General features: G+C 33.1%; 22 protein-coding genes and 1 long non-coding RNA gene across 41 annotated transcripts; 13 read left to right on the top strand and 10 right to left on the bottom strand.

Moving 5' to 3' along the window:
• The first annotated feature begins 4,473 nt into the window (after nt 1-4,473).
• On the top strand, nt 4,474-8,437 carry LOC114168162 (O-acyltransferase WSD1-like). Its single transcript, XM_028052902.1, has 6 exons — nt 4,474-5,364; nt 7,184-7,256; nt 7,376-7,443; nt 7,544-7,759; nt 7,868-8,005; nt 8,112-8,437. Exons 1-6 carry the CDS (start codon nt 4,639-4,641, stop codon nt 8,259-8,261), a joined length of 1,371 nt encoding a protein of 456 aa, XP_027908703.1. The 5' UTR covers nt 4,474-4,638; the 3' UTR covers nt 8,262-8,437.
• A 596-nt stretch (nt 8,438-9,033) lies between these two features.
• LOC114168153 (scopoletin glucosyltransferase-like) lies at nt 9,034-11,000 on the top strand. The gene has a single exon (XM_028052891.1). It carries the CDS (start codon nt 9,250-9,252, stop codon nt 10,702-10,704), a length of 1,455 nt encoding a protein of 484 aa, XP_027908692.1. The 5' UTR covers nt 9,034-9,249; the 3' UTR covers nt 10,705-11,000.
• Nucleotides 11,001-13,902: 2,902 nt separating this feature from the next.
• On the bottom strand, nt 13,903-15,421 carry LOC114173174 (uncharacterized protein At4g06744-like). Its single transcript, XM_028057425.1, has one exon. It carries the CDS (start codon nt 15,400-15,402, stop codon nt 14,050-14,052), a length of 1,353 nt encoding a protein of 450 aa, XP_027913226.1. The 5' UTR covers nt 15,403-15,421; the 3' UTR covers nt 13,903-14,049.
• A 1,584-nt stretch (nt 15,422-17,005) lies between these two features.
• Nucleotides 17,006-17,939, top strand: LOC114173708. The gene is made up of 2 exons (XR_003602548.1): nt 17,006-17,278; nt 17,438-17,939. It is a non-coding gene; the product is annotated as an uncharacterized LOC114173708 (long non-coding RNA).
• A 2,454-nt stretch (nt 17,940-20,393) lies between these two features.
• Nucleotides 20,394-21,717, bottom strand: LOC114173707 (phospholipase SGR2-like). 2 transcript variants are annotated; one of them, XR_003602547.1, is made up of 3 exons: nt 21,232-21,717; nt 20,942-21,057; nt 20,394-20,844 (listed from the first exon to the last, which is right to left on the bottom strand). XR_003602547.1 is itself a non-coding variant. In XM_028058261.1 (3 exons), the coding sequence occupies exons 1-3, from the start codon at nt 21,410-21,412 to the stop codon at nt 20,809-20,811; spliced, it is 318 nt and encodes a 105-aa protein (XP_027914062.1). In that variant the 5' UTR covers nt 21,413-21,689; the 3' UTR covers nt 20,394-20,808. The 2 variants fall into 2 exon arrangements, 1 of the variants encoding a protein (XP_027914062.1); XM_028058261.1 differs by having other exon boundaries at nt 20,957-21,057; nt 21,232-21,689.
• A 357-nt stretch (nt 21,718-22,074) lies between these two features.
• Nucleotides 22,075-24,057, top strand: LOC114173706 (extensin-like). Of its 3 annotated transcripts, none has more exons than XM_028058259.1 (7): nt 22,075-22,250; nt 22,322-22,426; nt 22,518-22,644; nt 22,724-22,795; nt 22,862-22,913; nt 23,008-23,383; nt 23,495-24,057. In XM_028058259.1, exons 1-7 carry the CDS (start codon nt 22,208-22,210, stop codon nt 23,518-23,520), a joined length of 801 nt encoding a protein of 266 aa, XP_027914060.1. In that variant the 5' UTR covers nt 22,075-22,207; the 3' UTR covers nt 23,521-24,057. The 3 variants fall into 3 exon arrangements, with proteins under 3 accessions (XP_027914060.1, XP_027914061.1, XP_027914059.1); XM_028058260.1 differs by having other exon boundaries at nt 23,005-23,371; XM_028058258.1 differs by having other exon boundaries at nt 23,005-23,383.
• A 1,528-nt stretch (nt 24,058-25,585) lies between these two features.
• Nucleotides 25,586-37,150, bottom strand: LOC114173703. Of its 2 annotated transcripts, XM_028058248.1 has the most exons (14): nt 36,854-37,150; nt 35,939-36,643; nt 35,152-35,358; nt 34,739-35,050; nt 33,483-33,592; nt 32,171-33,313; nt 30,921-31,062; nt 30,639-30,798; nt 29,986-30,149; nt 28,856-28,938; nt 28,559-28,658; nt 27,246-27,307; nt 26,673-26,832; nt 25,586-25,973 (listed from the first exon to the last, which is right to left on the bottom strand). In XM_028058248.1, exons 1-14 carry the CDS (start codon nt 37,019-37,021, stop codon nt 25,806-25,808), a joined length of 3,684 nt encoding a protein of 1,227 aa, XP_027914049.1. In that variant the 5' UTR covers nt 37,022-37,150; the 3' UTR covers nt 25,586-25,805. The 2 variants fall into 2 exon arrangements, with proteins under 2 accessions (XP_027914049.1, XP_027914050.1); XM_028058249.1 differs by lacking the exons at nt 25,586-25,973; nt 26,673-26,832; nt 27,246-27,307 and having other exon boundaries at nt 28,639-28,658; nt 28,805-28,938.
• Nucleotides 37,151-38,914: 1,764 nt separating this feature from the next.
• LOC114170473 (RNA pseudouridine synthase 4, mitochondrial) lies at nt 38,915-43,277 on the bottom strand. The gene is made up of 9 exons (XM_028055962.1): nt 42,803-43,277; nt 42,579-42,722; nt 42,436-42,483; nt 42,280-42,360; nt 41,378-41,491; nt 41,150-41,248; nt 40,531-40,642; nt 39,863-39,909; nt 38,915-39,744 (listed from the first exon to the last, which is right to left on the bottom strand). Exons 1-9 carry the CDS (start codon nt 43,211-43,213, stop codon nt 39,388-39,390), a joined length of 1,413 nt encoding a protein of 470 aa, XP_027911763.1. The 5' UTR covers nt 43,214-43,277; the 3' UTR covers nt 38,915-39,387.
• A 4,544-nt stretch (nt 43,278-47,821) lies between these two features.
• LOC114169436 (methylthioribose kinase-like) lies at nt 47,822-49,920 on the top strand. The gene is made up of 5 exons (XM_028054583.1): nt 47,822-48,574; nt 48,732-48,906; nt 48,985-49,186; nt 49,300-49,514; nt 49,596-49,920. The coding sequence occupies exons 1-5, from the start codon at nt 48,064-48,066 to the stop codon at nt 49,759-49,761; spliced, it is 1,269 nt and encodes a 422-aa protein (XP_027910384.1). The 5' UTR covers nt 47,822-48,063; the 3' UTR covers nt 49,762-49,920.
• Nucleotides 49,921-55,868: 5,948 nt separating this feature from the next.
• Nucleotides 55,869-66,473, bottom strand: LOC114173925 (DNA repair protein REV1). Of its 2 annotated transcripts, none has more exons than XM_028058604.1 (23): nt 66,183-66,473; nt 65,912-66,056; nt 65,590-65,705; nt 65,427-65,503; nt 64,692-65,203; nt 64,112-64,255; nt 63,868-64,000; nt 63,682-63,770; nt 63,509-63,559; nt 63,225-63,428; nt 62,520-62,639; nt 62,037-62,129; nt 61,246-61,305; nt 61,067-61,153; nt 60,784-60,867; nt 60,596-60,668; nt 59,147-59,215; nt 58,854-58,928; nt 58,329-58,622; nt 58,174-58,244; nt 57,142-57,734; nt 56,520-56,580; nt 55,869-55,922 (listed from the first exon to the last, which is right to left on the bottom strand). In XM_028058604.1, exons 1-23 carry the CDS (start codon nt 66,383-66,385, stop codon nt 55,875-55,877), a joined length of 3,402 nt encoding a protein of 1,133 aa, XP_027914405.1. In that variant the 5' UTR covers nt 66,386-66,473; the 3' UTR covers nt 55,869-55,874. The 2 variants fall into 2 exon arrangements, with proteins under 2 accessions (XP_027914405.1, XP_027914406.1); XM_028058605.1 differs by having other exon boundaries at nt 65,427-65,494.
• Nucleotides 66,474-71,740: 5,267 nt separating this feature from the next.
• LOC114173664 (LYR motif-containing protein At3g19508) lies at nt 71,741-72,473 on the bottom strand. Its single transcript, XM_028058171.1, has 2 exons — nt 72,095-72,473; nt 71,741-71,991 (listed from the first exon to the last, which is right to left on the bottom strand). Exons 1-2 carry the CDS (start codon nt 72,278-72,280, stop codon nt 71,938-71,940), a joined length of 240 nt encoding a protein of 79 aa, XP_027913972.1. The 5' UTR covers nt 72,281-72,473; the 3' UTR covers nt 71,741-71,937.
• On the top strand, nt 72,059-78,403 carry LOC114173663 (alpha-L-fucosidase 2-like). Of its 2 annotated transcripts, none has more exons than XM_028058169.1 (11): nt 72,059-72,256; nt 72,486-72,652; nt 72,747-72,895; nt 72,977-73,887; nt 74,082-74,214; nt 75,549-75,707; nt 76,150-76,374; nt 76,453-76,554; nt 76,653-76,788; nt 77,329-77,524; nt 77,916-78,403. In XM_028058169.1, the coding sequence occupies exons 2-11, from the start codon at nt 72,502-72,504 to the stop codon at nt 78,244-78,246; spliced, it is 2,493 nt and encodes an 830-aa protein (XP_027913970.1). In that variant the 5' UTR covers nt 72,059-72,256; nt 72,486-72,501; the 3' UTR covers nt 78,247-78,403. The 2 variants fall into 2 exon arrangements, with proteins under 2 accessions (XP_027913970.1, XP_027913971.1); XM_028058170.1 differs by having other exon boundaries at nt 72,166-72,256; nt 72,480-72,652.
• A 1,774-nt stretch (nt 78,404-80,177) lies between these two features.
• On the top strand, nt 80,178-83,583 carry LOC114167059 (pumilio homolog 12-like). Its single transcript, XM_028051984.1, has 5 exons — nt 80,178-80,738; nt 80,829-80,991; nt 82,189-82,352; nt 82,515-82,773; nt 82,872-83,583. Exons 1-5 carry the CDS (start codon nt 80,341-80,343, stop codon nt 82,998-83,000), a joined length of 1,113 nt encoding a protein of 370 aa, XP_027907785.1. The 5' UTR covers nt 80,178-80,340; the 3' UTR covers nt 83,001-83,583.
• Nucleotides 83,584-88,182: 4,599 nt separating this feature from the next.
• LOC114171958 (upstream activation factor subunit UAF30) lies at nt 88,183-89,223 on the top strand. The gene is made up of 2 exons (XM_028056721.1): nt 88,183-88,567; nt 88,850-89,223. Exons 1-2 carry the CDS (start codon nt 88,262-88,264, stop codon nt 88,976-88,978), a joined length of 435 nt encoding a protein of 144 aa, XP_027912522.1. The 5' UTR covers nt 88,183-88,261; the 3' UTR covers nt 88,979-89,223.
• Nucleotides 89,224-90,088: 865 nt separating this feature from the next.
• Nucleotides 90,089-93,184, top strand: LOC114172870 (pentatricopeptide repeat-containing protein At5g02860-like). The gene has a single exon (XM_028057086.1). It carries the CDS (start codon nt 90,243-90,245, stop codon nt 92,745-92,747), a length of 2,505 nt encoding a protein of 834 aa, XP_027912887.1. The 5' UTR covers nt 90,089-90,242; the 3' UTR covers nt 92,748-93,184.
• A 5,141-nt stretch (nt 93,185-98,325) lies between these two features.
• On the bottom strand, nt 98,326-101,005 carry LOC114172952 (probable polyamine transporter At3g19553). Its single transcript, XM_028057126.1, has 2 exons — nt 99,922-101,005; nt 98,326-99,779 (listed from the first exon to the last, which is right to left on the bottom strand). Exons 1-2 carry the CDS (start codon nt 100,923-100,925, stop codon nt 99,245-99,247), a joined length of 1,539 nt encoding a protein of 512 aa, XP_027912927.1. The 5' UTR covers nt 100,926-101,005; the 3' UTR covers nt 98,326-99,244.
• A 2,728-nt stretch (nt 101,006-103,733) lies between these two features.
• LOC114172886 (pentatricopeptide repeat-containing protein At2g15630, mitochondrial-like) lies at nt 103,734-109,383 on the top strand. 12 transcript variants are annotated; one of them, XM_028057088.1, is made up of 4 exons: nt 103,734-103,849; nt 104,051-105,943; nt 107,146-107,262; nt 108,783-109,383. In XM_028057088.1, the coding sequence occupies exons 1-4, from the start codon at nt 103,847-103,849 to the stop codon at nt 109,221-109,223; spliced, it is 2,454 nt and encodes an 817-aa protein (XP_027912889.1). In that variant the 5' UTR covers nt 103,734-103,846; the 3' UTR covers nt 109,224-109,383. The 12 variants fall into 12 exon arrangements, 10 of the variants coding, with proteins under 10 accessions (XP_027912889.1, XP_027912907.1, XP_027912902.1 ...); XR_003602419.1 differs by lacking the exon at nt 108,783-109,383 and adding an exon at nt 106,514-106,650 and having other exon boundaries at nt 103,736-103,849; nt 104,018-106,155; nt 107,146-107,297; XM_028057106.1 differs by lacking the exon at nt 104,051-105,943 and adding an exon at nt 106,514-106,650 and having other exon boundaries at nt 103,736-103,849.
• A 2,471-nt stretch (nt 109,384-111,854) lies between these two features.
• LOC114174051 (histone deacetylase 6) lies at nt 111,855-112,753 on the bottom strand. Its single transcript, XM_028058793.1, has 3 exons — nt 112,647-112,753; nt 112,274-112,569; nt 111,855-112,197 (listed from the first exon to the last, which is right to left on the bottom strand). The coding sequence occupies exons 1-3, from the start codon at nt 112,668-112,670 to the stop codon at nt 112,041-112,043; spliced, it is 477 nt and encodes a 158-aa protein (XP_027914594.1). The 5' UTR covers nt 112,671-112,753; the 3' UTR covers nt 111,855-112,040.
• Nucleotides 112,754-114,446: 1,693 nt separating this feature from the next.
• LOC114173646 (40S ribosomal protein S29) lies at nt 114,447-116,024 on the top strand. Its single transcript, XM_028058147.1, has 3 exons — nt 114,447-114,650; nt 115,586-115,685; nt 115,780-116,024. The coding sequence occupies exons 1-3, from the start codon at nt 114,589-114,591 to the stop codon at nt 115,786-115,788; spliced, it is 171 nt and encodes a 56-aa protein (XP_027913948.1). The 5' UTR covers nt 114,447-114,588; the 3' UTR covers nt 115,789-116,024.
• A 128-nt stretch (nt 116,025-116,152) lies between these two features.
• Nucleotides 116,153-119,164, top strand: LOC114173645 (transcription factor bHLH84-like). Its single transcript, XM_028058146.1, has 5 exons — nt 116,153-117,485; nt 117,844-118,225; nt 118,341-118,556; nt 118,638-118,769; nt 118,863-119,164. Exons 2-5 carry the CDS (start codon nt 117,869-117,871, stop codon nt 118,974-118,976), a joined length of 819 nt encoding a protein of 272 aa, XP_027913947.1. The 5' UTR covers nt 116,153-117,485; nt 117,844-117,868; the 3' UTR covers nt 118,977-119,164.
• Nucleotides 119,165-121,014: 1,850 nt separating this feature from the next.
• On the bottom strand, nt 121,015-125,227 carry LOC114173642 (vacuolar-sorting receptor 1). The gene is made up of 12 exons (XM_028058144.1): nt 124,668-125,227; nt 123,684-124,376; nt 123,513-123,601; nt 123,358-123,427; nt 123,206-123,289; nt 123,030-123,106; nt 122,859-122,940; nt 122,585-122,667; nt 122,376-122,442; nt 121,679-121,807; nt 121,476-121,585; nt 121,015-121,369 (listed from the first exon to the last, which is right to left on the bottom strand). The coding sequence occupies exons 1-12, from the start codon at nt 124,963-124,965 to the stop codon at nt 121,271-121,273; spliced, it is 1,881 nt and encodes a 626-aa protein (XP_027913945.1). The 5' UTR covers nt 124,966-125,227; the 3' UTR covers nt 121,015-121,270.
• Nucleotides 125,228-130,978: 5,751 nt separating this feature from the next.
• LOC114173643 (dual-specificity RNA methyltransferase RlmN) lies at nt 130,979-133,364 on the top strand. Its single transcript, XM_028058145.1, has 7 exons — nt 130,979-131,331; nt 131,410-131,520; nt 131,604-131,738; nt 131,818-131,922; nt 132,153-132,322; nt 132,428-132,527; nt 132,819-133,364. The coding sequence occupies exons 1-7, from the start codon at nt 131,047-131,049 to the stop codon at nt 133,056-133,058; spliced, it is 1,146 nt and encodes a 381-aa protein (XP_027913946.1). The 5' UTR covers nt 130,979-131,046; the 3' UTR covers nt 133,059-133,364.
• Nucleotides 133,365-133,997: 633 nt separating this feature from the next.
• LOC114167262 (zinc finger CCCH domain-containing protein 13) lies at nt 133,998-136,305 on the bottom strand. Of its 2 annotated transcripts, none has more exons than XM_028052298.1 (4): nt 136,188-136,305; nt 135,821-135,953; nt 135,420-135,480; nt 133,998-135,078 (listed from the first exon to the last, which is right to left on the bottom strand). In XM_028052298.1, exons 1-4 carry the CDS (start codon nt 136,250-136,252, stop codon nt 134,531-134,533), a joined length of 807 nt encoding a protein of 268 aa, XP_027908099.1. In that variant the 5' UTR covers nt 136,253-136,305; the 3' UTR covers nt 133,998-134,530. The 2 variants fall into 2 exon arrangements, with proteins under 2 accessions (XP_027908099.1, XP_027908105.1); XM_028052304.1 differs by having other exon boundaries at nt 135,423-135,480.
• Between the last annotated feature and the right edge of the window lie 360 nt (nt 136,306-136,665).

Here is a 136,665-nt window from a genome sequence, read left to right as displayed (position 1 = left end):
ATTATTTTATAAAAATTAATTAAAATTAATATTGAAGTAGTAAGAAAATGGGTATGAGTATGGGTACGAGATTATATCCATTACCCGGTGGAGGTGGGGATGGGGATGAGTCAAAAATTTAATACCCGTTAGGTTTGGATATGGGGATGGGGATGAATTTTTTTTACGAGAATGGATATGAGATAGCGAAACTCGTGTCCGCCCGCCCCGTTGCCATCCCTAATATCAATAGATATATAACTGTATATAAATATTATTTTCTTTCACGTTTCATAATTGTTTTATCTTTACAGAATAACTAGCATAAGGCGCTATCACGCCTGTGTGTATATATTTTTTAAATATGCGTAATATTATATTAGTAGGTGATAATATTGTAATATTAGTAAGTTGTTATATAAACTAAAATTATATTTATTAAAAATAAAATAAAATATATTAGAACAGATGAAAGAATAATTATTAATAAATAAAGAATAATAGAAGAAGAAGCAAAAATAGCCGAATTTATAAAAAGATTGTAAAAGTAACGGTCAATTTTTAAAAAATTTAAAAATTATTATATTTAAAGGATAAAATTGGTATTTTGAAATATGGACACAAAAAGGGAATCCCCTTTATATATTACTAGCGAAAACACATGCGCTTCCGCGTTTGTGTGTTCGCTTTTTTTATGTAGCTATATGTATAATATTAAGAATAATAAATGACAATTTATGATGGGTATACTACATAGATTGGTTGAATAAGAAAACAGTAAATTACTAATTCGTAAGATTGCATATGAACTAATATTTAATATATTTGATCAAGATTTGGGTTAATGAGCTATATGTGATGGAGTCAATGGTAGTTGTCTATAAATATACAAACTATTTTAGTAGGTGTCTATAAATATACATTCATTACAAAACTGAAATATATATTTACTACATACATGATGTAGAAAAAAATTAGTAAATGAAAGTATCATACATTTACATCCTTAACCATTTCTTTAATTGGGATGTCAAATAAAGATTGATATCTAGGACCCGTATACAGCTGTTACTTAAGATGCAGTTGGAAGATTATACTATGGTTGATTCGCAGGACGCTCTTTAATGAATAAAGAACATATATGAATATTTGGTTATTAAGTAAGTTGTCATCATTCCCACTGCGATAGAGGAATTTTCCCAAACTTGCCCAGAATATCTTGGTTGATTACTTTTCCACCATAATGAATTGAAAAAGGATAGGAAAAAAAATTGAAACAATAAAAAAACATGAAAAGTGAATAATCATAAATTGGATAATTGGACATTCAATAAAGATTTAATAAAGATAATCATAAATGAAAAGGAACAATGGAAAATACCTTTTTTGTTTTGTCCAATAAAGATAAATAGCATCAACAAAGTGAGTGTGAAAGCAAAGCCAATAAGCAAGGTAAGACAACTTCATGAAACTAACAGTAATGAAATGATGTTGTTGCAGAGAGAAACAAACGGTAGAATAACAGTTACATGTTAAATTATTTTAAAAAGACGAAAGAATAAACATTAATAAATAAAGATTATAAATTATTTATTAAATATTTAAAAATTAACTGTTATTTTTATATATTTTTATAAAATTATTTATTTTCTCTCATATTTTTCCTGTTCATCAACATTTATTTTTTCACTTTTTTTATTTATTTAACTTTGTTTTTAATGAATATAAATTTATTTTATATATTAATTTTAATTATATTTTTTAATATAATATCATGTGTATTTAAAAAATACATTAAAAAATAATTAAATCAAAAATAATTTATATATAAACTAATAAAAATATTATATATATTTTTTAATGATCATAAAATAATAAATTTATTAGTATTGTCATTCTTATAAATATAAATAATTTTTTTAATTTTACAGTAATTACTTTTTACTTATTATGATCAAGTTAATAAAATAGTCAAATAAAAAATTAAATTAAATAAATCGTTACTTAAAAGATTAATAAATAATTATTTCAATTTAAAAAAAATATTTAAAATGTAAAATTGGAAAATAAATATAGACACAATTTTTTTTTATATGTAGATATAAATATTTAAAAAAATTCAAAAACATCAAATGTGTAAAATATATTATTTTAAAAAATTGAAATTATATAAATATAAAAATTTTGGGAGGGTCATGATGACCCTGCTGTCAATATAACAAGATCCACTAATGATAAGAAAGAAGTCATGAGTAAGGATTTTCTAGCTCTTAAACAAAATCAAACTTGGTCCGTGGTGAATCTTCTCTAAGAAAAGTACTCAATTTGATGCAAAAAGATTTACAAAATCAAGCATAATTTTGATGGTACAATTGAAAGATTTAAAACACAATTGATTTTGTAAAGGCCACCCAAAAAGAGGGTTTAAATTAGTTTTAAACCTTTTCGTTGGTGACAAAACTTAATATTGTTGGGTTTATTGTATGAGTTGCAATAATAAAACATTGTTTTAATAACATCTTTATGTTAATAATGTTTTTCTTCATGATGATTTAAGATTAAGAAAGACAATGCGGTCCAGTTCGGCCTGTTTAGATTCTGTCTGCATAAGATCCGTACATCGTGGGTTGACTTGTCATGTCCCATACAATTTATATCGACTGCAATTACTGGTTTGCTTCGCACTTGGCCCGTGAGCCCGCGGATTGGTCTGCTGTTTATTTATTTATTTATTTATTTTTATGATAAAATTTTAATGTTTAAAATTTGGAAAACTTTAAGAAGTTCACAAAAAGTAAACATTTTGGGGAGTTAGATGATAAATTGATAATTCAACATTCTCATCATATTCATATTTATATTATGACGTACACATTGTATTCTTTCTTTAAATTTTAGCACACTAATAAATACATAATACTTGTCTTTTTCGGTTATACAAGAATTTAAAACGTTAATACAAGGTCCATAAAGAAAAGTAATTAATATACACAACTATAAGCTTTTTTATGTGGGTTTGCGGACTCTCCGCATGGACTACGGGCTTATGTGGATCTGCAGACTCACTACCTTGACTTGTCCCGCGTTTTATGTAATCTTTTATATTAATTTATATATATAATTATTTGCTGATAAAAAAGAAACAAATTGTAGACCTACTCATGAAGCATTCTCATCCTCAAATATTCAAAGTAAAAATTTATAGGATAAATCACAAAATCCCAACAAAACTTAAGTTAATATCAATTATAGATTTCCAAACCGCCAATCACATAACTTGAATAATATGCATGACATACTTGTAAATCATATTTTAAAAAAAATGTGAGTCTAAATTTTAATATCAAATAAAAATGATAAAATTAAATAACATATAGGAGTAAAAGACCCACAAAATTTCTTACTTTAAATTTGTAGATTAAAAAATAATAAGAATCCTTATATGATATTCATGTTTTATATTTCTGCTGAATATCCTAAAAAATCCTAAAAGTAACCCATCAAGAATAATAAGATTTCATATAAATTTTCAAGGTTGAAAATTACACTACTTGATAAAATTAGATATCATATAGTTGATCACTGTATATGAACTTAGGTATAATTGACTTCGATATTTACGCAAAACATAATTATTTTTCAAAGTTTAAGACAGTGTTTTACTATATTGTCTATCTAACCAAAGTTTAGTATGCTTTCCATTTTAGTATTTTGAAAAGCTATTTTTTATATTTATATCTAAACTATTATTATTACTTTATAAATATATTTAAAAAATAGTATATATTTTAATTACAGGGTATTTTCTATTTAAAATTAAAAATATAACAATGTATTTTTAATTATTCAATTCAATTAAACTTGTTATATATAATTAAATTGCTAAATAAAATAATAAACCCAATTTAACCAGTCACTTATGTTTCTAATAAATATAAACAATTAACACCCTGTTCCTTATACTTACATACGTATCAAATCAAACCGAATATATAAGTTATTTAAATAATGTTTTGTATTTAAGTATTGCAAATAATGAAAATATTTAGAAAACAATTTTTGAATTTCGTTGATAAATATTAGAAATGGTCAAAATCTATATATTATTATTTTAATAACTAAAAATATACATTGGTTTAAAAGACATGGCTATTGAATTAGGCCCAATAGGAGCGGTGACATAATTAGGTAGCAGCAGCCGCCTCCGTATTAAATTACACCGCTTCTTCGATACGTAACTCTCTCTCTCCACTTACTTATTTCCAACTGTGACCAACAATCATTTTAAAATTAACACTATTGTTTAAGGACAATTGTTTTTTATTCTCATTAGAAACTTTCCTTATCATAATCCCTCACCACATAAATACGTCTTTTAATTTATTTTTAATAGAATAAAATATTGTTAGAAACTAATAATTAATAAAAGATAAATGATGGTCATTTTAAAAAATTTTAAAACTTACTACTACTAAAGATCTTTAAAAATGTGTTTCTAGATTTGGTGAGGGGAAGCACGTGGATGATTTGCACGAGAATGGAAAGAAAGAATAGTTAGCGATATGAATGTGAAAAATGGAAGGAAGAAAAATGAATAGAGCAGTGATAGTGATGACAGTAGAATAAAGAGAGAGAGAGAGAGAGAGGGTGTGAACGAGGATGGGTGAGAGTGGGGACGAGGCTCTAACCCCGGCGGGGAGGCTGTTCCTGCAGGAAGAAACGAAGCAAGTAATCCACTGCGTGATAGGGCTGAAGAACCCAATCGACGTGGAGTTAGTGAAATCGGAAGTGCGGAAGTCAACCATGCTGCAACACCCACGCTTCAGCAGCCTGATGGTGAGAGACGAAAGAGGAGTGGAGCACTGGCGGGCCACCGAAGTGGAGATTGATCGGCACTTCCGCGTAATCGAGGAGGCGCTGGGCGAGGAAGGGGATGAACGGGCCATCAACGGTTACCTTGCTGAACTATCCATAGACTGCGATGGGCTTAGCATGGATAAGCCCCTCTGGGAAATCCATCTGCTCATGGCCCACAACTGCCTTATTTTCCGAATCCATCACGCCCTTGGTGATGGCATTTCCTTGATGTCCATGTTCCTCGCCAGCTGCAGGAAACTCAACGATCCCCAAGCTCTCCCTGCCATCGCTTCTTCTCCGTCTACCCGTTCAAATACGTCTAACCCTCCCTTCAATTTCTATAATCTCCTCGTCAGTCTCTGGTTTTCTTTCCTATTTGTCCTCGACTTTATCCTCAGATGTTTCTGGGTCCGTGACCCCAAATCCTCCATCACCGGTGGCGCCGGCGTTGAGCTCTGGCCCCGCAAAATTGCTACTGCCACTTTCTCTCTTCAAGACATGAAGACCGTCAAGACTGCCGTTAATGCGGTAAATTTTCATCTCCCCTATCCCTCTCTTTTTTCTTCTTTTATTTTTATTACTATATACTAAATCAAATTATTATTCCTCACCCTCCTCATTTTAGGCATCCAAAATTGACAACTCGTACTTTTCTATAACTGGAATTTCTTCACGAAAACAATATTAAAACATCATGCAATTTTATATTATTGACCAATCTCACATTTTTACCGACCGTTCCATACCATAATATATAATGATTGGCTTAACGACTAAGTGGTGAAAAAGTTGTTGGATTTTTTATTACATGTTTAATGATCCCACGTTTCCACAACCACCTTTTCTTGACAAAAAACAAATATTAAAAAAAACTCGAGGTCAGTTTATCAGTTTTCAGGTTAGAGGGAACATATGTAAAGTTTAGAAACGTCAATTATTAATATTTCTTCCTGATATGGTCAAACCCCAAATCCTCGCTAATGTTAGGCGGCTAGTGTAGTTTCTTTCATATGATATACTATCCTGAGAATGTCTTCCATAAAAAAGATGTGGTGGAAATGAACTTATAAGTTATTCATGAGTGTTATATTTTTATGGCGATATGTTGGATCCATATCTATCCTTAAGATAAGTCTTTTTCCTCCATAAGTCTTATCTCTCAAGAACTGGAAATATTCTAATGATAGGTTGGATTTCAATTTACTTAGAATAAGACTTATCACATAAGACTAGTTAAGAATATAATAACACTAATATTAACAAATAAATGAGAGAATATTTGTAGTATTATTACAATTAAATGGAAATAAATACGTAGTTTAGAATAAACTACAAATCTGCCGATTAATAAAACAAATCTTAATATGAGTAAGTAGGATTAAATAATCATCAAATAGTAGAATAAACGATAGATACAAAATAGAAAATTAGGGACATGAATCTTAATTTTAGCATGAAAATTATAAGCACAATAGAGTATTTTTGGTTATAAAAAGAGTAGGTAATGACCTAGAAAAGATAACAAGCACTGAGTAACATAGGTAATTAGTTGTAGAAGGTGATTAAGGAAAGAGATACATAAGATGTTAAGGAGCTTAGTTTTTGAAGGATTTTCACATCAGTTTTTTCTAGAGCAAGTGTTGAGCCGCCCGGTGATTTGAAGATTTATAAATGTATCTTAGTTTGAATAACCTTAAATTTATGCAACAAAATTGCTAGTACAGAATGTAAATAGAGGAAATTTCTAAGACTAGAACCTCCGATTAACATGAACGTAGGAGATTCCAATTGACATCTTTTAGATCCAAACCGAATGGATAGTTAATTTTTGCAGATATACTAGTATCTATGAATACTCTTCGTTCTTGTGAACTGTAAGGAAAATGGATACAAAAGCCAAGGAGGTTGACTCGCGTGTGGGGTCAGAGGGAATATTCACGGATGGACACGTGGTGAGAAGCACAGAAAGCATGATGAGAGGCAAAGGTGCACGATCCGAGAGAGTACACACAAGGTTGAAGGATTTTGAGTGGGGTATTCGTTAGTATAATATAAAGGCAATAACCGTTTAGTGAGAGGGGGAATTTTTTGTCTGTTGCGATTTCTTCTCTCTTTGATTCCTTTCTCTTTGTTACTTGTGCCTCTGTTTTGGAAACCTGTTTATTCTTGTGTTGCATAGCTAGGTTTATGCAGTTTCATACTATTCTTCATTCCATGGAATAGAAAATCATTTTCCCTGCTCCGTGAATTGTTTACTTTAAGTGCTTTCATTACATGAACATACAGATATACTACTAGCTATGAATACTTTTCGTTCTTGTGATTGTAAATTTTTGCTATTGTGCAGACCATAAATGACGTTCTATTTGCAGTTATATCGTGTGGGATATCTAGATACTTGGACTCCCGAGCACATAACGGTAAAATTCTGTTGTATTCTCTATTGAACAAAGCTTATATTTATAATTATGTACAAAAGGCGTGCGTGCACTCAAACACACACATGATCGTAATTGATTGAATAATATTTTTCTGTAAGGGCTGCGAGACGGTGTTCAGCTAACAGGATTAGCTATGGTGAATTTAAGAAAGCAGCCAGGGTTGCAGGTCTAGTCTTGCCTTGCCCAAATTTACTTTCCTTGTACGCCTGTTTTCGATCTTCAACTTTACTGAGGTAGGATAAAAATGAACTATTATTATTGATCAGGAATTGTCCAATTTGATGAAAAGCAATTCAGGAGCGAGGTGGGGTAACAAATTTGGTATGATTCTGCTGCCAATATATTACCACAAAAGCAATTCTACAGATCCTTTAGAATATTTGAAGAGAGCTAAGGCAACGATTGACAGAAAGAAACGATCTCTGGAAGCCAGTTTCTCATACAAAATTGGGGATTTTGTAATGTCCACCCTTGGTCCAAAGGTGCACTTCCTTTTTCCTCGTTTTCAGATTATTTAAGTGGTAAGGTAGAAAATTTCAACTATCGTTGGTCTTCCGCAAACACAATGCTGTTTTATCTCTATGTTGCAGTTTGCTGGCCTTCTAAATTACCGGATACTCTGTCACACCACCTTTACAATCTCAAACGTGGTAGGTCCACAAGAGGAGATTATGATTGGAGGCAATCCTATAACGTTCTTAAGGGCAAACAGTTCTGCCTTGCCACATGTATGACCCCTAATCTCTATTTTTCCTCACAGACTTGAGTACTTCAAACTCCGGAGCATACTTGTAGGTAATATTACGATCATTGTTGGTGGTGCTTGTAATGCAGGCGCTGATTTTGAATATGGTGAGCTATGCTGGAAGGGCAGACATGCAAGTGCAGGTGGCCAAAGACATCATTCCTGATCCCGAGTTTCTTGTCAAGTTCTTTGAAGATGCATTGCATGAAATGAAGGAGCAGGTTACGGCCAAAATCTGACTTTGTGGAGAAATTTGATTTTGATAAATGTGATAACATTACTGTATGTGAATATTGAGATGCTTACTATCACAGGCAAGTAATTTACATTATCACAACATTTACTTAAATGTTATATAGGACTTATTTGTGATACATTCGTCTCTCTCTTAAGTTCCACACCGGTGGCATATGTATATTTGGGTTAAAATCTGTTTACATTTGATGGTGTTAAAATTAATTAAATTACATCCGTAATAATATCTTATGAAATATAACTTTAATCAATCCAATTAATGGCATTTTCCCACGAATATTAATCATTAGTAAAGTTGGTAGACTCAGTGCTATCCCTATATGCGTCTGCGTCTATCATATATATATATGATATATTAGCAGCACTTAATACGTAAAAAGTTTAAAGGATCGGTAGACAGTCTTGGAAATGTCGAAAAGACAAGTGCCAATATGATATGACAGAGTCTCTATCATCTCAGCACTTAGCGCTGATTAATACAAGATTAAGAAAAATTCTTTATACAAATTCTCTGTTTAAGCGTTTGTTATCCATCCAACCTTTTGGACGGAAATGACGACGAAATGTTGGTCCAAATACAAGATTGAAACCGCTTGTTTGAATATTAGTTTGAAAGGGCATGGTATGACGCAAGGGATTACGAAGTCTGCAAACACCCTGACGCAAGGGATTACGAAGTCTGCAAACACCCTGACGCAAGGGACTACGTATTCTGCTTTGTATTTAAAATTTTAAACAGACGAGCAGTGCTCTCGACCATTGAGATCAAGTGCTGCTGTTCAGTATTTTATTATATGACCAATTATGCACGGTGATCCGTCTGTTGTAGTTTTACAACATGTTATTGGCGAAAAAAGGAAACAGTCTCCGCTGGAAAACAACTCGAGAGACGGACTAACTTTATATTGAAAGCTAGAAGGATTTGGTTGAGGGGCAAATAAAATCCAGTGTGTTAGTGTGAGCGAGGGGAAAATGGATGCGAAAGGGAAACTAAACGTAATGTTTCTTCCTTTCCCTGGTCAAGGACATTTGATACCGATGGGTGATATGGCAAGAGCATTCAGTGGAAGAGGGGTGAGGACAACTATAGTCACCACTCCACTCAACGTACCTACTATTCGTGGGACCATAGGAAAAAACTCAGATTTAGACTCCGACTCGGAGATAGAAATCGTCAGCATCAAATTCCCCTGTGCAGAGGTTGGCTTACCTGAGGGATGCGAAAATACAGAGTCAGTCCCCTCCCCAGACTTCATACCCGCTTTCTTCAAGGCAACCACCATGCTACAACCCCAATTGGAACACCTCCTTCTTCAACACTCACCACACTGCCTTATTGCCAGTGCTTTCTACCCCTGGGCATCTCACTCTGCAGCTAAATTCAATATCCCAAGGCTTGTATTTTATGGCACCGGTGTCTTCGCCTTGTGTGCTTCAGAATGTGTCCGACTCTATCAGCCTCACAACAATCTTTCTTCTGACTCTGATCTATTTGTCATTCCTCATCTTCCCGGAAACATCCAAATGACAAGGATGATGTTGCCCGATTACGCTAAAACTGATGGGGAAACCAAATACGCAGAACTGTTGAAGGCAATCAGGGAATCGGAGGTCGCAAGCTTGGGGGTTATTGTTAACAGCTTTTACGAGCTGGAGCAGGAGTACGCTGATTATTTCGAAAAGCTACGGGGACGGAGAGCGTGGTTCATAGGTCCGCTTTCTCTCTGCAACCAACAACAAGAGAAAGGCAAGCGAGGGAAGGAAGCCTCGGTTGACGAAGGGGAGATTTTGAAGTGGCTGGATTCGAAGAAAGGCAACACAGTGGTGTATGTTTGTTTTGGTAGCATAGCCAACTTCAGTGAGAATCAGTTGAGAGAAATAGCGAGGGGACTTGAGGATTCGGGACAAGAATTCATATGGGTTGTGAGGAGAAGTGACAAGGAATGGGTTCCGGAGGGGTTTGAGAGAAGAACAGAAGGAAGAGGAATGGTTATTTGGGGATGGGCACCTCAACTTCTCATTCTGGACCATCAAGCCGTGGGAGCCTTTGTGACTCACTGTGGATGGAATTCAACGCTGGAAGCTGTGTCCGCTGGGGTGCCCATGGTCACTTGGCCCGTTTCTGCTGAACAGTTCTACAATGAGAAGTTAGTGACGGAGATTCTTGAAATTGGGGTCCCTGTTGGTGTTAAAAAATGGGCTAGAATTGTGGGGGACAGTGTTGGCAGTGAGGCGCTTGAGAAGGCACTGAAAAGAATAATGGTAGGGGAAGAAGCAGAGACCATCAGAAACAGAGCACACAAACTGTCACAAATGGCAAGAACTGCTGTGGAATGCAACGGATCATCTTCCTGTTACCTCACTGATCTCATACAACACCTTCACTCCATCGCACGCCTTCAAAATTGCCCAAAATCATCTGAATGACTCCAGTATGTCATCATTTCATACAACCTTAGTCTTTACCTTAACGTTATGTCTTGTATCAAGTGAGTAGAAAAAACGATGAAAGGAGGTTTTGGATCCGCTTTTTTATGACTTAGGGTGAGCATGGATTTGTAGTTGACTTTGCTTTTTGACCTCTCATATCTCCAAATGAAGAATCCGAAACGCAGGTTTCATATCACGAATAAATTTGACCTTGTTTCTTATTGTCTAAACACAGTAAGTCACATGGTTTTATTGTATGCAAACTTGCCTAATCTACTTGAATGTTGCCATTCTTTTTAGTCTTTTTCTAGTTAGATAAAGTGTTTATGTGATACGTAGATATGTTATAGATCATAACATGTTATACGTAAACATACAATAGATTCTAATTATATTATATGATAGAATAAAATATTAACATACTTAATTTTATATAATAATAATAACACATAAGAGCTTTAATAATATAATGAATAATAATGTTACTAATAAAATAATAACTATAATAGTTTAATAATAATAATAATAATAATAATAAAAATTCTAAATTCATAATATCATTAATAAAAAATACAATTAAAATTTAAGATACGATATTAGAGCCGTCAAAATGGGTTATAACCCGCAAGTCAACCCGGCTCATCACGGATTCGGGTCGGGTCGGATTGAAAAAAAATTACAAATTTCAATACGGACTAAAATTGAACCCAACCTGTTAAGAACCCGGCTCATTCGAATTGAACCCGTGATGAGCCAGTGATGAGCCGGATTGACCTACCAACCCGCCAATAAATTTTAAATATTAAAATAATATATATATATATATATATATATAATATTATATATATTTATATTTATATTATATATATTATATGTATTATATACGTGTGTGTGTATATATATATATATATATAATATACATATATCTGTATATAATATTAGAAAAGTAAAACTCAAATTTGGATTGTATCGAAGTTTATTTAGATTTTAATCAAAATTATAATTTAGTTTTCTTGGGATTGAAGAAAAAAAATTGTGTGTTTTTTTTTTAATTGAGTTAGTGAGCCAACCCGTTTAACTCACCAACCCGTGGTGGGTCGGGTCAGATTTTAGTTTTGTTGGCTCGCTAATAAGTGAGCCGGGTTGGATTGACTCATTAAGTGGCCAACCCGTCGCGGGCCGAGTCAGATTGGGTCGGGTGACCCGTTTTGACAACTCTAAGAGGGATAGAGTCATTTCACCAAATTTTTATTTATTTCACCAATGAAATCATTTAAATACTTTTTCTCTACTTCTCTTTCATCTAAATATTTTTTTTTTTACTTTCCGATTCTTTCTTTTCTATTGCACTTTCTTAAATATTTGTTCCTTCCCTCTAAACACATATTTAAAAAAAAATAATGGTACTTTAATATTTTTTCTATATTTATTTGACATTATCATTCATTATTTTTTTTTCAAATATAAAAGTTTGACTTTTTACTACTAAATTATATGAGTGAATTTTGATTTTAGAAATCTTCTATTTTAACTATGTAAATGAGTTGTTCAATGAAAATAATTCTTGGAAGTTGTTAGGACATTAATAAACATTTTTAAAACTTTATAATTACCGAAAGAAACAGGGATATGGATACTCTAGCTTGTGAAATATGGTGTGATAATTTTAACTTTTAATTGATCAATGTTTTTAATTAGATAAGTTAAAATAATTATTAAATTTACATATTAAATTATTCAATTATAACTAATAATTCAAATTTAATGATTTAAATTACAATACTATTATATATTTATACATTTAAAATATATAATCTAAAAAATTAATTTTTTTAATTTTTTTAATTTTATTTTATTTTTTTAAAATGAGCCAACGGACCAGGACGGGCTGACCCGTACTTTGGCCCGTCAAGTTGACGGGCTGAACGGAACGAGCCAGAATGGACTGACGGGTTAAAATCTTCAACCCAACCCCTTCCTTTTAACACGGGCTGATGACCCATTGGGCCAACCCGTTTTGTCACCCTACATATAAGGAAAAATCAATATTGTAACTAAAATAATATATAGGTGGGGTAGGCAGTATTATTATGACATATAATATAACATATAATATAATTAAGATGATAAAAATGGTAAAGGATGGAGGAAGGAGCTTGGTTGAGAAACGACTTTTTTGTAAAAAGGGGTCACTTTGACCAAAAATTTGTAAAAATGGGTCCGTAGAATTTTTTTTTACAAAATAGGGTCAAGTCGTTGGGGGAGGACAACATTAAAGGTGAAGTCGTCCTCCGCCGTGCCAGTTTCCCTTTTTTTTTTCAAAAAACGAAACCGTGTTCTCAGAAGCCGGTTTCTATATATTTTGAAAGTGAAGTCGTCCTTGGGCCCGACGACTTCACTTTTTGGTTTTTTTTTTTTTTACACATTCAGCTTTATATATATATATATATATATATATATATATATATATATTTAATTATATATTATTTACTTTTTTTTTTAAATATTTGTTTACAGTAGAGAAATAAAGTGACATCTTCAATGGCGATTTTTTCGTCAGTTTCTTTTGATTTGGTCAAAACGTTCTCTACTTCTTCGTTTGATTTTACAAATTTAGTAATACTTAATAGTTAGTAGACTAACTAAACCACAAATAAAATAAACATTAACAAATTAAATATTCAAATACAATTATCGAAGGATTTTTTAATATTTTTTTAATTTGTATCATTTTATCTTCTTAATTTTGTATTAAGGTTTAACGAATAAGTATTTTAGAGTTTTTTTAAAACTATTTTTCATATTTTTACTTAAACAAATATTTAAAAAAACTAAATAATATATAATTAATATATATATATATATATATATATATATATATATATATATATATATATATATATATATATATAAAGGTGAATGTGTAAAAAAAAAAAAAAACCAAAAAGTGAAGTCGTCAGGTTTAGGGACGACTTCACTTTTAAAATATATAGAAACTGGCTTCCGAGACTACGGTTTCGCTTTTTGGAAAAAAAAAAAAAAGAAACCGGCACAGTGGAGGACGATTTCACCTTTAATGGCGTCCTTTGCAACGACAACTTGACCCTATTTTGAAAAAAAAAATTTAAACATCCTTTTTTACAAATTTTTGATCAAAGTGAACCCTTTTTACAAAAAAGCCTTTGAGAAACAAACAAACAAACAAACTGCTTATTCATTAGTGAATAGAGATGAGAAATAGAGAGACATATAGTTAATAACATACATACATAGATATACGTATACATATAGATAAAGTTGAAGCCTAGTAAAGCATGCAGTTGTAGTAGGTGCGATGGTAAGCTAGCGATGAAGATGGGGATCGAGAGAGTTGTAAGAGAGCGGAGGAGGAGGAGGGGTGGAGGTGGTGCTTTGGGTGTGGCTGCTGGGAATGTACTTTTTGCAGGGAACGTAATTGAGAGACTTGGGATTGGGGCAGGGCTTGAGGTTGGAGAAGAAGTGGGAGCATTCGCCATGGGGCCTTTGATTGGGAAGGCCAAGGATGCAGTTGTTGGTCACGTCCAGCACATTGGCGTCGATCAGCCTCCTGCATGCAGGGCCAACCTGAGTGAAATAATTGTTCGATAAGGAGAAGTTGCCTCTGTCGCGGAGCCCTGGGAGCTCACACACCGTCTCGGGGACTTCACCATAGAAGTGGTTCTTCTCCAAGTTGAGGTATCGGATGCTCTCCAGGCAGCCGAAGGAGCGTGGGATGGGACCGGTCAACCAGTTTTGGCTGACGTCAAAGACGGTGGCCTTGCGGAGGAGGCCAATCTGGTAGGGCAAGCAGCCCTCGAAGTGGTTGCCCAAGAAGAGGACTTCGACGAGGTTTTTGGAAGCCCCGACGGAGGCGGGGATTGGACCGGTGAGTTGGTTGTTGGCAAAAGTGAGGTACCTTGCCGGGGTGGAGCCAAAGGCATCGGGGAGAGTGCCAGAGAACTGATTGTTGTTGATGAAAATGACATCGAGATATTTGAGGTTAAAGAGCTGGGGAGGTATGGGGCCGTAGAGACCGTTGAACCTGAGGTCCAGGAAAACCAACTGCGAGGACTGGAGAACTTCCTTTGGAAACTCCCCCTTCAGCTTGTTGTTACTCAGGTCCAACTCGAAGAAATATTCGTACTTGGTTATCTCAGTTGGGATGGCGCCGGTGAAGTTGTTGGAGTTCGAGTGGAAGAAGGTGAGCTCTGGTATCCTGTCCAAGATCCCCGACAGGAGCAGAGGTGTGCGGTTTTTCCCAGACAGCCCAGCTCCGTTCAGGTCTATTCCCGCAATTGCTCGCTGCTTTTCCGCGTCTGGATATTGTGCACATCGTATCCCCTTGAAATTGCAAGGGTCGCTACCCCTCCAGTTACCGATGTATTTGTTTCGGTCCACCGCACCAGTGAAGCCCACCAGAGTTTCGCGACCTCTCTGCAAGCGTGTCTGACACGGTGGGGGTGGTGGAGGTGGACACATAGGAGGAGGGGGAGAGGCATAAGGATAGGCTCCGCCATTGTGCATGATAATATGCGATGCTTCTTTTCCCAACCCAGTAACCACGAAGGAGTGAAGCAATAAAGCAGACAGGAAGAAGTTCATGGTGGGCATCTCTAATTTGTGTCTTGATGGAGTGGTGAGGTATATGCATATATATGAAGCAAAAGGGTTGAGCATGCAGCATGGTGAGGAGAAAGAGAGGTGTCACAGGCGGAGATTTTGGCTTGATTGGTCTCTAAAGTATGCAATGACAACCATAGAGAAGTAGATTGACGTAGAGATATTAAGTTGGTGTGCCCGTGAATTAAATAAGGGCCGTTTTAGGACATTTCCGAACTCCCATCGTCGGCACTACGTGATTAAAGATGGGCACCACCTACATGTGCGCATTATTTATTAAGAAATGATATTTTAGCAGCACCAACGACCATTTCACAGTATGATCTCATTAAAAACATAAAGATTAACTTTTGTATATGTAAAGTAAAAGGAGATCAAAGATAAAATAATGATTGCAGGATACCCGTGTAAAGATTTATTGGTTGTGAAAATATCATTGCCCTTCCTCTAATAAGTCTTTTGTTTGTTTGGTAAAATATCAAAGATCTTCCACCCATTCTTCCCTCGGATCCATACTCCCAAATAACCTATACTGAGTGAAAACAAACACAAATCATCCACGCTTGTATCATTTTAATACAACCAGAATGATTAATACAAACAGAAACGATTAAGACAACCATTCAAAAGCGATTTCAGTTCTTCGCAAACTATGGAACGATTGTATGAATATCAACAATAATGTCAGATGACAAGAATGAGTCAAATTGTCAAATATGTCTGTCAAATTTTTAAGATGAACTTAAACAAAAATTGGGACAAGTAATGCACAGTCCACCATTTACTAATCTTATTAACCAAATAAAAATATTATTCTCCTTCTCAAGTCTCCTTAAAATGATTCTATCTATGATTACCTCTTAATTCATTCCTCTAAAATCAGTATCATGCAATCCGAATGAAAGAAAATAAAATAAAATAACAGTTAAACATCCATTAAAAAGAAGGGGACAATAACAAAAGTGAGGTTGGAACTATTATTCAATCGGAAAAGACGTACATACATCTAGCGTTAAAAAAATTGTGGATGATAAAACTAATCTCAGACAAATAAATGCATCATGCAACTAATTTATGAACGGGGTTTCAGCCGTGGGTACCTCTGAGCATCCAACTCTTCTTTAATCTGAACTATAATCACCAAGGACATTTTGTGTGTTTGACATATTTTGATAATTTAATAATTTTTTTAAGACACTGAAAATTGGAGTATGTAATGATTTCATCATTTTTTTAGAGTAAATATTGTTCTTTTCACTAAGAGCCATATTGATTGACACCTATAATTTTGAAATAGATGCTTTTCTTTAAGGTATCTCACTACAAAATAATCAATTTTTACTGGCCATTATTTTTGATGGTCAAATAAACAGTTAATTTCTTTTTCTATTAATTTTATATAACAGTCAAAATAATTAATTTTTACTTGCCATTATTTTTTTTATGGTTAAATAAACAGTTGGAAATTTTTTCTTTCTATTAATTTTATATAACGGTCAAAATTTTTTTATCATCAACGGTCAAAATTTTTTTCAATCAACGGTCAAATAGGGTAGATTGTTAATTATAGAAATTAATATTTTCTTTCTATTAATTTTTTATAACAGTCATTTTTAGCATCAATATATACCTTTACTTTTCCACCGAGTCAAAACCCTGACCCACCCACGCCTCCTACTCTCTCCACGTCTATTCAAGACCAGGATTCGCGAAGGCAACACAATCGTTCAAATGGCCTAGCACAACCTCTACTACCCTTCGTCGTCAGGTTCAAGTGTTAGACAATGCACCTTCTCCGTATCGACGCAGAGGCTTGAGGGTGAGGTGTGACGAGTCTCTCACGGACATGTAATGTAATCATTTGCAGCATCATTTGCAGCACACTTGTAGTTGGTTGATGAATACAAGATCTTTGGAATTCAAACACTTCGATGTAAGAATTTATGTTCTGATTTTATTTATTTATTTACGAATAAAATTGTAAATTTTTTCCTGAAATCCACTGAGGTGGTATTCAAGAATGGCAAAAGAAAATTGTTTTTGGTTTCTTTCTTATCTAATGTTTATCATTGTGTTTCTTTCACTTTTATAGACTCGAAACTAGTTGGATGCGTGGTGTGTTTTCTTTTGGGCTGCAACACCAACACTCTCTTTTCACATATGGACTTTATGCACTAATGAGACATCAAATTGATGTTGCAATGGTATTTTTCAAATTTATTTCACCTGATCTTACAGGTTTTTCTTCTTTATTTTTGCACTTAATTATTTTCTGTGAATTTCAAGAAATCTATGATAAATGAAATAGTCTTTTTGAAGTGCTTTGGAATAGATGGTGCAGTGAATTGATGTTGCACTTACGGCTAGTAGTATTCCAGAATATATTTGAGATTTGTAGTTGTATTTTTGAATTACTGATTCTAGTGCTAGTGTCATTCCAGTTTTAGTTTTGATTTACTGATTTTTACTAATAAGTTCTTTCATCAATTTCTTTTACTAACTTACGCCTAACTAGTTTTTGATTTTGGTTTAGTTTTCTAACCTTGGTTTTTTTCTTTTTTGCAGGTGGTACTTACTACATAATATTAGAGGTACTTTACTTTGTTAAATTGCTGATTTAGTTTTCTTTCAACAGTTAAACTATTTTCCTGTTCCTTAATTTTATTACAGTATTTTCATATGCATTTTTAAATTTATTTGCTGTTTTTATAGTTTTTAGTTTTAAACTTGTGCAGCTAGTTTCTTTTACTGTTTTATTTCAGTTTTATTTTGTTGTTCTAAAGTTGTAGAGTTATTAATTAGTTTTAAACCTTTGTGTTGTGTGTTGTGTTTTTGTGTGTCTTTGTTTTTGTGTTGTGTTTTTGTATGCCTTTGTTCTTGTTTTGTGTTTTTGTGTGTTGTGTTGTTATGTTTGTAGGACTAGGGGGTCTAGGACTAGAGAGTCTAGGATTAGGGTCTAGGTCTAGTGTCTAGGATAGAGGTCTAGGACCAGAGGTCTAGGACTATGGGGTATAGGAGAAGAGTAGAATTAAGGGGTCTATGACTAGGTTCTAAGATTAGGGTCTAGGACGGGTCTCTAGGACTAGGGGTCTTGGACATAGGATTAGGGTCTAGGTTAAGACTATAGGACTAGGGCCTAGGACTCTGGTGATTAGGGTCTAGGAAGGTATAGGACAGTCTAAGACTAGGGGGTCTAATAGTATAGGACTAGGATTAGGAGGTTTAGGATGTCTAGGAGATTAGGGTCTAATCCTAGGATTATAGAGTCTCTAGAACTAGGGTCTAGTACTAGTAGAGTCTAGAGTTTAGAGACTAGGGGGTGTAGGACTAGGGGGTAGGATTAGGGTCAAAGACTAGGGGGTCTAGGATTAAAGTCCAGGACGGGGTTAGGTTTAGGATTTGGGGGTCTAGGATTAGAGGAGTCTAGGACTAGAATCTAGGATTAGGTCATTAGAGTCTAGGTAGGACTAGGGGGTCTAGGACTAGGGGGTCGTTTAGGGTCAAGGGTCTAGGACTAGAGATTAGAGTCTAGGTCTAGGTGCGTCCCTGGGACAAATCTAGGACTAGGAGGTCTAGGATTAGAGGTGTCTAGGACTAGAGTTTAGGAGTACTAGTAGAGTCTAGGATTAGGGTTTTATGACTAGCGGGTCTAGGACTCGGGTTGGGTCTAGGAGGTAGGACTAGGGGTGCCTGGCCGAATCCGGCTGGTTCCCATGTCACAAGTTCGTTTGGGGTCTCGTGTCAAGTTTGGGTCGGGTTCTTCAGGTGGGTCGTCCGAGGTCCCCGGATTCGTGTGGATCCTCGGGTCGTGTCTGGGTTCCTCGCCTGGTCGAGTCCCGCTGGGGTCCTAGGTTCCGAGGGGACTCAAGGTCCTAGTTGGGGGGTCCCAGGGTCCCCGACCTTGGGGGCCAAATCCGTTCCCTGGCCGCATCAGGGGGGTCCATGCGATGCGGGTCTCGGGGTTCCAGGTTCGGTTGTTCGACTGGGGGTCCGAAGTCATGTCCTGGGTCCTGGTGGGTCCTCGGGTTCGGAGGTCCGTGGGTGGCTTGGGGGTCCCGAGGTCTCGGTCGGTGTCCCGAGGTCTCATGGGACTGTGTCTCGTCCAAGATTCGGGTTTCGTAGGTCCGGGGTCCCTAAGTCCCAAGTTTGGTCTTGGATCTCTTGGCCTGCGTTTGGGGTTCGGGGATTCGGGTCCGTGCGTGTCCAGGCCGCGTCTGCTGGGGTCCTTGGTCCATTCGAGGGCAGGTCCTTGGTCCGTCCGGGGGCGGGTCCTTCCGTGGGAGACTCAGCGGAGACTCGACGGGGGACCCTAGGTTGGGGGACCAACATCTGGTCCATCCGAGGTGACCGAGGGGGCGTATCAGGTATCTGGCTACGCCTGGGGGTCGGGTCCGTGCGGATCTTTGGGTTCCGAACCCTATTTATTGCATTTTCTTTCTTTTTGATGGGGTGAAAGGTTAATTTGCTGCTCTTTCAAATCTAGGTTTTGTGATATCTTATTTCTAATTTCATTTTTCTTTGAAATTTACAGATAGAAAATCAATATTTGTTGATGAAGTTCAACACGGTGTGCTGCCTCGACCATGGTAGACAACTAATTAGATTGAGAAACGCAAAGATAATTCTAGTAATCGCATAAGGCCAACGCGATTAATACTTCAAACGCGATTAATATCTGTAACTGAGTCAAGTAGATCAAAAGATGAGAAACATCAAGGCAATATATTGAAAGCTACTACTCAGGTTGCTTTAATGAGGCCTGAAATTTACAAAAAGAAAGCAGTATCTAACCAATAGAAATTATTAAGAAATAAATCTTTCACTTTCAGAAGCAAAGAAAACAAACTGAAATTTGCCTATTCTAATTGAAACCCAGCAAAAAAAAGTATTTCAAATGTTTTATTTGCCTGTCCTTTCTTGTTTTTCCTTTTCTGCTTTCACCTCTTTTAGGCTTACAACATACCTTCTGATTCTGATGTCATAAATTTTCATCCAATAAAATATAATGTAAATATAAATAAATAACAATTAAGAAACAAAGAAATAGATTGTTAGAAAAACCCTGGCATTTACCTAGTTTACCTAGTAATTGAAGTGCAATAGTTGTGCTGAACACATTTTCGTAATCGTGTGCCAGAACAGCATTTTCGAAATTTGTAAAAGGTGATCACACGATGAAATGAATAATTTGAATAATCATACAGCCCTGACTACGGTAAGCAATCTCTAGTTGTTCAGCAACATCTTCGCGAAGTGGTAGCCAATCCAGGCCCCCTTTACGTGCAAACCAATGGCCGACACGTCTGTTTTCTCCGTTCCAATAAACAGGGAAAACAAGTCTACCTCGTACAGTCCTCCCTTTACAGGGACACCAACCCTCTCTTCTTCTATTTCATAGAGTTGAGACGGTTCAATACGTCCCAAAAAAGATCCAGTTCTTGGGCCTTCACTGCATTCCGCATACTACCTCCACCAACTAGAAAGCAGTTCTTCCTCTCTCTACCAATCCATAAACAAGAAAGATTCTCACTATCTAAAGGTCACAAGGTTTATGATTGAAATAAAAGAAGAAACACAACGAAATATTAAAGTATACATTTCATAAAATGACCTGCAAGAAAGATGCTTCAATGGCTAGAGAATCTCTCATGCCAAAACGAAAATAGTCACTCTTGCCTACCATCTCTGTTCGTGGGACTGACGCTGCCAACTCTGTTAGAAAAAAAAAAAATTGTTTAAGCGAAGCGGGCAATGAATAATAACAATCAAGAATGTGTGTCTCCCTCCAGAATCTTGATGGATAGAGAGATAGTTACTATGACTATAAATATAATGTGAGTACTGAATTGAAATCCTAAAACCCTAGCGATGGAATTAGACAGATACCGTTGGGAGCGAGAGGGATCTTACAAAAGTACCACCTAACATCACCGCCATCAGAGGGGCTACACGTCTGCGCCAGATACTTGTGCCTTGCTTTAGAGTGTTCGATCACATCCTCCAATCTCGCAATGTTAGAAGGCGTGTTTTTCAGCAAGTCAGGCCGAAGCTCTTCCCCCTCCGCCATCGCCGCCGTCGTTTACACCGCCAAGAAGCAAAGAATCCCTCGCTTCCACTCTGCCTCCCCCTCTCTCTCTTTCTCCTTTTGTCCTTTAATTATCAGTAATATAAATAGTAACAATCAGCAAATAAAGGAAAGAAACATCGAAATCCAGAGTGGAGACAGAGAGCGATGGCATTCGTTGAATTCAATGTAACTTTTCCTCCCAACCCCCTTTCCTACCCTACTTAACAGAACCCACTCTAAAACAACAACTGTTAACTATAACTAAAATATAATTAAATTAAATCAAATATATTAACAATCTTGCCTTAATGTTTTAAACAATTTTTTTATTTAATTACAAACAAAATATTTTTCAATTATTAAGGGGAGAGTATTCTACCCACACAAAATCAATTTGATTGCCGGAAATAAATATGGAATAGTAAAATGTTACCCGCATTTCCATTTTTAGATTAAGAGACGTGAAAGATATTTGTTTGAATCTAATAGTAGATATTGTAATTAATTTTATTTTCAAATTACGGGCAACAACGGTTAACTGTAGCTAAAATATAATTAATTAAATACACTAACAACCTTGCATTAATGTTTTAAACAATTTTGTTATTTTATTAAGGAAAAAATACTTTTCGGTTATTAATGGGAGAGTGTTCCACGCAAACCATATATATTAATGATGTAGAATAATATTAGATATATAAATATAAAATTTGAGAGTGGAAAGAAAAGGGTTTGCTGAAGGCGTTGAATTGAGCAGTTTGTGTTTGATTTTGCAATTGGAACTGCATCTTCCTCATGTCGATTTCGGGCATCCAGGGGCAGCCTCTTGAGGTTACGGGTAAGCACATCCCTTCCATCAATTCGATTCAGTTGAATTAATAGAAAGTTATTGAGAATTAAGAATGGCAGTGGTGTCCTGCTCCAAGCTGAAGGACACAGAATGGATTTCACGGCAAGATCCCTACGTTTGCATTGAGTATGGCAGCACCAAGTTCCGCACCAGAACCTGCACCGGTCACTCTTCGTCGCCTTTTCATTTCCGTTTTTCCTTCTATTTCCTTCTTTCTCTCACTTCAACTCTTCCTATCCTCGTCCTCCGTTGCAGACGGCGGTAAGAACCCCGTCTTTCAGGAGAAGTTCGTCTTTCCCCTCATCGAAGGCCTTCGGGAGATCAACGTCCTTGTTTGGAACAGCAACACTCTCACCTTCGACGATTTCATCGGAAGCGGAAAGTTCGTCTTCTTCTTCTCTCTCCTCCGCTCTCATCTCGTCTCATCTCTCTCATCTCATCCTTCTTTCTTCCTTCTTCAGGATTCAGCTGCACAAGGTTCTCTCTCAAGGCTTCGACGACTCCGCTTGGCCACTTCAGACCAAATCTGGCAGGTAACAACTCGCACACCTCATTCCACGCGTCTTCTCTTTTCGCAACTCTGACATTTCCTTTCGCAGACATTCTGGTGAAGTCAAAGTCATACTGCACTATGCAATTGCAAATCAAAGGGTATTTGTTTTCACTTCCTTTTCATTACTTTTTTAGAATTAGGTAATTAGTGTGTGTGGACTGTAGTGTTTATTTGGGGTAATTATTGCAGCAGAAATCAGGGTCAGGCCATGCTACATCTGAACCTCCCTATGTGCCAACACCAACTCCTCCATTCCCTTCACATTCTAATCCTTATCCTGCATCCTCCTACCCACCACCTCCTCATTCTACTTCCTCCTATCCACCACATCCTTCTGCTACTGCTTACCATACAACTGGATCATACCCACAAGTGGCATCCACACCCTCATACCCACCTCCTCCCACAGCTTACCCACCCCATCCCTCACATTCATCTCCCTATCCACAGCACTCCTACTCTGCATCAGCTCCCTATCCACCCTCCTCCTATCCCCCTCCACAATCCTATCCGCCTGTTTCAGCTTATCCACCATCTTCGTATCCACCGCCAGCAGGTTATACTCCTGGTAACTATTTTTCTTCTCCTAATTCATCTTCACTGCTTAGTCACCACCTTTACTCTGCTCTGCTCTTTCTTGTTTTTCTCCCTCATAACTACAAACTGGATCTTTATTCAGGGATATACCCTCCACCGCCATACTGACGAGGATCTTCTACATTCGCAACCAAGGAAGCGACATAACGTGGCTTGTACATCACTTTATAACCCTATCCCAGCTTTATTTGTTATCAGAAACCCTGTTTTTGTTTTGTTTCGTTTCTTATATTTTTCCTTTAAGTAGTTTTTATTCGACACATTTATTTAGTCGGGTTTATTATATATAAAACTCTAGCCAAGGTTTGTCAATTGTGATGCTCCATATCCAACGCTGTTGCATATAAGTTTCTCTTCAATTGCTACCGGTAAAAGGGATCATGCCAAAAAGTATGCAGGGCTATGATAGATGGTTTTGGGGAACGAAACTTTGATACAACTGGACACTTAGCAGCCTCTTTTGTTTTTTGATTTACTTTACTGCTTATCACTGTTCAATGTACTTCGAAAAGGGAAGGTCGAAGTTCTTTCCTATGCTTGTTCAAAGAGTCTGTAACTCTTGTGTTTTGAATTTTGTCTGTCTAGCGTGTTTATGCACATTCAGATGCAGTTGGATGTTTTAGTGAACAATTTTTTCCAGTTTTATTCCGTGCTACGTCTATGTCTCGACGAAACTTGAATTCCTCGTCAGGTTTCCCAAGAAGTGGGTGGAGTCTAAGAGCGTCAATCCGATTATTTTTTTAATTAATTGATACCAAAGAGCGCAAAACATCTAAATTTGGTCCTTCTTCTCTATAAAGATTTCAATGAGAAAAGTAAATGTCTTCTCTAAATTAATTAATTAATAGCCATTTATATTGCTTATGATGTACAGACATTACCTAATACCAAGGAATAAAATGGTGTCTTACTAATACTATCCTAAAAATACATTAAGAAGTCTAGTTCAATTGACTTAGTAAAGTATCTAACTTATCATAAATTCTTTTATCTTTCTTTCATTACATTTAATAATAAATATCATACGGTTTATAAAAGTCATAAATAAAGACAATCTACATTTTCTTCTTGTTTTTTAAGGCAGGAAGGAACATTTGTGTTGTATGGGGTTTCAAAATTGAACCATTGTTCTCATAACCTCCAATTGAGAGAATAAAAAAGTGGATTTTCTTCCCACAATATCTGATACACTTTTAAGAATACAATTGTGACGAAGTTTTGAATTTTAAAATGAGTAATATTTTGAAAGTAGTAATTGATCTGAAATAACTTTTGAATTATTTAATTAAGTCATGTTACCCCTCTTCAACTCTACCTGAACACCTTCAGGATTGGTCTCCGGATGTTAGCTATAGCCCAATTCCCAATTCTCCCCACCTCCACCGGACATGCCCGTTTTCTGATGACCGTCGTAACTGACAACCGTCGTAACTGACAACGGCAAGTGCCGCCAGGTTCACGCCCCGTGTAGATCCCATAAGTATACACTCAGACTTCTCAGAGGGGAAAGCTTGAACCTTTTGCACTACCCATTTTCCAAGGTTTAACTTTTTTTTTTTGCTGTTTCGCATCGTCCATGACGTGGAGAAGGATCGTTTCTTTAATGGGATGGTTTTCTTTCACTGGAACTTGAATGAAGGGACATAGTATCTGTGTCGCAAAGCTGCCTTCCTAAAATATTTAAGGTTTAATTATTTCTTGACTTTTAAATTTTAATTTGATTCTAATTTTTAAAAAATCAATACAATTTGATTTTATTTTTAAATTTCTTAGACAAATCAGTGATTTTTTTTTATAAAAAATGATATCATAATTATATTAATAAAACAAATCATTTTTATTAATAATTTCAATCTTGATAAAAAAAAATCTTAGATCTGTTATTTTCAAAAACAAGAAAAAAAAGGTAATTAAATCAATATTTAAATTTAAAATTCATTATACATTTTGACTGTAATCATTATATAGAAGAGATATATAGTGATAACACTTTTCATAAATGTTAGTTATGTAAATTATATATCCACGATTAAAATCACTGGTTCGTGGTTATATAAACATATTTTTAATATTGATAACTCAACTATAATAGATATGCAGTGGAGAGAAACTTGCACTCAAAAGTTTCTCTTCTTTTTATAAAGTAAATCGTAATGCTGTGCCCTGGGAAAGAAACATATACAACTACTTTTCCCTCTTTTCTCCTCACGAAAGATACAATCGATTATGAGATTCTTACAGCCATGAATAGGCAAAACCCAGACAGTTCTACCACATATCCTGTTGTCATTCTAAACTACTATGATCCAATCAAAGAATGCCCAGTCAGAGGAATTTTGACCTTTCAAACCTGAACCTCAAGGTATTAAATTCAACGTCAAAACTGGTATATTTCAAACAGCATAGCACCCCATTTCATTGCTAACATTTGAATAATATTCATTATAGTTGAGATAATCCCAGAAACGAGAAAGACCAAAATTCCCATGTTTAGGTCCCTTGATATAGCGTATGTGCAGTTCTTTTAGACTTCTATCAAACTTTTGCTTTATAGAAAGCACCTGCAAATAAATTCAAACTACTGCTCAACATATTTTTACTACGGGGTTTAAGACTAATTATTCGAGAACAGACCTAAATATCCCAAATAAGATCATCTTATCTACTGTGGATGTTTTTTGAGAAACCTTTTGGTAAAGTTTAAGATAAAAATGAAGTTTAACAGCGACATATTCTTTAGCATTGTCACTTCTAAAGATTTGAACTATCTTTCCAAATGAGTTTTTAATCAAATAAAGAAAGACACATACATATGAATAGAATAGAAGTTCAAATCTATCTTTCATAAATACACTCAATTACATTGAGAGAATTCAGTAATGAAGGAGATAAAAGAAGATGCAACTTCGAATGAGAATGAGAAACTCTTATAAAATATGTGATCAAAGTCACGTGAGTCAAGTATCCATGACATGACCTTTCACAGCTTGAGAAATACATTTTGTTGAAACACTTGTCACCATAGAAAATTGGGTTTGGTTGAGCATGTGTGTGTATAAGGTGAGAACAAATATAATCAAAGGAAAGGCTACAACCTATGACCCTTAACCCTCAAGTTAGATACAGTTGTACAACAAATAATAAAAACTATTTTAACAAAGTAAACAGCTTACGCACAGTATTTTCGTTCAATTTTGTTTTCCAAAGTATAAATGTACCAGATAAGTGATGCAGAGATTGTAGAAAGTAGCCTGGTTTACCTGGGATATATTGATTTTGGAAAGTTTGCCTGACAAATCTTCTGGATCACTTCGAGAATCCCAAGCACCAACGGTAATACAAGACCGGAAATCCAATGCACATTGCAGAATGCTCTCAATAATGCTGCCAACTCCCTTTGTTTCATCAGAGAGGAAACATCTGCAACATATATATACACAAAGACAAAATAAAACACCAACTGTCAGAATCATATGTGTTTTACTGTCTAAAGTTAAGGGCTGTAAGTATCAGCAATTTAATAGAAGTTTGAAACTTAAACACCAACAGTTATGCTAGTAGTTACCGTGTAGATAATAAACAACTATCTTAACAATGATCAAGCATTCGACCACACATCAAGATCCACAATCCAGTAGACATTGCATGTGGTACCAAAATGTGTATCCCTGACTCTTATAATATTAACTTGGTAGAAATAGAACAGAATTAATAATTGAAAATTTACCTTATTTATTCACTATTTACAGAAAAAAAATGCCCCTAAGTTGACTTTTTCTTTTTTGAAATAACTGTCCCTATAGATTGCAATTAACAAATAAATGTAAACTTACATGCATAATGAATCAGCAAGATATTCCATGTGCACTGATTCAAGATCCATCATATCTTTCACCTGTTTGATAAATGGCACAAATATCGAAAAAGTTATAAAGAAATTGAATTACCAGGTCTTATAGACAAGATCTAACCATCAAAGCTATGAAATTGACAATTAAGTGAGGTAGATGGAAAGTATGGTAAATAAAAATCAATACAGTTAATCTTTCTATAACCCTTAAAATGTAGTGCACTTTTTTTGTATTTCTATAACATTCAAAAACTATAGTGGAGATGCAGCTAAGATGACTTCAAATTTTGTTTAGAAGTTCCTATATGAGAATCGTAAAAGCATCCCACATGAACAAAATATTTCCAAAGTTCCTCTTATGTTATGCTATGCATTAGCATTAAGACTGTCAGAAACCAAAGAAAATATGACAGAAGATATGAAGGATATTGTTCGTTGAACAAGAATCTACACAACAAAGGAGACAAGTCTCTCTTACTAGGTGCCCCCTTTAAAAAGAATTCTACTTTCACACACAAACCATTATATCCACAAAATGACTCCCTCTAATCTGATTTCCCCTACTTAGAACCAACCCCTTCTAACTAATGTAGTAACAAACAGCAGCCCCTATTCAGCTCTCATTATAGTCAGTTAACCTATGCTGCATCTGCATGACATCCTTGATCAGTAGAACCTCTTGAAATCAGAGGTCCAGGCATACAGCAAAGACAAAAATGAAGTAACCAAACTCAAAGCATGAGTTCTATACCCTTTGGTCATTATTATATATCTAATATCAGGAAGATACACAGAGAATCACATCATAAATGTCAAAGGACTTAGAAATAATGAAAAATAGTCTGATTTTGATTTATGGTCTTTATAATAAAATATATAAAAAAACTCTCATCTCACAAAGAAAGAAGGATTAATGGATTAAATTAAACAGAAAAAAAAAAAAAAACAGAAGTTTGAGAAAAAGATGGAAAAACCCCTAAATTTACCTGAAAAGACTATTTTCCTGAAAAACAAGACCTATCTAATAATACATAGGGCATACCTAACCATAATTCAAGTTGTGCCTTGTATCAATCATACTAAACGCTTTTTTTTTTTTTTAAATAACTTCGATAAGTATCCAAGTCCAAGTGTACTCAATTTGTACCAGTACCCATAAGAAGTAATCTTCTATAAAACACAATGCATAAGCAGTTACAAAACAAAGTGTGCTTCTAAATGAAACAATAGATGTCCAGAGAATGATAACTAAATAAAATAAAATAGTCATACATATTAAAAGCATTTGTCTCAAACCTTATGTTCAAGGGAATGAAGAAACCTGCACCATGATACATGAGATAATTGTGACTCAACATACTGCTGCAAAGTAGATACAAAATGGTTTATCTGGTGCCTGTCATTGAAAGTACAACAAGGATGCTTAGAATTACAAATATCAATATAAAAGTTCATCTTCAATATTTAAACGGTGCTCATTAAGTATCCCTTTATAATCAGTGCGAAAAAAATGGGTAACTGTTGTATCTTTCAGAACCCTACCCAGACCATGCCATCTGAACCTCCATACATTTAGAAAACAACTTTCAGTACCTCATCTTCATCAATATATTAAGATGCCCTGCCTCAAGTTGTAGTTCAGAATTCCGACCTTTGTTGGTTGCATCCATCAAATCCTGTTCACCAAAATTGATAGAAAATAAATTCCATTACCATTACACAATAAGAAGTTTGTAACTGGCTTGCTAATAACGGACTCCACCTCATCCGTATTTTGCATTATCCTTACAAAGTTCTTGGATTCTTTTGAAAATCCTGAATGTAAGCAATTACCAGTAATAGAAGAGTCACCACACACATGAGAATAGTAACAGGATCTTAAAAAGACCCCTGATATCAAATATTAACAATGTGTCCATACATTTAGAAAACCAACAACTTTCAGTACCTCACCTTTAAGGAGGAAAGAGATTGAATTACCAAACCGAACAAAAAAGAACAAGGAAACAACTTGGTTCGATATTGCAAAATTAAGATTGCACAAGTCATGCAGGATGGTATTGCAGTGAAACCAAATTGAATTGAGAGGGAAGGGAGGAAGATAATGGGGTTTGAATTATGAATATGAGGAATAACTTAGGGGCCTAATAGTTAAGAAGATATTTGTTTTTCACCTTTGTTTCCTGAAGTTTATGCAGCAAAAGTGGAAACAGAAAATAATAAACAGTTATTTTCACTGTTTCTTATATAAACTTCATCAAACAATAATACAAAAAGTAAACAAAAAGCTTTTTCTCAAACCAAACTTACCCATAGAACTTGTGACTGATAAGGATCTCTTATTCAATACAATACAATACAGAAAGAAAAATATTGCTGGATTCTTACTCGCTTAAGTGGGGACCATTCCCCAAAGATTTTTTACACGTAAAAAAATTTGTATCAAAACTAGAAAGGGAAAACAGATTGATAGCAGTGGAACACATTCAACCAAAATATGGCTTAGCAGTTGGACAAGTGGGTATTTTCCTATCATCCAACCACGTTTTATTAATTAATTCATCGAAGGTACTATAGTAGAAACTTAGACATGCGTTGGTCCATTCATTATATGGACAGAAAATCACAAATATATTTAGGAGATATAAGATAACACATGCATGTTTGTAACAATGAACACAAGGAAAAGAAAAAAAAAAAAGAAAAATTCCAAGAAATCACACCTTTAATGAGCACCACACATCTGTCAATGAAAAAATGGCAAGCTTCACTTGTATCAAAAAGCTGAATATATCAGCATATATTTTCAATGCAGCAGGTGTTACAACAATACTGAGTGGCCAGTGCACATGGTAACCCAGCCCCAAGAAATCAAAAGAACGAACCCCTGCCAATATTTACAAATTCATTATTTGAAGCCAGAGTGAGGATAATTGGTGGGGGAGCTTATCAAACTTGCAATGAAACTAAAAATAGAAATAACATTAACAACTGCTATCAATAAACGTTCAAAAGCCAAAAGGTAATCAATGCTGTTCTCAGTATATTATTTTTGCGGTGATTGTTATTTACACAGGAAATGAGTACAGTAATATCCTATAAAGGCACTCATATGGAAAATGAAAATCCTATCTTATTTAATTATATAACATGGCTGGAAATTTTTTAAAATTTTAAAAATCAAATGAAACTTGACTAAATCAGGAATATGTAATAGAAAAGTATCATTAAAAATATAGTTGGCATTTGTAGTTAACTTGAAATAAAATTTTGTCCTTTCTTTTAATTGTGATGAAAATAGTATACTTGGTCTCTACGAAAAGTAAAAATTGGTTACAACAAGGGAATCCCCTTTTTTATAGTAGCATGGATGTACCAATAGCAGATGCAGAAAGAGGCAATTTCCCATGTCCTTTCATATACACAAACAACATATCCTTGTGAGAATCTTGTTCACAAGAAGACTTCTGAATTGACAACTCAAGTAGACCTTGAATTTCTGAAAGTCTCTCGTTTGCTTCAGTAACAGACCACTTCTGTAATTTCAAGGAAACCAAAGAATGAGTAAACATAACATTATTTAAGGACAACAGTCAGCTGCGAGATATGAATCTATGAAATATTTTACAAGTTATTCAGAATCAGAATTTAGGAATACATGATGCCAAAGAGACAAGATAAACAAATCTGCCCAATCTGCTAACTCCATAAAATGATACCGCCGAAGTGCCAAAAGATGATCTTGTAACTTAAATGCTTCCTCAAGGACACTGATGGTAAGCTTGCTGACATAATTGTATCTGATATCTTTAAGGATAAGCAGCACAAGTACAGAGTGCTTCCCTAAAAGCATTATACTGAGCATCTCAACTCATTTCAATTGTGGAATAGGGACCACAAATGAAAGAAGATGAATCCTAAAATGATATTATCTGAGAAATTTTAATAAAGATCTTGCTAACCAATGACCTTGGCATTGATTGCAAATGAACAAAAACAAAATTTTAATTGGCAATTACACAGGTGCATCGGAAATCATGGTGAGAGTATACTAATAACACTGTTTAACAAAAAAAAATTAAGTCCTTAATCAATGTCTTTATGCACTGATTAGCATTTGCCTATTAATAAAATGTGTCGATTAAACTTATTCAACAAACTTGCATCTTAAAAACATAACTGTCATCAAAGACTTTCAAACTAGTCATGTACTTATTATGTATGTTACCCGACATACTATCACCATCTGCAATTATAAGAACTCACAATCTACCAAATTAGCAATTATTCCATTTGCCAATTTTTACACATACAAAAATTCACATGGTCATGAAATTAGCAATATCCACTTCAAGATGTGATATTTTGAACAAGTTAGTTGCACAAATTGCACCTTGTTATGACAATAATACTTGAAACACACTGACTCCTATAGAGCAGAAATTTTAAATGCCATCACTTGGTCAATGTAGGTCTGTTTGTTTTGGTTGAAGAAATATTGAAGTGCCATAATCAAGCATTCTCACATTTTAAAACAATCAAAATAAAATACTAACACAGAGATCTTTCATGGTTTTTAGCTTCTTGATCAGACAATTTTGAAACCCATTCTAACAGGTCTCATCATCAAAACAATAAAAGTCCCTTATAAGTCCATTGTGTTCCAGTTTTTCCATGTATTACGGCATCAGTAAAGAACCCAGTTGAGGTTGCATTCACCCATTATTACAAACAGTGATACTACTGACAAATAGTAAGATGAGATTGGAATGACCAGAATTAGACTTCAGTGAACTGGGTATTCATAATAAATTCGTACTAGTTTAATCTAAGTACATTGAGAGAAATAGAAGAATATACATAAACTAATCAATTAATTTTGCAGAATAAACACAAAGAAAAGGATACTGAAGCATGATTTCTTGCAGTAAGCACTTGTCAATTATAATATCAAGTGGTATCTCAAATGTTGATGACAAACTTTGTTTTTGAGTATCATCACAATTGACAGTTTTTTCAAAACTACTCAGCAATCTTTCCCAGCTGCTCCCACCAGACACAACATTTAAATGTTTATGGTCCATCAAGTCAAGTGAAGAACATAAATTTGGACCATCAACTAACCCATTCTCTCTACCACAGTCAATTTCTTCTCGTTCATTATTCTCAGCATTACGAGTTGACACATTACTGTGTGGCGTAAATGAACATGCACTGCTACATCTAGAGTTGGTGGGTATTTTGTCCATATAAACCTTACATGGGTCCTCCACAGTAGAAAAGTTGAAGTAAGGCAAAGGCTGTCCATGTTCAGCCTTGTATTTTTCCCCATTCCCACTCATCAGGTGAAGAACTGAATTTCTTGTCAGCATAGGATTCACACTAAGGGGATTAATGCTAGTATAATTACACTGATGGCAATATTTCTGCGGTTGGAAATCATATAAATGTGAAATGAGTGTACCATTGTCAGGTTGATCCTCCATCATGGCCTCCCCACTCAAAGTATCACTAACAGTAATAACATCATGGCATAACATAGAATATCTCAGGGATCCCAGGTGCTTTTCAGTCAGCTTTGGCTCAACAGCTCCATCATTACCAAATGAAGTTTTCAAAAATTCACCCATTGCAGAACAGCCGAGAATCATACTCTCTCTATATTGAATACTGGATTTACATGAGCAGCTTGAATTCCCTGGTTTTGGAGAATTAGACTTGTGATTCAATATCACTTCCTCATGGGAGGACTGCACCAAGTGATCAGTAGCATCCCTTTTATCACAGAGTTCATGTGCATTACTGCCTGAGTTTTCATGATGAAAGGAATTTTGTATTGAATTATTTAAGGTAGCACTCTTCAAGAAGCTTAAAGCAGATAAATGATTTTGTTGCCCAACTACCGGACATGACCAACCACTAAGCTGATCACAATCCAATTGCTCCTCAGAGCTGTTCATGGATGAACTTTCAGATAAATCACACATATCTTCCAGCAAGGAGAGCTCATCTACTGTACTTGAGGCATCAGAGCCTAAATCACCAATGCCCCTGAGAAAATCTATAAAACATCAATGAAGCAATAACAAAGGGAAATAAAGTTGTCATGGAAAAAACTACGATGTCAAGCAGCAAATAAACAGAAGCACACTACTCGGTACATGTATCTTCATGCTCACATGGAAGGGGGGATTGTCAGATGAGGGGAGTAGGAGATTACATATTTAAACTTCTTCTATCTGCTATATTGTTTTCTGACATGATCTGGTCTAGTTTGTCTAAGGTACCTCCACCATTACCAAAAGAAGGCACCAAAGCATGCATAGCTACCTGCCAAAGAAAAATGTTTACGAGTAAGAAGGAAAAATGGTAAAGGAATAAGTACATGCACAAAATGAAGTAGTCTGTTGTCGTAATCCTGCATCTATCTTATTTTATACTTCCTATGGTCCTTTTTTTGATGTTTCTCATTCTAAAACTTATTGTGGGTCAATACAAAAGAATATAACATCACTGAAGCAAATGGATAATGATGATAAATAACTGCTATAACGACCGGCTAAGCATTGGTGTCATTTTGCAAATCAATTGAGACATTGTATTTGCAAGTAACAACAAATAGAACAATTACAATAAAGTGACACTTCCACTGGACCACATAAATCATGATGAAAAGAATCAAGATTTTAATGTTAAAGAAAAACACAGTAATTTATAGCACAAAGTAAAAATATAAAATAAAATTATCATCGTATCTGCAGAGCAGCAATAGTGTGTAGTTACTCTCTCCTAAATCATAGCAGGCATTGTGAAAACAAAAGTACCACATATTTTTTGCAATTCCACTTGTATAAAGACTTTCATACCAGTCAAGATCCAACACTTGCCAAAAGCACAAGGCAGTAGGTAAACGGTACAAGATTGGTTTTGTACCTACTAGCATATTAGAAGCAGAAAGCTAAATGATAGTTTATACAAAATTAAGCAGGGAAATATCTTGCCAGAGGTGTGATTTAACAAAAGCAATAATTTGATGCATTTGGCCAGGAAATAATCCAAGAATTTTTTTTTCCTTGATTATGGTGTTCAGCTAATATGTTTAAGCAGATTTTCTGATTTTTTGTGGTGATTGCACGAGAACAACTTAGAGGTTGCTTAGTTTGAGTATGCTTTCTATTTTCACTTTTAATTACAAAATATCACTTTGTTTTCATTTTATTTCTTTTTCAAAGGTTTGTATAGGAATTAGCAAAAAGAAAATACTATTGTTTTCATTATTTTCTGTACAAACTTTTAAACAAGAATAAAATAAAAACAAGGCAAACTTTGTAATTACAAGTAAAAACAAAAAATGAAAATAGAAACATATTTTCAAACCAAAAAGCTTAAATTTCTAGCCCCGTAATCCTTTTCTTCTATCATGCAAATAAATTACTTTGTTATTGCAAAATAACCAAAACTATGGAGGATGACCACCTGCAGATATCTAACTTCTAAACTGCTCAAAAGACTTCCAATTTTCTCATTCATCCCTTTATAATAATTTTCTCTTGCAAGCACCATAGCTTCTATAACATCTTTGCTGAAAGCCAATGGAGATGAATAAGACAGACCACTGCTTGAAAAGCCACTCCAGCAGGGTACAAAGTCATCACAACTATGTTCTCCAGAAGCAACATGAATGCACATTTCAAGCAATTTCAACAGTACTTGAAGCTGCTGACCAGCTCTAACAAGTGGGACCAAGAAATCTTTGAGAAATTCAGGAATGGGAACTCCATCTCGCACCTGATGTTAGATGTTCCCACCATGAGAATCAATAATATGACAATGTAATATAAAGTTATGATTCATATGAAAACTGCTAGCAGCCAGCAGGAAATCATTACCTTCACACTTGCTAATGAAAAGTCAATAGCATTGCCAACTTTAACATGTGACTTAAGAGGTAAACATTCCATATTTTCTACAATAAACTCCTTATATGGGTCATGAATTTCTGCTTTGAAAATCCAGGATCTAATGAACCCACAATATGGTTCACATGATTGAAGGAAAAGAAACTTCAGCAGAGTGCAGTGAGCAGGATCAGCAACCTAAATTGCAAAAGGTCAAATAGATTACAAGATTTTCAATAAAGAAGGTCATTTAAAACAGAAGATCTTTCGCAAGTGTCGTTCCATTGCAACAAATATGTAAAACATTGAGTAGGTAGGCCCCTCATGACAATTCTACTCTCCACTGGCCTGTCATCTCTTCAATTGAAATTTGTATTTGTATCTTTCTGGATGCTACAACTCTTGTTGTCTAAATGTCTCTTTGACACCAGAAAAGAAAAAAAAAATCCAACAATCTTCCTACCATAATAAGCTATTTTGCAATCCATTACTTATAGTGATATCCCAAACTAATCTTTCTTTGTCCCCTTCTAAAATGATAATCAAGGGATTCACCAAAAGATAAGTATATGTGGGTATATGCCCTGAAGTATTCATTTAACAGTGCCCTTGATTGAAACTTCAATGTATGAATAAAATAATAGTACCTAAGAGACAATAACTGAAAACAAGAAAATGGGAAACAAATTCTACCAGATAATCTAAAAATAGTACAAGATATAAAAGAGTCTGTTTAATATTTTTCATATATTCTAACAAGAGGTTCAAATAAGCAAACCTGTAACTGTGAATACAAAAACGTTAATAGATCTCCCCCTCTGCAGAAGTTCTGGAATTCAGAAGTAGCTTCCGTAACCAGGTCCTCAAAAGCAGTATCTGAAAAGCGAAGAGCCCACTTTTGAAGGTTACATATACTAGCAAGGGCTTCAATCTGAGTCCTTAGTTCTTTTGTGTGCAGATAAAACTCAAGTAGTGTAATTTCAGAATGCACTACATTCTTCAAACACCCCGGAACAGTCAAATCCATGTTTTTTGATGAACGCCTCAAGATTACAGAAGTATGAATCGTGTCCAATCCACATATGTACCCTTCCAAGACTTTTCCCACAGCAACAGCAAATGCTTGATTAACAAGAGTAAACGGAGGGAACTGTTCTGCTCTCACTGTGTCATCCTGATGAATCTGACTTTGGATAACATCAGAATTACGATGATTGTGTCCAAAACTGAGATCCACATTCATATTTGTGTAATAATCCACAAATGCACGAAGAAGAAAGACCAGAGAAGCGGTGCAACCAATGGATGTAAGAATATTTCCCAAAGAACGAGTGCTGGAAGCACGATTCCAGAGGTTGGGAAGGTGGAGGAAGGTCCTGTCAGCTGGATCAGAACAAAAGATGGCAGATATCCTTTGAATGCTGATAAGAGATGATTTTGCACCTTGCATCGCATTCATGGCCAACCTCACCAAACTTGATTCCTGCAGCCAAAGATGTTGGTTCAATTAAGTTCAAAATGTGTAGACAAATAGATAGACAGTGATGGAAAGAAAAGCAAAGCCTGAGAAAGTAGGAAAGCAAGTATTGGAAATTGACTAGGTTTTCCGATAGTGAAAGACATTGTATTGCAGTGAAAAGCAGAAATGAAGTCGAATAGAATAGGTTAGTTTGAGAGAGAAAGAGGAACTTACAGAGAGAGTGGAGAGGTGAGAGAGAGGTTGATTTTGAGGATGAGAAGATGTCGAAGAAGAGTGCAGTCCACTCTCAGAAGGTATGGATTCCCAGGTGTTTGGGGAAAGCCATGGATCCTCTACCTTCAAATTCTCCAATAACCTCATAAATTTCGTATCAACAGTCATGGCTTCCCTTCTCTTGGAGTGATGAAGTAAACTATCAAAGGAATTTCAAAATAAATTCGGATTGTCTTTTCTCTCAATCAAATCCCTCTCCGTTCTTCCCTTCCCCGCGGCTACTTTTTGAATTATACAGTCAATATTTACAAAGATGTGATTCTTGTATGAATTTAGTAGAAAATTATAAAAATATGTAAAATCAAATTCGATTGAACCAAATTTCTCAAATTTTTAATTTTAACAGGTTTTGTATGAAACCAGAATTATTTATCACTCCCTATTATTACATTACAAGTTATATATAATTTTACTCTTTTTATAAATGATTAATTAAAAGAAGAAAAGGAAAATAATATATATATATATATACATATATATAATTTTGTAAAAATAGTATTGAAATAATTAGGTAATAGTTACTTTTAAAAAAATTAATTATTTTAAAATCAAATAATCTATTTATTATATATTTATTAAATACGTAAAATTTTTTATTTATTAAAAGATTGAAATATCTAATAAAACACCAAACTATTAAATAATATCCTTTTTATATATTTTTTTTATAAAATTAGGTAGCTTTATGTATTTTGTAGATAATTATTTTAATAAAAAAAATCATTTAGAATTTGAAATGGTAAATCATTATATTAAAAATTTATTAACGTTATATGTATATTTATTTTCCCTGCATGTCTATTTGCATTTTTATTATTTAAAAAATATATATAATTTTATTATTTTTATGATTAAACTTCTTTCCAACATAAAAAAATATAAAAGTATTGCTATAATAGTAGTTAAAATAAAAAATATTACTAAATTAGAGAAAATTTTCATAAAAAATAATTACAAAAATAAATATAAATTATTTTCATAATTTTATTGTAGATATTTTTTTATTTACTTTATAAATATATTTTATTATAAATAATTATTTTAGTTTAAAAGTTAATTATGTAAAGAGTAAAATGACAAAAATTGTGTAAATAAAAAGGATTTATTAATGTTAAAAATAACAATAATCATTATAATGAAAAGTAATTATAAAAATAAATTATTTGTATAGTTTTATTGTAGGTAATTTTTTATTTTATGAATAATTTTTTTTATTATAAATAATTATTTTAGTTTAATAATAAGAATTTTTGTATATTAGAAAAAAAATCCCTTTAACTAATGTTGTAGATAAATATTTTTAATATAAAAACATCTGAAAAAAAAAATATTTTTTCAATTTATTGAATTAAAATACAAAGCAGCAAATATCATGACTTGCAATGAGACAATTTTAAAGACAAATACTTGTACCAGGTGATTGTTACACGTGCATTTAAGACAAAAGTCAACTAATTCACATTTTGAAATTTTAAGGACATCTTATTTAATTTGTTTATATCAAAAGTTTTACCTGTACTAACACATTATAATGTTTTCTTTTAATTTTAGTTGTAATTTTTTTTTCAACTTCAATATAATTTTTAAAACTATATTTTTTTACGGTTGCATACAATAAAATATATTACAATAGAAAAGAGGGTTTAACCCAACACAAATACTAGGTATTAAAAGGTCTCTTATAATATTCAATTCAATTTTATTTTAACACAAAAACAATTTAATCATTTTCTAGATATCAATTAAACATTTTTTATTATATCATATAAACCAAAATCATTCTTAATTTTTTTATTCATTTTCTTTCACTTTTCTCTTCTTTTTTATTTTTTTTTACGGCACTTTTCTCTTCTTAATTCAAACGACCTTATTTTCTTTTCTCTTTTTCCTCTCTTTTCTTTTCTTTCCTTTACGCTTCTCTGTCTAAATATAACATTAATATTTTCTCAGAAGTAACTCATAAATATTGCTCTAACCATTTCTAAACCACTAACACAAATATAAGAAAGATTCCTTATTAAAATATTTGTCTAATTAATGAGTAATAACATTTTTATAGCATGGACAGCAAAAATATACTTACTGTCAGGAAAAATATACTAGTTATCATGATGTGGCTATGATGGACAAACAATAAGATTGAAGGAACTGTTAAAAGTGGCAGATGATTCTCTCTTTCACTGTGCTCAAATTCCTATGAATCAACTGACCTGAATTTAATTCAATGGCACTGCTATGAAGAGTAGCACTGTAGCATGACATAGAGTCAGCAATGCTTTACGGTTAGGAAATGCTTTATGGTTAGGAAAAACGCAATTCCAGGTGTGACAACAAGCTCAAACCAACATCCCGTGAATTCTGAGGAAACCAAGCGAATAATTTGAATTAACTCAACAATTTGTGACATCCCAACTTCTTAGCATATTTTGAGGCTGTGAATTCTGAGAAAACCGAGCGGAATAATTTGAATTAAATCAACCATTTGTGACATCCCAACTTCTTTGCATATATGGAGGCAAATCCGCTACCAACTCAAGTCCTTCCACTAGTGAAAGATCACAATTGGAAAATGATTGCACATTTTGCAGTGCTTGAGATATATTGGGTAAGACTATTTGCTTGCAATGAAGATGTAAACGAGGATGATTCTCAGAGATGCTCCCATTGTTCAAATTAAGGCCAAAGGGGAGTGTTTCTTCCTTGAGAAGCTCTTCACAGGAGTCCTCCACATTAGACAAATCAAAACCTCCCCACTTCCTGTGAGCTTGCCATCCATACTTGTAGTCCCCAACTATTGGTGTACCTAAAACCTCAGCACAGTGCACTCGAAGCTGTGGCACCAGTATACACACTTAGAACAGAGATTATGATGAGTCATATCAAATAATTTTAACATTTTATGTTCTGACTAACACAAATTTCAAATGATTCTTCCCTAGTTTTTGTTACCTGGTGTTTTCTACCAGTTAAAGGGGACAACTCCAACCATGTGTAACCTGCACTATTTGAGATGGCATAAGAAGGGGGTGCCAGATAAGAAGAGCTGAGGAGAAGCACTTGACAGTAAAATTCATGCTAAAGAGGGTGGACAAAAATACACATCACAATTTTCCTACAAATGTAGGCTCAAATATTGGCATACAGGTGTTATTGAGATTAAAATCAGACATCCCCTCTAGCTGGGTTTACTTATGCTTTTGGCAGACTGTAAATTCTATTTCCCAAACATGAAATTGAGTCAAACTCATATTTGGTACGTGACCATTAGCTCTTTTTGTCAGGAACTCTGCCTTTCTAGTATCAAGTAAAAATGCTCAACAACATTATTTAATAAAACAATTTGTAAGATAAAGTAGTTTGGAAGCATGCATTTCTTGACTTTGCAAAAACTTTTTAAGCAGTATTGTTAATAATTGCTTCTAGAACACTAACGACATTTAATGACCCCAACCCATTAACAATTAGTGAGAACAAGAGTGGCTGAAACTAGGGTCCTAAAGAATTTAAAATATCACAAAAACATGTAACACGGGAAAATAACGGAATTTGTTCTTATCACTCTCAAAGAAATTTGATGAAATTTAATCTTATAATTAAAAGTAAGCTTCATTACCAACCTTGTGATGATGATGCAAGCACTCGGTACTCTGTAATTGCATGCTGTGATGACAATGATGCTGAATTGTCAACTACAGTTATTCGATCAGATTTCCCGTTGTCAACTACCACCTGAAAACAAATAAGGGCTGCAAGTTTACAACAATACTAGGCAAGAATAAGGAGCTTTCTATAGCTACTCAAATCAATGTCCACTTATTTTAAAGTTAATTTAGGTTGTGGGCTATTGCATTCAAATTGTAAGGCCTAAGCTTTCATGTCATCATGCATTGCCAGATAGTTGGCAGCAATCCATGAACGTAGGGCTTCATTTTATGGATACTAACAAGTTTGTTTTGAGCTTGCCTTTAAAGCATTAAAGGAACCACCATGACTAAAAATTAAAGGATTAAGGTAAATTCATCCTACTGGTTGTTTAAAATGTTTGATACTTCAGTTTTAAGACAATGCTGTAATTCACTGCTATTTATGCACATTACATACAAGTAAATGTTTCATAAGTTTGACAATTCTGATACGAAATGGATGAAGCGCGGACAAAGCATAACTTTCCGGGAGTAAGATTGACCAAATGAAATATCCTAGTAAATAGTTAATAAGCAACAATATGGATACAACCTTACCCAGTGAAGCAGTGACCAATCCCTTTGAACGTCTAGGACATCCAAGGACAAGTGCCCAATACCTTCTCTGTAGTATTCTCTTCTCTTCGCCAATCTATTTAAGATCAAACAGCACAAAATCAAGAAAAGCAATGAAATGGACATAGACCCTAAATGACCAATGCTCTAAATGTTTTAGCATGCATGAAGCATTTGATGTAAAAAGAACAATTATTTTACTCACATTATCTAAAGCCCTAGATGTTTTCTCCCGAAAGATGGAATGCAGAACTGTAGTACTTGTCTGTGTTCTTCCCATCACCAGAATGCCAGAACAGTCTCTGTCTAGTCTATGCACCTAAAAACAATTTTGTTAAAGTATCAGACTAATATCTAGTTCATGCTTCATACATCCAAACAACCATCAATCATATTGGCACGGGAGAAAAGACAAGGCAAACAATTCCACTAATTTCATTGAAGTTAAGTTCAAGCTTTGTAATGATTATAACAGATGAAACAGTATTTCATAGAAGAATAATAAATAATACTGTTTACCACTTTCTTTTACCAAGATACCACTTGGATTTTTCTAACTGACGAATCTTGAGTATAAGAACAATTAAAGTTTATCTAATATAAAATTTAAAAAAAAAAAAAGCATTTCCTGCCATTTTTTTTCATGTATTGTTTACAATTGCAAGCAATTCCCATAAAAAATAAGCATCTGTCATTGAACACTGCTGCAGGAAAGAGTATATTGCTTCACAGAGGAAAAGGCTTCATCATGTCCTAGGTTCTTAAATACTTTTATTTTTGTCATTATAACAAAACCAATGGAAAAATTTGAGCAGTAAGTTGAGTGCATGATCATCTTGAGTTCGTTCCTCCCAGGACACAAACAGCCAGAGCCAGATTGTCATGTGAAATCATTAGCAAAAGAACAATAAACTGAAAATCAGTTTGCATTTGCCAACTACTCTATGTAACCCTTTTTTGTCGTCATAATATATTAGATAACAGGCTGAGGAAGAAACGAAGATAATGAAATTGTAAACAGTTTGGTACTAGAAAAGGCATAACAAAGTGAATGATAAAGAAGAGATTGCACAAGTACAGATACGAGAAAGATAATAAAGAGCTTACCAGACGAGGGGGTTCAGAGTATTCATAATTTAAACATGCAGCAGCTACCACATCTAAACTGTGTTTGATATTAATGCCACCCTAATGAGAGACATAGATAGCATGTGTAAGAATTAATGAGTGAAGACGACCCAAATGAGAGGGGTAGGCCCATACCTGCACGGGCATTCCTGGAGGTTTGTTGAGGACGAGAATGGCAGGATCCTAAACACATTAGCATAGATTGAGGTGAGAGCAAGCTATGAGACACGGACAAGAAAAAAAAAAGAAAATAAAGGAGTTAAGTTAACGTTGAAAACCTTGTATATAACAAGAGTGCGGATAAAGTTAATTTGCTGAGGAGTGAGAGGAGAGTGAGGTTTGTGTGTAGGCGCTGGTTTTTGTTGAACAGATTGAGGAAGTAAAATCCGATCTCCAGCGTTCAAGGTGTACTTAGCTGCCACCTTCATTCCTCAATGTTATGATAATACGATGTGTGGTATAACAGGAGAAGAACAGGAACGAGATTGAGATGGGTACTCACCCTTTTGAGTGTTTGATGTTGCGTGTCCATGTCAGGAGGACAGAGAAGTCGAACTTGTCTCAGACGGAAAAGCTTGTGCAGAAGGGACACGGGGAGGTTTGGGCAGCAGCGAACAATCCATTTGAGCGCGGTGGTGGGAGTGGAGGAGAGTTCGTTTCCTGTTCCCTTTCTCTTTCCCTTCACCTCCACGGTGGCGCTCGCAGCCACGGGAGGCAGCGTAAGCCATTTCTCCTCCCACTGCCTTCCCGCCGACAAGTGCCGCCGACCACTGCTCAACGCTCTGAACATCCATTCTGTTTGTGCCGCCATCGCCAATCTCATCACAGGTTTCAATTTACACCCTCTTCTCTTTGTTTTTCCTTTCTTAACAAAGCAAATCACAACGAGTCCAAATTTAAATTTGAAAATCATCAAAATTTCTACAACCTGCTGGAGAAAGGTATCTGAATGAGGGAAAACAATTCATCATCTCATTTGAAAGTTATTGGGATCTTTTTGTATAAATATTTTGAGATAAATAAATAGCTTTGATCATATTTAAATTGAGAGCGATTTATTAGATGTAAGAAATTTAATTATTAAAAAAATAAAACAATTTCAATAAAAAAAATCAAAATTCTCTAACTGGTTAACCATCTTTATATACTAATATCCTAATAAATATTGAAAGAACAGTTATAATTTTGTACATTAAGTTCAAAAATAGTTTAAATTTTATGTCTTTTACTGATATTTGAACTTTGACACTCACAATTGTCATAGTTTCCTTCAATATAATATTTGAAATGGTTAGCGCATTACATGTTGATATTTAGCTATTATATAATGTCCACAGTATATGGAATAATAACATAATTGAATTAAAAACTTATTTAGGGTGTGTTCTTATGCAATTTTAGGGGAAGGAAAAGATTGATTTAGGTTGATTAGAAGTTATTGATATTTATGATGTTCTTTTTGTTGGATTTGGAAGTGATAATAGAATAGATTTAAAAATTATTTTTGTGAAAATTTATGAAAAATTTGATTGATGTGACTAAAAAATAAAATTTGATAAATGAAAACGTAAAATGACCTAATTGTCTTTAGTGTTAAAAAAGTATAATTAAATGGTATTTAGATAAATTGTAATTAGTTTTTCATATATTATTATCATACATAAAAATATTATAAATATTTATGAATTGAAAAAAAAATTAAAATATATTTGATTTAGAAAATTTAATATTTAATTAAAAAAATAAACATTAGATACAAATGTAGTGTGGGAATGTATCTAGATATTGAACCATTTGTAACCGAATACAAATGTGGTAAGTGAAAAACTGAAACCGGATATAGACGTGTGCATCAGGAATCTTGTTCGCAGACCTCGAACTCATGTTTATGAGTGCAACAACAACGTGATTTTTTTTTACATATAATAACATGGACAATAAAAATATTGTGGTAAAATATATTTTTTATTTCTAAAAATTATTATTAAATGTAATTAATAGTAAAAATTATGTAAGAAAAAAAAGTTAAATTGTAGTCCAAAAATATCTCAGAACAAATACTATAGTTAAACAAAAGCAAGGGCACTGGATAAAAAAAAAAGTTCTGCATTTGACCAAAAAAGGTAATTTTGTCAAATAACAAAACTAAGTTACAAATCTCTTCACAATAGGCATAGGCATGATGGATTAAAGCACAAATTTCACATTTCCATGCTCTCCATCGCCTTCAATTGAGCAAAATAATACAAAAATTGTTACAAATCCAGCTTCCAACTCCGTGTAAATAGTAAATCACTTATAATGAACACACACTAAATGTTGCAATTTATTTTGACTATCTCATATTTATTTTTAAAATAAAAATTCATGACTATCTTAATTTTTTATCTTGTCATCTCCATTGACAAACGGTATACCGTATTTCTATTCAAATGTATTTATTTATTACTTCAAAAATTAATTAAACAATTATTTTTTAAAAAAATATGATATTACTAAGTATTATATATTTATTTTAATAATATAAAGACAAAGTAGCCAAAAAATATCTTCCACTATGATATCAAAAAATAAATTATAATTTTATAAATACAAGTAGCCAAAAAAATAATATAAGTTAAATATATTTTAATAATTTAAAATAGAAATAAATATGATAATAAAGACAAATAATTAAGTTTTTATACACTATGTTTTTAATAAAGACAAATACATTAAGTTTTATACCCTATGTTTTTACATAATCCTGTAGTATCTTCCACCTAGAGATGGCAAATAAACCCGTCCCCGTGAGTATTGTCCGAACCCGTCCCCGTTTTGACGGGGAATCCCCGCATTGACTGGGTATGGGTATGGATATGGGTATGAGAATCCCCGACTTTTTTAGTTGGATATGAGGATGGTATGGGGATGGACATATCCCGCCATAATACCCGTCCCCGCCATATCTCTATTCTTGTTTAAATTATTAAAATATTCACAATTAATTAAGTAACCTTATATATATATATATATATATATATATATATATATTATTTCTTTTAATTATTTGGTTTGTCATGAAACTTATTCGCATCTCCAATATATTTTGTATCTTATCATAACCTTTATGTAATTATGTTAGAATGATGTATGTTAATTAAAAAAAGTTTATGCTCACATTTGAATATTTCTATTATTTTTTAATATTTTTATTTATTATATATTTTCTTTTCACATTATACTCACAATGTAAGGTAATATAAAAAAAAAAATTCTTTACTTATTATTATTATTATTATTTGTTTAATTTGAATAACTCTTTTGTTTCATTAAAATAATTTTCGTTATTTTTCAACCATTGAGTATATATGTTGATATTTGAAAAGTTTTATTAGTTCTCTAAGATATTTTTCATCTTATCATACCTTAATTATACATTTGATTTCCTTTGTGCGATTTCTTTCGATAATCTCTCAGATTATTTCTAAAACACACATTTGTTAGTTTTTTAATATTTTTTATTTATTGTTTGTTATTTTCATCATGTAGAATAATATTTCGATATATTCTATCTAATTTTTTATTATTTTATAACTCATTATTAATCATACTGTAATTTTTTCACTTTAAATTATGTTTGAAGTGATTAAAATTATATATATATACATAACATATACATATACATATATATATATATGTATGTATATATATATATATATATATATATATATATATATATATATATATATATCATATATATATATATATATATATATATAATGATATTTAGGAATAGTATATGATAATTCACTACAAGAAAAACATGAAATAGTGACTGATTTAGTCATTAACCCATATCAGTCACCATTGGTGGTAGTAGTTGATTTATTGTCTGAATCAGTGATTAAATTACTAATTTAGTGACCAATTTAATTACTAATTTATTTGTAATTTGATGACAATTTTTTTGGTCACTAATGATATTTATATTTAATTTTAACTACTTCAAACATAATTTAATAATTAGTTCTTTAAGGTATTTTTCATCTTATCATACCTTAATTATACATTTGATTTCCTTTGTGCGATTTCTTTCAATAGTCTCTCAAATTATCTCTAAAACACACAGTTGTTAGTTTTTTAATATTTTTATTTATTGTTTATATTCATCATGTAGAATAATATTTGATATATTCTATCTAATTATTTATTATTTTATAACTCATTATTAATTATATTGTAATTTTTTCACTTTAATTGTATAAATAACTTTTATTTACTACAATATAAAAATTTAATGTAATTGCTATGAATATTTTTTTGTCACTATCCAACATCTATTGAAGTTCAAAAGATACAAAATCTATGTCAAAAATTTATTATTATATTTATTATTTGTTCTTTGTATCATTTTGATCAAGTGACGTATTATAACTTTTATTAATGTATAAAAAAAAGATTTATTAGAATTTAAATAATTGAAGTAAACAAACATTTAAAATATATTTTAATTTGAATATTTGTTTTCCTTTTATATTTTTTTAAATATTTTTAATTTTATCAACTAAGTTCATCAATGTTGTAGTTTACAAATTTAATAAATGTTTTGGTTCTCATAAAATTTTATTTGGTATTCTAATCTAAAATGTAGACAATTATAATTTATTTTAAAGTATTTGATATGGAAGAAACAATCATCCTCCTAATATTGAATATTTGATAATATTATGTTTTCTTTACCGTAATTTTTTTTCTTTTATAAAAATTAATATTGAAGTAGTTAGAACATGGGTACGGGTATGAGTACGAGATTATACCCGTTACCCGGTGGGGATGAGGATGAAACAAAAGTTTGATACCCGTTGGATTTAGGTATGGAGATGAGGATGAATTTTTTATGGGGGGATGAGTATGGGATAACGAAATCCGTCCCCGCCCCGCCCCGCCCCGTTGCCATCCCTACTTCCACCTTTTAAATATTTTTAACGAATTCATTAAAAATTTTTTATTTACTCTCTTATAATATTTATTATTATTAGTCGCTACATGACTAATATTGTATTAGTGTTATTCTTAAAAAAGTGTAGTGATTTATAACATGTTGTAACTCAAAAAAACAATTCAAAGTAATCATAAAACCTGATATATAAGTGTTATTTTTGGAGTGTTCGATAAAAAAGAACGGCATATAGTACTCTAAATATAAAAGAAGGATAAATGAATAAAAGGTGGATGAGAAGACGTGAACATAGAAAATAAGAATACTAGTAGATATGAAGTAAGAATTTTGATATAAAGAGTTCGAAGTTGCATATCTATAAAAAATAAGATTAATTAACAATATATAAATAATATAAATAGATACGATTTTCACTTTAATTGAATTAGATTTAAATTTCATATTCTATCATAATATCACAGTGATTATTTAAAAATAATAAATAACACCTGTCGAAACGAATTTTCTTATACGTTCTATTTTATTCGATATCATATCATGTCACTAACGCCCATTCATCTCTGGACCTTAAAACTCACTTTCTAGCGAAGAGTCATGGAAACGAGCTTAGGAGTGGTTGGTCAAAAATGAATTTTGGTAGCAGATTCTTGGAAGCTGTGAATTTAAGCAGAAACTATTCGTAGTTGAAAAGTAGTGGGAAGAAGAAAGGTGAGGCATGCACAACCATTTGTGAGGATACAGTGGCAGGTTCAATGAACCTGTAGTTACTCAGTTCCGTTATATTCTTGCTCAGAAGTAGAAGCAAAGAAAGTGAGCGTTGAATGGCGTTTTTGGAGTTTACAAGACTTGATGAGAGATCAGTGATAGAATACGTGAAGGGCGTCGCCGCCCTCTCCTCCGTGCTGAAGCTGGAAGATGACGGTGACGCCGCCGAGAAGCTAACCGTGAAAGAGATCGGAGATGGTAACCTGAACTTTGTGTTCCTGGTAGCGAACTCTGCACACTCCCTTATCGTGAAGCAGTCTCTCCCTTACATCCGTTGCATCGGGGAATCATGGCCACTGACGAAGGACAGAGCATACTTTGAGGCCATGGCCCTAGAAGAACAGGGTCGCATCACCCCTAACCATGTCCCACAACTCTATCATTTTGACCCAACCATGTCCTTGATCGCCATGCGCTACCTTCCCCCTCCGCACATCATACTCAGGAAAGGCCTCATCGCTGGAATTCAGTATCCGCTCCTCGCACGCCACATCGCACACTTCATGGCAAACACTCTCTTCTTCACTTCTCTCCTCTTCCACTCCACACTGGATCACAAACGCCAAGGTACATATTTAACTGTTGTGTGTGAATCCTGTGATAAGTGAAGACGATGAAAATCTATGGTTGAATTGAAAATTATATCAATTTCTTATCTTATTTGACTCAGGTTTATCGGTGTTGTATCTCCTGACCTAACATTTTGGTTGATTCTTGTTTCTAGTTGCAAAATTCTGTGGTAATGCCGCCTTATGCAAGCACACAGAGCAGGTTGTTTTCTCCGACCCTTATCAAATTTCCCAATACAACCACTGGACTTCTCCCTATCTTGATCCTGATGCCGAGGCTCTTCGTCACGACAATCTCCTCAAGCTTGAAATTGCTCTCCTCAAATCTAAGTATATGCCACTCTGCTATGCTCTGCTCTTTGTATGCACGCACGCACACCAACTTTCTAATAGTTTTTGTTCCTCCAGGTTCTCAGAGCAGGCCCAGGCACTCATTCATGGGGATCTGCACACTAGTTCTGTCATGGTTACTCCTGAATCAACTCAAGTCATTGATCCAGAGTTTGCATTTTATGGACCAATGGGTTATGACATCGGTGCTTTCTTGGGAAACTTGATGTTGGCTTTCTTTGCTCAGGATGGACTTGTTGATCAACCCCATGATAGAAAAGTACGTCCAATTCTAGTATTATCATACACACTCTCTATCATCCTGATTCTTTGTCACTATGTCAAAAATAGAAATTCTCTTCTTATCTGATTGGGCAAAAATATGTTTTGCAGGCATATAAGGAGTGGATTCTTGAGACAATTGAAGACACTTGGAATCTCTTCTACAAAAATTTCGTTGCACTTTGGAATGAGCACAGAAATGGTGATGGTGAGGCATATCTTCCGGCAGTTTATAATAATCCTGAGGTTCAACTCCTTGCGCAGAAGAGATACATGACACAGTTGTTTCATGACAGTCTTGGATTTGGTGCTGCCAAAATGATAAGGTGACAAATTTAACAAAACAATGGAAAAAGAAATTAACAAAACAAGGATTCACTCTGAATTATTGTATGTATGTTTGACAGGAGAATCGTAGGGGTGGCCCATGTTGAGGATTTTGAATCCATTACTGATGCTGTTAAACGGGCTTCCTGTGAACGCAAGGCTCTTAACTTGGCTAAGATGATTCTCAAAGATAGAACAAATTTTCAAGGCATTGACCAAGTTGTTTCAGCAATTCGACAATTTTAGTTTACACAAGGGTTTCACTTAGCGGTGTGACTTTCAGTAGTATCTCCTTCTGTCTTTCTTAAGTTAATTTAGACTTTTATCCTATCCAATGTGTTAATGAAGAATCATTCATGAGTTGGGACAAGTTTAATTTAATCTCATAAAATTAATCTGCTTTAATTAATATTTTTTATTTTACTGTATCATGATGTATATTTAAAGTAATTGGAATAATTATAGTTTTTTTTTATCAAATAGATGTAATACTACTTAGTTATGATGCGAATGGATATATTTCTTTTCTGATAAATAAGCTGAATAAATCGTTTTTGAAAACACAATTTTGAAACGAAATTTTTAATACAGTTCAATTAAAATTTTGTACAGTGAACAACTCTAAAATACTTTTCTTTTTCAACAGAAATTATGTTTAAAAATATTTTTATTTTTTAATATATTTTTTATGCAAGCACGCCATTTTTTTTAAATTGATGTTTTTCACTCTTTAATAATGAAGAGTAGTTAAGTTTTGCATGTAATAAGTACAATATTTTTTTCCCGGAAAAATGTTTTTATCTTATCATATAAAAATACTCCATAGACGATTTTTATATTTATTTATTTATATATTAATATTTTAATTCAAATTATTATTCAAATTATTATTACGTTAATTTAATCAATGAACCAAGTTATAAATAACGCGTAAATTAAAATAAATCCAAAGATTTATTTAAAATTACAAACCATATATATTTTAAAAGTTTCTAAATAAGGATTTTTAAATGACAAAGGAATAGATTCTTTGAAAGAATCCAAACAAAAATTCAGATGAAATTGTGGATAAATGTAAACCACTTATCGATTATTTAAAAAAAAAAAAAACTGTTTTTTCTTTTCTAATATCTGAAACTCAAAAAATGCTTAAAATATTGAACAAATTGTCTAGTCGGCCTGAAATTGTGCTTTGCAAGTTCTATTTCTATACGTGTACATTTTTTAAATTTGGGTCCATTTGGATAATAAAGTATAATTACATCTATTCAGTAAAAAAACAATTTTTCTTCTTATTTTTTCTTTAGATCAGTTCATTAATGAAGAAGTCTTACCTTAAGTATGTTCATATTAATTTAGTTTTTCTTTTTTTTTTCTTTCAAAATGAATAACTATTTTTAATTACTTTGAAAATTTGAAAAAAAAAATATTACCATCTATTTAAAATAAGAAATAAAGCATTTGATGGGGAATTATCTCAATTTGAACAAAATTGATAGCCATGTTATGGTGGTGGTAGAAATTAAATTATAAATTTAAGCCTTAAATACTTTAAAGTAAGATTATGACCGTAACTAATAAAGAATGATAGTTCTATATTAATATATCATTTATCCTATCACACCAATATTGTATATCAAATACAGAACAAAAATTCTTCCATCTATACTATTGAGTTTTTTTTTTCGTAATCTTTATCTAAAGAAGAGTTTGAATTGTAATAAAAATAAATAAAATATAAATGATAAAATGTTCTTCAAAAAGAATAAAGTTCCCAGAATAAAATATCTTATAGTTGGACAATAATAATGAATGGATTAACAAAGTTCATTAATCTATTTAAACTTTTTGGTGATCTATCATTGATAAAATTTAATCTAATTCATTCATTAATGTTTTTATAATTATTAAAAAAAAATACTCGTCTCCAATAAATTATTTGAAAAAACTGACTATATTTTACAATTTTTCCTTTGAATAGCTTAAAACAAACTTTAATTTTTATGTGAATTTGTTACAAATTGTAAAAATAAATAATTATTATATAAATCAAGTATATTTCAAGAATACTTACATGAAATATGTGAGAAGTTGGACAAATAATCATAAAAAAAAAAAAAAGTAAAGAGTGAAGGATGAAATGTAATATAACCTTACAAAATAAGTTTATAATTACACGTATTTATATAGTATAATTTGAATGAAGATCTTCATCACATTACATACACAAAAAACAACGGAATTAATTTTGAGCGTAGGAAAAGAGTAATTAAGCTGAAGAAATGAAAGTGTTGTTCAGTGACCGCGTCCTCTGTGGCTTGGGCCAGAGTATGCTCTCTCCATTATTACAGTGAGGAAGAACGAAGAAGAAGAAGACGGATCATCTTTCAGCGGTCTCACTCCCTCAACGTTCACGGAGAAGGAGGCCAACACCACCAAAAACATTATCACACAGTAATAATAACCCCTCTTCATTTTCTTCCAATTCTCAATGAATCATGGTGTAGTGTGCATATAGATATATATAGAACGAGTGTTGAAGAAATCATAGGAGAGACTTTTGTTCTTTGACTTTCATCATTCTCAGCTTTGAATAGCTAAAAGAAAAGAAAATAGGAGTTAAGAGCAGAATGAGACGTGTTGAAGGGTTTATGGCTTCTACACTACAACCTACCCACTTCTTTCTCTCTTCTTCCAAATACATCAACTTATTTTTATAATCACACATTCTATCTATGATACTGCCTAAAAATAAGTTTAAATTATAAATATTCATATTTTATTAACCTCAGTTCTTTCAAATGATTCATAAATTACAATAATGTATTCTTTCAGAAGGAATGTTTTTCATATTTAAATTATTAAAATAAGTAAATATTATATTATATAGGTTGGGAAACATGGACGTGTCTTTTTTGGACTCAACATCCTTTTCCCATTAGAGAAGTAAGTAATGAGAATGATATAGAAATAATGGGGAAGTATGCACAAATTGTTTACCTTCCACTTTCAAGATTTCGCATCGTTTTAGCTTTTCACGTTTCCACCAAATCTTACAAAAACCTACCAACCAAACAACTATATCTCTGACCAAATTATAACAAGTTTTTTTTCTTGTTTTCATATGTATACTACATATATACCTTAATCAGGTTTCAGTTAAGAAAATCGTTTTATTATTCTTCATCTTTTTATTTTAATAATTCAAACTACTGCTAAAGTCAAACACAAACCAGCTTAACTCGCGTATCTCACTTTTACCTATAATATAATAGTAGGTATCAATCATATTAATACAGCACCGACAAAAGTCAGGCGACTACGTAAATTCATTTTTTTGGTTGCCTGTTTATACGAGAATACTACTCTACTTTTTAATTAAGTTAGATTGAATAAAACTTTATTAAATATGTTTATAATATATGCAAATGATTAGATTTTGATTTTGATTCTTTTTCTTTTCCTTTTTATTTCCTCAAAATTAAAAATTACTATTTTTTTAATATCTGATATTGTATAATACTATTTAATAAATCATGCATTAAAATAAAAGTCAAATCAACATTTCAAGTAATACAAACAAGTATTAGGATATAAAATCTACACATAACACTTCAAAAACAAAATTCTTTAAAATCTCTAAAAGCATTAATAAGATAAGTTTTAATAATTAATAGTAATTTAATATTTTAGGATGGAAAATAATATATTCAAAAGTAAACAAAATTAAAATTTACATATTTTATAAGAACTAAAAGTAGTGGTTTGAAACTTCATTAAATCAAGAAACAAAGAAAAAAAAGTTGTGACGACCATAATAAAAAATTGAACAGCCATTTAAGATGAAACAGTTCTGATTAGGTTTGTTCTTGTTTTTGATAAATTGTTTTAAGAATTACCAAAATCTGTAGATTTTGAGTAAATCATGGAATACAAACAAATAAAAACTGAATGGCAGACAAGAATGTCATTAATTTTTTTTTTTCGTTTAAACGTTTTTTTCTAAAAAGGAAAAACAAACATAATATTGTTTTAAATTTATGGTAAGAAAAGTTTGAAGAGAAGAAATTGTGTTGCTTTTATTGTCTAATATGTTACGAATATTCTATCATAATACTAGTAAAATTTATATTAGAAAGTGGTTGGCTACTAAACGTTTTCTCAATGTTGTGAAAGAGTAACAGTCCCTTTTCAGTTAAAAGTCATATATGAGTTGGTTAAACCATTAGGTTTGTGAGAAGTGAAGCAGAGCATGCGTGTTTAAAAAGCTTCACATAAACAATTCTTTCAAGCAAAAAACTAACAAGCAAATTCGTATATTTTACTACCAACACAGCCGCCCTTAGAAGAATGAATTAGGTAGATCAAACTTCTCTTCACGCTGCTTCCAACCTGATACACACCACTATTCAATAGCAAATTATAGAAAGAAAAATATAGTTTGCACCCTTTTTTTAATGATAAAATATATAGTTAAAACATAAATTAATCTATTCAATAAAAATTAAATAAAATTATTCCATAAAATTTTAATATAAACAGTCGTAAGTGCATATGAAAAAATAAGAAAATGATATTTTAATAGTTAAATTTTAACAATTTTTTCTTATAATTTGAGATGACATATTTTAAGTAACTTCTTATTTTTTTTCATTGTTTCATTTCTTTATATTTAAATATTATTGAAAAAATATCATCTCAGGTTATAAGAAAAAATTATCAAAATTTAGCTATTAAAATATTATTGTCAAAAAAAATAATAATAGATTGATCACAAGAACATATAACCCTTTCCTTCCTCTCTTACCATTACATCACGTTACCTGATATCAATTACATACTTTTTTTGTCTCTTTACCTTTTCCTTTTCATCCCCGAGACTCTTCCTTCCATCGGACTCGGAACGGCGGATGTTTATATTTCTCCAATAGTTGGCAAGAAAACTACTCTTCCATGGGATTTGGTGTTTATAAATTATACCCAGTGGTTGCCATCAAGTTACGTGTAATTTGACGGCAAAAAGTACGGTCCCCAATTCCCCCATATGCCTTTACTTGCAGAAGTGCCTTTTTAAGGAGACTGAGATACAGTCCTTCAATTTTAGCGTGACACCCTGTCCACATCCGAAGATAACCCAAATCTGTTAAAAACTATTGATGATTAATACATAAAAATGATATTTCGGTACTGGACACCTGTACAGAGGCCTCATCCTTCAGCATTTACACATATCTATCAAAATTCGCATCACCTATGTAAGTGAACCGAGAAGACTCACTAATATTTTCAATTTCATGTTCAGTGACAGCAGGTCATAAATCCCAAGTTATATGGGAGAGGGATAACTACACAATTTCAATCATAATTGTAAAAGATGAGTGCATCCACAGAATACTGTACCAGAAAAAATCCAGCTAAATGAATTATCTCTGCCTTCTACACATGTTTATTAGGCAGACTAAAGAATAACAAATCTATATACCACACCAAAGCAAATTACCTACACAGATTGTGGTAGAAAATTACCTCTTTTTGCTAGAAGCAAATTATACAAGCAGCTTCTGTATTAATTTTATCAGACGGTTCTCCACAAAATGACTAAATCTACCTTTCCCAACTGCAACTGCAATAATAATTTCTGATTCAACAGTTATGAAAGCGTTGCCCGGCCACAAGAAAAACCTCAATTCTGCTATTGTAAGAGTTGGGAAGTGGAGGAAAGGAGACTGCATTACAAAAAATTATGATGACCTCGTTCAGCAGTGTTAAACACAGGCGTAAACTTATAAATATCTCTAAAAAAGAGAATAACAAACAAATGTGGTAATGCCAACAGTTTTTAATTAACTAAGTAATTAATTAAATATACATTGCATCTATTATGATCAATAACCAATACAGGAGATACTATACAAGACAAGGGATTAAAATACCAAATAAACAGCAAAGGAGATTTACAAGCCATATTGCAGTCACAAAGACATAAAATAAATGATCAATTACTAATGTTAATGAAAAGGTCAATATTTGAAGTTAAACATCACAAAAAGGTCCGGTAAAATCAATGGATGACAAAACAACAATTCGTACATGTTGAACAGATAGTAAAAGCCAGGCAATGGAACATAAAATTTCAAATTTATCAATTAGTTTAATTAACTGACTAGAAATGCAAGATTCATTAAGATAAGCACATACGCTGAAGAAAATGTTTAGGTATCACATCAAAGTCGGACATACTCTGCAGCACACCAGCGGTGAATAATAGCTTTTGAATTGGATCTGACCTCAAGGCTTATACAGTTATACCAATTTTGCTCAAGTTTACCATAGCAAAGTAAGAACTTTATAAATTGCTACTATGATGGTAAAAGTAAAGTCCCTCCATAATTGTCATCAACAGCGGCCTACAAATTTGAACCAGAGTACTGTATTAATAGAGAAAAAGAGAAGCATATGCTGAAAACCATGTGTTTCAACTACACAAGCTCCTTATTAATATAAAATGTCATAACAAATCATGTGTTTCAACCCATTTATAAAACTCTTTCTACGTACAACTCTTTGGCACATAACTTAATTTGGAATAAGATTAGACATTTGGCCTTCATTTGGTGTAAAGCACATGACCTATTCCTAACAAATATTTTGTGGAATTAGGTTCATTCAATTGATTTTCCTTTTCTTGATTCATTTCTTTCTTTGTAGTGTTATTCAGTAGTTTATCCTTATCTTTGTAATGTTTTATGTTCAGTTGACCAGCCAAATAAATTTCATTATTTTATAAAGAAACACTTTTTCTAACTAGGAAATTGTAATTTCAATATTTAGAAGATTTTAACTAAGACTAACAAATACTGGGTCCCACAAAATTATGTTTTGTTGAGTACGAACTAGTCCACATACAACCCTGTGCCATGCCTGCATTTGCCCCCATTTTAAAAATGTTGTTTGATCGATAAACAGCAAATGATGGTAAAAGAAAAAGTAGGCTGAAGGAATACCTGAAGGTAAGGATATACACTATCATACACTTGTAGGAAAAATTGGGACTTGGCAGCAAACCTGAAAACAAATCATGTGTTACTCCACAGACTGTCATAAAAATAATCTATACAATCTAGTAAGATGACTTTGAAATATTACCACAGCTTTGACATTATATTTAATAGTTATACTTGTACAAGGTTAGCTATGAGAGGAAAAAGATATTTATTGAATTGATTGAATTTAACTGTCAGTACCATACTCATAATGATTACAGTATCGTCTACAAACAATATTTTCTCCTAACTCAATAAGAACATAATTGTCGTTAATCAAATTCAAAATATAACAGAATCCTCAGGAATTTACCAAAACTCCAATCTCACTTGACTTCACTGGATAAGTGGAATTTATCATAAGATGGGTTGACGGAACAGAAAAAAAGAATTAACTTGCCTTTTTTAATCCATTCTAGCCTCTATGTCTAGTTTAGCATAATCTCCATTAAAACTGAAGGACTAAATCTAATAAACAAATTGAATAAAAAAATGTGGCAAGAATAAGGATAAAAGCACATGATTATGTACGAAAACAATAATAAACAGAAGGGTGCCATGCTAACTTCCAACATTAACATACCTTTTCAGAAGCCGGAAACATATATAAATCTCTTCAATATCTCTTTCAATCTTCACTTTGATATACTGCTTCAGTAGCTCACACATGATGTCAACAGTTTCATCAGAAAACTGCTGGGCCAGATTTAGCTCATAGAATTCAGATATAATTTGGTGCAAAACTGAAGATAATGTGTTTGCCAACCCTGATCTTAAATACATTTCTGCAAGTTTCTTTAAAATTAAGCAACTGCTACTTTTGAACTTCCTAACCCAATTTGGAGGATTTCCAACCCATAGACTGTCATTATTATAACTATATATAGGCGAATTATCAGAATTTTCTACACCTACTGACAGCGAATGGTTTTCAAGAGGAGGGATCACAACAGTGGAGCAAATATCTGGCCTCCTGTGTGCAGGCAGCTGCTCAACAATGTCAGCTTTCAAATCCTCAGGCAATTGTTGAAACACTGAACCATCAACTTGACTCAAAGAAGAAGGCAATAAATCATTGTTTTCAAAACTAGAATGGTGTGTAACCTTGAAACTGGGTCCACACGCTGAATATGGTATAGCTTCGCCTTCACTAGTGCCCGACACATACTGCTTTGCCTAATAGTAAACATGACATATGTTACTAATAAAACACTTTTAGAAAAACAGAGCAATAGATACAAATAAAAGTGTTAATATTTCTTTCAGTTTAATGACTAATTGCGTACAAACTGCAAAAACCACCAAAATAAAGGTATAACAAGGAAGACTGGTCAATTCAACCATATAATTTGATTAACTGTACATGGAAGTGGAAAACATACAGATTTAGGTAGGGAAGAAGAAAATGAGGGAATATGAATAATAACTAATATCCCTTGTGTACTACAATTTACAATGTGATACAAGATTCAAAGCTCTAATTCTATTTATGCTATCAGTTAAGAATCTTTATTGAAATCAAATAAGAAAAACAAAATTGTAACAAAATATGAAATCCAGTTCTAAGATATCATCCAAGGTGATAAGACATAATAAAATAGGGAAAATTAATTACCTTGTTTTTTGATAATAAATTGTCTTGAGGAATCGGTTCAGAACAGGAAAGTTCCTCTTCATTGTTTATTGCTGCCAACAAAAACAAATTAAAAGCATTTGTGGCAAGTTTGAGTAGAGTATATAGCCTGCACTAATGAAATAGAAAAAGCTTACCTTTTTTCTCCAAACATGAGTTTCCTGAAAGGCTAGAATTCTCACTTGTGTTTTTCGAGTTAGCAATAATATAATCAACTAACTTCCCTCTGTAAATTTCATTCAACTCTGAAAAAACATCCGAGGGAAGATTCCTTATAACTTCAATGTCAAGGTTACATAAGGGAGGTGGTGTTGAAATTGGGTCAGTACTAGCTTCACTAGTTGGTATTTTATTGTCAATTTCCACTGAAGACTCTGGAAGATTTACACATGCAGGACTGGGAGTGTTATCCCTGCTGTGCTTGTCATGACCTGAAGAAAGAGAAACCACAAGTTTTTGTATTAATTCCATCATTCATAAAACCTCGAAATGAACAAAAAAATAAAATAAAATTTATAAGTCTAAGCAAAAATCATCCCAAACAATAACAAGTAACCCCTGTGTGACATTGTACATCACCCATAGAATAAAATAACAACAACAAAAGCCTTATCCCATTAGATAAGGAAATTTAAGTGTGAACAAATAGGGGGTGCCATTACCTATAGGATATGTCTGATCTCCAACACCAGCAGATGCAGAAGTGAGCCATGATTTCAAAGTATATTTTGTTGTACCTTCATGAATTTACATAAAATAAGAAAAGAAAAGCTCAAAACGAAGAAAAAACAGTGAAAAAATTCTATAATACCGAATAGAAGGACGGAAAGATGAAGAACAATAAGGTTGGAGATCTCAGCAACAGGCATTCCATATAAATTTAATTATGCGCACAACAAAATATTATGTTATTCCAACATAACTCGTTAAGATACACTCCGACTAAAACAGATACCTTTTTTAGAAGCTTCTGCACTTTCTAGTTTGGAAACTTGCAAGCCAATACCTCGAATTTCCTTGACATCTACATGAAATAAATAAATAAATAAAAAGAAAACGAACATGAACATATACGGATTCTGTTACACAAGTCAAGGCTGAAACACTAAATAACATGAACAAGAAGAAAATACCATAATAAAATTAAAATATGAAGTCCAAAGACACAATCACCAACTAGCTTCACCATGCAAGCATTTATTTTAGAATATGATACACTGTATGCGGCCTCAAGCCATTCACCTAAGTGTCTAACGAAACTTTCAGTATAAACTCGTGACAAATACTAACTCTGGCCAATCATCAGCTATGCACCTAGAAGAATGCCTTTACATCTGTATCACAACCCTCTTGGAAAACTAGCACTTTGAACTTGAATCATGGGTGAAGGCACTGGTCAACTATAAATTCAAATGGAATTTTAATTTAATTAAGAATGTAAGTGGAGAGTATTGAATCCTAGCGACTTGATGATATAAGCTCTCCTAAAAACTTAAATTAGGAGATGGATGCTCATTGTATTAGGATAATAGGATTCCCTTGTCAATACACAGCTTTTTATATCAGGATTCAAGTTTTAAGGAGATCAATGCGAGTAAGAAAAATGGAACCTAGGGAATTCCTGAAAAGCCAAAGGACAATCTCTATATATTGGTTGTGCCTACTACTATAAATTAACAAAATTATAAAAATATTGATAAGCACCCAAACACTTAGAAACCCACCCTCATTATTTTTTAGTGTTCTATTCAAGTCTAACCTTGTAACTCCACATATATGGTACAATATCTCATATTCTATATTTCATTAACATAGAATTGTTTTTTTTTTTTTAACTCTATTAGGTAGCACTAGTAGTAGTAGTAGTAGAAGAACAAAGAAGAATATTTCCCGAGAGAGCATTTGACAAAAAGAACCAATTCCCTAATGAAGTTGTTGTTTCTTCAATAACTAGTTTGGTTCAATGATTTCACAGAGGCAAGTGGAAATCCCTCATTCTCGTATTTGCCTTATTACTTAAATTTTTTCTAAGTTGTCATGACTAAATTAGCCTTGAATTGAATACTTATAATAGCTTTTTTGTCTTTTGTAAGAATATATAGAAATTTATTTATTTTCCCTCGTCTCCCTTCCTTTTAACTGAACAGAGTTTATATCAATTATTAACAAAAGCAAATGCAGTAAATGATTCACACATCTAGATATAAACCAATAGATTCCATACTGCTTATTACATTCATTAAAATGGCAGAAAACATGTATGTTCGCATCAGCTAATAGAAAATACTTTCATTTTTGGAAGTTTCATGATAGAACTTTGAAAAGAACAAAAATATTGAACCAGAAATAAGCTTTGCCAAGCATAACATACATTAAAAGAATAAGCAGATCTGAGTTAAGATACCTATGTAAAAACATCCAAAAAGCTGCTTTACAATTCTTTGGAGTATTTCCACATTATCAGTAGCAAGAGGAACCTATGATGAGAAAATCAAACACAAAATCGGACCTTAAAACAATTAATAAAACACTTGTATAAAGAACATATAACAGTTTAATATACACGTTAACACGTTATTTTTCAATATTTACCGTTACAGAGTGACTCAGATTTTCACAGTCCCCACATCCCATAAACTTTGCAGGTTCGTCAGCGCCTTTCCTTCTCTTTTTGATCTAAAACATATTTACAAGAATATTTACAAATAATACTTTTGTATACTCGGAAGATATAAGAAACATTATGATAGATGGTATAATACATGATATTTCAAAAATTTAACACGACATGAAAGAAGGTTGCCATGTAAAACAGAAAGCTCATTTCTGAATAATCTAAAAAACAAAATTTATAAAGCTGAAAGTAAACCAACACCTTCAGAGTGAAAGTGCGCCCCTGCACTTCACAACACTGCAATCGCAATGAGACCTCCTTGCAAAGACTCATCAGAAAGTGTTCACACTGAAATAATTTTTATGTCAGCATTTTTAATGATTCTTTTATATAGTAAGGTTTAGAAATATAGAAATATGACACTGTAAGAAAATACTAACATCTTTTATATCTTTGAACCTTACGCCCCAATTTACATCAGCACCAACAGTCTTGCTTTCCTGCAGAAACGTGGATATTATCTTAAAACAAGTTTATCAGGAAAGAATAATAATCACAAGAAGAAAAAGTGACATAATACACATTTGAGTTAGAAAATTAAAAGTAAAGTGTGAAACCACCAGCCAGGGGTACAATTATTTCACATCATGTTGTGGAGCATAGCACTAGCACAATCAATCATTTTGAAATTTACAATGACTGGTTATGGTTTTATTATCTGTATTAACCTGACAATTTATAAACTTCAGTCATTACTCGCTATTACAGTTGTTAGCCAATCCCTAGACAAGGACTGGAATAGATAAAAAAAAAGATATTGTTACAGAAAAAAAAAAGGCAGTGTAAAATGGAAGGCAAAAGAAAACAACATTCTAGTGTGGATTCATATAGAGAAAGAAGGCAAAAGAAAAGCAACACATGCATACATTATACCAATATAAAACAAAATGGAACAATTTAAGATGGGAGAATAGAGAAAAGAAGCAACATGTGCACACTCCCACAAATTACATACCATTATACAACAAATGGGCACAGTGTAAAATGAAAGGAAAAATAAACGAAGCAAAAAGCATAATGTCACAGACAGAGGCATATACATCACTCTATCTCTGCCTCTCTCTGTCTCACGCATATAATGTACATATACACATATATCCAAAGTATTCTAAACCATGTCAAATCAAAATGAGAAGGAACGAAGTCTGGATTTTAGATAAATGTTCCCTACCTGAAAGTTCCCAACTAACCGGTTATCAATTCCTCTGCTATAATTCCACAGCATTTCTCCTGTTTTTATACCGTAGTCCCTCTGCAGTGAAGCCTGTAGATTCAAAGAAATAAGGGTATGTATGCTACAAATATTACAAATGTTTTTCAAGTACTGGTCAAAAAAGGAGGTGGAACATGACTACTACAGAGTGTCCAAGTAAATGAACCAAGTAAAAACACAACAAATTTAAGCCAAATTTTAAACAAGTCAATAATATTTTTTCCCAAGTTTCTATTCTCTTTTAGTAAGGATTCTAAGTTCATGTCAAACCTTGTCCTTCCCCAGCTCAAGGGAAAAGATAAATGTCTAAAAGCAGAGGAGGAACGCTAGGAACAGATTGAAAGACCTTTGGAAGAAAGTCAAGGAACAACAACTTTTATAATACAATAGAAGGAATATCAGAAGAACCTAGAAATTGAGAAAGTGAACGAATAGTAAAACCTTGGAAATAATGCGCAACTGTCCACAAGTATAAATATTCTGTTTCTTCAATTTCTCCTGCAAAACATGCCCTATTCCTGGAAGTGAATTAATTGGGAGTTGGCATAAATGATCTTCAACCTGCAAAGGCAAAACTGACTAAATGAACAAGGTAGTATATTGACACATTCCACTCATCAACTATAATATCAAATGCATAAGCTGCACAAAATATAAAATCACACCTGATGTGATCAGTGTCCCATTTTTTTAAGAAGTTTAACTTTAAGATGATGACCAGACAATAGAAGTTGAAAATTGCATTTTAAACCACCATACACATTTTCTGGTGAAGTGTGTAAATTGTCAATTTCAATGCATCCAAATTACAGATCAAACCTAAAATTAGCACCTTTGAGGAAAACCCAAAGCTTCAAGATCAACTCTGAAAGTTCTTATTTAAATTTATTTAAAATACAGAAAATCCACAATTTCAAATTAAAAATATTTGAATTTGTAAATATCCAAAGATAAGCATAAGTTTACAGCATAAAACTCAAAAATACACTACTACGGCCACAAAAAAAGACCAGAAAATTAATTATAAAGAAAGAGGATGTAGAACTTGTAATATGATTTGCATCATACCTTCATTATGCCACAAATCAAATTTTGAAAACTAAGAAAAAGACAAAAGTTCTGAATAAAAGAATATCCAAAGGATACCTTTTCTGTAGTTATGTGATATTGACCATTTGGTTTTGCAGTTCTAGTAGCAATACGAGCCATAAGCATATTTCCAGCTATACCAGCACTAGCTGTGCATCCAGTGGTCTTATAGATCTCTTCTCTAATAGATGAAGCTAAAAGTTTGGGATCTTCAACCTCAGAATCTGTGACATCTAAAAATGCTTCATCACAGCTTACAGCCTGCATCAAGTAGCCATTACAGCATTAAGGATGAGTCAACTAAAAACTTTATGCACTTGAATAATGTCAAATCATAAGACCTGCACTTTGTTGCAATGCTGATGCAATATACAATAAAATTGATCAGCTACCTGCAAAATGTCAAAGAGACGTTTGTAAAATTTGTTAAAAGGAAAAAAGATACAAAGATATGATGACAAATAAAATAGTTTGACACTCTGCTTCTGGCTACAGACACCCTACTAATTCTTACTTCTTCATAAGCTTCAAAGTTGTAAGGAAAGATAACAAGGTTGGGACAAAGAGCCTTGGCATCTCGAACAAACATACCAGCCCTAATACCTAGCACATGATCAAAAGCAGAAGTTACATACAAAAAAGTTATACCATAGCTTATTGAGCCAAGCTATCATAATATATAACAAGGTATGTAACCAACCATGACTACGAGCTGGGTAGTTAGCAGAAGAAATCTCAGCAGTTCCATTTGAATTATTTGAATGGCATACAGCTACAGGCTGATCCAACAATTCAGGATGGTTCCGAATAACAACCGAAACAAAAAAGCAGTCCTGGGGCAGCATATAGGTATAGAGTTAAATGACATACCTAACCAAAACCTGAAAAGGAAAATTAGTTGACAGCAATATTTTTTTCTGCACATCCTTGTATTTAAATCTTACCATGTCAACATGGATAATAACTGAATTATGAGAAGTATTAGAAGCACTAATATTAGAACTTTCATTCTTAATCCCAGAAGACAAGGCAGAAAAACGCTTTCGATACCGATTTCTCCAGGTTCCTATAAAGTGTAGTCGTGAGCTCTGCATAAACCAAACTACAATCAGGATATTGCAATAAAAATAACCATACGATTATATGACACAACGTATATAGGTTTTTCTTACTTATAAGAAGGTAATACCCCCTGTCCCATGTGATCAGTTGCTTGCTTTTCTATCTTTGTTTACTTTTGTACAGATACAGCAAACACAAAAATATAATGCACAGGAGTATTCACTTCATCGACCTTATCTATTGAAGTTCATTGTTCAAGTGATTATATGTTTAGATGCAAGAAACAATTATCATTGACTTGAATTTTAATTGCCAGTATATTTTGCAAATAGCACAAAAAAGTTGAGATTACTACAACAACAGCCACATTAAAAGAAAATAAAGTGGGCCATCAACAAGAAAGTCACCATTTCACCAAGCCGTATGAAAATTCAAAATTCGTCTATGTTCTAACTTCACTACCTTAAAATAATTTTCCACGAAATTAGGGTCTGCAAAAGTTGAATGACACTGTTTAAAAGGCTTAGTGCCTGAAGAACTTGGAAATTCTCGTGCATTCTGCTCATCTGAGCAGTGAGAACTAACTGATGTAGAAGGTGCTTGATCAGTGGGTTCAAGTTCACTTTTGACATTGCTCCCATCTTCAGTAGCAGCATTGCTTCTAGCTGCTTGATCTTCATCAAACTTAACTCTAACACTACTCGGCTCCTCCGTCATAATTGCCTTACTATTCTCAATATCATCAGATGCGGTACTGATTTGTCCAATATGTTCACTCATCTCCCCAACTTTGGATAAGTTTCTATCCTCATAATCTGTTTGACCAACCCTCATAGATGAATCCTCAACATCTGATACTACTTGACGAAGGGAATTTGTTAAAGCATCCTCCGATATTTTACTACTTTTCAATGTGAAGAAGGCTGACAGTTTTGATTGCTTATTAGCTAGTTGGTCCAGCTGGTAAGGTACCCCTATCAAAGCAAAATTTAAATCACATGACATACGAGGCTTGGAATATCGCCAGGAAAAAAAGAATTAGATAAAAATAAATAAAAGGCAGGATCAGATATTAAAACTTCAATATATAGAAGTTATTGCTCCCATGGTCCTTCTCTTCCTCTCAAAATACAAAGAATGAAATTTGATGTAAGAAAATGAAACAAACACAACTGGAAGAAAAATGAAAAAACTTACAGCTCAGAAGTCTATTAGCAGCAACAGAATCTAAAATCCAAGTGGGTTTCACTACTGGCAAACCTGCACTGAAGGCTCTGTATTGAAGTATCCCATGATTAAAAAGTAATTCAAAAGAGAAGGACTCAGGACCTAAAATTTAAAGAAGGGTATGAAATCAAACCTCAGGTTCTTAACTTTACTATCAGGCAGATTACTGCATATAATATGTGTTACACGATGTCTAGAGAAATAATTCTCGAATCTTCCACCATACTTAAGCATGTAGCTCCGCAGTTCCTGAAACGCGTTTGTAACTGATTGTATATAGTCCCTTTGGAATTTTACAATTAAATCTGACTCAAATTTACAATTTCTTGACACAATTGATCCCTAAGCCAAGAAACGGTAACTTCGTACAATTGTGATACTTTCCTGCCATGTTCACACATTCAAGAATCGGAGAGAGATACAAAGAATCAAAAAAAAATGAAAAACAAAATAACCTGGCTGGAAGGAATCGTGAAACCATCAACAAAAATTGAAACTCCACTGAATATAGGCTTCCCTGAAGTAGAGCCACTTAAAGACGACGTGGAAGCCTCGGCGTCAAACTGGTTGTGTAGTTTCCGATTCTTCTCTGTCATATAACTGCATTTACGCCAGAGTCAATTAACAAATTGAGATTAAAGAGCAAATATGAAATTGACATCCTCTATCGTTCTTGAAATTAGATAAAACAATAATTGATAATAATATTGAAAAAAAAAAAAAAACCTGGCGAAACCGGAGAAGGCAGAATTTCTTGAGGAAGCGCGAAAACTTGAATTTGAGCCCCAGGCAGCGCCTAGGGTTTTCTGGTTTGTGATTGTCTTCTTTCTTTTGGTGTTCTTTTTAGTGCTGTCGTTGGAGCGGTTGGAAGATATAGAATTAGAGAAACTTCGTTTAGAATTAGCCGAGCGAGACGAATCTAAACTCATTCTGACAAACACACAGAGTGACGATGAAAATAAGAGGAGAAAGCAGAGAGTCACTCAGCGGGTGTTTGCCGCTTCCACGATCTTTCGAATGGGCGTTGTTTGTACGAGAAGCAACAAATAAATAAATGTTAAATAAAAATTATACCAACCGCCAAACACACACCTTCTTTTTTAATTTTGAAAAAATTTAAATTAAGATTAATAATAAATATATAATTAATTTTTAAAATAGTTGTTAAATATAAAATATATATATATATATAATTTAAAATAATAATTTAAGATAAATTAAAATAATTAATTTTTAAAATAATAAAGATAAAATTGGTATTATGAAATGTAGAAAAAATAAAATTTCTTTATATATACTTATAGATATATTTTAAATTTTCTTACATAAAACAAAAATATTACATAAAACATAAGAATTTGTGTTTTACTAAAAGAAGTTTTTTTTTTTTAATAAAATGTATGTCAAGTATATCTTTTTAGTATTTAGGATAATTTAACAAAAATAAAAAGTATTATTTTTCTTCTAAAATTTAAAAATAAATACTTGTAAACCGAACTGAACCAGACGGAACCAAATCGAATCGGACCGTACCAAACCAAATCGAATCGAATCAGATCAAATCGGACCAAATCGAACTAGACTGGACTGAATCACACCAAATCGAATCAAACCTGACCGGATCAGACTTGCCTAATTCGGACCGGATTGAACCAAACCAAATCCAACCAAATGCACAAAATCGAATCAAACCACACAAAATCGAACCAGATTGGACCGAATCGAACCGAATCAAACAGAACCTGTCAAAACCCAATTCGTCTGGGCAAATAAATTTATTCTTGGAAAAAAACAATTAATTTTTTTTTTAGTTAATTGTAAATAAAAAAGGTGAAATGAAATTTTCTTGAAAGATTTTAAAACTCTAATTGTAGGAAAAAATGAAAAAAATAAAGGAAAAATAAAAAGAAGGAATTGCTCAATTAGTTTTTATTTATCACACAGCTTCTTATGAGTCTGACTACCCAAAATATTTTCGTCCTCACTCCTTGCTTTTCTACCATTTGTTTTCTGATAGAGTAAATTATGGTATAATTATAATAATTAAAAGAATATTTCTTCTAATGATTAGATTCAATATTACTAGTGATGATTGATATTGTGCTCTGATTTTGTTGTGATTTGATTCTTGTCGTAATGTGTTGTTCATGACCAACTTATATTGTTCAATACAATTAAGGCTAACATTACATCATTATTACATTATGTGGATTTAAATACACAGTCTGTCATACGAGAAGGAATAAAAAAAATTACATTTCTCTCCATTTTTCAACTTACCACTCATACAAACACTTTATTTTTATCTCTTTTGAAAAAAAAAATCTTAGGGAAGAAGGAAGAATTGAAAAAAAAAAGGAGAATAAACAGTTAACAAAAGAGTCAGATTAAAAGAAGAAGATTTCAGTTTAGAAGATATGTCATTGTCATTATTTTTCTTTTGATTTATGCATTTCTAATTATTATTATATTTTCTTATAATATTGTATGCATGGTTATATTACTTCGATTTATGCTTTGGGATATTACTTTCTACTATTAAAAAAACATCTTATTATAAAAATCATAAAAAATATTTCTCTCAAATATTTTTCTTCTAAAATTTAAAAATAGATATTTGTAAAACGAATTGAATCAGACGGAACCAAATCGGATCGGACCGTACCGAACCAAATCGAATCAAACCGGACCAACCAAAATCAAACTGAACCAAAATGCACATAATCGAACCGAACCACACATAATCGAACCGAACCAGACCAAATAAAATAGAACTTGTCAAAATCCAATTCGTCTGAGCAAATACATTTATTTTTGAAAAAAAATAATTGAAAAAACGTTTTTTAGTTAATGGTAAATAAAAAAGGTGAAATAAAATTTTCTTCAAAGATTTTATAACTTTAATTTTAGTAAAAAAAAATATATATATATATATATATATGAAAAAAAGAAAAAATAAAGAAAAGATAAAAAAGAAGGAATCACTCCATTAGTTTTTATTTATCACACTACTTTTTATGAGTTCGACAACCCAACATATTTTTGTCCTCACTCCTTCTTTGCTACCCTTTGTTTTCCGATAGAGTAAATTGTGGTATAATTCTAATAACTAGAAACAATATTTCTTCTAATGATTTCTAATGATTAGATTCAATATTAGTAGTGATGATTAATATTGTGTTCTGATTTTTGTTGTGATTTGATTTTCCTAATATCTTGTTATCATGACTAATTTCTTTTTTATATTGTTTAATTCAATTAAGGCTAACATTACATCAATATTGCATTGGGTGATATAAATACACAGTCTGTAAGAGGGATCAAAAAGAAAAAAAAATTACACTTCTGTCATTTTTTTCTTTCTCCTTACCACTCACACAAACACTTTATTTTTTATTGAAAAAAAACAAAAATATTAGAAAAAGAGGTAGAATTAAAAATAAAAAAATAGAGGAGAAAAATCAGTTAACAAAAGAGTGAAATTAAAAGAAGAAGATTTCAATTTAGAAGATATGTCATTTGCATTATTTTTCATTTGATTTATGCAATCCTAATTTTCATTATATTTTTTTTAATATTTGTAAATTTATTTTTGAAAAAATAAAATAAAAAATATGTTTTTTAGAAAATGGTAAATAAAAGAGCGTGAAATAAATTTTCTCAAAAATATTTTCAAACTTTAATTTTAGCAAAAATAAAAAAAAACTAAAATAAAGATGAAATAGAGAAAATAAAGAAGGAATAATCCAATTTATTTTTAATTATTATACTCTTCTTTATGAGCCCGAAAACCCAACATATTTTCTCACACTTTTATGCTTTTCTACCATTTGTTGTGTGACAGAGAAAAGTGTGATATAATTCTAATATTTAGAACCAATATTTCTTCTAATATTTTTTAAGGATTATAATCAATATTATTGGTTATGATTGACATTGGACTCTGATTTTTTGTGATTTGATTTCAGTAATGTGTTATTATCATTACCAATTCCTTTCTCATATTATTCATTACAATTAAGATTAGCATTACATCGTTATTGAATTGTAGGATATAAATAAATTGTCTGTCACATGAAAAGGGACCAAAATTAAAAAAAATTACACTTCTCTCATTTTTTTTCTTTCCCATTACCACTCACACAGACACTTTATTTTCATCTGTTTTGGGAAAAAACAAAAATATACGGAGAGGAAAAAAAATTAGAAAGAAAGAGAATATGAGAAGGGATAGTTACAAAAAAGAGTGAGATAGTGGAGAAGAAGAGGAATTGAAAATTTTATAAGTTTTGTTAGTGTCATTAATTTTTCTTTTGATTTATGTGTTTCCAATTGGACCAAACCAAACCAAACCAAACATAATTAGAGTGAATCGAACTGAACCAGACCGAACCAAACTGAATTGGACAAGATCAAACCAAACCGAATCGGACCAGACCAAATCTAAGTGAATCGAACCAGACCGAACCAAACCGAATTAAACTGGACCGAACCAACCCAATTGGACCGAATCGAACCAGACTGGACTAAACCGAATCGCACTAAACCGAACCAAACCAAACTAAACCGAATCGAAATTCCCAAAATTGAACCGAACCGAAATTCCCAAAATCGAACCGAACCGCACCGAATCAAACAGAACCTATCTCAGGAGTGGAAGCATAATTAAATAGAAAAAAAAGGAGAAGTGGTAATTAACAAAAGAGTGAGATAATGAAGATGAAGATAAATTAAAAATTTTATAAGTTATTCACTATCATTAATTTTTCATTTGATTTATGCATTCCTAATTCTTTATATTTTCTTTTAATATTGTACGCGTTTTTATTTTACAAGTTGCTCTTACTTTAGGGATATTACTTACCACTATTCAAAAACAACTTATTCTAAAAAATACTTCTTCCAAATAGTTTTTCATTTATAACTTGTCAACACCGAATTTTGTCCGTTTGAATAAATTTATTTTGAAAAAATAAAAATAAAAATATGTTTTATAGATAATGGTAAATAAAAAATGGTGAAATAATTTTTTCTCAACAAGATTTTCAAACTTTAATTTTAACAAAAATGAAAAAAACAAAAAACCAAGATGAAGTAATGAAAAAAAAAACAGAAAAATGAAAAAGAAGGAAAAATTCAATTTATTTTTAATTATCACACTCTTCTTTATGAGCCTGAAAACCCAACATATATTCTCACTCTTTATTTTTTTTTGCTTTTACTCTTCTTTGATTTTAGTAATGTGTTGTTATCATTACCAATTTCTTTCTTCTTTCTTATATTATTCATTACAATTAATGCTAGCATTACATCAATATTGAATTGTGGTGGATATAAATACACAGCCTATTATATGAAAAGGGATCGAAAATAAAAAAAATTCTACACTTCTCTCATTTTTTTTCTTTCTCATTACAACTCACAAAAACACTATTTTCATCTCTTTTGGAAAAAAAACAAAAATATCAGGGGAGGAGACAAAATTAAAAAGAAAGAAAAAAGGAGGAGGGATAGTTACAAAAGAGTGAGATATTGGAGAAGAAAATGAATTGAAAATTTTATAACTTTTGTTACTGTCATTAGTTTTTCTTTTGGTTTATACACTCCCAATTGGACCATACCAAATCAAACCGAAAAAATTGTATGCACCGTTTTATCTTTGTTATTATTAGTTGTCAAAGATGCGATTCCTTTCATAAAAAGATTTGGATATGCAAGAGACAAACAAAGAGATAGTAGAACTATTGCCATAGGAATGATACACAAAAAAAGGGTTAAAATGAAGAAAAGTATTGAAAACTAACTTGTTTGAATTACCACCGTCAATCCTTAAATGTACGTTTCAACTCAACTCTCCAACTCAATTTTTTGTTGAGTGGCACCCGAAAAAGTGTTGTCAATAAATCAAACATGCTCTTAAGAAATTAGATGGTGCAACATAAACAATGTGAGGTTGCCATAATTTTTTATTTTCCTTTAGCTGAGGTCAAAACTATCATAAATCATGGTTTTACATTACCATATGCATTCAAAAGATTTCAAGAGTGTCAACTTTAAAGAGTAAAATGAACTACTTCAAGTTAGGAGTGCAATTAAAGTGTTCAATTTGGTCTATACAATAATGGTAAAACTTATTTAAATTGTTTTAAATTAAAAAAAAAACATTTTAAAGAATATTAGGATTGCAATCAAACACATTGAAAATCAAACACGTAAAACATGCATTCATTCATGCAAAGCAAGGAAGGGTAGTAGGGGTGGGTTGAGAATGGCTGCTTGATTCATTCGAGTAAGAGTGAATAAAAATTAAACGCCTAAAACTCGTGTTTAGAGAATTCATATTTGAAGAGAAAACAAAAACTCACAACTGTAAATCGAGATTATTTTAGAGGGCAGAAAGGTATTTGTAGCAGCGTGTGTTGCCCGTGAGACTTTGAGTGAGAAATAAAAACAAACACCTGGGTGGCATTGCATGGAAGCATCAACTGCAGCATATCCCTTTCAGCTTATCCGCTACAGATTCATCAATGGAATACTGCCATGGGATGAGTAGGGTAAATTAGATGCAGAATCATTGAAAATTGTATATATTATAGTGTTGTGCTGGGAAAGAACGTAGGAAAAGTAAATAAAGGAACCTTGTGAAGAACCCATAGAGAGTGATCGTAGGTGCGTTGAAAGAGGTAAGAGACATCAGAAGGGTCGGTTTCGCGGTAATTGACAAAGTTCTCGCGGGCATACTTGGCGTAGTAAGCCCTGGTGTCCTTTGGCAAGAGCCTCACCAGTCTCAGAACCTCTGCGTACGCTCTCAAAGCTTTCTCCATCTTCTTTTCACTCCTTTGCAACTACTCAACCAATATCTTATCTTATCATATAAATACTTTTCACTTTATTTTAAAATTAATCGTAAATGTAAGACACAGAACAATACCTACATATAGGAAATGCAGTTGCATTTATGTCTCTCTCTCTCACACACACACCGTTCTACTTTGCTTACTCCATCGGTGACTCTGGTGGAAGTAACAGTTGAAGGCTGGCTGCGATGGAAGCGGAAGCGCGTAGAAGTTCGGACTTGAAGATTAGGTTTAGAGAAGAAGGTGGGAAGCACTGGACTGATGCGCTCCCCATTGGCAATGGACGCCTCGGAGCTATGATCTACGGCCGCCGCCATTCCGAAACAATCCACCTCAACGGTACTCTTCATCTTCACCTTCACCTTCATCTCCACCGGTTGTCATTCAGACTACACAATCAATGCATGTTTGAATGCTTTGTTTTTTGCTTCAGAGGACACGCTCTACACCGGGACACCCGCGGACTACACTAATTCTAAAGCTCCACAAGCCCTTTCTCTGGTTAGAAACCTCGTTAACCGTCAACAATATCCACAAGCCACTGCTGCTGCTTCTGCCTTAACAGGATCAAATCCATCCGAAGTGTGTAAAGTAACACCTTTTCCTTTCCCATTTCCATTTCAATTTCGCCACTCATTCTCTCGTGTGAATTATGATGCCTAGGCCTACCAACTTCTCGCCGATATCAGATTGGACTTCGATTATTCACATCTCACCGGCGCCCAACAAACTTACCAGAGGGAGCTGGACTTGGACACTGCTACTGTCAAGGTCAGCTATTCCGTTGGAGATGTTCAGTTCAAAAGGGAGCACTTTGCCTCCTATCCGGATCAAGTCATTGTCACTAACATTTCCGCCACTCAAAATGCCAGACTTTCATTCACGCTTTCTCTGGACAGCAAAATGAGTAATCAAACCTACGTAAATGGCACCAATCAGATTATAATGAAGGGAGCGTGTCGTGGTAAAAGGTTATCACCTCATCTCCAACACAGGGCACAAGATACTCCCCAGGGAATTCAATTCACGGCAATTCTTGATTTGAAGATTGGTGGTGCAAACGGCGTCATCAGTGTTTTGGACGACAACAAGTTGAAGGTTGAGGCTTCAGATTGGGCTGTTTTACTTCTCGTTGCTTCCTCCTCCTTCAGTGGCCCATTCACACCACCTTCAGATTCTAAAAGGGATCCTACTTCTGAGTGTTTCAGTATATTGAGCTCAATAAGCAATTTATCATATTCTGACCTTTATGCGCGCCATTTAAATGACTATCAAGAACTTTTTCACCGGGTATCTCTGAAGCTTATGAGAAGCACCCAGCTGAATATGTCAGAAGACAGCTCTTTGGAACTGAAGACGCTCACGCCAACCTTAGCTAATTTGTCTCTAGTGGACAGTGGAACACAAGTTTCAACCTCTGACAGGGTGAAATCATTTCAGACTGATGAAGATCCATCCTTGGTGGAGCTTCTATTTCAATATGGTCGGTATTTGCTTATTTCTTCTTCGCGTCCTGGAACTCAGGTGGCAAACCTACAGGGAATTTGGAACAAAGATCTGGAGCCTGTTTGGGAGTACGTTCACATTCTGTTTAATTTCAATGGATATGGTTTTAAACAAGGCTTGCTATCTGTTATTAGATGTCAGGATTAATCAGGTTTCTGTTTTCATATTCTTTTTATTTACCACCAGCATTTGGTTCTCCATTCACTAGGAAGCCTTGTACTATTATTTTTTAATCTGAGACTAATAATGGTTACTTTTCTAGTGGAGCTCCTCACTTGAACATCAATCTTGAAATGAACTATTGGCCTGCTCTTCCTTGCAATCTTAGCGAGTGTCAAGAACCCTTGTTTGATTATATTTCCTCTCTGTCTGTGAATGGCAGTAAAACAGCATATGTAAGTATTTATATTCTCTTTATTTTTTGTTGAATGCCATCTTAATTAAGCATGATGTTGACTTGTATATAGCTTAATTTTAAAATTCAACAGCTAGTATCTACAATCTGACTATTTTTATTTAACATGTGTAGAAATGTAGATCACGATGTAAAATTGGACCCATAGTAGTGCTCTCAGGCTTAGCTGATTGAAATGCCTTACCACTTAGATCGGAAAGACTGAACAACATAGAAGCATTTTTAAGTCTATTTAAGCCATTATAAGCTTTAGCATCGAACTTTTTCAATATAGAACCAAGAATATAATTCCTAGAAAGCCATTATCTAACTTGTACCAAATTCATTTCCAATGATATAAGTCTCAATTTTTTATGTTTCATAATTTAATGACATCAAACCAAAATAAAACTATTTGCCTATTTTAAATTTTACAAATATAATCATATTATTCAACAAAAATCCTTTACACTAATTTTTCAGTGATCAAAATTTAGAAGGTAACATAAAGGCTTGCTTCCATGAACAATGAATATTAGACAATGATATCATAACAAAATAATTCAAATAGTAATCATATGTTAAAGCATGTCACTATGATAGCAATCCAGTTACAAGAATTGCAAGGGAGGTAGTAGCCGTAACACAAATTTATGGACAAATTGGAACAACTAGGTTAAAAAATGAACCAGAGAATTCTCAAATTCATTCTAGATTTGACTAATGATGATCTTAGAGATACTGAAAATACTGAAAAATATTGAATTGATTTTAAGATATTATTCCCAACAAATGGACTTTTGGAGACACATAATGAAATGATCAAAGACGTAAAACAATTACTTGGAAATTTTAAGGCTTTAGAAGTATGTTATGAGACGTCAATTTGTACTACGAGCTAAAATGCACCTTCCTTGAATATGCAAAAAATATCAAGAACTAATTTTCTTAAGATTTTGAGTTGTAGGCATACTTCAAGAACCTTTGTTTACATCACATTTATAGTATGTCACCTTATGAGAACTACAGGCGACGGACAGAGGATTATGCCTCAGAACTGTATGCTGAGTCATTCAACTTATTAACAGTTTGAAGTAACAGAAAGAAACTAATTATAAGTACTTGGTGTATTGGTTGGAGTAGTTAAATTAATTGTAGTTGCTGCATCTTTTTTCATGCAAAGTGGCCAACAATTGAGAGCAATCCCAGATTGCCTTGAGCCATCTTGATGCATGTGGTGTTTGCTTCCTTATTTTTACATTTCTCATGATTTATTTCACTTGAGTTTGGCATACTTATGTGCTCAAGCTTCTCATTCAATTATTGATTCTGAAGGTGAATTACCAAGCAAGTGGGTGGGTGGCACATAGTAAATCAGATATATGGGCAAGAACATCAGCAGGTCATGGTGATGTTCTGTGGGCCTTATGGCCAATGGGTGGAGCATGGCTTTGTACCCATCTATGGGAGCACTATGCTTACACTTTGGATAAGGTAACTGGTTTCTGAATTCTGAATCATCCAATGAGGTAAACCAGACACAAAAAAATAGAAAGCACACAAAGCTAGGTTTTTAAAAGGTCAGTAGTCTTTGGAAGAGTCCTTCTAAATTTTAATCCATTTTAGAATGTTGTGCTTGTTTGGGTTATTAGCGCAGATAAACTTTCTAATTTTTATGGAAGGATTAATTTTGAAGATAAAAACACCGAAAAATGAGTTATCTTTGAGAATGCTTGTAAAAAATTTACGATTGAGATATATTTGGATGGTGCTAAATAAAGTTGTTTTTTTAATGTGAAAATATACAAAATTTAATTTGAAATAATGTTTAAATACTGTAAGTGAGGAAAAAAATTGCAAAATCATGTGCAGTGTGGTGGAATGCCTTTTGGCCAAACTAACAAATGCAAATTTTGGTTGTGTTTTTTTTCTACAGGATTTCCTTGAATATAAAGCATATCCCATAATGGAAGGATGTGTCTCATTCCTGTTGAGCTGGCTGATAGAAGGCAATGAAGGATATCTTGAAACTAATCCTTCAACTTCCCCTGAACATAGTTTTATTGCTCCAAACGGTGAGCCTGCATGTGTAAGCCAGTCATCCACAATGGATGTGGCAATCATACATGAAGTTTTCTCTACATTTCTTTCTGCTGCTGAGGTAGAATTGGCAAACTTTTAACTAACACACTATAACATGTTCTGTCTACTCAAAAATTTGTATGTACTTTCAAAACAGGTGATAGGAAAAACAAAGGACAATATTGTCAGAAAAGTTTGTAAAGCTCAACCAAGGTTACGTCCACTCTATATTGCCCAAGATGGTTCCATTATGGAATGGGTATTTCTTGAACATGGAAAATGCATAAAAGTGTATTGAATAATTAACTTTGGTATGATAAATTGCTGGATAAATAGTGATTTTCTTGTGGAGGACAGGTGAAAGATTTCAAGGATCCAGAGGTACATCACCGGCACCTTTCACATCTATTTGGTCTATTTCCAGGGCATACAATTACTTTTGAGCAAACTCCAGCCCTGTTTGAAGCTGCTGAGAAAAGCCTCTATAAACGAGGTTCGCATAAGCTGAATAATTATAGTACTTATATTTTTATCTTGCTAGAATTCCAGTTAGAGTTTTTTTTTATTGATTTCTACTAAACGACATGGCTCACACCGCATTGTATTCAATTTTGTGTACCCCTTTGACAATTAGAAATCTTAATCTTATCCAATGTGAAGGCCCTGATTATGAGTAACATAGGGTTTGTTGGAGTAAACTTTTCTGCAAATTAGTTTATGCATAAAGTAATATTAATTTATTCAGAAAATCATTTAACTTTTTCTTCTGATTTTTCTTTTCTGGAAGTATTCATGCAGAAGTTTATCCAAACGCATACATAGTCTATAAATAAAACTTCAATCAGCTGGAGTCTAATTTTTTTGGGAGGGGCATCATGTAGAAGAATAATGAAGGAAGCACATTCACTTTATTTTAAAATATGAAGATTTGTGATACCGAAACTATTACAGCTACTTGCTGCTGTTCTTAAACAATGTTTATCTGCCCTTAATCAAAACATTTATCTGAATAATACTGTAAATTTGGAAACAGGAGAGGAAGGTCCTGGGTGGTCAACCACATGGAAAACTGCTTGCTGGGCACGTCTACAGAACAGTTCGAATGCATATAAGATGATTAAGCGCTTGATAAACTTGGTGGATCCGGATCATGAGATACCGTTTCAAGGTGGACTTTACAGCAACCTGTTTACAGCACACCCACCATTTCAGATAGATGCCAACTTCGGGTAACTTGCTTAGGTGTTTTTTAGTGTTGCATCCAGACTTAAATATCTTGCCCACCTAAGTAATACGTATGTATCTATTTTCACTCAAGTCATTGATGTTATCAATAACTGGCAAGAACAGCTACTTGCAAATGTAACAAGTTACTTAAGCAACCAAGCCTTTGTTTTACTTGGACTATAAATAATTACCCACCAAAACAACTTCCATGGAGTTGAATAGCTAATTTCAAATATACACTATTGTTTTTTCTTTACATAATTGTAAATGTGATTTGATGAACTCTCAGACTTATTGAACTTGATTTTCTCTAATCCCAAAAAAAAGGTTAATATAGATAATGTAGCTCAACTGAAAGTGTTTGTGATAGATTCAGGATTATTTTGTTGGCAGTTTTGCAGCGGCAGTTGCCGAAATGCTTGTGCAGAGTACATTGAGTGATCTTTTCTTACTTCCTGCTCTTCCCTGGGAGAAATGGCCAAATGGGTCCTTGAAAGGCTTGAAGGCTCGCGGAGGAACAACAGTTAGCATATGCTGGAGAGAAGGGGATCTTCAGGAGTTTGGTGTATGGTCCGAGGACCAAACAAGAACAACTATGAGAAAAAGAATACACTATAAAGGAACCATGGTCACCGCAGACTTAATGACTGGAGTTTTTTACAGGTTCAACGGACAGTTGAAGTGTTTGAACTCATGCTCCCTTTCAGAAATGACGTCTTCTTGAATTTGAGGATTTGAAATATCAATAGGTATAGATTTCCAGATGGAAGTAATTTCAGACAAATGTAATTTTATTTGATGGAGATAGTGATTGCTTTGTTTGTAACCTTGTCATATTTTGGCAGTTTCCTCATCGACCTCATCTTTCTTCTCTTAGCAAAGTTTTGGTTTATACAATTTAAAAATTATTTTTCTTTATAATGGTTTTCAAGTAAAATGATTTTTGGATTATGAAATATGAAAGTCAAAAATGATTTCTATATTACTATGAAATTCAAATAATTTCTGATGTAATATAAAAATAAAAAACGGTTAAAAAGTATACTTTTTAAATTTGTTCTTTCTAATAGAATATTTTATTTGTTATTATTGAAAAAAAAAGTAAACCCAACGTTTAATTATATATGTTTTTCTTTTTCTTTAGGTGTTTTATTACATAATTCGTAGATAATGTGTTACATCACCTAAAGACATTGGGTTAAAAAATTATTAATTGGTTTTATATAGATTTTTTTTTTATTCAAGATGGACAAAAACAATGTCATGAATCAATTAACATATTATCCCAATGAGTACATTATTATTTTTATCCATTAGCAACTAAATAGTTTAATAACTTTTTGTTTATGTCTTTAATTTTGTTCATTTGAAAAATGATATTCTTAATAATACACTGTATTAGCCTTTGAAGATTATTTTTGAAAAATTATGAAATACAATAAAATGTTCATTTTTAATTCTTAATAACTATACACCATGCTTTTTTGTGACAATATATAATCTTCCGGATAAATAGTGATTAAAAAATGAAAGATTTATGAAGAAAAACATATACTATATTAAAGATAGAAATATAAAAAAAATGTAATTTTATTAAAAGAGTAAAACATAAGTATTTAATTGCTTGCAATCACAGCCAGACATTGAATTAGAAAATATTATTTGGTTTTGTAGCCTAAGGCTTTTTTCTTTTTTATTTAAAGTGTTGCAGAATTTGAATAAAAGAGCTCCATGCATGAACCAAAATTAATGATGTAATTGTAACAATAAATACATTAATTTTCTTATTTATTATGAACTAAATAATTTAATTAATTTATTCTATGTATGCATCTCCAATCCTCTCATATTTAATGAAGATGTTAAAATAATACACATATTTGCACATTTACCATATAAGTATAGTTTTCTAAATCTTCTTTTATCTGTATTGTTTCAGAGAAATGAAAAATTAAATAAAATTTACTGATTATAATAAAACAATTTTACAAAATTTTATCTTTCATTTTCTCTCTTCACCTTCACAAACAATAAATAATCTAAAGATAAAAAAAAAATTAAAGCATGATTGATTTCGAAAAAAACAAATAAAAATTATACCAAAATCTAATTATTAGAAAAATTCACATAAAATGTCATTTTAAAATTATATTATAAAAAGATAATCTTATCATCAAAGTTCAATTTAGAACATTTTATCGTATTTTCTTTACATATTTTGCAGTCACATCTTTCATATCTTACTCCACTGTTGTTACAAAGTTATCTTATGAAAGGACAAAAAAATGTTCTTCGTTAACTTCTATGAGAATAAAATGATTTTAAGAAGAGTTTTTTTTTTTTATTTGTAAAGAAAATTCAAGTGAAAGATGATGAATAAAAATGAAGTGTAAAATAAAAATTCCATTCACGAAAATTGTAATAAAACAATTTGGTCTTTTAAGACCATAACAACTTTTTTATTTATAATTAATGATAGTATATATAAATATTAAAAATAATGATAAGATAAGTTTCAAAAAATAAAAAAGACAAAATTATTAATTACATGATAAATTTATTGTAATGTCATCACAATAATTATATATATATATATATATATATATATATATATATATATATATATATAAAATAATTGATATAGTTGAGGTGGTGTTGTGTTTTGTCTTCCTCTCTGTCCATAGTTGTGCATGGAGAAGTGTGTGAGCGCATCATCTTCTCCGTCTCTGTCACCGGAGATCAAACATGTGGGTGATTCAGCTGAGTCCACTCTGCAAGAGGCTTCTTCTCGCCTTTGATTCAGAGTCACACCAATTTGATGAATCCCATTTCTGTTGATTCGCTCTCATGTTACATATCCAGGCTCTGCTTCATCGCCACCCCTCCATCAATTCCACTAAATTGCTCCAATGCACACTGCTGTCATTGTTGTGGACAATTTCTTCAGCATCACACTTCCACTGCGCTTCAAGATGTGAAGGCGCAGTTGATTTCAGTCGCACAAATGCCCCCTCAGCAGTTGGGGAAACCAGAGGTGATGGAGAATATCTTGAACCAACTCAAGGATCACTTGTGTGACCTAATGATGGACCAACATTGCGTTCTTTCGATTCTAGCTATTTTTCAAGCTAGCACTGTCCACCACATCACCAGGATTCTTGACTTGGTCATTCAAAACCAGCACAAGCTTAAGGAAGTCTGCATGCATAATCATGGGTACCTCTGTTCTATAGATTCTTCTACTGTTACGATTTCTTATTACATTAATTCTAACCTCAATGTTTTGAATCTGAATTCTTACTACAGGAGTTTGGTTATCCAGAAGTTGTTGGAGCATTTGAAGACTCCAGAACAGATATCTGCTGCTGTATTCGCTGTGAAGAAGATCACTGTGAGATTGACTAAGAGTATCAATGGTGGTCATGTCCTTCACCACTGCTTCAAACTTTTCTCCCCTGCGCTTACGACGGTAAACCATCTCCATGCTTCTTCCTAATCTCAAATTTCTACTACCACCTTATTTTATTTATCAATTCTAAATAAAAAGTTGATATCTTCATTATTAGGTAGCAACTAATTGGTTTAATTCAATCTATTTATTTAAGACAAAATCACGATGCTTGTGTAATATGCGATAAACATAAAGAACTGAAAATAAGAAACATAATTTAAACTAGCGGCAAGCACATGATACACAAAATAAATATTATACTCTGTTAACAATAGTTTTCACATTTAATAAACATTTTGTGTCTCTGTCTGAAGATTAACTGTCATGAGATTTATGTAGTAGTCTTTAGACAGACACTCTGTCTTAAACTTTTTCATTCACCACAAAGTACTTTTTAAAAAATACTTATTCTTTGGAAAGAAAAATAAGAATATTTTGCAAAGGTATCGTATTATATTGTTTTTAATTCAGTATATTATACCATATTAGATTGGTCTCTTTTATGAAATGGAATAGATAATTCATGTTGAACAATTTTACATCTTCGACCTTTTCAGTATTTTATAGATATATATTGTGATATAAATCTCATAGTCACTGATCTATTTTGAAACATTTCTAATCTTATTACTAAAAAAGTTGTTTAAGTTTGCGAATTGTTTTTTTTTCTTTCAATAAAAAAATTTCAGGTGTATATGATGCAGCCACAAATTATATCGTGTTGTTAGTTTCATATAATTATGGTAAAATTTCTCTGTAAAACTGGAGAAACTTCTCTCTATAATCAAAGTCGTCATTTTCACCAAAACCTTTAGGATAAATACGAGGAAGTAGCTTTAAAGATTGTTGTAAGAGTCATGTTCAGTACTGAAGACTCATCTACAACTAATTTTCATGCAACTTTCTAAAACATTAACAAGATTTCAAGTTTCTTGTTTTTAACTTTTCTTTCAAAACATTTAAGCACCTGTCAAAAATGATCACAATAAGACCTGTGAAAATCAAATTGGTCCATTATCATTAATACTAAATTCAATTTCTGTCTACCGAATCATTCAAAATAGATTAACTTCTTTCTATTTAAGACCTTCTCGGTGTTACTATTACTTAGCTTGGATGGGTTTGTCTTGTATTAAAATGTTTATCATCTTTTCCTGTGTCTCAGGTTGTGAATATGAATTTATATATTTTGTCATTTGAAAACCTTCCTTTCAGTTTATTATAGACGAAGTAGCAGAGAACTGTGTGGAAATTGCAACAGACAAAAGTGGATGTTCTATCCTTCAAAAATGTCTTCATCATGCAAAAGACAATAATATGAAGCGGCTGATTGAAGAAATAGTCTCACATGCTTCACTCCTTACTGAACATCCTTTTGGGTTTATCTCCAATTCTTTATCTTTCTTTTTATTTTTAGAAATATATCCCTTTTAACGTAACGATATTTATAATAAATTTTAGTGAAGAGAAAGTGGTAAAGATTGTAATTTTTTTTGGTCGTACTTCGTTCATTTTAAACTTAACTATTTATTTTTGTACAGAAATTATGCTGTGCAGCACGTTGTTAAAATGAAGATACCCCGTGTAAATGCAGAGATAATGTTACAGCTTCAGGGTAGATATGCTCAACTATCTATGAACAAGCATGCTAGCAATGTGGTGGAACACCTCTTAGAATTCTCAGAAGAGAAGGATGCTGCTAATATTATTCAGGAGTTAATGTACACTCAGAATTTTTTGAGGATTATGCAGGATCCTTATGGGAATTATGTTGTTCAAAGAGCGCTGCAAAATTGCAAGGTTATACAGAGCTCAACACCTATCTTTTTCGTATCAGTGGACCATTTCTTCAAAATATGGTTGAATGCATTAACTAAGGGTCTGTTATTTATTTGCAGGGCGGTGTTTACAAAATGCTTTCAGCTATAGTTTTGTTGAATTATCCACATCTGCACACCCATCCTTATGGGAAACGGGTTCTGACCTTCGTCCAAAGACGCAAGAACTACGAACAAAGGCATATCTAAAAACAGGGTGGCTCTTCTTCTTGATGCATCGATGCAACTTTTGTTAGTGTTTTTTGGACTCTTCATACGTTTGTTTCAGAAGCTTACGTATGCGAGCCAGACTATTATGAGAATTCCCCAAGGGAACAATCGATGAGTGAGTTTTGTTGGCATCATTTTTGGTGCTTCAACATTCTGAATGAGTTTTGTTTGTAGTATAACTTTGGATGTTGTTATTTATGGTTTCTATTTCGCCTATGAAACAAACTTTTGGTAGATGTTAACTTTTGGATCTTGAATGGTGTTTGATTTTCTTGCTGATATATTCATAATGTTACGTATCTAGAGTGGGAATAGAATATGATGAAGTGTGTAAAATAGGAGTACTGTAGTTGATAAACAAGAATGAAGAGATATATGGAAGAAGAAACTGAGCCAGATAAACTAATAATAGTGCCATACAGAATAACTGTCCTCAAATACAAAACCTCCTCTGAAATCTCCCAAGAATGCAAGCAATGTATATAACTCAAATACAGTAATAGAGTCCCATATCACATCCACGTACAAAATAATATATAGAAGTAATTAATAGCAAAAAAAACATGAATTGGGTCCGAAGACATAGATCTCTAGAACATCATGGACAGCAAAGCGCATGCCAATACCATGCTCCCAATCATCTTCTCAAAAGACCACAACTTTTCAGCCCCACTCTGCAATGCCACAAAGTAAAATAATTCATTTCATGGTGTAAAGCCAAAACATACTTCAAATATTTTAGACTGAATACATGTTAATATGATAAAAACATGTGTATTGCAAATGGACATACTTTTCACAGATCAAAGGGACTGAATTGATTCCGTTAATGAAAAATGAGAAAGATGAAATGAGATGGAAAGAAGGACTTACATCATCACCGGAGGGAGAGATGGTGGAGAGACTGGGACCGGGAGCGGGAGCCAAGGAAGGAGAGAGAGACGGGGAAAGCAGACTGGCAGGGGCGGGAGCCGGAGATGTGGCTGGTGGAGAGGAAAGAGGTGCCGGGGTCAATGCCGGCGGAGGAACTGCTGGCGGAGGTGTTGCCGGTGGAGGGGTGGCTGGTGGGGGGTGGCAGGAGGTGGTGAAAATGGAGGGGGAGAGGCCGGGGGTGGAGTGGCCGGGGGAGGGGATGCGGGTGGTGGAGAGGCCGGAGGAGGGGAGGCCGGAGGAGGGGAGGCAGGTGGTGGAGATGCCGGAGGAGGAGAGCTGAGAGGTGGGGGTGAGGCAGCCGGTGGTGGAGACTGAGCAGGAGGAGGCGAAGACTGAAGAGGCGGCGGAGAGGACTGAGCGGGAGGCGGAGAGGCCTGGGGAGTGGTGGGGGTGGGAGGCGCAGGGGAGGTGGTCGGGGAGGTTGATGGAGCCTGGCCTCCAACGCCGGCAACTATGGTGCATATGAAACCAACCAAGAAAACCAAACGTTGGTCCATGTTTTGTTGTTGTGTGGTGAACCGGCGGAAGTGGTGGCAGTTTGAGACGAGAGTGAAGCAGGGGAGAGGTTATATAGGCAGAGTGTTGGGTAAGTTTGGATCTAAACGCAACCAAACGCACACATCTCAGCATGAGTAACCAGACCCACCACCACTCATGATAGCACGGCTCTAACCACCAAAATCATAGTGCGATGTGCTATCTCAACTTAACTTATAACTCAACTCTTTATTCACCTAAGCATGCCAACATTTACATCTTCAACAAAACCAATCCTTTTTTCTTTCGTTAGCTTTTCAAATCAACTTGGATTTCAATTTCAAATGATATGAGACAACACCGTCACTCAAACAAACTCATTTACCACCTTCCTACCATTTTCCATTTTTTTACGTACTTACTTTACTACCTCTCAACAAGATGGCACTAAATTAATCTGCTAGCATGTTGCTGCTTACGTATTCCTCTACTTAATACTCTTAAGACTTTTGTCATCAATAAAACCTCATCGTATTCCATTATCAAATATCAGAGTATATAAATCATTCTGGTCTGACAACACACAATGAAATCATACCAGAATGATTTATATGTATAGTATTCAGCACATGTGTCTATTAAATCGATAACCTGATTGTTGTTAATTGTCACGGGCACAGGGCCATTGCTAATTCATATAATTAGTGCAAAAGAAAAAAGTTTACTTTTAGAAAGAAAACAATCAAAGTTTAGTTTCCTTTGTCTTTTATCTTCCATTGAAATTCTAAGCTTGTCTCTAATCTCTATATAGGGTGGTGCATTGGGGTGGGATGATTGATGATGGTAGAAAAGCATGTGAAAGTATGCATGAGAAGAATATATGTATGGAGAAAAAAAGGCTAAGTGTGGGTCATAGAGGAGCATGTGTGATTTGTACTCCACGTTCAGGGCTGTGGCAAAAGCCAAGGACTGGTTGGTAAGGTGGATCTCCCTCCCCACACACTCATCAATCATCATGTCTCTCTCCCATTAATCTATCTCCATCCGTAACAATCTTTTCCTTCAATCTTACTAATTTCTTTAAGAGTATTTATGTCATACATGTTACGCACAATTCAATTTTTTTATGTTAAACCAAACCAATCGATGGTTTATGCAGGAAAACTTTGGTATATATACTGATTAACAGATCATCAGTTGTGATGATTAATTATGGTGGGGAGCAATGATAAACATGATTATTTGGATTCACATGTGGTGTTTGCTTTTCGTTGAATTAATCAAAAGCGGGTAAAGATGAACAGGAACAAAGCTAATTAACGATGAAAAGTGATGGGCACGGGATAGATAGAAGAAAGAGTTTGCTTACAAAACAATCGAATTGGATGTGACCTTGAGAGTGAAAACATGATTACGAGTAATTGGCCTTGCAGTTTTGTATTTTATACAGATACAAAATATAGAACCAAAGGGGAAAAGAAATTACGAGTTGACTTTGATGTGCAAACGGACGTGGTGTTTGTTGGAACTTTGATTTCAGAAAAGTGTGTGGGAGATGGATCCTTGCACATTGGTGCCAAGTGTAAGATTTCTGAGTACCTTAACTACCTGGGGTTAACCTCAGAAAGTGAGTATCTACCAAAACAACCCACTGCTACACATTTACACCCAACTCATTCTAGCTTCCTACAACCATCCTTTCACTCTAATTATTAGAAATCTGACGTCCATCAACGGAGATAACACAATTTCATAATTTTTGTTAGGTAGTGGAAAGATACAATACTAATGAGACTTGAGTTCAATCACATAAGATATTAATATCACTCTCAACCCAAAATCTTAAGACAATGAGTTTATGAGTCTTTATTTTTTATATAGTGTTCTACTTCCTTATTTTTAGTCAATATAAAACTTAAACTAACAATTGGATTCCTACAATTTTTTTTTCTAATATCTAGTCGAACATCTATACTTGGGCCGTAAAATGGAGGTGAGCTTGTGGTGTCGTTTTGTTGGATGAGAGAAAGAAAGAAAAAAAGCTTAAAGTGGTGGTTTTGTTAGGTCGTATCTTATCCTATTTTGTATTCACTCCCATCAATCATCCTCCTCGTTAAGCAACGCCCTTCAACTAATTATTCCTTAATGCATCCACAACTATTTCCAGATTACGATGGCGCTTTTCGGGGATTGGTGTGAACACAAACACTTTTCTGAATAGCTTTTCGTCGTTTTCAAATTCACGACGACCCAATGCTTCGAAATGCCATGATTTCGTTTGGTTAAGCGAAATATATAGATAACATCAATTTTCCTTTTCCTTCAGACTTTACTATTCCTTGGTTGAATTTAGAGACAATGATTGAGGAACTAATGATTGTGCATTCAAGCACTGACCTTGCACATGGGAAACCTATTTCCTTTGGGTTTTTTGCCCTGGAAGTTAAGGTTCTATCTAAACTGTTGTAACAGTTTTAAATAATATGCATATAGATATCGTTTTTATAGATATGGTTTCAAACAAAAATTAAAATAATTCAAAATTATCTTTGGTCTGGAATGCCTATATATAGTGTGCACAGCAGAAAGTAATTGGTATTTATTTTTTGTATAATTATTTGTAAAGAGTTGACCAATGTTGTATGAGTAATTATACTGACTTGTTTTTGTTGTTTCATATATTTACTTATCAAGTGATCGAAGTATTATAATTATATTTTTTTTACCAAAATAGCACATGTGAGTGGGTACTTTTTTTCTTCAATAGCTTTTTTAATTAACTATTTACATAAATAATATGGGTTTCGGTTCTTAAGGATTTTATTTTTTTCATATGTCGACACATTATTACAAAATAAAATCAAAATTCTATTTTTCATATATTAATTCTGACTTCGTCTTTTCAATTATTATTGATAAATTTTATATTAACTATTAAATAATTGATATTAATTAAAAAAATTACTATGTCTTTTATTGTTGATAAATTTATTTATCTATTTTGTATATAATTTAGAAGTTAAGATACAATCTTCTTCTTCTTTTTAATTTTAAATTGCATAATTTAAAAGTCAAAAGTCATTTTTAATTTTTGAATTATAACATTCGAAAAGCTTCAAGAGATAACTGAATTTAATTTTTGTCTACATTATATAATTAAACTATAGGATGGGAAATTTGTTTTTTAGAGGTGGAAGAAGAAACATATGAAGTGCAGGAAGAAACTGCTTGGAAACCGAAGACCTAAACAACCTGTTGGGCTTCTTATCACTGCCCAACCAATGTCCAGTTGGGAATTGTGTTTTGCACCCTATAATTACTTCATGCACTTCATTGAAAATGATTTTTCAAAATGGGAATTTTGAAGGTTTGGTAAGTAATTATGTAGCAGTTGCTGGACCAAAGTGGATTTCGTCTGGGCTGAGGCCATTTCTCTTGGGCAGGCTATGCGGAAACAGAAGAAGGTATTTTTCTTAAAATGTTTAGGGTTTGGGCATTCACCGCCATTTTATTTTCTTCTTCTTTTCATTTTTTTTTTTCTAATTTGAAGCGGTGGACGCGAAAAAGGTTTCGAATATTGGAAAGGGGGAAATTTGTTGAATTCTTCTGATTAATTTTTTTCATTATTTATTTAAAATATTGCAACGGTTAATTGTTGAATTCTGTGTGTATTTATATTTATATATAAATTGTTTGTAAAAATTTGAAACGAGAGGGTATTTTAGTAAATTGAACGAGATATTGGCGCAGGAGAAGAAGGGATAGAAAGAGTGTGGGAGTGTATTATCTTGTTGGTTTCTGTGTGTTGTGTGTGGGTAGATAGCGTGGCTATGGCTGTGGCTATGTCTCTGTGTTTCGGGCTCTTGTCTTCCTCCGTTCTCCCTCCAGAGGCCCACGCTCTGAGCTTCACGAGGCCTTCGCGTTCTGCTTCTGCTTCTCCTTCTGGACTGCGCATGGTGCGAACCGTTACCTCTTGCACGGTCTCTCACTCCGAGCAAGGAACCCGCAAAATCCGTGGCATCATGAAACCCCGCACAGTCACCCCTGAAATGGCAGCTCTCGTCGGCGCTCTAGAGATTTCCAGAACCCAAGCCCTCAAACGCATTTGGGCTTATATCAAGGACAACAATCTTCAGGTCCCCAACTTCCCTCCTTTTCCAAATACCTAATCTATTCTATTCCGTTCTTCACTGTCAAAATTCTTCCTTATTGTTACTCTCTTCTTTTAGGGTTTGTTTTTTTTTTTTTTTTAACAAAAAGGGATTTTAACTTTTCATCTTTCCAAGTTTTACCTGTATGTTGTTTGGTTTGGTGCTGCGTTATTTTGATATATCATGTTATTCTGTTTCTATGTTGCATTCCAAGAATACATTAAGCAACACATAGTTTTAACTGAACTGTTGGTGTAATTCTGATAGGACCCTGCAGACAAGAGGACTATAATTTGTGATGAGAAGCTGAAGAAGATATTTGAAGGGAGAGATCGAGTTGGTATGCTGGACGTTGCTCGCTTGATTAGCCCTCATTTCCTTAAAACTGAAGTTTAGGTTTTTTGTATGAAGGTCGACGACCGTTGGTGTATTCAACAGTTACATTTCGGAGTATTTTGTCCTGCGACAAAGTAGCTTTTATTTTTATTTTTATTTTTATTTTTTTGCACTTGAAATGCAGAACCAGCATTGTTGAAGAGTTCGTTTTGATTGGTGTAGTCTCTTCAGCGAGCGTTAGTTGTTAAGTATTAGGTTTCTATTTCACATCTTAAATGTTATATGCTTCTAAGTTCTGCCGATTATTCTGCTATTCCTCTGTGCTTATTTAGAAGTGTTTACCGTTTGTACCACATTCACAGCGTTGAAAGTTGGATGCATAGGAGAACTAATGAGATGATTAAATTGCTATTACCTTTTGGTTTAAGGTAGGATCGTCTATAAGTTATGAACAGGGTGAGTGCTAATTCTAAGTTCTGAACTAGTGCAATTTCATTGTTGGCGGTGCACTGTAACCCATTCTGGTGCTTATTTTATTATGATAACGATGTTAATGAAGCAACAAACAGAGAATGGTCAAAATGTGAGTTCGAGAAGGGTGAACCTTCATACGCGTTTTAAATTGGAAGACCGAAAGACATATAATTTCATTTTGAATGGCTCCTCCTGTGTCTCAACCTGTTCTTGGTAAGATCTTCAGATATTGCACAGATTTACAAGGATCAGTCACTCTCACTAATAAACATAGTTGCATCGGTGAACTTAATGTAAGAAAACTTAAGGGCATGACAAGTTAAAAAGCTTAGCCAAAGCGAAAACTTACACTGATACATTTCATAATATGACTGTTCTTTCTGATATTCAAAACGGAATCTAAACATGGTAGGCATACAGATTAATTCCGCACATAGAGTAGATCTCCGATTATTCTGATTAATATTCTGAAGTTTGTATAAGAAGGTTTAAAGAGGTTGGTTACGGACTTGCAGTCTTGTTTGTTTTCCTTTATATTACCCAACGATGAAAAGGATGTTGCTAACTTGAAAGATTCTCTATTAATTATGGTAAACAAATATTTAATATTATTAAATGGTGGTTAAAAATGTGGAGAACATTTTTATTTTAATTTATTGTTTGGATTAAGGTTGGGAAATTAAGGTTTAATGTAGGAGGGGATGATGGGGTTGGGCCTGCTTGCATTACTAGGCGGGTAGATATGGTATGAGTGAATCCATTTTTGGATTTCACTGAAAATTGGTGAAGCTACGCGGGACACGTGTTGTGGAAAACTTCGGCATAAAATATCCCAGGCTCGCAGCTTCGCATGCCAGTTCCACACACACACACACACAGCGTCACAAGAAGCAAAGCTATGGAGAGGATGGGGATGGTAGAAAAGGTGGCTCTTCCTCTGCTCCTCCCAAACCCACCGCCACCGTCACAGTCACCGTCATCGTCGCCGTCGCCGCCTTCTTCCAAACCCAATTCTGTTGGAGTGATGACCCCTGGCCCCAGCCCTACCCCTACCCCTATTCCAACCTCAGCACCGCCAATGACCACCCTTATCCATGACCTGAATACCAGTTCTCGTTCCCGTCACCGCGTCGCTCTGGGGAAGTCCTTCGACCCCAACCGCGGCAAGCCATGGTCTCCTCACGGCCTTTCTTCTTCAGGTCAGCAAATTCTCCGCACCTTAATTCGTTCCGATTCCAATTCCCTTTCCACTCACTTAGATGATATTCTGCGTCCTCTTCTGGACCAACCAAATCCCGCTTCCGATATATTGGGGATAATCAAGGCCTTAGGCTTTAACAACAAATGCGACCTTGCCTTCGCCGTCTTCCAATGGGTTCGAACCACCAACCATTCCGTTCCGCTTTTCAACACTTCTGCAATCACCGTCATCTTCAAAATCCTCGGCAAAGCGGGGCGGGTCTCATCCGCCGCCTCCCTGCTCCTCGCTCTCCAAAACGACGGCGTTCACATTGACGTCTACGCCTACACCTGTTTGATAAACGCGTATTCCAGTAGTGGCAGGTACAGGGACGCCGTCAACCTCTTCAACAAGATGCAGCAAGACGGCTGCAACCCCACTCTCATCACCTACAACGTCGTTCTCAACGTCTACGGCAAAATGGGCATGCCTTGGTCTAACGTCACGGCCCTCGTTGACTCCATGAAGTCTCGCGGGATTTCCCCCGATCTCTACACTTACAATACGCTTATTAGTTGCTGTCGCCGCGGTTCTCTCTACGAAGAAGCTGTTCACCTCTTCGAGCAGATGAAGCTGGAGGGTTTCACCCCTGACAAGGTTACCTATAATGCCTTATTGGATGTTTTTGGCAAGTCCAGACGCCCCAAAGAGGCTATGCAGGTCCTCAGAGAGATGGAAGCCAATGCCTTTTCTCCCACCATTGTTACATACAATTCCCTCATATCTGCTTGTGCTAAAGGTGGTTTGTTGGAGGAGGCACTCCAGCTTAAAACCCAAATGCTGGACAAAGGGATTCAGCCTGACGTCTTTACCTACACCACCCTTTTGTCTGGATTTGAGAAGGCCGGAAAAGACGAGCTTGCCATCCAAGTTTTTGAAGAGATGAGATCCGTGGGATGCAAGCCTAATATTTGTACCTTCAATGCCCTTATTAAGATGCATGGCAACCGAGGAAAGTTTGCCGAAATGATGAAAGTATTTGAAGAGATCAAGGTGTGCAATTGCTCCCCTGATATTGTTACTTGGAACACCCTTCTGGCTGTGTTTGGACAAAATGGAATGCACTCCCAGGTGTCTGGCATATTTAAAGAAATGAAGAGAGCTGGGTTTGTGCCCGAGAGGGATACTTTCAACACTCTGATTAGTGCCTACAGCAGGTGTGGTTCCTTTGACCAGGCAATGGCCGTTTACAAGAGCATGCTCGAAGCAGGAGTTGTGCCTGATCTTTCTACCTACAATGCTGTTTTAGCAGCATTGGCCCGAGGAGGGCTCTGGGAACAATCTGAGAAAGTCCTTGCTGAAATGAAGGACGGACGGTGTAAACCTAATGAGATGTCATATTCTTCTTTGCTCCATGCTTATGCCAATGGTAAGGAGATTGAAAGGATGAATGCTTTTGCGGAGGAGATATACTCCGGCTCTATTGAAACACATCCCGTTCTTCTGAAGACCCTTGTTCTAGTAAACAGCAAGAGTGATCTCCTGATGGATACAGAACGTGCCTTCTTGGAATTAAGGAGAAGAGGAATTTCGCTTGACATTACTACTCTTAATGCAATGCTTTCTATATATGGGAGGAAGCAGATGGTGGCCAAAGCCAACGAGATTTTGAACTTCATGCATGACAGGGGATTTTCTCCGAGTTTGACTACATATAATAGTTTAATGTATATGTACAGCCGTTCTGAAAACTTTCAAAAATCAGAAGAAATCCTGAGGGAAGTTCTGGAGAAAGGTATGAAACCTGATAGAATTTCATACAATACTGTTATTTATGCATATTGCAGAAATGGTAGGATGAAGGAGGCTTCGCGACTATTTTCTGAAATGAAAGACTCTACACTTGTTCCTGATGTTGTAACTTACAACACATTTATTGCAACTTATGCCGGTGACTCAATGTTTGCTGAAGCTATTGATGTAGTTCGATACATGATCAAGCAGGGATGTAAACCAGACCAGAATACTTATAACTCCATTGTTGATTGGTATTGTAAGCTCGACCGTCGGGATGAGGCCAACAGTTTTGTTAAAGGCCTTCGTAATCTTGACCCACATGTTTCCAAGGAGGAGGAAAATAGGTTACTTGAGAGAATAGTAAAAATGTGGCCATAAGTTTTTTCATGACTCTGCTATACTGGAACTTAGAGTGGTTCTTGACCTCTTGTTTTAAGATGCCCTTAGTCCCTTCTTCCTCCTTGGTTGATATGTTATACAATATTGAGTATGAGTTGGGATTCACCGCGTGTAGATCTAAACGACGGTGATCCTTTAATGGGGTTTATCTGCAGGAAAAGGAAGCAGTATGTCTCCGCATCGATGCTTGCAGGTGTGGTTGGTGTAGAAAGATGGAAATTTTAGGAATAGTAAGAGAAGGAGGAGTGGTAGGGTTTTGAATGTCAATACCATGTAGAATTAACTATATAGCAATGTCCATCGAGAAAAATAACTCGTGAAAGCAATGCTTTTGGTATATAGGTTCACTTTGTAAACATTATTTCGTGTTTGATTTGTAGTGGAGTGCGTTCTTGGCAAAAAAAAAAAGAAAGAAGAAGAAAAGAGTATTATGTATTTTGTTTTGGGAGCTCTGTCATAGATCATTCCTACAGATACGATCGGTGTTTATCTGAAGGGCAAAACACACCGTTTAAAACTATAACTACATGTAATATTACGTTTTAAGCTCTGGGTTTTGGCTTATATTTATGTTTTTCTCCCTCCGATTCCGGCAAGATTTGTGTAGCAGCAAGTGTGCGAATCCACCACCACTCTTTGCAACTCTGTTAATGGATTAAAGGAATGCCTAACTTTTTCTCCAAAGACAAGAAAAGAAAAATGAAGGTCTATTTAAAATCTGAACTGTTCCTCTGTCATTTGTCCTTTACCAAACTAAAATGTGAATAAGAACACCAAATTTTAAGAAGTATAAAAAGTTAAGTTAAAAGTAATGCGAGGTTCCCTTTCATCTTCTCGTTGTGAAAATAAATTTGAAAAAAGATTGTTTGATTTCAATAACTTAGGCTACGGAAACTAACCCAGCTATACTAAACTAAAAACTGAACTATTTGGAATAATAATTGGACTGTACTGCTTTAGGGTTCAGTTTTAAAAAACTGAACTTGCATCAATTAACTGTTATCTGAAGTGAAGTGTCCCTTCTATTTTTTCCTTTCTCTTTTACACTGAACTATCACTTTTATTTTATCTATATAAAAATATTCTCCTCTTTTACACTGAACTGTCACTTTTATTTTATCTATACAAAAATATTATCCTCTAGCTTAAAGAAATTTCATGGTCTAATTCTTCTTACACCTCCATATTTTGTACTCTCATAAATATAAAACTTCCCACTTTTCCTTTCTCAAATATATAATATATAAGTTACTCGATCCCACATTTTAATCTTTAGGGAATGTTAACCTGGGTCCTCAAGGGCATTAATTAACAATAAGCATTAAATTTTATAAAAATTTATAATTAACTGTAATATTAAAAATACTCGTAAATAGTGTAAAATTATATTTAATATTTCATGTAATGAATACTAATAAAAAGTTAAAAAACAATTAAATAATAAAATATTTTAATTTAATTTAATTTTACTAAAAATTAAAAGAATTAAATATAAAAAAATTAAATTAACAGAAAAACCAATAAAAATTTGTGTTAAACATCTAAAAGGTCTATAAAAAGAATAAATATGAATCTGAGACTTCATTGAAATGAATGTTATTGTTTAGAAATTTCTAAGGATATTTTTATCTTTATATATTTGTTATATGAATTTATATTATTTTAATTAATAAAATTAATTATTTTAATTTTTGACGTAAGAATGATATAACCAATGATTATTAATTATATTTTAACTAATATCAAGACACTAGTTAGTATTTCCTCAATTTTTTTTAGTTAAAAAATCAGAAACACTAACTACATAAAAAAAATGAAACATTCAAAACGTTAATTGACAAGGTTTGAGAATGTGAATGGTAGTTAAAAGTAAAATGGTAATAACAAACATAAATTTTTGTATTTGTAAAAATGAAAAAAAAAAAAAAAGAGTGAATGACAATGAAAAATAATAGTAAAAAATTTTGTACATATCAAAGTACCGTTGCCAATAAGTTTTGTAACTTTCATTTTCAAATTTTAATAAATTTTGAAAGTGGCACATTCTGTTCACTATAACTAAGAAAAATAAATATTTAATTTGCATAAATGTTTGTAGTTATTATTTAAAGAATGTTAAAGTAGTAATGTTTTCAATTTATTGAATTTATAGTTTAATAGTTTTTCTTTCTTTACTATTTTAGCTTTCTCTTTATTCCAACCTGTTTTAACAAAAGTCAAATTTTATATATTTATTATAAAAATAATAATTAATATTCAAATATTGCTCCTCTGTTCTCATTTAATATCATTTAATAGCAGTGAAGACAACCTATTTAAAATTAATTAAAAAATAGAAAAAAGTTATCAATTTTGTTTTGTTTTTACATTTGAGTCCAGAGAAAGAAGAGGTATTATACTTCCTCTGTCTCTACATAATAGTTATTTTTTAAAGAAAAGTTTTTCCTTTTCATTTATTATTTTTAAAACTTTAAGATAATGTAATTTTTTTTTCAATTATACTCTTATTTCCATTTTTATTATGGATGGAAAATTATTTAAAGAGAGAAAAATGAAAAGTTATAACAAATAACGTATTCAAAACTGTATTAAAAATAAAAATAAAATAGCTTCTTTGACTTTGGTGAAATAACGTCAAACTACTCTTATTTAGAAACATAAACAAATATTTATCTGCATTAATGACCATTACAATTCTTTTATCACTATTCATTAATAAAAATAATAAATAGTCTTAATATTTAATAGAAAAAATATTGTAACTATAAGTACATAGAAAGAAGGGCTGAGTATGGGGCTTGGCCCATATGTGTTCTATATACATGTATCTTCAAATTTTTATATATTATTTTGGTTTAAAAATGTTTTTAGTGTTTTGAGTTTTTACACCAACTTGGAATTTGTTTTTTTTCTAAAATTATAATACATTTTATCTTAATTTTTAAAAGATTTAATTAGTCGGATAATACTCACTTTTATTTAGATGTGTCAATTTGATATCCGCTTTTAAAAATGTGTCAATTGAGTCCAACTTTTGAAAAAATGCCTCAATTAGGTCATTTTCAGCAAAAAATTATTAACACTGTCAACGATATTGATATTTAAAATGACTTACAAAATTAAGTATTGATATTTATAGTAGAATTTAGTGGTAAAAGTTATGAATTAAGTTAACAGCTTTAGTAATTTTTGTTTGAAAGAGACTTGATTAAGACATTTTTTTAAAAGTGAATACTAGATTGACACATTTGTAGAAACGGGTATCAAACTGACACATATTAACAAAAGTGGGTACCATTTGACTAATTATACCTTTTTAAAAACAATAGACAAATATGTTAAAATTTATTTTATATGTATTATTATAACATTTGAGTTATTTATATTGTCCGCTTCGATACCGGTTAAAAAACACATTTGATATATAAACAAAATTTAAGAATTAAAAATATTATATCCGCTTGAGAAACAAAATATATTAAAATTTGATACAATAACAAATCTTAATTTTACATTAAACTTCAAAGACTACAAGCATGCATACTTGATCTTTTATTTTAGTATGGCTTAAATTTGTGTAAGATCCATCATCACTACATGGGAAAGAGTATAAGGAAAAAAATCTTATAGTTAATTAGTACTTGATTATTATACTAAGTATAATAGTGTTTTATTTACATGTTTTTAATGAATAACAAATATAAATATACGAGTAACTCATCTCTAAACCCTAAACCCTAAACCCTAAACCCTAAACCCTAAACCCTAAACCCTAAACCCTAAACCCTAAACCCTAAACCCTTGGACTCAAATCCTTCTCCACCAGATTCTCGAATCATGGATCCTTCATCCTCTTCGTCTTCTCTGGACTCCGATCATACTTGGCCTATTGCCCTTCGAAAAGGTATTCGCTCTACTCGTAATCCACATCCTATTTATAATTTTTTGAGTTATCATCGTTTTTCTCCTCCATATTTCTCTTTTGTTTCCTCCTTGTCTACCATTAAGGTTCCTAAGAATGTTGATGAGGCACTTGGTCATCCTGGATGGCGACAAGCCATGATTGATGAAATGCAGGCACTTAAACACAATGGGACTTGGGAACTTGTCTCTCTTCCTCCTGGTAAGAAGCCTGTGGGCTGTAGATGGGTCTATGCTATTAAGGTTGGTCCTACTGGTGTTGTAGATCGACTCAAAGCCCGTCTCGTAGCTAAGGGGTATACTCAGGTTTATGGCCTTGACTACTGTGATACTTTTTCTCCTGTGGCTAAAACCAATTCTGTTCGTCTTTTCCTTGCTATGGCTGCCATTCACCAATGGCCTCTGGATCAATTGGACATTAAAAATGCCTTTCTTCATGGTGATCTGGAAGAGGAGATATACATGGAGCAACCTCCTGGGTTTGTTGCTCAGGGGGAGTCTGGGTTAGTTTGTAAGTTACATCGTTCTCTCTATGGCTTGAAGCAATCTCCTCGAGCTTGGTTTGGTAAATTTAGTCGTGTTGTGCAGAATTTTGGATTGAAACGTTGTGAAGCGGATCATTCAGTATTTTATGGTCATACTTCTCCTGACAAATGTGTTTATCTTATGGTTTATGTTGATGATATTGTTATCACAGGAAATGATATCACTAGAATTGCTCAATTGAAGAACCATTTGTTTAGCCACTTTCAGACCAAAGACCTGGGTCGTCTTAAATATTTCCTTGGCATTGAAGTGGCACAATCAAAAGAAGGTGTCATCATTGCATAGAGAAAATATGCTCTTGATATTTTGGAGGAAACAGGCCTGACAAATTGCAAGCCCATTGATAGCCCTATGGACTCAAATCAAAAGTTAACAAGAGATCAAGGTGAACTTTTCTCAGATCCAGAGAGATATAGAAGGTTGGTTGGAAAACTCATCTACCTTACTATAACAAGACCTGATCTTTCTTATCCAGTGGGAGTTGTAAGCCAATTTATGCAAAATCCCCACATTGATCATTGGAATGCTGTGATTCGCATTCTCATATATGTGAAAGGGAACCCAGGACAAGGATTGTTGTATGAGAACAAGGAAAGTACTCAAGTTGTAGCATATTGTGATGCAGATTGGGCTGGTTGTCCAATTGATAGAAGATCTACCACAGGGTATTGTGTATTCCTTGGAGGGAACCTTGTTTCTTGGAAAAGTAAGAAACAAAGTGTTGTTGCTCGATCTAGTGCAGAGGCAGAATATCGATCTATGGCTCTAGCTACATGTGAACTAGTGTGGATTAAACAACTCCTTCAAGAGTTGAAATTTTGTGAAAATGAGCAGATGAAGTTATGTTGTGATAATCAAGCAGCCCTTCACATTGCCTCCAATCCGGTGTTTCATGAAAGAATAAAGCATATAGAAATTGATTGTCATTTTGTTAGAGAGAAATTACTATCCAAGGATCTTGTTACTGAGTTTGTCGGCTCTAATGAACAACTTGCAGACATTCTAACTAAATCTTTAAGAGGGCCTAGAATTCAATTTATATGTTCCAAGCTTGGAGCATATGATCTATATGCTCCAGCTTGAGGAGGAGTGTTGAAATGTAATGTTCTTTTATTATCATGTATGGGATCCCTTCTTTAGGGTTAGGGTTAGGACTGATGACTCTTTGTATTCTGCCTATTTTTTCTTATATAAACAATGGTAAAACAGTAACAGTGATAGTTTTTTTCACTGTTTCATTTTCTCTAAACCTCTCCAAGTCCCTCCATGTTAGCTTCAAACGGGAACAAAACATATTTGTCTAAACAAGACTGCCAAACGAAGCTCCTACCACGTGACAGTTCTAAAAGTGAATGGGTAAAATATAATTTTTTACATCCATTATTTTCGTTGTCTACAGTAAATAAAAGTCTAGCTGAGTAGCTCATACACTGCAGGCTACTGTTAAACTCTCCTTCTCCAACATCTGCTCCAAACGTGTATTCAAAGACGTTGCCTTGGATCTCCCATTCCTCACTAATCTTACAGAGTACTGAATACTTAGTACACAATGCTAAGCTAGAAATAAGCTTCCCAACACTGCTTCGACAGTCAAACCAAATATCGAGATGATTAAGGTACAAACTCAAGCTCTGAACGATGTGGTAATAAATAATTGAGACATTGGAAACAAGTTCTGGTAAAACTGAATCCTAATTAAATCCCTCAGTATAACTAAGTATTTTCAAAGGATGAAAATAGCTATATTTCTGTGTATAGTTGATGGCAATCCTAAATGTTAAATAAGATACAACACAAAGATTTCGTTATGCCAAGTTCAGCTATCCCCGATTTCTACCTCTGCTCTTTAACGTTCGTTTTTCACAGCTTATTGGAATTAATAAGCCCTGGCATAACAGAAAACCACGCTCCTGTTCTTGCTACCTCGGCAATGTCAAAGGCTGCGAGACACGTCATATGCTTAAGTTGCTGCCAAAAATCATGTGAAGAGAAGATCCTGCCATGTTGGTTTAGACTTTAGAATCACTTTGCACTAAACGCAACTCTTCTTCACCACTAGCAAATGGTGAGGCCACAAGAAGCTCAACACCCTTATTTTCTTGGTCGAGGTCAGTCAGTTCAGAAACAACTGAGTGACATTGCTGCCAGCCAGATGAATGCAAGCAAGGTGAGTCTTCTTCAAACAGAATCCAGTTCTTATTTTTGGCTTGAACTAAGATAGGGTACAGGATGAACCCCAGGAGAATTACAGCTCCACTCACTATGAAAGTTCTTGAAGAAGCCAAACACATTACAAGAATAAGCAATAAAGCAGGAGGCAAACATAGCATGGCCGCCCAAAATGTCGGTAACGGAACTCTGTAAGGTCTGTAAAGATTTGGCTTGTTCAACCTCAAAGTAATAAAAGCTGCAAACTCAAGAAGCATTCCAACGGCATATAAGAAATTGAGGAACTCTATTATTTCCTGAAAGCTCATCCACGACAGGAAGATAACTCCAGTGGCAGAGAACAAAATGCTAACCGTGGGCGTTCCATACTTAGACCTAGAAGGTAGATAGTACAACATCAATGTTATTTTTCCCAATTAATGTGAATGTTGAATGTTTTTGTCTTGCTTTCAATTGAGTGCACAATGGGGGTGAGGAAATTGGTGGGGAAGGTGTGAGAAGAAAAAAAAAATCTGACCTTGAAGCAAATACAGCTGGAAGCATTCCCATTTTGCTCATCCCTTGAAGTTGAAAAGCATCACTGCTCATTTCTGCTTCAAACAAGCCGAGGTTAGACATAGCAGCAGCCACTTGAATCCAGAGTTTGAGCCAAGAACCGCCAATGAACATCCCCACCTGTGCAAAATAACCATCTGCCCAGTCACTTGGCGAGGACTCCAAAGCACCTGTTCCCGCAAGGAGAGGGATCAAATATGAGGAGACCACCAAGACTAGTCCTCCAATAAGTGCTTTTGGGAACGTTTTACTTGGATTTTCAACCTCCCCCGCAAGGGTACTTGCCTTGTCCCAATAGTTTAAATTCCAGAACATACTATTGAAGTATCTTCGCCACTCCACCTTGCCAAAATCTACAGCAAGCCACCGCCTTGGTCTTATTAACGGAATGGAAAGAAGGGCCATTATAAGAAATGGGGAAAGTGAGAACAGGGCAAGCATAACAGCAGAAAAGCCAACAATGTGAAGGCCACGGTAATTCAAGTAAGTTAGTAAAAATGTGATCACTAAGAGAGCAGGGATTCGAGCAGTGAATTGGTCAAACAGAGGCAAGGACTGTTTGATGTAATCGAGGAACAAAACAGGGTAAAGAGCATTGTCCATGACACCGCTGAACCATTTCCAGAAGCCTTCCTGAAAGCCCCAGAAGGGTCCAAAGGCTGAGGAAATCCAGATAACATATCCACCGTTTTGAGGGAAGGTGGTGGCAAGTTCCGCCGTAACAAGAGCTTCTGGTATACTCCATATTAAAGGGAAAATGAAGAATCCGAGTAACGAGAAAAGAGGACCACCCCCTCCTCTCACCGAATCCTCTACTCCAAAAGGACCCCCTGATACTTCATAGAATATCAGAGCTATGAGAGGCAACAGGGTTAGCTTGGGATTGGATTTGGTGGCCTCTTCATCCATCACCAACATCAGAGATCCATGCCTGTTCACCTCTTCGCTCCCAAGCTTCATCCTCATCCCACGTTGACCCAATTTCTTTCCTTTTTTCTGTATTCTTTTCTTTTTTGTTCCAACTTACAACCACAATCTGTTACGTCACCTTCACTCACCACAATTAAGGAACCTATTTCATATCTTTCCAACTTGGACAACTACATTTAGTTATTATTTCTTACTCATGATATTTTTTTTTTATTTTAATTTTCTTTTTATGTAATTTCTTTTATTTGAAATTAATCAATCTAATTAACATTTTAGTCCGCAAAATATATTATAAATATTCAGTTTTATACGATTATACTTGTAGTAAATAAATATTTGTAAATATACAAATCATATTCTAATTAAAGTTTACACCTTAATACATAAATTTAATTTATCAATCATATTCGGTTTGTAATAAATAATTTAAATTATAATATTATTTTTAAGGTAGTGATTAAAAGTGATGTCAAATTTTTATATATAAATTGAGTTTATATTTACCTATCTTGATTATTGTTTTTTTAAATACTCATTAGTGATATTAAAGTTAAAAGTTCATCTTGTTGACAGATTAAGATGAGTTTTTTAATCTAAAGTTTTAGTGATAGAAGGTCAATCAAGTTTTTTCTATTATAATGAATGACAATACAAATAAGGATCTATTATTAATGATAATACAAGTAAGGTCTATTTGATGGGTATTTATTATCTATGAGTAGTGCATAACAAGTACTTTAATATCTATTTATAAATAAATGAAGGACGAATATCATATTATTTGTATTTGTAGATATTAGCTACTAACAAAAAAAATAAAAATAAAATATAATTTATATATCTTTCAATTTTATTTAATTTTAATTTAAAATATTTATAAAAAATATATATATTTTTAAATCCATATGTATTTTTTAAATGGATATTCAATATAAACGAACAGATTTATTTGTTACAAATTGGGTTAGGAGAATCTGTTATCCTAAATTTTAACAATAATTAACTACTCTTAATTTGCAAAGATAAACATGTGATTATGAAGCCTCCAATGCCATCTTCGTTATTTTTTCATCAAAGCCATAAATCCCAATTAACTCATTAAAAATGGAAGACCTTTTTACTTTCTAGCTCAAAAGAAAACTCTAACCATAATTTAATTTGCACTACACTCCATTTATTTAACACCTAGTTTATGTATGTTTTATAAAAAAATTAATTAACTTAAAACGTCCTTTATGATGATTTGTTTCTTTATTTAATACACACACACATATATATATATATATATATATATATATATATATATATATATATATATAATTTTTTAAAATAAAAATTTTTATTTTCATCTCAAACTTCTAATTAGTAATACCTTCATGTTAGTTCTTTCTATTTTTTTTTTCAGAATCATTGTTTTTCTTCAAAATTTAATGAAACTTAAAAATAATTTTAATTTATATTTTCAAATATAAAGTAAATTAAAAAAAATAAAATAAGTGGATGACAAACTCAATTATGTTTAGTTTGCATATTTAGCAAAAGTGTTTTTTCCTGTAATTGAATTTATTCGCATTGATTAAAATAAACTAATTCTTTAATAACTAATGTACTCATTTGAAAGTTTCAAACTTTAGTTCTTATGCAACAATTTCAAGCTTATTTATCTCCAAGATTTTCAAGCTCATTACTCAACTAAATCCATATGGTCAGAACTGTAGAACAGATCAAACTTGACCATAATAGACTCCAGCAGTAGCGGACCTTTGTTTACCCATTTTTTTCTTATATTTATATAATTATATATATATATATATTTTAAAAATTTAATATTTAATATACATTATTCATTTATATTATAATAAACTTTTATATATTTGTATTTATAGATAAAGAATAGTTTTTTTCTTTTACATTTATTTTTCAATTTTATTTTGTAAACAAAAAAAATTATTTTATTAATATTATTTTTTAAGTGATTATTTATTTAATATTATTTGATTATTTTTCAAACTTAAGTATTATTAATGAAATTTAATTATAATAAAATAAAAATTATTTTATATTTAATTTTATAATTATAATGATAATAGTAATTATAATTTTATTATTATTTATTATCATAAAAAAAGGTAAATACAACATTTTTATTAATTTATATAAAAATTTTAAAATTACTCTTTCAATTTCTATTTTTATTAAAAATAATCAAATATATTTTCAGAATGTTATATAATAAATCATATTAAAATATAATAAAACATGATAATAATAATATCATAAAATATTAATTATAAATATTTTAAAAATATTTTATAATATATTAAGAATATAAATATGATTATGTGTTATTATATTATGAGATATTAACCGTAAATAGTTTGCAAATATTTTATGATATATTAAAAATATGTACAAGTTTCATTTGAGAATAAAGAAGAAAGGGTGTTTTTTTTCTTAATTATATATGTTTTAAAAATTTATACAGGATTATTTTGACAGTTTTGGGTATTTGGAAGATATTAATACAATCCAATTTTAATCAAATTACTCAGAATTTTAATACAAAATATTAAAGTTAGCGCTTACAAGGAAATATTTATAAAAATGAAAAATAAACAGCTTTTCAATTAAATCATATTAATTCATTTGATATATTTTAAAGCGATTTTGATTTTTTCTTCTTCATTTTTTGCTTTCCTTTTTAAACTATAATTTAACAACATTTATTGAAAATTAAAATAAAAGAAACAGTAATTGATTATGGAGAGTGACCAAACACGCCCTAGGGTTTTCACCTACTATATATTTCAGAATTTCGCTCCTGATTTTCATATTTCTGTGCGACTTGGAGGCTAGGGTTCTGGGATTCTTGCGTTTTGGTCGTTGCAAATCAGAAACATGGGGTATTCCAAGGTGTGGAACTCTCATCCCAAGAACTATGGGTCTGGCTCTCGCACATGGTACTAATTCATCTTCTCTTAGTGGCCATCTTGGATGGCAAAGTTGATGTTTTTCCTTGCTTGTTCTTAGCCCATTTGGTTACTATTAATATTATGAATTTTCTTTTAGTTTGAAGAATTTCTTTTAATGCCCATTTGATTTACCTTGCTGGTTCCGCTTCTGCTGAGGTTATTGCTGATGTTGCTTTTTGCCCCTTTGAGGCTGTGAAGGTCTGTGTCCAAACACAGCCTGGTTTTGCTAGGGGTTTGGCTGATGGGCTCTTAAAGTTTGTGAGATCTGAAGGAACTTTGGGGTATGCTTACAAAGTTTCCACTGAGATTTCACCATCCATTATGAAATTCCTTAAAATCTTCAAATCCAAACCCTTCAATCTCCGAACTTTCAGTTCTCTTTCCCTTCCCACCATCGTCACACCAATCACCGAATCCGAACTCTTAAATTCCATCGAATCTTCTCAGTGGCATTTCATCAAACATGCTGCGCCACACTACACTCCCTCTCTTCTCTCTTCCACTCTAACCTCCCTCCGCCACAAACCCCAAGTCGTCCTTCAGCTTCTCTCCCATCTCAATGACCACCCTCATTCCCTCGACTTAACCACCTCTTCCCTCGCTGCTTGCATCCTCTGTTGCCTCCCATCTCCCAAACCCTCTATCAACCTCTTACAGAGCCTCATTCTATGTTCCACTGTCACAAACAAAACTATTTTCTATGAGTTGGAACTTTCCCGCGACCGCGTGGATGCCAAGACAAGTCTCATCTTTGACCTTCTGGCCAGGGCCTATTGTGAACTCAAGAAGCCCAATGAGGTCTTGGAGTGTTTCTACTTGATGAAGGAAAAGGGTGTTGAGCCCAACATTGAGACTTGCAATCAGATGCTAAGTCTGTTTTTAAGACTGAACAGGACTCACATGGCTTGGGTTTTGTATGCTGAGATGTTTACGATGAAGATAAAGTCTAGTGTGTACACTTTCAACATCATGGTTAATGTCTTGTGTAAAGAAGGGAAGTTGAAGAAGGCAAAGGAGTTCATTGAGTACATGGAGGCTCTTGGGGTGAAGCCTAATGTTGTCACATATAACACTGTTATACATGGACACTGTTTGAGAGGGAAGTTCCAAATGGCCCGTGTGATCTTTCAAACAATGAAAGATAAAGGTCTTGAGCCTGATTGCTATACGTATAATTCTTTCATATCTGGGTTGTGTAAAGAAAGAAGACTCGAGGAGGCTACTGGTTTACTTTGTAAAATGTTAGAAATTGGCTTGGTTCCAAATGCAGTAACATATAACGCGTTGATTGATGGGTTTTGCAACAAAGGGGATCTGGATAAGGCTTTTGCATGCAGGGATGAGATGATAAGTAAAGGTGTAACGACAACTTTGGTTACATACAATTTGTTTATTCATGCACTGTTTATGGAAGGAAGGATGGGGGAGGCTGATAATATGATAAAAGAAATGCGAGAAAAAGGCATGAAGCCTGATGCTGTTACTTATAACATATTGATTAATGGTTATTGTAGATGCGGGGATGCAAAGAGAGCCTTTAGCCTTCTTGATGAAATGGTGGGAAAAGGGATTCAGCCAACTTTGGTCACGTATACATCACTTATATCTGTTTTGGGTAAAAGGAATAGAATGAAAGAAGCAGATGCCTTGTTTAATAAGGTTCAACAAGAAGGTTTGTTGGTAGATGCTGTAATGTTTAACGCCTTGATCGATGGTCATTGTGCAAATGGTAATATTGATAGTGCATTTCAACTCTTGAAACAGATGGATAACATGAAGGTTCTTCCTGATGAAATCACTTATAACACCTTGATGCAAGGATACTGCAGAGAGGGGAAAGTGGAAGAAGCTAAACAGCTTCTTGATGAGATGAAGAGAAGGGGGATCAAACCTGATCACATTAGTTACAACACACTCATTAGTGGTTACAGTAAAAGAGGTGATATGAAGGATGCGTTTAGAGTTCGCGATGAAATGTTGACTACAGGATTTGATCCTACAATTCTCACTTACAATGCTCTTATACAAGGTTTGTGCAAAAATGGGGAAGGTGAGCATGCTGAAGAGCTCCTCAAAGAAATGGTAAGTAAAGGCATCACTCCTGACGACAGCACCTACCTATCTATAATTGAGGCCATGGAGAAAGTTGATGACATGTAGGAAAATGATGATAAATGAATTGAGGAAGAAAATAGTATTTCACAGTGAATTTCTAGCATTGGAATTTGGACACAAGCATGTCAACGTTCCTTGTTCTACAAGCTGAATCAACATTCCATGTGTATGAGTAACAGGTCAAAGAAGTTCTTGAAAAACTATAATTTTCCTTAGTTCACTTCTTTTGTAGCAAGAGTTTTACTTTTTACTTCATTAGTTATATTAGTTTTTAACCATATGGTTTACAAAATGTTTATTGATGATTTTGTTTAAAAATAAAAATAACAGCCAATGGCTGAGTTTGTCCGTCTTTGGTACAGAGTTATGCAGGAAGATTTTTGTGACAAGCAAAATATTTATTGCTTTAAAGAGAACAGTAATTGCTTTAAATATTTTCAAGTCTTCCACTTTTTGGTGTTTTGTTTACTGCTTAATAATCTTATTCTGTGCACTGTATTGTAGTTAATTTGTTTTCTTCTCATAATTCTTTTACAGTGTTTTTGTGTACGACATCCATGAGCTTTTCCTGCTGTTGTTGCTGTAGCAGTTCGTACTCTCTTTTTCTTTCAGAGGATAGTTGATTTGGATATGGAATGTTGAACACGTCCAATCCTTTGGTTCTCACACCATTTGTATGTTCACAATTTTAGTAATTGGTTTTTCACATGCATTGCTTGACATTATTTGTGCTGCTTGCTTTCTTGTCCTGCCCAACCTTTTTTTTTCATATATTTCACTTTGTTTGGAGAAAAATAAAAAACCATGCGTAAGCTTGTGTGGCCTCTAGACACTAAAGCTGAAAGATATATTATTCATGAATGTGACACTAAATTTCTGTGCTGTGGCTATATTCAATGATGAGAAAATCATTGAAGTGAAACTGTTGTTTTTGGGTCACATTTCTTAACACTTTAAAGCAAACATTATATTTTCCCAACTTATAAATGATTAAATGGATGTATTTTACTATGCTTTTGTTTATGACTAAGTTATTAATTTTTGTAGGACACTATTTTACTGAATACGAATAAAATGGAATATTTTACATGTGGAATTTACATTTTTTTGCCTAAGTTGTGTACCAAGTATTTTCATATTCAATTTGGTTGATGGTCTATATTATGCAGATCAAACTTCCAGTTCATCTACGAGTGGGCTTATGTTCAAGACCTCCACAACGTGTCTGTGTCCAAGAGGTTTTGGAGAGGGAAGTTCGCTTGTCATACTGGAACAAAGTTAAGCAGGTAATTTATCAAAGCTAGAACCACACTAAATTTTACTTCTGTTGCAAATTGTCCTATGATGAGACAATTAGATTGCATTGCCACTCATGATCTTTTCATGGTTATGAATGGATTAGATATTTTTGTTCCTCTGTTTTTGTTATGTAGAGGAATAGATGCTTTTTTAAATAGAATGCTTTTTTATTTTCCAGTTTCCTTGTGAGGTAACTCACTCCAGGATCATATTTCAGGTGAATTGTTGTAGAATCTTCTTAGAGAATTTGAACATAGAAAAGAGAGTGAAAATTGAATAAGAACAGAATGTTTTTATTTACTGCTTTCACACATTGAATCTTGTGTACAAGAGGGATTAATAGACACAAATGTCTAAGAAGCTGTACAGAGACAAAATATACAATGAAAGAAACATAGCTTTTAATTTTAAGACCATACTCTTCCATAGATTTAGATTTCAGTCTAACAACACACATTGTAATGCACAATTCTTGCTAGAGACTTAGTTTGAAGTCCAAAGTATGCATGAATCTTGTCCCAAACTTCATAGAAATGACTGGCTCCAAGCACATGAGAAAGAACAGACTTCGAAAGTGTAGATTGAAGTCAAACTGGTAACATCTGATCTTGGACCTTCCGACTTTCATATTCAGGATTAATAATGACTAGTGGTGCGGCAAATGAACAATCAAACAAGAGAAATACCAGAGATTCAATTTTTGGAAAACTTGCACTGACAACATGCACATATCCATATTGTCATTTTTTGTTTACCATAAAAAAATGAATAATGCATTACATGTTTATTACCTTAGATGTTAAAAAAGAAACGAAGACTTATTTTTAAGCAGAATGATCAAATTGTTTGCAATGACTAAATTGGGCATAATTTAATCACTGGTAACAATTTGGTCATATTGCTTAAAAAATCATTGTTTTTTTAAACATCCGATGTAATGAATAAATTATATATAATTCTTGTTTATTTCTTATGGTCAACAAAAAAATGAGAATAGCTTTTGAAAACAAGAGTATAGTTAAACACTACAGAACTTTTTTTTCAAGTTCCTCGAACTGAATTTTTTTATAGTATGAGCAAATGTTTACTTGATTTTTTGGTGATTTACCTTCGTTCAATTTTACAATTCCGAACTCGTGAACAAAAATAATGACATTGTTGAAGAACCTTTTGAGATTTGTCATCTTCTTGAAGTCTAAGATTTGAAAACTCAAATGATCTATCTTTTAAGAATGATATGTACAATCACATCATTTAGTTAATTGTATCTTTGGTTTTTAAAGCAAGCAATGGTGCTAGTCGACAATTTTTTTCCAAACTGGTTTTGGATAAAAGTATCTTGTTTCATTTATTTATTTTCATTTGAAAAAAAAACATATTTCTAAGATTTCTTTGACTAAGCTTTTGAGTGTAGTGGTAGTACACTAGTGCTGACTTTGATCGCTGATTATTTTTTCCATTTTAACCCAAAACCCATGTTTCATGACATGTATGATATTAAATGAAGTGGAGGTCTTGGAGGAACAAATCAGATATGGTTCTTCTCAAAGATATTGTGCCTGCAGCTCATAACAACATAGAGAGTAAGTTTATAGTTTTGGAGAAAGGCAGCACTGCACTAGAAGGGAAGAATAGGATATGCTTGACTCTTGTAGCTGATGAGACAGCTGCAGTTCATCTTCAGCTTTGGGGAGATGAATGCAATGCTTTTGATTCAGGCGATATAATTCATTTGAGGAAAGGAATATTTTCCTACCAGCATGGTAATCTTATACTGAGGGCAGGCAAGAGAGGAAAGCTGGAGAAGAGTGGAGAGTTTGTGATGTCCTATGTTGAGATACCAAACATGAGTGAGATTCATTGGATCCCTCACGCAACTAATTCTAAATATTATATCCAGGACTATGTAATATCTCCCCACTCACGCATCTTCCCTCCAATTCCATAGAGGGATGTGCTCTTTTTTTATACTTCCACAATTTTTTTCAGATTAAGATTTTCAACATATTTTAGATAAAAAGAAATTTAGCTTTTATTTAAGTACTTCTGTTTATTATGGTTGGAGGATTATATACAGTAGTCTTGAATGATATAGTAATTTTTGAAGACACTAATCGTCGTTTATGACCAATTGAGATCTTGATATATGTTATTCCTCTCGCCACAAGAATTATGTATTTCAAGTATGTACCTACCAAGCACAGTCGACTAGATAGTAATTAATTTGATGTTATCTGTGAAAGTATATAGTTATCAGAATAATTTTTCAAATAAAGAAAAATTATAGTACTCGAAAAATAATCCATCAAAAATTAGTCCACAGTTCAAAAAAAAAATCCTAAAAGTTGTATTAATATTTGAGCTAAAATGATAGTTTTTAAATTTAGAGACTGGATGAAACAAATGAAATTTTAACTTTTTCTTTTTTACTTCTGGTTTTAAAAATCAAAATTTTCAACAACTAGTATTCAAAATTTGGTGCAAATTTACCCACATTGTTTTGCTTCACTAATTTTTGTTAACTAGGTAAATTTTCCCACCATGATGTTCCTTACTTACATGTAAAATTCTTAAGTCTTTACAATAAACTATAGAATGAAATAATGAATTCAGAATATATTTGAAACTGGTGAGTTTAAATGGTGCCCCGATTAATAATTGTTACAGTAGATCAATACACTATAATAAACTCTCCGGTGAAACTGTTATACAAAGGAAATAAACCAAATTATAATAATAATAAATAAAAAATACATTGGTGAGCTATATCCGACTATTAAGTGACCTTGCATTTAAGTGTGCCTCTTTGTACACAGATTAATATAACTACTCTAAATTCAAGCTGCTTGTTCTGAAAGCATTAAAGTAAAAGCTAAACTAAGATTACATCACTACATTCCTGGTTATCGTAAATTTTGGTTGATGATATTTACTGGAAGAAAATTGAAATACTTTTAGAGAGAAATTCAAAGTTGTAATACTCGGTTTGTAATAAATAATTTCAATTGTAATGTTGGTTGGTGTCAATTTTTTATATATGAATTGAGTTTAATAATTTTCTTTTGAAAAACTCATTGATGATATCAAATTTAAAATTTTTTCTTAGTGATCGATTAAGATGAATTCTTGTATCAAATGTTTTTTTAATGAGAAGTAAGTCAAGCATGTCTTATTACAGTAAGTGACAATACAAATAAGGATTTACTTATGATAAAGTTGAAGGAGACTTTTATTTTGAAGAGTGATGTAATAAAATATCATAGACAAAAACTCATAAATTTTTTATATTTCGGAGTTGAGAGTGATGTAAGTCGGATTAATAAGTTCTTGGTGTCATACACCCATCAAACCCTCTTTTGACAAATCAATTAAAAAGGATTACAAGAAAACAAACTTGGTCAAACGCTACTCTTGTTTATCATCGTGTACTGAATCAGGATGCATTCATCGATTCAGTTTTTACCAATAACTAACTACTCTTTGATTTGTGAGAGATAAACATGTGAGGAGATTGTAAAGCCTCTAATGCAATCTTTGTTCAATTTTCATCAAATTCAAAAAATCCCAATTAACTCATTAAAAATGGGAGATTTTATTTACTTTCAATCTCAAAAGACAAAACTTTAACCATAATTTAATTTGGACTACAACCCATTTATCATTACTTAACACCTAATTTATGTTTTATAAAATTATTAATTAACTTAAAACTTCCTTTATGATTATTTGTTTCTTCATTTAATATATATATATATATATATATATATATTTAAATTTTTACAACAAAAATTATCATTTTTATCTCAAACTTCTAATTCCTAATACCTTCATGTTAGTTCTTTCCATTTTTTTAAAGAATCATTGTTTCCTTCAAAATTTAAGTAGTTTAAAGTTGTCCAATTTATTTGGATTGATCATACATCTTCCTTGAAACTTAAATAATTTTAATTTATATGGTCAAATATAAATTAAATTAACATAAGTGGATGACAAATTCAATCATGTTGGTTTGCATATTCACCAAAAGTGTTTTTCCTGTAATTGAATTTATCAGCATTGATTAAAATAAACTAATTCTGTAATAACTAATGTACTCATTTGAAAGTTTCAAACTTTAGTTCTTATGAAACAATTTCAAGCTTATTTATCTCCAAGATTTTCATCGTCGCATGTTTTAATCCTCAACATAACATCAAGTATAATCCTAGTGTCGTTGGAGTCTAATCCAGTCCTGTAATCAGATGATGTACCTCAACTTATTATTAGTTACTTGCTTACTCCTTTCCAATCATATGATAAATAGTGTCATGCAGGTAAAACAAATTTATCTTTTGCATTTCACACAATGAAATGCATAGCCCTGTAATTACAAACAGCGATACCTCTGTATGTGTTTCGTTCGGGGAAAGCAAAAATTAAGAACAACATACTTACTTCACTAGAGTTAGGTAAAATCAATTTAGAGGGGAAAGAAGGGAAAACATTCCATCACATGTATACCAATACGAAAATTTTACCCTGGCTTGACACAAAGGATGCAGAACTGAATTAACTATGAGGCTAAATCGAGTAGAAGATGTGAAGTAAAACTCAAGAGGAAGCATGGGATTGATGAAGTAAAATCTTACAATTGTTTAGCCGGAATTTCAAATCCCTTAATTACCACATACTGTATTGGCAAAACGAAACTAGATAGAGAGTGCAGATGAAAATTGAGGGCAAAGAAAATATACATACTATCCAACAGCAACAGCAGTGATATAAGTTAACGGGCAGAGGAAGGTTGATGTTGTTGAATAAGTGGGAGTGGTGGAGACTCACCGAATTTCATTACATAAGCTAGTTGATGAATAGGGCGCAGTTGGGGGATGAGTTGGGCATCCAAGTAAGCGTCGCAGGAGAAACACCAGAAGGAGAGATCACTGATAGAGAAAGGGGAGGAATGGATGAGGGAATGAATGCATGAAGGAAAAAGAGGAATAGCATAATAATAGTTACCTGAAACTGAGGGCGAGAGAGTGATTGGTGTGGTGGAAGTGGTGGAGCATGTGCTTGTTCACGAAACGGCCACAGAGGACTTCCTTGCAGGAGAGGCAGAGCCAGTTTTCGGAGGGGTGTTGACAGGTGTGGCAGGGTGTGTCCGGAGGCGGAATGTGGCTGAGATCGGCGGATAAGGAGGAGAGATGATCGCAAGAAGATCGAGCCTCCACCCATCCGGATTCAGAGCCATAGATAAGGTCGTATTCTTCTTCCGATAACCCTAAACCTCTACCTCTACCTTCACCTTCACCTTCCTGATCGCAATCATCAAACTGAATTCAGATGAATAAATACAAAGAGTCTATGAAATTCCGAAGTTCTAGGAAATTACCGGCGCAGAAGAAGAGGAAGCCATGATCCCTCAAATTTGAACCTTTCTCTCTGCTTCTGCTACTTACTTCACACAGGGAGAGTTTCCAAAATTAGGTGTTTATATATCCCAGCCCAGCCCAATCTGGCCCAGTAGGCAGAGTCTTCTTCCTTTCCGGGTGGAGGTTAAATATTTTCATATCTCATAGTAATTACGATTTTTAAAAATGACGATCAAAATTTTAAGTGTATTTAGAAGCTAATGAGATGTATTTATGTATTTTAAAATTTATTTTTATATGTAACTAGTTCGGATTATATTTTGTTTATTTTGTATATTAAAATAATAAAGGTGAAAATATTATATAATAAAATATTATAAAAATTATATTATATTATTGTAAATGTTATTATTAAAGTAATTAAGTAGAAAATCTAAATGATATAATAATAGTTTTAGTTTTAAATATAATAAATAAAATTGATATTATAATATCATACAATTAATTAATTTTACGAAATAATAATAATAATTTTTAATATGAGAATGTATGCACAATTCTTTTTTTCAAAATTTTTAGAATAATAATATAATTTTTATTATATTAATTTAATCTTTAAAAATACTAATAATAATATTAATATGAATTAAAAAATTTTAAAACATCAAAAATCTTTTTAGCAAAAAGTATTTAATATAATAACGTAAAACTTATAATAATAATACACTATGAATCTTAATAATATTAATAAATTTATAATACCAATAATAACACACTAATGATAATAATAATATTTATGACAAAAATATTAATATTAAAGCTAATGTTAATCATAATAATCTATAATTATCAACAACAAAACAAATTAAAAGGACAAATAATTGAAATATGATCTTATAATAAATAAAATTAAGAAATGTCTGACTATTATAATAATAATAATAATAATATTTAATAAAATAATAATAATAATACAACAATTACATATATAAATATAAATAGATATATATCATTTGTGTTTTCTTTTATTTTTATAATTTTATCTTCTTAATTATTATTTGTTAATTTCGTAATTTTTTTTTATTATTTTTCACAAAACACAAAGACTCACAAATGGGATATATATATATATATATATATATATATATATATATATATATATATATATATATATATAAATTTTTCTGATGATATTTATGCATAAGTTTTTGAAGTTATAGTAAACATATGTATTAAATAAATTATACTCATGATAATCAAAATACTTTGAGAATGTTGTATAATAAATCATATTAAAATATAATAAAACATGATAATAAATTATAATATCATAAAATATTAATTGTAAATATTTTTAAAATATTTTTTAATATATTAAGAATATAAATATTATTATATGTTATTATATTGTGAGATATTAACCGTAAATAGTTTGAAAATATTTTATAATATATTGGAAATATGTACAAGTTTCATTTGAGAATAAAGAAGAAAAAGTGTTTTTTTTTTTTAATTATATATGTTTTAAAAATTTATACAGGATTATTTTGACAGTTTTGGGTATTTGGAAGATATTAAGACAATCCAATTTTAACCAAATCACTCAGAATTTTAATACAAAATATTCAATTTAGCGCTTACAAGGAAATATTTATAAAAATGAAAAATAAACAGCTTTTCAATTAAATCAATTACTAAATCATATTAATTCATTTGATATATTTTAAAGCGATTTTGATTTATTTTTCATTTTTGGCTTTCCTTTTTAAACTATTATTTAATAACATTTCTTAAAATTTAAAATAAAGCAAACAGTAATTGATTAAGAGAGTGACCAAACACGTCCTAGGGTTTTCACTCTACTATATATTTCAGAATTTCGCTCTTGATTTTCATATTTCTGTGCGACTTGGAGGCTAGGGTTTTGGGATTCTTGCGTTTTCGTCTTTGCAAATCAGCAACATGGGGCACTCCAACGTGTGGAACTCCCATCCAAAAAACTATGGGCCTGGCTCTCGCACCTGGTACTAATTCATCTTCCCTTAGTGGTGGTCTTGGATGGCAAAGTTGATACTTTTCCCTGCGTGTTCTTAGTCCATTTGATTACTATTAATATTATGAATTTTTTCTTAGTTTGAAGGATTTATTTTGATCCCCATTTGAAAGCCGTGAGTGAGTCGTATCACCGTTTTTGTGATAACCAATGTTTTCCTCATCGTTTGGGTTTGAATTGAGTTTTTAGTACCATTTCTATTTTATTTTGTTGAAGTTTTGGCGTGTCTGTAATATTGATTTTAAATATAATTAATTTGGATGAATTGATTTTCTTTAAAAATGAATTTTGAAAATATCTATTTAAAAACGCTTAGCAGGAAAACTCTGTTAACGTTAAAAGCTACCAATTTTACATATGATTGTTTATCTGAACTTATATTGTGCATCAGTGTGTAGATCGGGTTTTGTGATTGGATGTATATTCTTTGAGGATGTCCTTAGATTAGTGATTGAGCATCCTTTTTGGATATTTAACGATTGTGTGAAGATACTGCACTATAATGCCAGACATTTGCAAATTGGTATTTTGGTATTTAGTTGTCGATGGACCAATACATTTGTAAGCTGTCTCGAGTGTTGATCCTGACCATATGATTGGAGATCATCATAGTGATTTTGTATAATTGCTTGTGAAATAGGTTATTTCTTGCCTTGTAAAAATGTATGTCTTACTTTAAAACTTTGTTGGGCATACATATGCTGCCTCTAGTTTCACTATGTTTCATTGTTTTCCTCTGTTTTTAATTTTGGATTTTAGAACTTTAGGGGTCTTCTTGTTTGTCTAGTTTTTTGTCTGTCCAAGTTCAGATTATTATACTGTTTGTGAATTGGTGGTGCTTAATTGGTTTCTCTTTATTCTGATGAGATTTGTTGATTGATTGGGATGCGTTCTTCTGTTCTGCAGCCGCGTGTGTGGGAACCCTCATGGATTGATTAGGAAGTATGGGCTTATGTGTTGCAGGCAGTGTTTCCGTAGTAATGCCAAGGAAATTGGCTTCATTAAGGTAAACATTTTTTATTTATCTGCATGGATTTCAAATTTTCCATATTATTCCTGCACAGGTTTTCATAACCACTTTTTTTTTGTTTGCGTTGCAGTATCGCTGAATGAGTGATCAGTGTCCATCTTCCCCTACGGTTTTTGGATTCTGGCATTAGTGATGATGTGGTGGGGATGATTTCATTGTTTGAAGAATTTAAGAATTTCTATGGCATTTATTCAAGTTATTTATCACGCTCAAGTTGTTGAACTGAGAATCTTTTTGTTTTATATAATTGTTTTGAGCTATATGTTTTTGTGGCCATTTATCATTATGCAATTTTCTATACCTACTTCTTTAGTAGTTCCATGTGTTTGGTTTTATATTGACCAGGATGGTACAAATGTCATCACCCTTCCAACGCCAATACTTGTACTTTTATATTGGGTCTTATCCTAACCCCGTTTGGAAAAAGCGGAAAAGTTCTACAGCTGTTGAAATTATTTTTAAGAATATTTTCGCATAATTGTAATTTGTTATAACGTTTTCATTGAAAAAGAATTCTTAAATTCTAGAAAATAATTGAAATTTAAAATTTATAATGTAGAAAATTGTTTCATGATTAATATTAAAATTCGTGGTCAGTATTTTAGTGGCATGGATTGACTTGATAGAGAGTGCCTCCTCAAAGAACTCAAGGGCCAGTGATAAAAGATGTATCTGGACCTGTGTGTGTTACGCCCTGAATCTGTATTCAGATAGTATTTTTATTTGCCGATGCTTTTCTATCAGTGTTTTGTATAGTATAGTGTAAATAACAATTCTTGTGGCCACGAGTTCAATGCATAACGATTATTTCAGGTTTAAAAACAACACAAATATTGCAGTTTTCACACGGCAGTCATCGTAACTGCAAACAGCCTGGATTCTAACTTGAATTCTTCTCACTCTAAAGCTATTAGCATTATTTTGCAGGACTTGCCTGGCTTGCCTTACCCCAAATAAAAGTGGAGTGAAAAAACCCAAATTCAAACTAATTTATACTATTCTTTGATGTACTTTGAGATTATTGATTCCATATGTTAAATTACACAGAACTGTTCCTAACATTTTGAATAGAACTTTTAAGTCCATTTTTACCATACAATCCTTACATGGATAGTTTTACACTGTATATCTGTTGAAAGCTTATTTTCTCATGACTGTTAAGAGGAAACATGCTTGGGAGGAACTGTCTTTTGACAACTTAACATGCACAGCATAGCATTCACACTCTCCTTAGGTCACAGCTTACAAAAATAATTAGCCAAAAAATCTTACATGAACTGCACTCATTCACAGACTGATCTCCTGAGATGAATGTACCACCAGAGCAAATACTATACATGCATGTAAACTGTTATCAGCAACCATATGTGATTCAGACCCCCTCATATACTTTGTAGAAAATATAACACTAACTTTGTTCAGTTTTTATTTCTTTATTAAGGGATAAAAATGAACTATGTAATGAAGAGAAATGCGTACAAAAATTTGTTGTAGGAATAATACATTTCCTTCTGGACAGAAGGAAGAGTCTGGTATTTCATCTTTCCACGTAATGTGATATAGTGTCAACTCAAATCTACTCTGGAAACTTGAGTTGAAGTCCGTGGAAAATGTGATGGGTTTTTAACAACTGTGGAGGGGACAAAAATCCAGTTACAGATAATGCTGTCTGGTTAAATAACAGTTTAGAACTCAGACTCATCACCACGATCTCAAACTGCCAGCCGTTTTATGTTCCTTTTCAACGCATACATAACCCACGTCTCCCAATTACAGGTGTAATTCTCTTTCTTTATCTCCTTCAATTTCCTACCTTCCAAACTTCCTTACTGCATGCCTCACACTACTCATTCTCCAATCTTTAATTTAATATAAGATAGAGTGGAATATTTTCATACCCATGTCTCAAAAGACGTACTTTGAGACTTAGTCAGATGCTATGCTATATAATTATTGCCAATTATATGTGATGATTCAGTTCAGATGTTTTCTTATGGATAGTGATACAGCCATTCCCTCTATTAGCATTACTATAAATAGAGTGTTTCTCCAACTTTTCCGTTCAAGCATTTAAACAAATAGTGGAGCTTCTTATTCTGCATTACACATACACACACTCTCTCTCTCTTTATAGTTACTGGCATCCAAAGAAAAAGCAAATGGAGCATATTGAGGAGATGTCTCAAGAATGGATGAGTTGTCTCAGTGAAGTGTACACAGAGGAGGAAGCTGACTTCATGAACCAGCTGCTTGGTAACTGCTCAATCCCAGAACAGTTTTATGAAAGTTTGAACATGGAAACAAAAGCTCCAAATGCAGATTCACAATCCCAGAACAGTGCTCATAGTACCATTGGTTTTTCCTTACAAGAGTTGGGTCTTGAGTCAGGGAGAGAGAATCTTGCTGACATGGATTTGCAGGATCACAATGTACGCCAAATACTAGTTTCTGAACCAGAAAAGGATAATAGCAGAAGCATGGAGAAATCAGAAAAAAGGTTTAGGAGCTCATTTGAGGTAGAATACCACCAAGTTTAATTCTACTAGTTATATTACTCTCTTTTCTCGCATTTCCTTCTCATGCAGAATTTATGATACGTGTTTGTCTTCATGAACCGTGATTTTCATATAGGGCCCAGAGAACAAGAGGAATGTGAAATCTAAGAAGAATCCAAAACCAGCTTCTTTAAGGAACACTGAAGAGGAAGCAAGTCCTGACCCTCAGAATCAGACCTTAAACAGTTGCTGTTCAGATGATGACTCCAAAGATTCTAGAGCGCCAAAGTTAAGTGGAAAATCAATATCTAATAGAGACCCTGCAACTGATACACAGAGCGCGTATGCAAGAGTAAGTCATTTTTCTGATTGCTGACACTTCATGATACTGTTTAATTCGAGGAATTGGGTCTTATATTTTGCATTTGTGCAGAAGAGAAGAGAAAGAATAAATGAAAGACTGAGAATTCTACAGAGTCTGGTCCCGAATGGAACTAAGGTGGATATCAGCACAATGCTTGATGAAGCTGTGCAATATGTGAAGTTTTTACAGCTTCAAATTAAGGTAACAACTTGGTTATCCTTCTTACTTTAGCTGCATCTAAAATTTGAAAAGAAACAACAACTGATACTATTTCCCACATTTGAATTTGAACAGCTTCTGAGTTCTGATGATCTGTGGATGTACGCTCCCATTGCTTTCAATGGAATGAACATTGGCCTCGAACTTAACATCAACATCACAAAACAACAAAAAAAATGCATATCATAGAAGTGAAAGAATATTGAGAGCAGGCAGAATCATTCTGTGATGTTTATATAAGCTCTGTTCACAACTAGTGTATATCAACGACAATGGAGACGCATGAAATTACTCAAAATTACTCAACCATGTGTCTTTCTGAACAACGATACATAAACTTCGGTTCATTTTTTATTCTTTGATTGAGCATTTGCGAACATTCTTCAATGGATAATTTTGCTTCACTTTGGGTCGTTAGCATTTCATGCAATAATTGTACTGGAAAAATAAAATATAAACAATCATATCTTTAACAATTACGTGATGTTTTTAAAGCTTGTTACCAGAATATATCATATGTAACTTTATCTGTTTTCTGAATTTTACCAACCGTTTATTAAATGCGTGCTGAGATTAATTTATTTTGTATTTGAAACAGTTTATAACTGAAATCTCATTGCTAAAGCCTTTTTTTTTTCTTCAGAAATGTTTTTCTAAAATTTAAATTAATCAGGGCGCGACACAATATAATATCATGAGTTAACGAAAAAAATTAAGTGACAAAAATTATTGAAAATTGTAATTTTATCAAGGATTTAAAATTTAATTAACCTATTTTGTTAATTTACTAATAAAAGAATGGCTTAAATACTTTTTTGGTTCTCATTTTCGTAGTGTTTGTTGCGGATGATCTTCATCTTCACAGAATATTTTAAATGGTCCTCATTTTTACCGAATGTTTAGAATGATCCTCATTTTTGCAATTAGTTTTATTTGGTCCTTTTCTGTAATGCCGTTTAAATCATTAACGGAGCATTGTACATGTGACACGATTTGTATTAGGGTGTATTACGTGTACATAAATTAGGTATTTGTATAGATACTTTTGAGGTATAACAATAAGGTATCTGTAAGCATCAATATTTAACTCTTTAATTGTTAACATCACTCTTTTCCAAATTGGGTGTGTGCTCCAATTGGAATGGAGGAACAAGATTGTCAAAACTCACCAACTGTCCAAACATTCCCTACCAAAACCCTACCTCACTTATTTATCCTCTCGAATATCTAATTAAGTCACCTGGACAGTACACGTAATACACCATAATACAAATCGTGCCATATGTACAATGCTCCGTTAATGATTTAACCGGCGTTACAGAAAAGGACCAAATAAAACACGAATTGCGAAAATGAGGACCATTCTAAACATTCGGTAAAAATGAGGACCATTTTAAACATTCTGTGAAAATGAGGACCATTCGCAACAAACACTACGAAAATGAAGACCAAAAAGGTATTTAGACAATTAGAAAAAAAAATATTGAGACAATTATGAATTCCATTGAGTTTTCCTTACTTGATCAAACAACCCAAAATTCAGTTATTTCAACGACATTAAATGATTTTTTAAATTGGTCAAGATTATCCAGTTTATGGCCGCTTCTTTATGGTACCAGTTGTTGTTTCATTGAATTTGCTTCATTAACAGGATCACGATTCGATTTTGATCGTTATAGACTAGTACCACGATCGAGTCCTAGGCAGGCGGACCTAATTTTAACAGCGGGCACTGTAACTAATTTTAAAAGAATTCATGCATTTCCATTAACTACAAGTAACTTATAATTATACATCAATGACATTTTATTGTGTCACAAATATTCACTTTCTCCTTTTATAACTTTTGGCATCAGATACATTTTTCATATCCGAAAATGGTAAATCTAGTAAATTATGATTCGTATATTAGAAATGATTACGTTTCATTTAGTTGGTAAAAAATACTGTTAGAAACATTTATATAGATTCTCTAGAAACCAAATATATTAATTTTTCTTTTATCCATAAACAGTAGTTTGATTAGTGAAGAAATCATCAATGAACTGTCGGTATTCAGAAACTGGTAATAGTATTGAAATCATTAATTCATAGAAACTCACGTGTTGAAGGCAATTTTGAGGCAGTCTCCGCAAGGGTGATAAAACTAAAAAAGAACATCATTAGTCGTAACTCAACGACATTTGGTGAGTGACAGGATTCAAGATAGATCATCCTACACACTACGGAACAAAGGAACAAGATAACCAAGTTAACTTGCATGTATTACAGCACGATAAGTTACAACCTTGTGCGTGGAAGAACGTGTCTGGTAAAGCAGAAATCCTAGAATCCAGAGAAATAGCACCTCACTCACCCTCTAAGTATACAGAATGCTACATTTCCATATCATACATACAGTCTGCTAAATTCAATGTGAAAATTCAAAATGGCTCAAACATGGTACAGGAAAAACCCACACCCATGCTACATTTTCCTTTCATTCATGCTCTTTCATCATTCACATGATTTGGAACTTCTCCTTGGCTGTCCAGGGGCATATATTGTGCCATGATTGCTCTGATTTCAGAATCCATGTATTGCTGCAAAACCACCAAAGAAAAAAAAAACACCATTAAATGTGTATCCTATAAAACTGAGTTCCACCATTATGCAAACACCAAAATGAAATAAAGCAGCAGAGCTCACCCTTATTCTATACTTGTACACTAGGAATGCCCCACCAGAAATCATAACTACGCCAAGTATAATCAGCCAGAAAGCAGCCCAAGTAGATCTTCCCTGACTTCCAATTTTACCTGTAGGTAATCCAGTAGAGGACATGAAACATGACTTATAACAAGCTCATGAAAATGAAGGATCGAGTAAAATGTCTTGTGTATTTTACTCACTTATGCAGGTATCGTGGTCCCTCATATATAAAAGATCTCCACTACAACTGCACTCATAGCTGCCCCAAGTATTCTTGCAGCTACATTCAGGGCACTGACAAGCCTTCTTCTCTCTGCATTCGTCAATATCTGTAAAGATGAAACATATATTCAATTTCAGGTATTCATTTTTCTCCAGTTATCTGGAAAACATTCACTAGGTGTACGCAGTGTCCCGTATTAAACAAACTCGGAGGACAGTACATCTCATCAAGAAAAGATGGAGGAAGATAATTTTGACCAAGGTGGTAAACCATTGAATGCACATAACATTTCTCCACGTATTTATAGAAAAACATAAGAGTATTAGAGACATGTTTGGATGAGCTTCTCCATAAGCTCCTTCTAAGAAATAAAAATAAGAAAAATTGAAATTAGCTAATATGTAGATGTTCTCCCGTATAACTTTTTCCTAAATTTTTATTTATACTTGTGCATAGGTTAATATTAGCTAATAGAGAAGATAATTTTAATTTCTCATTTATTTTTCTCTCTTAAAATGAGCTTATGGAGAGACGTCTGCAAACAGGCCCTAACAACCGAACTCAGGAATCTGTTTTCGATGTGTTATATATATAGTATTTACATGCTGATCCATATGACTCAAAAAGGTTTTGGGAAAAATGTTAATAGAAAAAATAATACAAGCAGCCCTCACCTTCACAATTTTTGACACCATCACCTTTAAATCCTGTGGGACACTGGCATTTGACCCCTCCGTTATCCTGCTCCAACAACAATTCATGAAATAATTCAGTTTCCAACACGAGGTATTAAATCCAGTAGAACTTCAAGCATTACAACAGAATTTAATGGAGATTAAATAAGTTCAGTGGAGTTGGGTCCAAAAACTTAATATTTACTAACCGAACAGGCAGAAAATGCATGTCCATTTCGGGCATCATGCCAACATCCTCCATTGTTTATCTTGCAACGTCCAAGTCCTCTTGCTGCAAATGCGGAAGACCATAGTTATAATTAAAATGCTCGACAGGAATAAAAGAATAGCAGATTCACAACAAAAGAATCAGCGCATCCTGCTCCACATAGCATAGAACTGAAGGAATAAACATGGAACGCTAACAGAGCACCCTTGAAGTAAATTATATTGACAGAAATCTGAAGTTTAAAGCCTTTTAACCTTCACAAGATGTGTAACCATCTCCCTTGAATTGAACACCGTCAACCAGGGGGCATTCACATACTCTCCCACGGAATGTATCCTGACCAGATACACACATATGTAAGAAAATAAAAAACTATAACCCCACATTGCTCTTTCTTTAGTTAGTAATTTTCATAGATAAATTACCTTGCACGCAGTGATGTTAGCTGCTGTATCCTGCCAACAACCACCATTGTTTGACAAGCACTCATTTGTCTCCACATCTGTCCCAAAAAGGTATACCAGTTGGAAAGAATCAGGTCTGCACCAAAACAAGTCCACTGTACATTTTCTGTGAAGCCAAAAAAAAGGTAAAAATTTACCAGTGCTCAGGCAAACAGCTGGTTCGGTAGTCTCCTCAAACCCAGAACATATAGCCTTTAGAACAGCTCCTTTCTCCAATTTTCCTGGAAAGATTCCGTTTAGCATTTGGAAATTCAAATCACTAACCATCACAGTAGCATACAGTACAAACCTCGATATTGTCGATTATTGACCACAAGAGTAGGCAAGATGGTAACATCACCTCGTGATCCCTTTCCAATCTAAAAAAAACACACCAGTTCTGTAAGATATCAATATATTACTGCACAGATATAATGAACTAATAGCAATTACAAAAGAAAATACTTGGGCATCTTGCTCTTCTTTCAAGACAGGATTATCAGCATCAGCATCTGGGTCGCCCATGCATTTTCCAATCTTTTCAATATTAAGACCTGCATATATTGAATAAATATTATTGTAAAGTCACGATCGACAAACGTAAGAAAAAATAACATGCCATGATGCTTTATTTACCCAGTGATTTAATAACAGCATCTGCACATTCCTTATTGTACTTTTTCTCCTTCATGGGGCATCTAATTTGAAAATCAGTGACATAGTCCCACCAGACCCAAGGCTTTCCAGTTTCATTTGCCACCTTGAAAACACATAGCTGCCTCAAATTTTCAACAACCACATCTTTCCCGTCATAACCAGTGCTGAAGTCCTGCTCAGGGTCTGGAGCACAATATCTTCCATGATTTATGCATTGAGACTTGCACTGTTTGCTCAATGTGAAAGCATGAGGACAGTACCAAGTTATATAATGGGGTGTAAACTGAGTGTAACCGCCTTTCTCTAGTATCTGCGCTGCACCCTTGAAATCCTTCACAAATTCCATCAACATGTCACACTTAACTCCACACTCATCATTGCTGTTGCTCCACAACTCATACTCCACACGATCATCTGGGTGAGGGACAGACTCTCTCCAATCAAGATTTACGTTGACCATGTCCCCGCCACTTATGGCATCCTTTAACTTTTCACCAAAACTTTTTCCAACAAGAGCAGATGGTATAGTTATGTTCTCCACATATTTGGCAGATGACCCATCCTCTTCAGGGGTGTCCATAGTTATTAAGGGCTCCTCAACATCATCTGCAACAAGAACCGCAGAAGCTCCAGCCTTCTGAGCATTCCAGACCTTCAATGCAAAGAAACAACCTGAAAAGGACACAAATAGTACTCCAACCCATGAGATAACTAAGCTTTTAGTGCTAGGTCATACATATAAGGGCACAAAAGCCAAACCAAGCATGCAAATTTCTAACCTTTTTCGGCTATAATATAAAAAGCAAGAGACATAAATATCATTATCCAACTTTCAAGTAAACAAATTGGGGCAACAGGAGCCCTCTTTTCCCCTTAAGATAGAGCTTCATCAAAGTACAATTAGAAATTGATTGTGAAGAAGACGGTGAATTAAGCAAGGAAGCAAAAGAAAAAGAAACTCACTTCCGCGATCGAGCAGAACAATGGTGGGAAGAGCACCGGGGCTTGATTTGAAGGAAATCCCAGACTCATCAAACTCTTTACAACCTTTCTTGTTATCCTTTGGGTAAACGACGTTCCCCGCCATGCTACCACCGTATTGAGGGATGCCGAAGTTCCCAATGGCACTGTCGTGAGTACCTCTTATTTTGTCCGGCGACGCCACTCTCAGGCTGTTCTTCTCCACCACGAATCGACCCATTATCGACACAGGCAACAATAACCCCACAAACAAACTCAGCAACCATCTCCAAACCTTCATTTTTCCTTTTTCTTTTTCTCTTTTCAAGACCAACTACTCTCTCGCACAATCACACACTCTTTCTGCTCAACTTTTTCTTGCAACTACTCTTGTGCTCTTGATCATCTCTATCATCAACTGTGATGTGATTTTGTGTTCCTTAATTTTTTATTTTTTTTTCTCACTGCTCAGCTCCGACAACAGCCTATTCCACTCTTCATCTCAATTCTTGCTCAACAGATTATCCATATCTCTCTCTCCTCTCTACTTCACTGTTATTATCAATCCTGCAAATACTCATCATTAATTTATAAAATTTTACCCATGTTTTTCCCGTGTTCTGCAAAAATTAATATAAATATTCATTAATTTATAAAATTTTACCACCACAAGAAAGAATATAATTCTCTACTGTTCACACTTGACACCAGAATATATGATCCATAAAAAAAAACAAGTGATTATTTGAAAATTAATAATATTAATAAAGGTATATTTCTTTTTATTTGAAACAAGAGATTCCTAAAGTAATACCCAAGCATAAAAATATGTTCGGAAAGAAAAGTAATTGCATATGTACTTTTATTGGATAAACATATATATTTTTATTGGATAAACTATTTATACCATCACAACCATATTCTTCAACAAATACATTAAATGCTTATTTATTCAAAATAACATTAAATGTTTATTGATTTAAATCTTATAGTATATTTCTTAAACTATTTATCATTAAATCATTTTTTTTAATTAGTAGCTGCATCACTAATGTCCAAAAGTTTAGTACCCACTCCCACTCTAGCGCTTACACATGGTGATAACAAATCTTCAACTAGGATTGAAGATTTTGTCTCTTCTAAAATATTTATATTAAGACACGTTGGTTATTAATTTGAAAAATAGTATTTTTTTAATCACTCTTATGGAGTGTGTATATGATAGTGACAAAAAGAGGGAAAAAAATAAATAATAAAAAGAAGAGAAGAATACTACCACAGAAATGTATATTTTAATTAATCTACTTTTTAAAGTTAATAATGTAATTAAATTGATTAAATGGGTGATTTTGGATTATATAATATTAGAACTTTTTCTGCAGAAAATATATATTTGTTTGCTCAGTCATATTCCAGCAAACTAAAAATGTAATATCACAAAAATTAAATATATGCAATGGTTTAATTTTATGTACTCTTAATATAAAAGTGTTTATATTTTTCAATTACTTAGAAGTTACTTTAAATATATTTCTTAAGATATCCTAAACCCTAAAACTTAACAAATTAACTAAATATACTGATTTACAATTAAACCAGAAAGAGTAAATTTCTACTCTATTTATGTATTATAATTAATATTTAGTGTTTTACATTCCATTTGATTCAATTAATGTCAAACTATTCGTACTCTACATATCTAAATGATGTTAAAATGTTTTTTATAAAAGCTTTGAAAGTATTTTTTTTTTTAACGTAAAAATGACAATATATTTTATATTCTTAAAGAATTAAAACTATTTAACATTTTCTTTGAAATCTCAACTAATCATTATTAAAAATATAATTTGACAGTATTGGAAATAAAGAAAAAAAAAAAGAGTAAGGGAAAAAAATAAGGTCATTGGAGTGACAAGTAGTAACCAATAGGAATTTGACAAGTGCACTTAATGACTCACTCCTACCAATAGTAACCGGACACAAGTTTTCGTCGGTCGTTCTGTATATATAGGCATTAATCACGTGCTTCTAACTAAAATTCTATCAGAGTGTCCCTGTGGTCCCAAATGAATTGGGTCTCTTAATATTTATTAACAAATATTTTTATAGGCATAGGAGAAAACAAACAAACAAACATGTAATTGATGGGGTGAAACAATTAATGGATAAAATATTTAATTTATATTTAAATTAAAAGTTTACCTTCTTATTTTCTTTTAATGCTGATCAAATTGATTTAATATAGAACTACTTAAATTGAAGCTTATTGAAACTATAAATGGAGGTACCACAATTTCTTTAAATAACTCGTGGATTGCAACTACATTATCTTTTGTCATTTTCTAGAATACAATGTAACTAACTAATATTTGTATTTAAGAAAAATAATTGTAATTAAAAAATGATATTCGTATAAATCATGTAATAAATTGCATATCAATACTTTTTATTTTCCTTATTACCGTTCTTTATTATTGCATATTATAATAATAGAGGGATATGAAAAAGTATGAATGGTTATATTCATGATCTATACTCAGATTAACATGTATGGGAATATCAATATCTTTGCTTATTAGGATATATATTATTAACATTTTAGTACATTCAAACTTTAGTTAATTTAAGATTAAATGTAATTTTATTTCTTTAATTTTGATTTGTGTATATATTTTATAATTAATTAACTTTGGTAGAAACGAGTTTTTTTTTTTTTTTGTAAAAATGGGTCATTTTGACCCATTTATATAAAAATAGTCGGTTTACTAATTAATGAGAGAGTTTATTAATTTTTATTTTTTTTTTAATTTTTTAACTCTTCTATAATTTTTAAAGTTTAATATATTTTTTTAAGTAAATTTTTAATAATAAGATTAAAGATATTTTAAATAAAAATTTATTATTGTAAATGTAATAATAAAATTTAAAATATCAAAATGTTAATAAAATTCAATTTAAAATATTTTTAATCAAATTTTACTATTGTAAATTTTATATTAAAATGTAATTATAAAATTTAAAATATTAGGTTTTAAAATATCAAAATTTTAATAAAATTTTATTTGAAATATTTTTAATCAAATTTTATTATTGTAAATTTTATAATAAAATGCAATAAAATTTAAAATATTAAGTTTTAAAATATCAAAATTTTAATGAAATTTAATTTAAAATATTTAATTAAATTATTAAAAATTTATTTTTAAAAAAGTATATAAAACTTTATAAATTATATAAAAGTTAGAAAAAAAATAGAGAAGTCAAATTATCACTAAAGTGTCTTGTGACCCATTTTTGTAATAAATAAGTTTGACTATTTTTGTAAAAAACTTTGAAATGAAGTAAATTTAGTATTTTATGTACTTTCATTACTGAAAAGATCTCAATTATTATTTTTTTTATTCAAATGTTTGGGAACATATGATATAGTTCAGATGCAAAATAGTTTAAAATTATAAAGTTAAAAAATAGAAAAATCTTCATAAAATTTAAAGCATTAGTAGGGTTTGTTTCAACTACCAACATGACATTATGATCTTATCTGTATCTGCTTCTCATTTATAAAATCATTACCATGTCTAGCTGGGCTATTGAAAACTACAATGATTTTTTTTTTTTTAATTTAAATACCAAATTGCTTTGTATATTTCCTTTCCTTCAAGATATCATGGTAATGAAGTATTTATAATTATCAGAATGAAGTAAAACATGTGGTTTCACCTGAATGAGTGATGCATCTCCCAGTACATTGATAATTCTGCTAAGTTGTAAGGTGGTGTATTCTGATCTGAGAGAACATTTGACTGAGCATGTGATTGAGTGTAAAATTGAATGAAAATAGCATGAGTAACAGGGAGAAGTCAGAATGTGATATGCATTGGTGATGACTGTGAGAGTGATTCTGTGTGGAGATATAGAATGATGACAGTGTCACACATGTGGGGGGCCATGCATCTTGACCATTTCCTTTCACACATATGTTTCAACTGCCCCCCACCTGTTTGTATATATTCCCAGACTAACACTAGGAATGCTATAATATTCACATGTAACACAAATACCAACCAAAACCATTTCTTAAGAGACATGGAACTACCAGCAAAGCCTAGAGCACTCATTGCCTTCCTCATCCTCCTCCTAAACCATGCTTGCCTACTCCATTCCCGAAATCTCCCAACTTCTCCTTCACCTGCACCAGTGAGTTCATCTCTCGTTTCTGTCTCTTTTTCTACCAATTTAATTTATCACTTTTTCACCACTGTGTCATTCTAAGTTTCAATGTCCTTTTTCAGGAAGGTATTGCCCCAGCAACATACGAGAGGAGCTTGAACCCACATGAAGGAAAGAAAGCAAATCCTAGGTTAGGTTCATTTCCAGCTACATGTCAAACAAAGTGTAACCAGTGCAAGCCTTGTGTGCCGGTTGAGGTCACAATCAAAACAATGGCAGAAGAAGAGAATCAGTACTATCCCATAGCCTGGAAGTGTATGTGCCAGAGCAACATATTTTCACCTTAGGCAACACTTGCTTTTTATTTTTGCATTTCTATGGTTGGCTAACTAGCTAGTTCACTTGTGATTATGTTACCAAAGCTATCTAATATCTAAACTAGTTCCCCTTTAAGAAACACATCTCAAATATCCTATACTTCATCTTAATCAAAAAGGGTTTTTATTGTTAATATAATTAAGATGAAGGAGTTGGCTGCTGTGCTGTGCATGCGTGATAGTCAAACATTTGCTTTTGGAAGGCTTAATTTTACCATGGAAAAGCAGCCTGATGAAAATTGCATATTATATATACTCTTAAGCTTAAAATAACAAAGGTGCTTTTTAATTTGAAGATTTGAAAAGTCAAAGTCGTCATTCTCACCCAACATGATCATACAATAAACTTAGTTTTGACATAGTGATTGATTAAAATAGTAATACAGTGGGCAGTCATTATTTGAATTTTGGACATTGATGATGGTTAGTATTGGGGAAGATTGGAACATGTGTGATATAAATACACGCTTAGTTGAAACCTATGGTATTACAAAACCAAAGTTTTAGCTGAAGGGGTTTCCGATTTGTGAGAGAAAGAAGACAGTGAGTAATGGAAGGTCTGATTCCATACATTATCGATGCCATGAGGAAGCAAAAGCCCAACACTTTAACCCATTCACGTTCAGATACCTCACAACGCAGCTACCGTATGCTATTGGGATCCGATTCCTTCAATGGATCTCATCACAGTCACACAATGATGAATCCCACCGCTGCAACCACTTCCTCTTATGCTGCCACCAACCTTCGGAATAGCAAATCGTGATTCATGGATGCAATGCAACCACGGCGGAACAACAATTATTTCATATATTCTTTCTTCTTTAATGTTTAATTCGTTTGTAGATTTCTAATTTCTGTCACTCAATTCCCAACTTTCATGTCCTGTGCTTCAATAATTGCTTTGGACGCATCTACTGTATGTTACTTTTCAAAACCCTACACAACATAAAGTGTATATTAGTAATAACTGTCCATTTTCAAATTAATTTTTATCTTTTCCTAAATAGTAAATATAATCATTTCAAAATTACTGTTTCAAGTACAGAATTTACGGTAAAGTATAGAATTGTATTGTAAAATATTTTTTTTTATCAATATTAATAGGTAGGGTTTTAATTTAACCAACTTAAAATTAGTTTTGCCCATTAGTATTTGGATCGTAAAAGTTATCACATAAGACTAATATGAGAAATATAATCGTACGAATATTAACAAATCGCATTGATTATGTCGTCGCTAAGATTTCATCACAATTAAACACGAATAAATATATCATTTTAAATAAATTGGTCGAATAATATAGCAAATCTTAGTACCCATAAATAAGATAAAGCATCAGATAGGAAAATTGATTACAAAATATAAGATGAAAAATTAAGAATATGAATATTAATTATAGTATAAAAATTATAAGCATAGAAGAATACTCAACTATAAAAAGAAGCAATGATAATAATAAAAAAAATACTCAATTATGTGATAAAATTAAATAACGAAAAGCAAAAAAAAACGTATTTTGAGGTTTTTAAATAATTAGAGTGAAATTTGATAATAAAAAATAACGAAATATAAAATCAAGGAGAGTCAAATTACAATAAAAATAATGTTTATGGGTAATACGTAATATGTAAGTACAAATGAAAAAAAATGGTTATAATCATGTTATTGATTTTATTTTCAGTTAAATTAACAAATTTTACGAAATTGAATTAGGTTTTAGTACCTAAGAATTAAAAATGAAAGGGCTTGGTTTAATAGTAAAATATTTGATATTTGAAGAGGATGATGGAATAAAATAGAAGGGAGGTGAGTGAAGATTGAGAAGGCGGAGGATGGGTATCCGATCGGTGTTTGACGGCGGCGAGCTGAGAAGGGAATTTGAGAAAAACGGAATTGACGGAAAATTCGTCGGAACAATATGGAAGCACGTTATCGGAAATAATGGGAAGGGAGAAAGTGGAGATTGGGATTGGGAGAAACAAGTGCCCTCGTTGCCATCTTCAGCGTACTCTGTCCTTCGTTCCAACTTCGGAGGAACAAAGCCTCTCTCTTCTTCTCTTCACTCCGTTTTCCACTCTTCCGACAACCTCACCTCCAAGCTCCTCATCAAGCTCCAAGTCCTCTATTCTCAACCACTTTTCAATCAATTGCAATTCATTCTGAATCGATTCGTTATCTAAATTCTTGTTTTTCAGAATGGGGCATTCGTGGAGGCCGTGATAATGAGGTATGATACTCGTTTGGGAAAATACGCTGGCAAACCCCGTCCCGGTGGGCTACGAGCAACTTTGTGTATTTCATCACAGGTTAGGTTACTTTTCAATTCGTTTATATTTCTTCCTCTTTGTTGATGCTAATGTTTCCTCCTCCTCCTTTTCTTTTTGTGCAGGTAGGATGCAAAATGGGTTGCAAATTCTGTGCCACTGGATCCATGGGATTCAAAAATAACCTATCCTCCGGGGAAATTGTGGAACAGCTCGTTCATGCTTCTGCTTTCTCACAAATCCGTAATGTTGTCTTCATGGTATTTATTTTTTACCTCTATTTCTGCACGAGCCATGTGTTTCTTGTTTGCAGATTAATCTATTATTTTCTTACAACAGGGAATGGGAGAGCCTCTCAACAACTATTCTGCTGTGGTGGAAGCGGTTCGCATCATGACTGGATTGCCATTTCAGTTGTCCTTGAAAAGGATTACCGTATCAACGGTAAAATATGCATTCTAGTTTTTCTGACATGACATGCCCGAAACTTTACAACTGTAAAATTAACACAATTTACACCATTTTCTGTGGGTATTAGTCTCTGTTCAGAATCTTGGATTGGGACGGTGCAGTTGCTATGTTTTTCTGTTCTGCTGTTAAGTAATTTCTTTTACAAACATTGTTGAATACTGGTAATATCTGGCTTATGAAATGCGTGGTTGCATCCTTAATAGGTTGGTATCATCCATGCTATCAACAAGCTTCATAATGACCTGCCTGGTTTGAACTTGGCAGTCTCACTGCACGCACCAGCCCAAGACATCCGTTGTCAGATAATGCCTGCTGCTCGTGCTTTCCCTTTGGAAAAACTTATGAATTCACTGCAAGAATATCAAAGAAAAAGGTGATTACTGAGATCATTCATGATAATTGTGGGCATTATCATTTAAACTTTTGTTAACGATTTTCAGTGATTTTGGAGGCTTTAATATTTCGTTATTGACTACAGTCTGCAGAAAATACTAATTGAATACATAATGCTTGACGGGGTGAACGATGAAGAGCAGCATGCCCACCAATTGGGAAAACTATTAGAGACATTTCAAGTGGTAAGCACTCCATATTTACTTAGAAGCACACGGGAAATTTCTGAATTTTGAGTAATTACTCTGAATTGCATTTATATATTTAAAACCTCTCTATTGAAAGTCTATGACAAACATTTATGCTCTGTCACTATAATTCCCAAGCCACCCTTATGCTCTAAAAAAATGCAGCCACTGATGAATGGTGGTGTTTATTTCTCAGAATAAGAGTTTCTAAACATGATGTTCATTCTCTGCTCCATTAGGCAATGCTAAGTACTAACCTTTTTGCATATGGTCTCAATTATGAAACAGGTGGTGAACTTAATACCTTTTAACCCTATCGGTACCTTGAGTCAATTCAAACCTACCAGTGAGCAGAAAGTCTCAAATTTTCAGAAAATTCTAAGAGGTACATATAATATTCGAACAACAGTTAGGAAGCAGATGGGTCAAGACATAAGTGGTGCTTGTGGACAATTGGTGGTTAACATACCAGACAAGTCTCTTGCCCGTGCAGAACCCCTCACAGACATAGAAGATCTTGTTATTTGATATCATATAACTTCAATTTTAATTCTTGCCCTCAATTTTAAATGTCTCCCGGTTCATGTTTTTTTTTTTTTTGTTTAATCTTACAGAAATTAGAATTAGAAGTGTAGAACTATAGACGTCATGGTGCACTGGCTTAACTGCGACCAAGATGATATGAATGTGTAAGAATCTTTTAGGTTTGACAGAATTGGAGAAGGAAAATTGTTTGTGAGAATAATATTTCAAAACTAAGTTTAGAAGTATTGATTTTGTTTAATTTCTAGTACCTAAAAATTTATAAAATTATAATACTTATTTGTTTCTTCCGGTCTTATTCTAAAATTATGTTTTATTATTTTAATGTAATTTATCAGTTTATTCATTTTAAATTAATAAATTACGTGTCGTGCGTTTTTATTTAAAAAGCTGTTTTTGTTGAAAGAAAAGGAAATGAATCCCTCACAGTTTATTCTTCTGTTGTCGAAATTTGAACATGATTCATTCTTTCCCTTGGTTAAGCTCACTATAAATTCATTTATTTTGGCTTTAATGAGGATTACAATTGGCATTTGCATAAACAAGATAAAAAAATGCCTTTGAAAACAAGGCGCCTTGAACCATCTATACGTCAAGGCGCAGATCGTTCATGACCGCTGTGTTAATAATACAAGCTTCTTTCGCCCAATTCTCAAATAATATAAGACACAAACAGTTAGAGAAACAATAAATTACAATTAACAATGTTTTTTTTTTTTTATATTTAGATATTTGAATTTGCACGCTTATGGAGTGATTTTCTTCACCTGCAATCTAAGTGAAAATGCCAATATATAACATTATTCAGTTTTTCTTCGATTTCCTTAGCATTTAACAACGTTAAACAAAAGCAAATTAAACTAAATATGCATCGTAATTTTCTCGACTACTTTAAAATCAACTGAAAATGAAAGTGCAGATGTCCGTAACTTGTAGCTATTTGTTCCTAAAATGGTTAATTTGTTCCTAAATGTAGAGGCTTTTACCAGGTCCTGTTATGAAAACTGATATACTTCCCTCTCCAATTCAACCCAATCACGACATTGACATACTTGGAGGGTTACACATAAATAGACCAAAATACAAATCCTAGACATTGACATACCTGCAAACTAGGGATTGTCTAAAACAGGCAAAAAGGTTGATAGTTTAGGAAAACTCGAGAATTTCAATTGCAATTTGCTCTGAGTAAAGCCAAGGTAATTTCACTTTCAAAGTCTGTCTGTCTCAAACAACGAGGATTGAATCCAGTTGGCTTCTATAAAACTGAAAGCTGTTCTGCTTAACATCCCTGGCATTTTGAAGATGGCAATAACTTGATACAGAGACAGACTCAGCAGCTTACAGCAACACATGCTTACAAATTACACAACTAAAGCGTCTGCGGAAGTTGTCCCAAAATCTACAAGTCGATAGGCACGATCTAAGATCTCAGAAATATTGCCTGCTGTTTGCTACTATGAAGCCAAGAGTGCTTCCAGCTTTGCAATCTTATCATCCTCATTCTGCGGAATAGGATCCTTACTTACATCTTGATACAAATCATGCTTCCACTTCTCAGTTTGAATTTTATCCAGAGGATAACCATGTCTTCCATTAAATTTATCTCTTCCCCTGTAACTGTCATTGCCCCCATACCTTCTTCCTCTTGATGGAAACCCATCTCTCCTACCTCCAACCTTGTTAGGTGCTCTGTCATCTGCAAAAGGCTTCTCAGGTCTACCCAAATGCTGTGGATTGTTGCTTCTTTCCTCCTTCTTCCTGTCATTCCTTCCTACAACCAGATTAACATCTCCTGATTCCACTGGAATCCTCTTCTCCCTAAATGCAGGTCTTTTCCTTGAGGTAGGAAGTGGATCATCTTTCCTTTCAGAAAAATCATCTCTTCTCTGGAAAGTATTATCATCTGGTTTAGCTTGTGATTTATCATCTCTCTGTTCTCTACGGTGACTTGTCTCTGCTCTTTCATTAAATTGCTTTCTTGTGTCCTTCCACCATCCACGCTCTAAAATACAAGAAACCAATAAGATTGATTATATTTCGTGAACAACTAAGTCTTTTATAACTCATATTTCCACTTCATGCAAAGAAGGCACCGGTGGCTCAAAATTACAAAAAAACTTCTTCAATTCGCAACCACGTTTTACAACAAAATGAATAGAACACATTATAACTGAAAAAAACTTGTTTTCTAGCATAAAATGAAAGAAATATTTTACTTGCATGACCAGAGTCAATATACAAATCATCCATATACGGGACTCCCCATCACGACTCATGACTGAAAAGATAACACAAAATACGAAGATAATACAAATCCAAAAAAAAAGAAAAAAGGAAACTCACCACCTGCTTTCCTTTGACCTGAGCTTTGGCCAACCTGCGCAATGCTACCTCGTTTCTCTTGCTGTTATAAAACATGCATAGGCAAGCCTAAGGTGGTTATATATATACAGAGGCACTTGAAGGTATGGTGCTGAACACGAACCCCACTACAACACCCTCAAAAAATATAGAATGCGTACACTGAATAAAAATCAAGCACACAAAATTTAAAATCTCTAGTTTAATAAAGACATTTTCTTTCATATGGAAACACAAGTAACTATAAATATTCTAAGCGCTTACAAATTTGAAGCCGTAAGAATGATTTCCAATAGTAAGAATTTTGATAGTAGTTCCGACAGTGTGAAAAACAAATTAAAAGCGAAAGAAAGTAATAATGAAAATAAGGGAGATGTGGGTACTTGAGTGGGATGAGGTGCACGCTGATGATTTGGTTCATTCAGCCGCCGGTGGTCTCCATTGTGTACGTTAGCGCTGTTTTCCACTCTCTCTTTCTCTTCTTTTCCATATGCATCTTTTCTGTATCTCTTTGGGCTACAATTCAATACAATACAATGCATCCATTACAACACTCGAAGATCTTTCCAAACTCAGGTTGCAAATTTAGAATTATTGATTGGCTTAAACGCATTAAAGAGTGATAGGCATTACTGTTAAATACCGCACGACGCAAAATTTGAGAAATAGAGCAAACAATTTAAGCATTAAAAGTGTGAAGAGGGAGAAAGAGAAACAGAAAAGTTGAGAAGAAAAGAGAGAGAGAGGAACCTGGGTTGCGGATCGAATCTGGAATGGCGTCGCTTGGAATCGGAGTGACGACGAGACATTGTCATTAGCAAGTGAGTGAATGAATAATCCTATGTCTTAGGTTTCTTTCTCCCTTTTATCCACACAATCACGCACTTCTTTTCGATCTATTTTTTTTATGAATATTAAATTTTATTAATTTAATCAATATATTTGAAATTTCAATAAAAAACTTAAATAATTGATTTTTGATTAATTGATTTATATTAACGTTGGTATGTTGTTAAAATATAAGAAGTTAATTATAAATTACACTAACGAGATATTTGTAAAGTTTAGATTTTTTTTTCCCAAAAAGTAGAAATGGATACACGATATTTCTTATAAATTAGTTGTCATCCTCATTTTTATCACTTGATCGGAAACACAGTTCCGAACAGATACTTGAGACGTTGGAATAAGTTATTCTCATGAAAATCAATGAAGTCTTTGGTAGTAT

This window comes from Vigna unguiculata, chromosome 2, assembly GCF_004118075.2.
Source record: "Vigna unguiculata cultivar IT97K-499-35 chromosome 2, ASM411807v1, whole genome shotgun sequence".
In the NCBI taxonomy this organism is placed as follows: domain Eukaryota; kingdom Viridiplantae; phylum Streptophyta; class Magnoliopsida; order Fabales; family Fabaceae; genus Vigna; species Vigna unguiculata.
Note: the sequence above shows the minus strand (reverse complement) of the source record. Positions and strands in the feature narration are given on the sequence as shown.

What these genes read in the sequence shown, in the direction of transcription:
- LOC114168162 (XM_028052902.1), top strand. Translation starts at nt 4,639, where the DNA reads ATGGGTGAGAGTGGGGACGAGGCTCTAACCCCGGCGGGGAGGCTGTTC. An exon ending in TCAAGACTGCCGTTAATGCG is followed by an intron (nt 5,365 to 7,183) that starts GTAAATTTTCAT and finishes GCTATTGTGCAG; the next exon opens with ACCATAAATGACGTTCTATT. An exon ending in TGTCCACCCTTGGTCCAAAG is followed by an intron (nt 7,760 to 7,867) that starts GTGCACTTCCTT and finishes TCTATGTTGCAG; the next exon opens with TTTGCTGGCCTTCTAAATTA.
- LOC114168153 (XM_028052891.1), top strand. Translation starts at nt 9,250, where the DNA reads ATGGATGCGAAAGGGAAACTAAACGTAATGTTTCTTCCTTTCCCTGGT.
- LOC114173174 (XM_028057425.1), bottom strand. Translation starts at nt 15,402, where the DNA reads ATGCTCAACCCTTTTGCTTCATATATATGCATATACCTCACCACTCCA.
- LOC114173707 (XM_028058261.1), bottom strand. Translation starts at nt 21,412, where the DNA reads ATGGCGGAGGGGGAAGAGCTTCGGCCTGACTTGCTGAAAAACACGCCT. An exon ending in GATCCCTCTCGCTCCCAACG is followed by an intron (nt 21,058 to 21,231) that starts GTATCTGTCTAA and finishes TTTTTCTAACAG; the next exon opens with AGTTGGCAGCGTCAGTCCCA. An exon ending in TTGAAGCATCTTTCTTGCAG is followed by an intron (nt 20,845 to 20,956) that starts GTCATTTTATGA and finishes ATGGATTGGTAG; the next exon opens with AGAGAGGAAGAACTGCTTTC.
- LOC114173706 (XM_028058258.1), top strand. Translation starts at nt 22,208, where the DNA reads ATGTCGATTTCGGGCATCCAGGGGCAGCCTCTTGAGGTTACGG. An exon ending in CCGCACCAGAACCTGCACCG is followed by an intron (nt 22,427 to 22,517) that starts GTCACTCTTCGT and finishes CCTCCGTTGCAG; the next exon opens with ACGGCGGTAAGAACCCCGTC. An exon ending in GCCAGCAGGTTATACTCCTG is followed by an intron (nt 23,384 to 23,494) that starts GTAACTATTTTT and finishes ATCTTTATTCAG; the next exon opens with GGATATACCCTCCACCGCCA.
- LOC114173703 (XM_028058248.1), bottom strand. Translation starts at nt 37,021, where the DNA reads ATGACTGTTGATACGAAATTTATGAGGTTATTGGAGAATTTGAAGGTA. An exon ending in CTGCAAGAAATCATGCTTCA is followed by an intron (nt 31,063 to 32,170) that starts GTATCCTTTTCT and finishes TAAAGATATCAG; the next exon opens with ATACAATTATGTCAGCAAGC. An exon ending in TCTTGTCTCTTTGGCATCAT is followed by an intron (nt 30,799 to 30,920) that starts GTATTCCTAAAT and finishes TTGAAATTACAG; the next exon opens with AAGTGGTCTGTTACTGAAGC.
- LOC114170473 (XM_028055962.1), bottom strand. Translation starts at nt 43,213, where the DNA reads ATGATTTTCAAATTTAAATTTGGACTCGTTGTGATTTGCTTTGTTAAG. An exon ending in AACATCAAACACTCAAAAGG is followed by an intron (nt 42,723 to 42,802) that starts GTGAGTACCCAT and finishes TGAGGAATGAAG; the next exon opens with GTGGCAGCTAAGTACACCTT. An exon ending in TCACTGCTTCACTGGGTAAG is followed by an intron (nt 40,643 to 41,149) that starts GTTGTATCCATA and finishes ATTTGTTTTCAG; the next exon opens with GTGGTAGTTGACAACGGGAA.
- LOC114169436 (XM_028054583.1), top strand. Translation starts at nt 48,064, where the DNA reads ATGGCGTTTTTGGAGTTTACAAGACTTGATGAGAGATCAGTGATAGAA. An exon ending in ATTGCTCTCCTCAAATCTAA is followed by an intron (nt 48,907 to 48,984) that starts GTATATGCCACT and finishes TTGTTCCTCCAG; the next exon opens with GTTCTCAGAGCAGGCCCAGG. An exon ending in GGTGCTGCCAAAATGATAAG is followed by an intron (nt 49,515 to 49,595) that starts GTGACAAATTTA and finishes TATGTTTGACAG; the next exon opens with GAGAATCGTAGGGGTGGCCC.
- LOC114173925 (XM_028058604.1), bottom strand. Translation starts at nt 66,385, where the DNA reads ATGAGTTTAGATTCGTCTCGCTCGGCTAATTCTAAACGAAGTTTCTCT. An exon ending in AGTTGCGCATTATTTCCAAG is followed by an intron (nt 62,130 to 62,519) that starts GTTTTACTATTC and finishes TTGAATCTACAG; the next exon opens with GCTTCACTGCAGAGGGACTA. An exon ending in GGTTAGTTGGGAACTTTCAG is followed by an intron (nt 61,306 to 62,036) that starts GTAGGGAACATT and finishes ACGTTTCTGCAG; the next exon opens with GAAAGCAAGACTGTTGGTGC.
- LOC114173664 (XM_028058171.1), bottom strand. Translation starts at nt 72,280, where the DNA reads ATGGAGAAAGCTTTGAGAGCGTACGCAGAGGTTCTGAGACTGGTGAGG. An exon ending in CTCTATGGGTTCTTCACAAG is followed by an intron (nt 71,992 to 72,094) that starts GTTCCTTTATTT and finishes ATCCCATGGCAG; the next exon opens with TATTCCATTGATGAATCTGT.
- LOC114173663 (XM_028058169.1), top strand. Translation starts at nt 72,502, where the DNA reads ATGGAAGCGGAAGCGCGTAGAAGTTCGGACTTGAAGATTAGGTTTAGA. An exon ending in CATTTCTTTCTGCTGCTGAG is followed by an intron (nt 76,375 to 76,452) that starts GTAGAATTGGCA and finishes CTTTCAAAACAG; the next exon opens with GTGATAGGAAAAACAAAGGA. An exon ending in ATGGTTCCATTATGGAATGG is followed by an intron (nt 76,555 to 76,652) that starts GTATTTCTTGAA and finishes TGTGGAGGACAG; the next exon opens with GTGAAAGATTTCAAGGATCC.
- LOC114167059 (XM_028051984.1), top strand. Translation starts at nt 80,341, where the DNA reads ATGAATCCCATTTCTGTTGATTCGCTCTCATGTTACATATCCAGGCTC. An exon ending in GTCTGCATGCATAATCATGG is followed by an intron (nt 80,739 to 80,828) that starts GTACCTCTGTTC and finishes TTCTTACTACAG; the next exon opens with GAGTTTGGTTATCCAGAAGT. An exon ending in GAGCGCTGCAAAATTGCAAG is followed by an intron (nt 82,774 to 82,871) that starts GTTATACAGAGC and finishes ATTTATTTGCAG; the next exon opens with GGCGGTGTTTACAAAATGCT.
- LOC114171958 (XM_028056721.1), top strand. Translation starts at nt 88,262, where the DNA reads ATGGCTGTGGCTATGTCTCTGTGTTTCGGGCTCTTGTCTTCCTCCGTT. An exon ending in TCAAGGACAACAATCTTCAG is followed by an intron (nt 88,568 to 88,849) that starts GTCCCCAACTTC and finishes TAATTCTGATAG; the next exon opens with GACCCTGCAGACAAGAGGAC.
- LOC114172870 (XM_028057086.1), top strand. Translation starts at nt 90,243, where the DNA reads ATGCCAGTTCCACACACACACACACACAGCGTCACAAGAAGCAAAGCT.
- LOC114172952 (XM_028057126.1), bottom strand. Translation starts at nt 100,925, where the DNA reads ATGAGGATGAAGCTTGGGAGCGAAGAGGTGAACAGGCATGGATCTCTG. An exon ending in CCAGCTGTATTTGCTTCAAG is followed by an intron (nt 99,780 to 99,921) that starts GTCAGATTTTTT and finishes TCTACCTTCTAG; the next exon opens with GTCTAAGTATGGAACGCCCA.
- LOC114172886 (XM_028057087.1), top strand. An exon ending in AAGAGCTCCTCAAAGAAATG is followed by an intron (nt 105,944 to 107,145) that starts GTAAGTAAAGGC and finishes TATATTATGCAG; the next exon opens with ATCAAACTTCCAGTTCATCT. An exon ending in ACTGGAACAAAGTTAAGCAG is followed by an intron (nt 107,263 to 108,782) that starts GTAATTTATCAA and finishes TATTAAATGAAG; the next exon opens with TGGAGGTCTTGGAGGAACAA.
- LOC114174051 (XM_028058793.1), bottom strand. Translation starts at nt 112,670, where the DNA reads ATGGCTTCCTCTTCTTCTGCGCCG. An exon ending in CTTCCTCTTCTTCTGCGCCG is followed by an intron (nt 112,570 to 112,646) that starts GTAATTTCCTAG and finishes GATTGCGATCAG; the next exon opens with GAAGGTGAAGGTGAAGGTAG. An exon ending in TCTCTCGCCCTCAGTTTCAG is followed by an intron (nt 112,198 to 112,273) that starts GTAACTATTATT and finishes TTTCTCTATCAG; the next exon opens with TGATCTCTCCTTCTGGTGTT.
- LOC114173646 (XM_028058147.1), top strand. Translation starts at nt 114,589, where the DNA reads ATGGGGCACTCCAACGTGTGGAACTCCCATCCAAAAAACTATGGGCCT. An exon ending in GGGCCTGGCTCTCGCACCTG is followed by an intron (nt 114,651 to 115,585) that starts GTACTAATTCAT and finishes TCTGTTCTGCAG; the next exon opens with CCGCGTGTGTGGGAACCCTC.
- LOC114173645 (XM_028058146.1), top strand. Translation starts at nt 117,869, where the DNA reads ATGGAGCATATTGAGGAGATGTCTCAAGAATGGATGAGTTGTCTCAGT. An exon ending in GGTTTAGGAGCTCATTTGAG is followed by an intron (nt 118,226 to 118,340) that starts GTAGAATACCAC and finishes ATTTTCATATAG; the next exon opens with GGCCCAGAGAACAAGAGGAA. An exon ending in TTTTACAGCTTCAAATTAAG is followed by an intron (nt 118,770 to 118,862) that starts GTAACAACTTGG and finishes GAATTTGAACAG; the next exon opens with CTTCTGAGTTCTGATGATCT.
- LOC114173642 (XM_028058144.1), bottom strand. Translation starts at nt 124,965, where the DNA reads ATGAAGGTTTGGAGATGGTTGCTGAGTTTGTTTGTGGGGTTATTGTTG. An exon ending in AGCTGTTTGCCTGAGCACTG is followed by an intron (nt 123,107 to 123,205) that starts GTAAATTTTTAC and finishes TTTTTGGGACAG; the next exon opens with ATGTGGAGACAAATGAGTGC. An exon ending in ATGCATTTTCTGCCTGTTCG is followed by an intron (nt 122,443 to 122,584) that starts GTTAGTAAATAT and finishes TTGTTGGAGCAG; the next exon opens with GATAACGGAGGGGTCAAATG.
- LOC114173643 (XM_028058145.1), top strand. Translation starts at nt 131,047, where the DNA reads ATGGGTATCCGATCGGTGTTTGACGGCGGCGAGCTGAGAAGGGAATTT. An exon ending in AAAGGATTACCGTATCAACG is followed by an intron (nt 131,923 to 132,152) that starts GTAAAATATGCA and finishes CATCCTTAATAG; the next exon opens with GTTGGTATCATCCATGCTAT. An exon ending in CAAGAATATCAAAGAAAAAG is followed by an intron (nt 132,323 to 132,427) that starts GTGATTACTGAG and finishes TATTGACTACAG; the next exon opens with TCTGCAGAAAATACTAATTG.
- LOC114167262 (XM_028052298.1), bottom strand. Translation starts at nt 136,252, where the DNA reads ATGACAATGTCTCGTCGTCACTCCGATTCCAAGCGACGCCATTCCAGA. An exon ending in AGATTCGATCCGCAACCCAG is followed by an intron (nt 135,954 to 136,187) that starts GTTCCTCTCTCT and finishes ATTGAATTGTAG; the next exon opens with CCCAAAGAGATACAGAAAAG. An exon ending in AGGTCAAAGGAAAGCAGGTG is followed by an intron (nt 135,079 to 135,419) that starts GTGAGTTTCCTT and finishes CTTGTATTTTAG; the next exon opens with AGCGTGGATGGTGGAAGGAC.